General features: G+C 46.3%; 1 long non-coding RNA gene across 1 annotated transcript; it reads right to left on the bottom strand.

Annotated features, from left to right (window-relative positions):
- Positions 1–70,728: 70,728 nt before the first annotated feature.
- Positions 70,729–104,769, bottom strand: LOC140453843 (uncharacterized). The gene is made up of 3 exons (XR_011952501.1): positions 104,595–104,769; positions 95,574–95,707; positions 70,729–70,805 (listed from the first exon to the last, which is right to left on the bottom strand). It is a non-coding gene; the product is annotated as an uncharacterized lncRNA (long non-coding RNA).
- Positions 104,770–144,179: the final 39,410 nt, after the last annotated feature.

The raw sequence follows: 144,179 nt of genomic DNA, 5'->3' as shown, positions 1-144,179 counted from the left end.
CCATGGTTGCCTCATCCTCGCTGTACAATACATCTTTTACCTCAGGATAAATCTCTGCTGTGACTCCTAAATTGCTCTGTGAAACTCCCACCATTATTGCTCCACTGTCTTTCCTGCTCGACTCCTCTCCCAGTCAATTCTATCCAACTCCTCCCTTGTGTCTTTGAAGGTGTCTTTAGTTAGCTGTAATATTAACTCCGATTCTACTTTCTCCCTCTCAAATTGAAGAGTAGGTTCAATCATAGTATGATTACTGCCTCCGAAGGTTCCTTCACCTTAAGCTTCCTTATCAAGTCTGCCTCACTGCACAGCTCTAAATCTGGTATTGTCCGTTCCCTCGTTGCCTGCACCATAAACTGCTCCAAAAAGCCATCTTGTAGACATTCCACAAATTCCTTTCATTGCAAACCACTACCACTGATTTTCCCAGTCCACCTGCATATTGAAATCTCCCCTGTCACTGTAACTTTGCCTTTCCTACATATCTTTTCTATCTCCTCATCTATCACGCGCCCCAGCTTCTGACGACGATTTGTCGACCTGTACATAACTCCAACCACGGGTTTTCAACTTTACGGTTCTTCAATTCTACACACACACGTTCCACACCATCTGACTCTATTTTAAGTAATGGAACTGAGTGATGCGATTGCAAAACACTTTAGCATTGTCTCAAATTTATACCTTAGACATGAAGTAACAATATTTCATTGTCAATTACTTTGCAATATGGCCACAGTGTATTTCTTTGACCAAATATTCTGTCTTTATTATGGAAGAATACAAACTTCAGCGTGGGTTTCCTCCTGGTGCTCCGGTTTCCTCCACAGTCCAAAAATGTGCAGTTTAGATGAATTGGCCAAGCTAAATTGCCCGTAGTGTTAGGTGAAGGGGTAAATGTAGGAGAATGGGTCTGGGTGAGTTGCGCTTCGGCAGGTCGGTGTGGACTTGTTGGGCCAAAGAGCCTGTCTTCACACTGTAACTAATCCAGAAAAAACGTGAAACTGTTCGAGAAGGAAGATATGAAGAGGACATGAGTCTATAAGGAGATTAAGGTGGGTCAAGTGAACAGGCAAATATTGGTGTATGGAACATGGTTGGAAAAATGTGTTTGTGCTAAAAGATATTGGTGGGTTGAATGGAAACGGAGTATATTATTTCAGTGGAGAGATTGGCTTTAGGCACAGAGGAACCGGAAACTTGGATTAAGAAATAAAAATTTTATGTGAACATCAAATTTTTAGGGAGGTAAGACAAATGTTGAAACTTCCTGAAACAGAATACATTTAAAAGTTGGGACGATTTTGTACAGATTTAAAATGAGTGGTGTAACCACATCGAGAGAGCGATGGCCATAATGATATGAAATGCAATCCAGAGAATCTTCACTCAGCTGACTCTTGTGAGGAGCGTTTATTTCAGGAGGAAATCTTGAAATGACTGGCTCTGGATCTGCTGGGCTTTAGGCGAACAACATGTGGTCTTGCTTAACCTCAAAATATTCCAAGTAGTCTTTCAAGTTTAATTCTAAAACAATATTTCACCTTGTGTGAGAGAATACCATGAGTGGATGGAGAGTAAAACAGAAAAAATGTCTCTGTTAAGAAGATGGTGATTTGGTGTCATTCTCTCAGAGTGTTGTGTCTTTGTACAATTCTCTTCCCAGATAGCGATGGAGGATACGGCATTGAATATTTCTAAGGCAGAGGCAGGCAGATTCTTGACTATGAATGATGCACGAACATTGTAAGGGCAAATGAGGAATGTGCGATTGAGGTCACAATCAGGTCATCCACGAACTTATCACATGATGAAGTTGTTTTGATTCCTTACTCCGGATGCTAGGTTTTACATTTCTGTTGTCTTTAGATACTGAAAATAAAATAACACAGTTCTCACAATTTCAAAGACAGTGACAAACTCTTCAGATCAACAAAATGCCCTTGTTGTTTAATAATTATTATAAAATCGGATTGTCTTTTTCGTTCATTTGGGATTTTAATGGAGCTAGCACAGCATTAATTGCCCTTGAGATGTTCCAGTTCAGTTGACGTTGGTCCATCCAAGTGGCTGTTGGGAGGGAGTGCCAGCAGTGCGTCTCATGTGCTGGTTTAACTGTGGGCAAATATTACTGGTGAGGAACATCTCGCAGGATAACAGACTCTTTGTCAATACGAATATATGGGAAGGAATGTGTTAGTCTTCAGAGAAATAACAACCTTACACGAGAAGTCTATATAATAATGAAGTGAAGTCTGTTTCTTGGTGAACTTAAAATAATGATGACAAACAGCTGGAATAATGTGGATGCTGTTTTGGACGATTCTTACACTGAGCATGTGAATTATCCTGGCTGATTTCAGAGATGTCTGTGCTGTCCTAGGTTGAGTAAGTGCTGATACTCCATGGGATGATGCTTGTTTGTAATCTCACAACTTACTTAGCACAGTTCGTTGGAATAAACCAAGTCCAATTGGTTGCTGCTTCAGAATATATCAGACATTTCATGGCTGCCACCACATGGTGTCATGTAATAAAGACAAGGCCCGTCCAGTCTGCACTACCCAGTGCTGATACAAGTGTTTTATAATGTTTGTGAGGTTACCTTCATGAACCATCTTCCCAGGCAATGCATTTTTGACACATATCATGCTCTGGGTTCGAATCAGATTTCACAAATCCTCTGTTAGTATCTTCTCTTTGACTTCAAACGTATTTCCCATTGTTTTTGACCCTTTGACCACGGGAATAGTTGTTGTCTGTTCACTCGTCCCATACCTCTCATGCTATAATACACCTCTGTCAGGTTCACCCCTCACCTTTCTCTGCTCCAAAAGCAAATATAACCTATCTTCATAGTTTGTGTTCTCCTTTGTCTTGTTACATCTTCCAAAGTGCAGCATCTCTCATATTTCCGTGTTACCTTTTATCAGTCATTGATCTGGCCATCTGAAAATCTGTTTGTACCCTCCTGTAACCAACACATTCCTGCTCACCTGGATAATCATTGTGTCATCTACAACATTGTATATCATCGTCCAACATTGTTTATCATCTTCTAACTTCTCACCCCCAACATATACCACATTCTTATCATCGCAATTTATTAATTTCAGAAACAAACCTTGATTTCCTTCCTGTTCTACCGATGTTGTTGCAGAATTGAAATTCCAGTCTCTTGTTTTTCCTATTTTGGTGAATTTACACCGTGAATCTGTTATGGTCTTTTGTGAGGGAGCCACAAACAGTATTTTGGACATGGAGCTCAATCCTGCTTTTATACTGTGCCCCTCTGCATGTATTATTCATAATGCTTGGACATAATTAATCTTGGACTAGCGTTCGGCACCTTGCCCTGCAGCATTTTCATTTTACGTGGGCCTGCCGCTTATTCTTTACAACATTCGCTGCAGTAGTCAGAGCTGAAAGAACTTTTTCATCTGCAGGATAGACACAGGCTCATTCATTAATTTTGTTTGAAAGAGCTAGAGCAATTATGATAAAGATTGAATTAAATTCTGGATTATAAACACACTATAGAAGATAATTCACGTTTTCATTTCTACACTGAATTGAAAGCAAATTAAAAGAAAAAACACCCACCGTTCAGAATATTGTTTGAAAAGTGATGCCATGTTGATATAATGGATTAAGGAAGACCACGCATCAATTTTCTATTGAATTTTTTGAGGACATTGTTCAAGCAAACAGTCTTCTTGTCTTTTGCTCCTTATTCTTTCAACTGATCTGCCTGTGTAATTTGCGGTGAGATCAGAGTGACTTCCCTTTCAATCGAAGCAGGACTGGACTGAGAGTAGAATCAAGGACGCTGAGCAAAACTGTGATTCATGGGAATATGAGAACATTCTGCACTGGGAATGGGAACAAGAGAAAAATTAGTCTCTGAAAGGTATCTTCCAAGTTGCGTGTCATCCTGACTCGGGACTAATTTGCTGATCCTTCACAAGTATTTGTTAAAAATCTTGGAATGCCCCTATAAAAAGGTCTGTCTGGATCTGCATCACTTTGGATTGAAGAGGTAAAACAGGCCAACTCTGTGTCACTTATTCCTGAGACATTGAGGATGACAAATAAACTCTGCTCTTGCTCGTGCCTTCCAAAACCATGGATGAATACGTCTTGTTAACAAATACACATATATTTTATGTTTTCATAGATATATGGAAACTCTTGGAAAGGTAAGATCTTGCTGGATGGGTATGATGCCAGTGACATCAGGAGCATGATAAGACATTGGTAACAATTGGGATCAGACTTCAATCAGTTACTCTCGGAGGATTGATCATGTGATGTCATGAACACCGAGTTCAACATTTTCATAATGCATTATGACAATGGCAATAAACTATCGGTATTTGGGGAGCTGTCAGGCACATAGTTTTTCATTTTTCATTCAAAACCCATAACCAAATTCTTGAGCGTCAATAGAAATGGCAGATTCGCTGTTCCCTTTCAGATCAGACAAATATCCACTGTCCAGAAGAGTAACTAAGTTGAAAGTGCAGGAAAACATTTGCAGGTTCTGAGCAGAGAGGAACACAATTAACTTTTTGATTCCAATATGAGTTTTTCAGAAGAGGATCATATAAGAAACAATATGCTGCCTCTGTTTCTACCTCCAGATCCTGACTCATCTGTAGTGTTTTGTCACTGTTTACTGTTAAGAATAGAGAACATAGATCATACAGCACAGAGCAGGGCCTTCAGCCCACGATGTTGTGCCGACCATTGATCCTCATGTGAGGTAGACCTAATGTATGAACTCTCAAACTTATGTGACCATACGCATGTCCAGCAGTCTCTTAAATATCCCCAATGACCTCGCTTCCACAACTGCTGCTGGCAACGCATTCCATGCAACTCTGCGTAAAGAACCCGCCTCTGACATCTGCTCTATACTTTCCGCCAAACAGCTTAAAACTATGACCCCTCGTGTTAACAATTGCTGCCCTGGGGAAAAAGGTTTCTGGCTATCAACTCGATCTATGCCTCTCATTATCTTGTACACTTCAATTAGGTCCCCTCTCTTCCTTTTTTCCAACGAGAAAAGTCCAAGCTCAGTCAACCTCTCTTTGTAAGATAAACCCTCCAGTCCAGGTAGCATCCTCGTAAACCTCCTCTGAACACTCTCCAAAGCATCCACATCTTTTCTATAGTCGGACGACCAGAACTGGACACAGTATTCCAAGTGTGGTCTAACCAAAGTTTTATAGAGCTGTAACAAGATCTCACGGTTCTTAACCTCAATCCCCCTGTCAATGAAAGCCAAAATACCATATGCTTTCTTAACAACCCTGTCCACCTGGGTGGAAATTTTAAGGGATCCATGTACCTGCACACCAAGATCCCGCTGTTCCTCCACACTGCCAAGAATCCTGCCTTTAATCCTGTACTCAACTTTCAAGTTCGATCTTCCAAAATGCATCACCTCGCATTTATCCAGTTTGAATTCCACCTACCACCTCTCAGCCCATCTCTGCATCCTGGCAATGTCATGCTGCAGCCTACAACAGTCCTGTATACTGTCAATGATACCTCCAATCTTTGTGTCCTCTGAAAACTTGCTAACCCATCCTTCAACCTCCTCATCCAAGTCATTAATAAAAATTACAAAGAGTAGACGCCCAAGAACAGAGCACTGTCGCACACCATTCACCACTGACTTCCAGGCAGAATATTTTCCTTCCACTACCACTCGCTGTCTTCTGTCGACCAGCCAATTATGTACCCAGACAGCTAAATTTCCCTGTATCCCATTCCTCCCGAACTTCTGAACGAGCCTACCATGGAGAACCTTATCAAATGCCTAACTGAAGTCCAGATACACAACATCCACCGCTCGAGTCTCATCAACTTGTCTAGTAACATCCTCAAAGAACTCAATAAGATTTGTGAGGTATGACCTGCCCCTCACAAAGCCGTGCAGACTGCATTTAATCAAGCCATGCTCTTCCAGATGGTCATAAATCCTATCCCGCAGAATCCTTTCTAATTCCTTGCAGGTGACAGACGTGAGACTGACTGTCTGTAATTTCCCGGGATTTCCCTATTTCCTTTCTTGAAGACAGGAATTACATTTGTCTCCCTCCAGTCCTCTGGTACGAATCCGGTGGAGAGCCTGGATGCAAAGATCTTCGCAAGTGGCGAAGCAATCACATTTCCCGCTTCCCAGAGCAGCCGAGGACAAATCTGGTCTGGCCCTGGCGATTTGTTAATATTAATGTTTGTCAAAACTTTCAACACATCAGCTTCCTCAATCTTTATCTGTTGCAGCATGATTACCTGCTCCTCAATGGTTTCATTCACTACAAGGTCCTTTTCTTTCGTAAAGACAGAAGCAAAAAACTCATTTAGGGCTTCCCCAACCTCATTAGACACTATACAGAAGTTCCCTAAGCTATCCCTGATCGACCCTACTCTTTCTTTGATCATTCTCTTATTCCTCACATATGTGCAAAATGCCTTTAGATTCTCCCTAATCCTTCCTGCCAAGCCTTTTTCCTGCCCCCTCCTGGATCTCCTCAGGCCATTTTTGAGATCCTATCTCGCCTGCCTGTCATCCCATTCGAGCTGAGCAAGACCCTTGCTTCCACCACCTTACGTAAGCTGTCTTCTTTCTTTTGACGAGAAGCTCCTCCGCTCTCTTCATCCAAGGTTCCTTTATCTTACCACTTCTTACCTGTCTCAGAGGAACACCTTTATGCATCACTCGCAACAACTGTTCCTTAAACAGTCTCCACATGTCTGTAGTGCCCTTTCCATGGAACAATTGCTCCCAGTCCATGCTTCGCAATGCAGTCTGATAGTATCATAGTTTCCTTTTCCCCAACTAAATATCCTCCCATTGTGCCTGCTTCTCTCCTTCTCCATAACTATGTAGAATATGAGGCAGTTGTGATCACTATCACCAAAATGCACTCCCACCGCAAGATCTGACACCTGCCCCAGCTCATTGCCGAGCACCAAATACAAAATGGTCTCTCCCCTCGTCGGCCTGTCAACGTACTGAGTTAGGAAACCCTCCTGAACACACCTTACAAAAACAGCTCTTTCCAAATCATCTGCCGGAAGGAGGTTCCATTCAATATTGGGAACGTTAGTCACCCATTACAACTACCGTATTCCATTGACACTTTTCCAAAATCTGCCGACCTATGCTTTCTTCAATCTCCCTGCTCCTATTGGGGGGCCTGTATTTAACCCCTGGTGAGGTGATTGCTGCCTTACTGTTCCTAATTTCCACCCATACCGACTCAGTAGGCAGACCTTCCTCGATAATGGTAACTTCTGTAGCTGTGATACCCTCTCTGATCAGCAGTGCTACACCCCCTCTTTTTATCTCCTCCCAATTCTTTTTAAATGTTCTAAACCCTGGAACATCCAGCAACCATTCCTGTCCCTGAGAAACCCACGTCTCTGTTATGCCACAACATCAAAGCTCTAAGCTCATCACTTTTATTCACATTTTCCCCAGTATTACCAAGCACAGTGAATCCGTTTTGGGGGAGGGGGCGGGGCCGGGGAATGGTTTCGAAGTGGTTAGCATGGCTGTTTCACAGTACCAGGCACACGGATTGGGGGATGGGGGAGGGGGAAGGAGCATGGTGTCTCAGTGGTTAGCAAAGCTGTCTCTCAGTACCAGGGACCCGGTTTTGGGGGAGGGAGAGGGGGCATGTAGTCTCAGTGGTTAGCACGGCTATCTCACAGTACCAGGGCCCTGGTTTGGAGAGAGGGGGAGGGGGGCATAGTGTCTCAGTATTTAGTATGGCAGTCTTTCAGTACCAGGGCCCCGGTTGAAGGGATGGTTTGGATAATTGGGACACGTTGTCTCAGTGGTTAACACAGCTGTCTCAAAGTACAAGGGACACGGTTTGGGGGGAGGGGAGGGGGCATTGTGTCTCAGTGGTGAGCACGGCTGTCTCACAGTACCAGGGATCCAGTCATGGGGGAGGGGGAGAGGGGCATGATGTGGTTAGCATAGCTGTCTAACAGTATCAGGGCCGAGCTGAAAATGTGTTGCTGGAAAAGCGGAGCAGGTCAGGCAGCATCCAAGGAACAGGAATCGACGTCGATTCTCCTGTTCCTTGGATGCTGCCTGACCTGTTGCGCTTTTCCAGCAACACATTTTCAGCTCTGATCTCCAGCATCTGCAGTCCTCACTTTCTCCTCACAGTACCAGGGACCCGGTTTGGGGGGGAAGGGGGAGGGGAAGCGGGTGTATGGTGTCTCAGTGGTTAGCACGGCTGTCTCACAGTACTAGGGACCTGGTTTTGAGGGAAGGGGTAGGGGTGCATGGAATCTCAGTGGTTAACACGGCTGTCTCACAGTACCAGGGACCTGGTTTTGAGGGAGGGGGAGGGAGCATGGTGTCTCAGTGGTGAGCACAGCTGTCTCATAGGACCAGGGATCCTGTTTTTGGTGTGGGAGAGGGGCATGATGTCTCAGTGATTAGCACGGCTGTCTCAAAGGACCAGAGACCCGGTTTGTGGGGAGGGGGAGAGGGGCATGATATCTCTATGGTGAGCACGGCTGTCTCACAGTACCAGGAGCCCGGTTTGGGGGAAGCCGGAGGGAGGGCTGGTGTCTCACGGCCTTTGAGATCTTCCAAAACCTTTCTCCAAACACCTTCAAATTATGCTCACCTCTTGTCAACCATTTCCACCTTGGGAAGAAGTCTCTGGCTATTTACTCTCTCTGTAAATCTCACCATCTTGTTCAGCTCTATCAAGTTACCTCTCATCCTTCTTTACTCCAATGAGAAAAGACAGAACTCCCTCAACCTTTCTTCAGAAGACAAGCCCTCTAATCCAGGCAACATTCTGGTAAATCTCCTCTGCACCTGTTCTAAAGCTTCCATATCCTTTCTATAATGAGGCGACCAGAACATTTCAAATATGGTCTCACCAGAGCTTTATAGACCTTCAGCATAATCTTGTGGCTATTCAACTCAGTCCCCCTGCTATTGAAAACCAACACACCATACGCATTCTTAATAACCATTTCAGCTTAGGTGGCAAATGAGAGACCTGCAGACATGGACCCCAACATCCGTTTGTTCCTCCACACTGCTATGAATCCGACATTTGACCCAGTCATCTGCATTTAACTTCGACTTCCAAAATGAATCCCTTCACAAAATAGGACATTGGAACAGAATTAGGCCATTTAGCCCCTTGGATCTGCTGTGCCTATTGGTCACAGCTAAAATGTTTCTCAGCCACATTCTCCTGCCTTCACCAACTGACCATTGATTCACTTATTCATGAAAAACATACTTATTTCTATCTTAAAGAAACGACTGTGTGTGTGGGCTTATGCATGTTTTGGTGTGTAAGTGTCCATATCTGTATTTTTACGTGTTGTGTGTTTAATGTGTCTATGTATGTTTGTGTGCATCTCTGTGAAATGATGGCTCTGTGATTTTGGGGGTAAATCCATTGAAATTGAGATAAACCCTTACTCCCCTCCTCCACCTCTACGTCTGTCCCTGTTGAGTTTACAGTCATACAATGCCACCCTCTGCTGGTCTCCACATGCCGCTGCACAAGTGTCACTTTTTTTTCTATCAGAGGACATCAAATACTGTGAATATTTCACATTGCACGGCTGTTTGGTTTTGCAAGTATCTCTGGATGCACAGAAGAGTTTGTCTGATACCTAGATATATTACCACCACCACTGGGCCAGTTTCAGGACTTTTCAATCCTTTCTCACTTACACCTTGTAGGGGTGAATTATAGAATATTTCAATTTAAAGAACATGTAATAAATTCATCGCATCACCTTACAGATGATTTGGTCAGAATTGCTTGGCTGCAGTTGCAGTGGAAATACTCTTTAAGGTGTACACTCTGTGTAACAAATAATCTTCAAAGACAAATCACTTTCACATTGCCGAACGAGCACATATATTACTCAGGAGCATTCGCCACTCTGAGTGTCCTCAGTACAATTATGATCCTCCCAATACCCAACTGTGTCTATGTGTGTGTGTGTGTGTGTGTGTGTGTGTGTGTGTGTGTGTGTGTGTGTGTGCGCGCGCGCGAGCGCGCGCGTGCATGTGCAGATGGTGCTGTCAGTTTGGATGGTACTATGATCTACCTCCCTCTACCCACCTCCTAGACTGAATCCCTTATGGTTTTCTCCCTCCACTGCCATCAATGCAGTAGAGTGTGAAGACCAGCAGAGGCGGACATTGCATCACTTTAAACACCAGAGAGGCTGGCAGATCCGCTGTGCACACTGATACGCACAGAGACATGCAGATACACAAAGATATGCATATAGATACACAGGCACACATAGAGACTGGTGCAGTCACACAGATATTAAAGCACACAGAGAGAAATGCCAATATATTAATGCATGTGCACACACAGATATGTAGGCATCAGTACAGACACACCACAAACACTGACACACCGACATTTATACAGAAATCCAGAATCTGTCAGTATTTATTTTTCGTTTGGGGACTTCCTCAATATTTCACTCAATCTTGTGGTGTGTGCCAAAATTTCTGTTGATCCGTAGGGACTCCTCTGCACCCTCACGATAGCTTCTACATTTTTCCTATAACAGGCGACCAGAACTGAACACAATATTCCAAGTGTGCTGTTACGACACAGCAAGGAACACGTTTGTGAATTAAACCAAACAACCAGAAAAGCTTACCTTGCCTTATCATCTGTTAAAGCACCCATCCTCCTCCTCTAACCAAAAACAAAGTACCTGTGCCACAGCTTGGAAAGTTAACGAGTTTTTTTTTCCTTTTTTTTCAACAGTCTCTTTGGGAATTTAGACTCATGGGAATGGAGGTTAAGGCAGTTGAATGTTCCTCCTGCAGAATGTGGGAGGTAAGGGTCACCACCAGTGTCCCTGCTGACGACATCTGCTGGAAGTGCATCTGACTCCAGTTCCTTGAAAACCGCGTTGGGGAACTGGAGCTGGAGCTGGATGAACTTCGGATCATTCGGGTGGCAGACGGGGTTATTGAGAGGAGTTACAGGGAGGTAGTCACTCCTAAGGCACAAGAAAAAGGCAAATGGGTTACAGTCAGGGGACGGAAAGGGAACCGGCAGGCAGTGCAGGGATCCCCTGTGGCCATTCACCTCAACAATAAATATACCGTTTTGGATACTATAGGGGGGACTTACCAGGGGAAAGCAGTGGGGTAGAGGGCTCTGACACAGCGTCTGTCCCTGCTGCTCAGAAGGGAAAGGGGAAGAGGAGCAGAGCCACATTAGTTTTGATACTGGGTAATGAGCCTGGTCAGGTGTTAGACTTGGAAGTTGGTGAGCCCTTTGGTGATAACAATCACAATTCTGTTATGTTTACTTTAGTGATAGAAAGGGATAGGTGTATACCACTGGGTAAGAGTTACATCTGGGGAAAGGCAATTACGATGCCATTAGGCAAGATTTAGGAAGCATATGATGGGGAAGGAAACTGTTGGGGATGGGCACATTAGAAATTTGGAGCTTATTCAAGGAAAAGCTACTGTGTCCTAGATATGTATGTACCTGTCAGGCAGGGAGGAAGCTGTAGAGCGCGGAGCCGTGGTTTTCGAAGTGGAATCTCTGGTCAAGAGGAAGACGGTGACTTATGTTAGGATGGGATGTGAAGGCTCAGTTGGGGCGCTTGAGGGTTACATGGTAGTCAGGAAAGACCTAAAGAGAGAGCTTTGGAATGCTTTGCCTGCAACAGTGGTAGATTCGCCAACTTTAAGTGCATTTAAATCGTCATTTATCAAGCATATGGACGTTCATGGAATAGTGTAAGTTAGATAGGCTTCAGATTGGTATGACAGGTCGGCGCAACATCGAGGGCTGAAGGGCCTGTACTGCGCTGTAGTGTTCTATGTTCTATGTTCCCCTACCTCCTCTGATTCCTGGTGCAAGTTCCCTCCACTATCCTGATGAGCCCTACCCTCACTAAAGCCATCATCTTATTCCTCACAAAAGTATCGAACATCTTAAGTTTTACCTTCATCCTACTCACCAAGTCTTTTTCATGCCCGCTTCTCTCTCTCCTGAGATTATTCTTCACTTCCTTCCTGACGACCTTGTTACCCTCTAGAGCCTTGTCTGATCCTTGCCTACTTAACCCTAAGTCATTTTCCTCCTTCCTATTGAGATATTCTACATCTATTGATACAATGGAGATATGGAGCTGCAAATGGATTGGAGCTGCACATCCTGTCACTTCCAGAATGGGCTGCAGATTTCCCCACGAAGGGCAGTGATCTAACACAGTGTTACTGAACAATGCACTGGGGCAGTGTACACAGCTCTACATGCTGGGAGGGTAACTGCTCCTCGTTTCCATAACAATTTACTGCTGTTCACTGCATAGCTCCCAGTGCTGGAGAGGCAGTTCATGGATTGGTGTGGTCTGCACAGATTGCTGGGTTGTATTGAGCAGTACACTAGCATGGTCTGAACACTGCTACATGCTGCACAGATATATCATCTGGATTATGGTGTCTGATTCTGTGACGTGGATTTCAGCTGATTTGTCAGCACATTTACTTTATATTCTTATTTTTGTTATTGGACCTACGAATGTCTAACTCATCCAGTTAATCCCATTTGTCTGAGAAAAGCCACGTTTACTGAACTTGTCGATCAAGTAATCATCCAATTATAATATGAATATCCGTCCTTCTGTACCTTAACCTGGCCGTTGGTGCTCATAACCCTGGAATCCCAGGGAAATAATTATGAAGTTCAGAAACAATGTGCAAAACGTATGGCTCGTGGTCTCCTGTACGTCCCGGCTGTAGGTCCCATTTGGATCCCTAGTGTATCGAAAGCTGGCATTGCGAAGCTCAGAAACAATGAAATGGTATGTGTCAGACTGCTGTTCGCTTCCAGGTGTGTTCCATGTGGTAGTCCATAGACAGGGGTGTGTGTGCTGGGCTGTTGTTCACTTCCTGGTGTGTCTCATGTGGTACTCCATGGACGGGGTGTGTGTTTGACTGTTGCTCACTTCCCGGTGTGTCCCATGTCGTATTCCATAGACAGGTGTGTGTGTGCTGGGCTGTTGTTCACTTCCTGGTGTGTCTCATGTGGTACTCCATGGACAGGGGTGTGTGTTTGACTGTTGCTCACTTCCCGGTGTGTCCCATGTCGTATTCCATAGACAGGGAGGTGTGTGCTGGGCTGTTATTCACTTCCTGGTGTGCCCCATGTGGTACTCCATGGACAGGGGTGTATGTGTTTGACTGTTGCTCACTTCCCGGTGTGTCCCATGTGGTGATCATTGGACAGGTGTGTGTGTGCATGCTGGTCTATTGTTCACTTCCCGGTGTGCCCCATGTGGTGCTCCATTGTCAGGGGTGTGTGTGTTTGACTGGTGCTAACTTCCCGATGTGTCTGATGTACTGCTCCATGGTCAGGGGGGTGTGTGTTTGGCTGCTGTTCACTTCCCGGTGTGTCCCATGTCGTACTCCATAGACAGGGAGGTGTGTGCTGGGCTGTTGTTCACTTCCCGGTGTACCCCATATGGTGATCATTGGACAGGTGTGTGTGCATGCTGGTCTATTGTTCACTTCCCGGTGTGCCCCATGTGGTGCTCCATGATGGGGTTCCAGCAGCTTTAGGCATGTCTTTGAACCTTGTTGTCTGCGTGTCCACTGAACACCTGTGCTTATCCCTCTCAGTTGATTGTGTAGTCGGTAACACGAGGAAACCTCTCGAGTATAATTGTAAAAGAGCAGGCAACTAACTTGTAGCTGAGGGGCTTCTGACTGACTCCTGTTATAGAAAAGTTAGTGGAGGTTAGTGGATGGTTTGCTGGAGGTTGTGCTGTGACCCGCCTCAGACATTCAGGGAGACCTGAGGATTAGGTGACCTAACTCTCGATGGAGCATAGGGACTGTAGTTACAACACCTGCGTCTGTAAAATGAACAACAAATGGAGCAGAGGCTGCACAGAGAGGAAGATCTGAAACCACAGAGTGAGTGTGCTTGGGGAAACGGATCTGCTGTATACACACCAGGTTTTCCAGGAACAGCTTCCCAAGTTACATTTAACTCAGGAGCAGAGTGTGACGGGACCCTGATTGAACAAGGAGCTGGTCACGGAGTGGTGTCACACTTCGTTCAACACGACCTGCATCTTCACACCAGGGGGAGGACGGTGCTGCCAGGGTCACTGTTTCACTCAGCTTCTATGATCCCGAACTTTCCAGGCAGGAGTGGGTGACAGCTCCATCATTTCCCAGTATGCCGACGTCCACATCACCATTTGGAGACGGAGGATATATATGGTGGTTGAGAGAATTGGGGTCCCTGGGAACATCAGGAAGATGGAGCAACACTTCCCGTGTCTGATCGGGTCAGAATGAACCCTCCAGTACACACTGCATCACTAAGTCCTGTAGTATTTTTCCGTTTCACTAACATACTACCTGCCATTCTTCCTAAAGAAAATGACAGACTATATATTACCTTCAATCCCATTTGCTAAACTTTTAACCATTGACTTACCTATGCATATCCAATTCAGACTCCCCACCTTCCCTTGATAATTTAGTTTCCTGTTTGTCTTAGTTTAATCGACATACATAGTTACAGTACATTTGTTCCACTCCTCCTGATCATTGATACAGATTGTAAAGAGCTGTGGACCCTGCACTGATCACTGTGTGTCTCCACTGGTGAGGTTCTGTCAAACTGAGTAAGGCTGACTTATCCGGAGTGCCTGCTTCCTGTCTGATAACCAGTCCTCCCCCATTTATGTGTAACACATTCAAAGCGCTGAATAAGAACGAGGAGCATCAGTTCGGCAATCCAGCCCCTCAGGCCTCTTCCGTCTTTGAATACAATCATAGCTGATGTCATTGCGGTCTCAGTTCCACTTTTCTGTCCGCTCTCCATATTCCTTCACTTACTCAATATCCCAGCACCTACTGCACTCTCGGGCAGTGAATTACACAGATTCCCAACCCTGTGACAGAAGTATTTTCTCCTCACCACTGTTTCATTTCTCCCCCACCTCATCCTAAAACTATGGTTTTAGGGTCATTCGAGATTGTCCCACATGAGGAAATATCCACTTCACATCTACATTGTCAATCACCTTTAACATCGTCCAGACCTCTGACATCTCCTCTCATTTTTCTATACTCCAGACAGTATTGGCCTGAACTGCTCAATCTCTCTTCAGACGACAATCTCCTCATCTCTGGAGGAAATCGAGTAAACCACTACTGAACTGCCTCCATGGCAAATACATCCCTCCTACAGTCAGGACACCAAGACTGCACACAGTACTCAGTTGCGATCCCTCACCTCCCTCCCTTTATAATCCATTGTTTTAGAAATAAATGCCAAAGTTGCACTTGCCTTTCTCGTTATCAGCTGTACCTACATCGGAGTATTCTGTAGTATGGACGCGGACAGCCAGATCCCTCTGTACATAATCATTCTGAAGTCTCTCTCTATTTGGATAATAACTTGCCTTTCTGCTACACTGATCCAAACGGATAGACTCATACTTTTCGTTGTTTAGTTTCTTCTGTCAAATGTTGCCCCAGCCTATCCATATATGTTTACTAACTTCTTCCGTCTTCATTGCAATTTCTCACCTGAGTGAGAGTCATCTGTTTATTTGGTTATAACATGTTCTATCGTCTCAAATAATTAAGACTATAGATTGTAAATAGTTGGGGACTTGGGAACAAGACATATGGTTTCCTAAAAGTTGAATTATGCCAAACAGAAAATGACCCATATTTTTCCATCTCACTGCATTTTGTTGCTTCACTAAGCCTGTATCCAAGCTGATAAATTACTTTTAATCGTAAACGATCTTATCCAGCAGATTAATCATTTGTGCAGAGCTATTCAATGCCTTCTGGAAGTCGAAATATTTCATCTCTAGGATCTCCATGATCAAAATCATGTTGATTCTGATGGATTGTGGTTTGACTTTTCAAATTTCTTGTCATTAATTCCTGAATAATCGACTGTAACAATATTTCTTAAATTTCAACAGTATTCCCACTGCTATATATTCCATCGCGAAGATGATAATTCTAAATTCTTACCTCTGTATGATCTCTTTGTTCGCTCCAATCCTGTATAATTGGCACATGGCGTGCAATGACCTGGTCTGATTGATCTGTAAGAGGTCGGAGTCGCTGAATGGACTCATTCTCTTCCTTTTGCACAAAGTCGGTGGGCTGATGTTTTTCTGGTGTTGCACATCACCATCTCGACGGTCTGCCTGTCCTCCTCCTGTTGATGCATAAGAGTCGTGAGGGCTTATGCAATATTCCTGTTGCTGTGTAACAGTTTGAGGGGCTGAAAAAAACTTCTCCTACTCCTCCAACACAGACTGGAGATACTGAACGGTCTCTCCTGCATCACTGGTATAGGACTGAGGGAATTATTGGCCTTCTTCTGTTCCCATACACGAGACAAGTGAGGTAAACGTCTTCCTCCTTTCCCATAAGACATCTTATAGATTGCATCCTTCTCCAATTCCCGTGCAACAGGCTCGAAGGGACTGAATATCCTCCTGGTATCGCAGTGCACCAATCTCCAGTCCCTGTGTGACCTCTTCCAGTTCCTATGTTGCAGACTTGAGGAGGCTGAATAGACTGATCCTATTGCTGTATAATCCGGTACTGGTGCTGCATGGCCTACTCTGGGCCCAGTGTTATCGACTCGAGGAGCTGACTGGCCTCCTCCCGTAACTGTTTATCAGGCTCCCGGGGCTGAATAGCCTCTTCCTGTTCTGGTGTAACAGGCTCAATATCCTTCAAGACACTACCTCCTAATAAATGACAGAAGGTGCTGACTGAGAGAGTGTCCGGACTCTGAAGCACTCTCATCTCCATATCTGACGTACAGAGACGAACCATTAGAATATTCTTTTTTCTGTATAAAGTCCTGAAGCTGAAAGTAACAAAAGAGGTTCCTCCCAGATACCTCATATTCCTGGCTCAGCTGCTCAAAATTCATCATGACCTCCCCGTCAAAAATATTCTCCCAAACAGGAAACTCATCTGGACTCCCAGAGCCTAAAGCCCAATCCATCAATCCCGGCAGGAATCCTACAAATCCTACAATGGGAGTGAAAGCCAAAGTTTTTGTTTTGTAAAGTGCCCTCAACTTGGCTCATCATTCTCCATGCTTTCACTATGTTAAGGACAATCGGTTTCTGCAATTCTCCATAACAGTCCTCATCTTGTCCATGAACAACAGATTAATGAGGGGACAATTTGACTGGAAGGCCTGGATGTCGAGCCAAATTGACCATGCGTCCTGACAAGCCCAATCAGCCACATCGGATAGCAAGGAACTTCGTTGGTATTTCTTAAAGAGTCTGGAAAATCGACACGCCCCCATTCACTATGGAAGCTGCAATTTGTTCAGTTTAATAAGAGGCCATCTGTGACACCAGATGAGAGATCAAAGCCAACTGTTAAGCCTCCACAGCGCCTGTCTGAGCAGCGTCAAAGGGAGAATTGGTATGGGGTATCATAAAAAAGGAAGGACATTCATTGTAACTAGAGCTAACCCAAACAGGATATTGGATGATTCTGTCTTATCTTTTCTAGCAACTGCACGACGTTAGCTTTATGTAATTGATCGAAGGCTTGGATGATAAAAATACCTAAACCTCCTTGTGACCATCTGGAAGGGAAACAGATTCCACCCCAACAGGGATGGCCTCCGATTTCATAAAATTGATTTTATACCCTGAGAAAGATCCAAATAAATTAGTCATTCATATTAAACAGGACACAGATATCATTGGGTTAGTTAGAAAGAGAGGAACGCCATCTGCTTAAAGAGTGGTCCTCTTTCACAATGGAGAAAGTGAGGACTGCAGATGCTGGAGATCAGAGCTGAAAATGTGTTGCTGGAAAAGCGCAGCAGGTCAGGCAGCATCCAAGGAGCAGAAGAATCTACGTTTCAGGCATGAGCCCTTCTCCTGCTCCTTGGATGCTGCCTGAACCTGCTGCGTTTTTCCAGCAACACATTTTCAGCTCTTTCACAATGGACCTTCAAAGCCAGCATTTTCGACAAAATGTTAAAGTCCACATTTAATAATGATATAGACATATACAAAGTGCAATCCTCTGGGACTTTCCCTCTCTTGAGAATAAGATAAATATTTCCTTCTCTCAGAGAAGATGGGAGGCAGTCCTGACTGTACAAATAATTGTACAACACCAACATTGGCCCAGCCAGCATGTCTATGAACGCCTTCTAAATTTCACCCAAAAATCCATCTGGGCTGGGGGCTTGACCACTCTGGAGCTGCCTCACTGTCTCCTGCATCTCTCGGATTGTCAGAGGGGAAATGTAAAGAGACGCCTGCACTGAACGTACACCTGGGAGGTCCATGGTCTTAATAAAGGACTCCATCTTCGCCAATCAGTCCTCCCCGTCCACTGACTGGAACAACCCAGAGTAAAACTTTCTGAACTCTGCATTCATTTTTTTTTAGGATCGTGGGTGATAATATCAGCAATCTTCTTCTGGCCAAGTATGCCTAATATCTACATGGTTATCACTATGCTCGAATAACTTCGGTTTCGCAAAGGAAATCTCTCTCTTTGTTTTCTGTGCGAGTGCAGCATTCAGAGCAGTCCGGAGGGCTGTAATCTGCTGCGATTAAGTTACAGACGGACTGACAAGATGTGGTGTCTCAGCTGTCTTCAGCCGAGCCTCAAGCATACGCTGCTGCTCTCCCTTCTGCCGCTTCTGAGTCGCCGAGTAAGAAATAATCAAATCCCTTGTATAGGCTTTGGCAGTCTCCCAGAGCACCGTCGGATTACTGGCCGTACACAAGTTATTGTTCAAAAACAAATTAAATTCCCCAAAAAAATACTCAATGAATTTGCTATCCTTCAGGAGGAAAGGATCCACGTGCCAGTGCCGTGAGCCTGTCCCATCACCACCATCCTTGACCTCCATGTACACTGCCACATGATCAGAAATGGCTACGTTCTCAATTCTACAGGACAGCACCGAATTTAAAGAGACCAATGGGGCAAACAACATGTCAATCCTAGTATAGCATTTATGTGCGTTAGAAAAAAAGGTGAAGTCCCTATCTTCAGGGTGAAGACATCTTACACATCCACCAACCCAGCTACCTATTCAGGTCCACCAGCTGCCTGGGTGGCGGGGAAATACCCGCGAGACACCTCGACATCCTATCCACCTCGGGGTCTATACGTCAATTAGAGTCTCCTCTTAATTGTATGACGTGCCCCAAGGATCATCGACCTGGAGAGCGCATCTAAGTGAAATTTGAGCGGGTGTGCTGGGGGCAATATTATTCAAGGTCCAGTATTCCTCTCGATGTATTAAAGCTTTAAGGATCAGAGACCACCCACATTCATTCTTAATTTGGTCAAACAACTGAAGTGGAAGGTTCTTATGAATGAGTATATCTACTCCTCAACTTGTTGAATTAAAGGATAAAGAAACAGCCGTCTGAACCTTCCCTGCTGGAACGTTAAATGCTCCTTATCGGTTAGATGTGTTTCCTGCAGCAAGGCTACCTCAACCATTTCCTTTTTTTCTACATTTTTTCTCTTATTCGATGAATGGCTCCCTTTACCATTCCAGGTGCACCATTTAAACGAGCGGTTAGCCGTAACCAACCGAAGCAGCCCATGACCCACTGGGAGAAGAACCCCATTTATAGCGTGCCGAGAGAAAGCTGTAAACAGTTCGTATAAACTTGAATATATAACTACAAAAACAGCTAAATCAAAACTTCTAACAGCGACTTCTACAATGAACCAACATGGAACACAAATAAGCAGAGACTATCCCCCTTGCCCACAGGGGACGCTCATACTACCTACTAATCTCCCATGGCTCCTCCTAGCTGAAGCCACTCCCAACCCAGACAAAACAAAGTTAGAAAACGGGTCTCACAATAAGAAAATTAAAAGTGGGCATTCAACCCCGTCCATCCATACCTTCACCCGAAACAGTCCGGGTGAAACAAAATGTAACCAATCCCCACCTCCCCAACCCCCTTTCCTATTCCATACTAAGAGAGAGAAATGAAAAGCAAATGATCGAAAAAGCAAAGGATAATGGGAGGGGAGGAAGAAAGGAGGAGAGAGAAAAAGGAAAAATGGGACCTCCACATCCTAAAAAAAACCCCAAAACGAGGGAAACCAGGCAAAGCCCAGAGAAAACGAAGGGAACACGTTTGTCCATATCATGTGAACCAGCAATCTATTTTAATGTGTACAGGAAGTCCGTTGCGTTTTCTAGTGAGTGAAAATTAAACACAGACCCTCCCTGGCTGAAACGTAATGTTGCTGGATATCTTACCAAGTACAGAATATTCAAATCCCTCAGCATCGTTTTTGCCTTACCAAAGGCTTGCCTCTTGCAGATCACAGCCGTAGAAAGGTCTTGGAAAAAATATAATTCATGATCCTTTGTAGATCAGAACCTATGGATCCTTCCGCAGAGCTCGAGAAACTTCCAGCACCTGTTTTCTCTCTCGTGCTGAGTTGCACGAGGACCGGGCAGGGACTCTGGTCCGATTCAGGCCTGCACACTGCGAGCCAGTGGGCCCGCTCGACCGGCACCCAGTCAGCCCTGACTTCCAGCTTCAAAAACTGTGTGAGCCATTGTTCCAAGAAGCTGACAAGCTGGCTTTCTTGTTCCCGTTCCGGCAGCCCGACCAAGCTGATGTTCTTCTAACAGCTCCGATTTTCGAGGTCGTCGACCTGCTCTACTAAGGCCTGTACCTACCATTCCAGAGCTTGGACCCGACACGCTGAGGATTCTGCCATGGTTTCCAAAGCCGCTGTCCCCTCTTGCACCTCCAGGACCTGTGGCCCGACACTCTGGATCTCCTGGTCATGCTTCGGCAGCTTGCCTGAGATCAGTTCCAGCATGGTTCTGTTCTCCTCCATTGCTGAATCAATCTTCTCTCGCAGGCTCCTGCACTCCGAGACCAGGTTCTGCTCCACATATAAGTTCCCTGGGGTGCTCGTGGACTCTGAGATCACAGCCGCGGGCGTATCCATTGATGCAGTGCCATGCTGGTTGTGATACTCGTGGTCATTTTCCCTTAGTCATTTTTCTTACTCACTTATAATGGCAAATAGAAATACTGGGATCAAATAAATCCGATTTTAACACAATAGCGAAGAAAGAAAGGGTGTATGCATCACTGTGTCTGGGTTCTGGTGCAGAGCTCAGCAGGGCAGTCCGACTGGATCGCCGCCATCTTGGATCTCATCCGAATAATCACTGTTAACAAACTTTGTTTGAAATGGTTTGATGATGTTTCTTGTAGGGGAGACAATGGAGACCTATTGGTTGTGATGTAGTTAGATATTCAGGTGGAAGTTTAAGAGTCCAGAAAGTAAATAGTAAATAAAATTGAACTTGCGTGCTTCAGGGGTGACTTTTGGAAATGGAAAGATAAAAGTGAAGTTGCCCTTCATTTAACGGAAATTGGAAGATCGAAGTAAAGGCGTTCTGCACAGATTGCATGCAGTGTGGTTGAGATTATACTTGTGTTCTGTCCTGTTTCAAAGAATAAGAGATTATGTGAGGGAAACTTAGAAAATTCACCCACAGCAGACTAACTAATACAACGGCATGGAGAAGTGCAGCAGGCAAAGTTAGGGGGAACCCAAGATGTTATACAAAAACATCATACTGAACATAATAACTAGGGAAAAATTAGGACGCATTTCGAAACCAAGGGGGTAATCAGTATGTGAAACTGGGGAACGTTGATAGACTGTGACACGAGAGCTTCACATCTGTTTTAGTTAGGTTAAGGAAGATGCAGGTACAGAATTCAAGAAGATGGACTGGGAAGCTCTCGAACAGTTTGATAGAAGATACAAGTTGGGATTGATGGCTTTAGATGATGGAAAGTCCAGATGAGTTGTATCGCAGGATTCTGTTGGAGACAAGAGAGGAAATGTCCTGACCTAAATGTTTCAGTCGAATCTGACCATACAAGGGAGGTGCTAGAGGACTGGAGAACAACTATGTTGTCCCAAGTTACTGAGCGAGCAGGACCACAGCGAGCAGTGCAGTGTATCAAATTGTTTGTGGTATTTATAAATGATGTAATTGGGAATGTGGAGGGGTGGTGGGGGGTGGGGGGTGGGGGCTGAGCGTAATATGTAATTTTGTGTTTGACACAAAGATTGGCCAGGTGGTCGGCAGTGGGGAGGAAGGCCTTATGTTACAGGAAGATACTGGTAGAACGGTCAGATGGTCAGATCGATCACAGATGGAATGGAACCCTGATAACTATGAGGTGATGCACTTTGGAAGAAGGAACCAGACAGGGGAGAATTCAATGAATAGCAGAACACGAGGGAGGTCAGAGGGTTTTCTTCACACATCACTTAATGTGACTGGACAGTGTAATATCAGTTTAGAAATCACACGGGACTGTAGGCAGAGTGTTTATTCATCGAGGCAACATAACATGAGTTAAACATGCCTTTGGTTAGGCCATAGAGAGATTACTGTGTGCAGTTCTGGCAGCCACATTACAGCAAGTGTTTTGGTTTCTCAGTAACATCAGAAGCTATTGGGGTCTCCACAGAGTTGGAAGCTTCAGTGGAAATCTCCTGGCTGCAACTCTGTCTAAATTTTCACTTGATTTGTTTTCCCTCCTCAAATGGAGATCTGCATCTGAGAATCTGTGTCTGATTTTTCCTTTTTGCCAAGTACATGTTTATGGGATATTACTGTATCAGAACACTTAATTATTAGAAGAGTCTAGGCCAACGCCTTCAAATATTTTTGAGGAGCTCCGCTGTCGTCCATAACACGTGACTCCTTCTCTTCCTGTGTAATTGGTTGGAGGCATTAAATGGGCTATCTCTACACTTCTCCAATAATATCATTGAGCTGAATGACTTCCTCATATTCCTGTGAAGCTAGCATGAGGCGCTGAATATTCTCCTCGTTTTAACAGTGGAAATGTGCCGTGTCCAGCAGCACTGTTACATGAATGTTACTGATACTTCCAACAACACAAGCCTGAATGTAGTCCAGGTCTTGCTGCACATGGGCATTTGCCCGAAACGTCGATTTCGAAGCTGCTTGGATGCTACCTGAACTGCTGTGCTCTTCCAGCACCACTAATCCAGAATATGGACACAGACTAGTTCAGTAGCTGAAGGGATTTGTTTTCCTGACTATTGTGTGATCTTCAGTGAACACCCCCACTTCTAATCTTATGGTGTGAGCAAGACATTTCTGAAACAGCTGAAGAAGTTTGTGCTGAGGAAGCTACCTTGAGGATCTTTTTGCAGACATGTCTAGGACTGCATGGATTTTTGTACCCAAATCACAATCATTGTGCGTTATGCCTTAAATCAGTCTAACCAGGGAAGTTTACAACTCATTCCCATTAAGTGCAATCCTGCTCAGGCTCCTTGAGACCGTCCTTAGTTAAATGATGGCTTGATGTCAGGGCCGGTCACTCCTCCCTGAGCCTATGTGTTCACGTCTTTTGCTCATATCAATAGGTCAGAGTGTGGGGCAGGGAGTGCTTTTTGACCAGTCAGAGTTGAGTGCTCTGACACGAATTGGACACGAAAGAGGATATTAGACCTTATGATCTTATTGTGGGAGAAGACCTGCTTGTGGGTGGGGAGGGGGGGAGGTGGGTGGCGTGTGGATGAATGACAGATCCCTGTTTGTGGCCTTCTCACGTTCTATTATTGGAAAGTAGTGGCTGATATTTTCCTGGAAGCTCTGTTGTTGAATATTACCAGATTGTCTGGGCCATCTCTGGGTGAGGAATGGGGGCTGTATTCACAGTGAAACTGAGACTACAACTTCACCAACAAACGAAGCACATGTTGCAGAAAGGGGAAGCTCAGTTATGAGTGATGAGGACATCTGCCTGGGATTTCCAATTACACCTTCCAAACCATCCCAAACTGGGTTGGACAGTTTTGAGGGGCTGAATCATCTCTGCTTCTGTGAAATGAGTAAGTAGCCTCTAATTGCTCCTGTATAGCAGGTTTGATGGGCTGAATGGAACACAGAAACATGGGACAGAGGATCAGGAGTGGGTCATTGGACACTTTGAGCCTTCTCTACCAGGGACTAAGATTGTGGATGATCAGGTTGTGGTCTCAGCTCCACTTTCCTGTCTGTGTGCTATTATCGAAGAATCACTTCTCTGTCCAATATTTAACTAAGTCAGTGTTGAATAAATATAAGCAAAGAGACATCTCAATCTTGTGGGGATGTGAATTCCTACTAAATGCCTGTTTAGAATTTCTGCTCATCCCTCTTATAGAGTCATAAAGCCTGCAAATTTGTAAGTGCTGACCACATATCCCATTATGTTCGAGTCTGATTTGAGAGCATTTGTGTCATATTCCTCTAAACCTCCTTATTCAAATACCCATCAAGATGCCAGAGTCTACCACTTCCTTTGGGAGATAATTCCATGTGGATACCTCCCTCAGTATGAAAACATTGCGTCGATGTTCTCTCTAAAATATTTCCCCTTGTACCTTAAAACGGGACTCCAGTCTGAAAAGCAATCCTCTACCAACCTCTGTCTCCTCCCTTCAATTTAATTTTGTATTTAATTGGCTTGGGTGAGCTGGTTCCCATGTAACCTAACCTTACTAACTTGCCTAATGTGCAGAATCTTGTCGAACAACTTGTCCCGGTCTGTATGGAAAACATCTACAACACTGCCTTCATCAATCTGCTTGGTCATCTCTTTAACAAATTCAGTCAAATTCGTACAACACGATTTCTCATGCAAAAAGCCATGGGGACTATCAGCAATCAATTCTTGCCTTTGAAAATGCATGCAATTGGCTATCCCTCAGCATCCCCTCCAACAACTCACCCACCACTGATGTCAGGCTCATTGTTCCAGAGTTCCTTGGGTTGTTGGGTAACTGTTTTATTTTCTACTGCCACTCTTCCATTGGTCACAGCAAATTATCGGTGTAACCAGGTTGATGATATGGCCAATGTTATAGGTCTCACATTGGGTCAGTTTCATCCTCGGAATAGGTCAGGTTGATTTCCTTCATTTGTTAAAATAACAAATTCATGACGAAAACAAAGTTCCTCAAATTATGATGGAAAGATAAATCTCAAACTGAATAGAAATTTTAAAAAATGTACATTGATATTTCCGTTTCTGAAAATACGGAGGAGCAGAAACATACACAGACACACACACAGATACATACACAGACAAGCACACAGACATGTACACACAGGCACACTCAAACACACAAAAACACAGACACAAAAACATGGACACACACACAAGTATGCGCACAAACACAGACAAATGCATGTACCATAGAAAATAAATAATTTTGATGGACCGTAATTATTTATGACCGTAAATAATTAGAGCAGAATAAAATGCCATTTGGCCCATCCAGTCTACTGAGCTACTGATCATGGCTGACATGCTTTTCAAGCCAATTCTCCTGCCTTCTCACAACAAGCCTTGATCCCATCATTAAGCATAACTTATCTCGTTATATCCTAAAGATGCTAATGTGTCTGTGTGTCCGTGTGGCTCTGTGTGCATGTATTGTCTCTGTGTGTTACCCAGTGTCCTGCCCTGTGCGTCATGTTGGAGAGAGGCATTTTAACAGTTTTGAGCAAATCTTTGTAACTTGGTCTGTGCCTATTCATTGAACGCCTGTGTTAATCACTCTCTGTTGCTCATGTGCTCAGTATCATGAGGAATCCCCACAACTTTTAGTGATTCAGACCAGGCTTCTCACTTGCATTTCACTGACATTTGACTTAACGCTAGTGCATTCGTGAAAGTGCTGGGGATGGTTTCCTGGAGGCTAGGTTTTAAACTGCTGTGGAAATTCAGGAGGAACAGAGGCTTTGGTGACCCAACTCTGGATGAAACATGGTGACTCTTGTTACGGTATCTGGATCTGCAACATGACCAACAAATGGAGCAGAGACTGCAGAGAGGGGAATCTCTGTAAAATGGGATGAGGGAATTGCAATCAGATTAGTCATGATTTTGAAGAATGTTGGAGCAGGACTCAATGGCTCACTCATGCAACTTATTCAGATATTCTTTTAGTAACAAGCTGATTTCCCTTTTCTCCCAGTGCCACAGTCGGGTGGGTAGTGAGTCACCTCCTCCTATTCCTGGGAAACAGAAATCTGGGGCCTCACTCGTCTTCAGGTTTCCCTGTATCCCAGTCTCGAGCAGTTGAGTGACTACCTCCTGTTCCTATGTCCCAGTATCGAGCAGTTGAGTGACTACCTCCTGTTCCTGTGTCCCAATCTCGAACAGTTGAAAGACTGTTTCCTGTCCCTGTGTCCCAGAATCGAGCAGTCGAGTGACGACCTCCTGTTTCTCCTTGTTCCTGAGCAGCAGTTTGAATGTTCTGAATGATGTCACAAGGTTAATAAAGGACTTCATAACAGGGAATTTCAAACTTGGAGCAGCATTGCACAAAGGTATCTAGAAACTTCTCCACCAAACATTTTATGCAGCCCGTCTGTTATTTTATTCCTGCCTCCTTTTATAAACAGGGTGAAACATATACAACAGTGCAGTGTTCTGACAATACTCCCACAAACAGGGAAGACAGATTAAAAAGATTAAAAGATTTATAGTCTATCCCTCAGCAACCCTCATCCATTCCATCCAAACCAAGGCTGCATAAATCTTTAAACCGTATATTGTAATGAATTTGTGGTGTAAATGTCACACTTTAACACTACAGTCACTGACTACAGCCCTGCACCTCTCACCAAGATCTTCTTCAGAAAGTGCGCGAGCTGACTGACCACGTGATGCCAATGCGGAATTCCAGTTCTCTCCAAGATATTCCCCTCCCAGTTTGAAATTAATTTCCTTCTCAGTGTAGACTACAAATCCCACATTCAAGCTCAGTTGCACGGCTTGCAGAGCTGATTATATTCCTGCTTTAGCTGAATACACTGAGGGTGCATTTGGCAGACAGAGGGATCCTAAGGCTGGGATGTGCTGTTCAGCTCGTGCCAGAGACGGTCTCCCATAACAGTGAACGGGAACTCGCTTTATAAAGAAAGGGGCACAATTCACTAATTGTGTTGCAGCGAAATTGCATTTAATAAACACACCTTTATTGGATAACTGCCTGTATTTTGAATGGAGGATCAAAATTGATGGACCAACGCGAATACAATAGTTCCTATTTTACATGTTTCGATGTTTAAACATACTTAAGGATATGAACACTGTGTGGGGAAAACTGAATTGAGGAGATTTTCACCATCAACGAGAATGGAGGATGCTCAGTGTGTTGAATGATCTACTCCTTTCCCGATGTTTCTGTGCAGTCTGTGGGAAAGCTCTGTAAACCCTGCCACCAACTCTCAGATGTTAGGAAGGAAATCTCTGCAGAGTCAACACGGTATTATTTCCCGTTCCAATACTGAGGCTGGTGCCGGGTGATCTGTACGGTTTTATCCTTTAAGACCCCGGAACAGTTTGATACAATGGAGTGTCTTGCTTGTCCGTTTCTGAGACCATTGAAGAGGGTTTCACATGTCTGTGTATATGGAGTCACGTTTAGGCCAGACCAGGAAAGCACGGGAGATTCACTTCCTGAAAGTACATTGAGGAAGGAAATTGGTGTTTACAATCGACATTAGCTGTTAATGACTCCAGATTTTACATCTCGATATTTTATTAATTATAACGTCCACCAGCTGCCACAGTATTAGCCTGGTCTGGATTAGTAATCCAGTGACTTTTCCACAACTGAACCATCTCCACATGGGGACCTATCTGAAACCACACTGAGCTGGCTATTTCTGTGCTGCTTGACAGCTCTGTCATAAAGAACTCCCACCAATGTGACTATCGCGACGGGACTCAGGGCGTTGTAAATAGTTAGACTGTAGTTATTCGCTTGTTATGGGATTGGACATAGCTGAGTAAATTTCCACATTGACAGGGTGATGTCAGAGTTGGATCTGGAATGAAACAGCTTCCCCAGGGACACGGCTTGTTGTGCGGCACAAGTATTCAGTCCCATTGCAGGAATGGGATCAGGGCCCTTTGTCGTATTTACTGTGTTCAGGTGTTTCTTCATGTCACATACAGCAAATCAGATCGATTAAAGACTGGCATCTGCGATTCTGCGGGCAGCATGGCGAGGGTGAGGTGGATTATCAACTCAACACTTCTGGCTGAGGACGGTGCAGATAATACAACCATGTCTTTTACACTGATGTACAGGGCTGTCCCGTGATTTAGGATGGAGATATTTATGGAGTCCTCTCCTCCAGTGAGTTGTTTAATAGTCCATCGACATTTATGTCTGGATGTGGCAGCACTGCACAACTTCGATCTGATGTGTTAGTCTTGGGATCATTTCACCCTCTGTATCAGATGTTAGTCCTACTGTTTCGAACGTAACCAGTCAAGTTCAGTAGCTTTAACGGATTGTCATCATGTTTACATACACATGGTTCCGACCCTATCATGTTCACCCGCACTCGTCACTGAACCATAGATCAGCTTGATGTTAATGGTAGGCTGAGGGATTATCCTGGATAAAATGTTACGGATTGTAGTTGAATACAATTGTGCTGCTGCTGTGATTCTACCGCATCATATTAATACCCACTTTGAGCTCCAAGATGTTCAATTCAATTCTACTGACTGTCCCCCAGTTCACACCAAAACCCATTCATCCATCAGCCATATACTCAGTGACTTAAACTGGTTTCTGATGTGATAACACTTCCATTTTCCTATTCTCATTCTGATCTCCCTGGTGTCACGCCTCCAATTTGTTATTTTACTCAAGCCCCTTCACATACGCATCTGAATCGTTTCCATTCCCCCAATGCCATCTCCTGTGTTTTATGTGAATGTGTTCCCCTCTGTTTCTCTCCCTGAGCATGATTAAGTGCTCTGCAGTGTCAGCGATGCCAGCCTTATGTATCGTTCATTTCCCATTGCACAGCGTTCTGTGTTAGGCAAGGTGTTTGAGCAGCTTTAACACATGTCTGTGGGACTTGTTCAAAAACAGAAATTGCTGACGAAACTCAGCAGGTCTGGCAGCATCTCGTGCAGTGAAAGCAGAGTTAATCTTTCAGTGCCAGTGAACCTTCGACAAAGCTCCCATTTTCTCCAGCAATTTTTGCATTTTCATTTCCAGTATACATAGTTATTTGTTTAATTGATTTTTTTTCTGAGCCGATTCATTTCTAGAGATACTCAACAGGTTTGGTATCATCTGCAGAGATAGAGAAACAGAGTTAGCGTTTCAAGTCTAGTATGACACGTCTTCAGAACTGAGAAGGATTGGAAAATGAGCTTTATAATCCATTGACAGATGTGGGGAGTGGGTTGACGGGTAAAAGAGGGTGTGGCAAAAGTCAGACTTGCTTTTTGTAGTGAAGAACGAGAAGATCATGTGAAATAGCCTAATAATTAAAATGTGAATGGGGAAAAGGGGTTCTCTCTATTGAGTGAATGATAAAGAAGACACAAGGTTATAGGGAGGCCAGGAGGGAGAATGTACGGAAACTGCAGAACAGTTATAATGGGGTCAGACTGTGAAGTTGTGAAATTGTACATTAACTCCTACAGGATGCAACGTACGCAAGTGTAAAGTGAGTTGTTTCTCGAGCTTGGGTTGTGCTTTCTTGGAACATTGCAGCTGCCCAGGGCCGAAACGTTAGCATGAGAGCAAGGTAGGTTATTGAAATAGGAAGCAATGAGATGGTGAATGTTATTTCCATAGACAGAGTGGGAGTGTTCCCCCAAACAATCTCTGTTTGGTCTCGCCAATATAGAGACACTGCATTGTGAGCAGCAATGATAGGAGACCAGATTAAAAGATAACAAGTGAAATGCTGCTTCACCTGGAAGGTATGTTTGGTTCCTTGGACAGTGAGAAGGGAAGAGGTGAATGGACAAGTGTTGCAGCTTCTGGAATTGCATGGGAAGGTGCCATGGGGGAGTGGGGAAGTGTTCTGGGTGATGGAGGGGACAGAGAGGGAACGGTTCCTGCGAAATACTGACAGTGGACGGGAGGGGCAGATGTGTTAGAGGGTAGTGTCCTGTTGGAGATACTGGAAATGGCGTAAGATTATTATGTGAATGTGGATTCTCGTGCAGGAGGAAGTGTGGACAAGAATGAATCTATCATTGTTCTGGGAGAGAGGGGATGGATTGAGGGCAACACCGTTGGGGATGGGACTGTGACAGATGAAGTCCCTGTACACCAGATTTAGGGGATTTCTGATTTGAAGGAAAATGAGGTCATGTTAGACGCAGCTCACAGGAATGTGGCATCATCAAACAGAAATGGAGAAACTTGGAGAATGGAGTCAGCCTCCGCTGATCTTGTGTTCTGCCACAGGCAGAAGATCCCCCTGAATTATTGAAAAGAACCAGGCATCTAAATTGAGGATTTCTGCCTCACATCTGGTCTGAAGCGGAATGTGAAAATAGACCCAGAGGAAGTTCAGTGAGTATACATGAGCAGACATTCAAGCATATATCCCAAACCGTTCAGTAATTATTGTTTCTGTTCAAACAGAAGAACTCGGTAAGCAGATGAACCATGGTTGACAAAAGCTCTCAAGGTTACTATTGATGAGCATTAGTGGAGGACCAGATTTATAATGTTTATTTCAGGGACCATAAGCTGATGCTAGTCATGGATTTCAGCTGTGCTTCCTGAATTCCACACAGAAACTACTGTCATTGCTGCTCCATCCTCTTCCCTGCTCGTCTCCCCTTCCTGATTCCAGGTTCTTCCTCTCAAGTTACAGAGTACATTCTCTCACATTATGATCCCGAACCACTTCACCTGAAACTCTTTAATCAAGTCTACCGAATCTGCTCTAGCATCAAGCTGCGTTTTGTGCTGCCACTTTGCTCTGGTCTCAGTGTGGCTCGACCTCTCCATTCATGCTGTTTTACACCCTCCCACTCACATCTCATTCTGGAAACTTTCCTTCTTGGAGTAAACCTTATTGAAAACACGTCTCCCCCTTTGCACTGAATTCACACTGTGATCCAAATTTCAAAATGTATACTCAGCCTTCATCTCACTCTGACAAAGGTCGACGCTGACGTGTGGTACAAGAATTCCCCTTCTTATATGGTTCAGGCCAGAGATGCGCTTTCACTGTTGAGATCATTACACGATTTGGACAAAGCAATTCAGGTGTTTGACCTCTTATTGGTACTCGTAAGAGTTTCCTTCTGCCTTAGTTACTGTAACATGGAGAAAAACAAATCACAGTAGGAAGCTTGGGCTGAGTGCTATTTACCTGTCATTTGAATACTGTCTCAAATTTGCAGTGCTTATCTTTAAATGCTTGTTCATGAAGTTAGTGTCAGACAGCAAGTAGGAGGTTGAGGGATAAAATTGTAGAAGTTTAGACAATCATCAGAGATTTGAATAGAGTGAATAGCCAAGGTCTTTTCCACGGAATGGGGGAGTTCAACCATAGTGGGCATAGGTTTAAGGTGAAAGAAGGAAGATTTAAAATGGACGAAGGGTCAATATTTTCACACAGAGAGTGATGTGTGTGTATGAAATGAGCTGTCAGAGGAAGAGTGGGAGGTGCAAGTACTGGTACAACATTTAAAACTCATTAGGACAAACATAAGAATGGGAAAAGCTTAGAGGCATATGGACAAAATGCAATCAGATGGTACTAGTTTCGTTTGGAAAACCTGGTCAGCATGGACAAATTGGACCAAAGGGTCTGTTTGTGCGCTATATGACTGTATTAATCTAGAAAGCGAGGAAAAGGGGAGAAAAGACATGATGTAGTAAATTGGCAAGAAATACAAAAACAAGCAGCATGAGCTTTTCCGAGCATATAAAAAAAGTCTAAGATGAGTGTGTGACCTCAGGTGAAGCTAAGTAGGAAAGTATATTGAGGATAATTGGAGGGTGTGACTGACGAATTGGCTACAGGGAGCAGACAGATAATTTACACCCATGTTTTACATCTTTCCGCACAGGGGAAGGCACAGTAAGTATTTCAATGATATAAACCTAATGATAATAAGAGGGAAGTTCTTGAAACATCTCGAACAAAAGGAACAAGGATTTTTCTATCAGATAAGACTAAGAGTAGACAGGCCAGCAGTAATTCATAGCTGGTTTTAAAAGAAATGGTCATAGTCTTGGGATCATGGCGTCCTCTCAGTCAGATGTTCGTTCTGCTGTTTGTTAATGTAAGCAGGAAGTGCAGTAGCTTGAATGGGTTGTCATCAGGTTTGGATACACATGGTTCTGACCGTGGCATGTTCACCCACACTCATCACTGAACCGGAGATCGGCTTTATGGTAATGGTAGACTGAGAGATTATATTGTGGTTGAATACAATTCTACTGCTGCTGATGCTACTACAGCTGCTATGATTTGCCGAATCACACGAATGCCCAGTTTGAGCTGCAATATCTGCAATACAATTCTGCCGCCTGTCCTCAATTCGCACGGGGACCCAATCACCCTTCTCCCCTGTACACAGTGCCCTATCCCGGTTCCTGATGTGGGAACGCTTCCATTTTTTAAAAACTTCTCGTCTCGTTTGGGTATCTTCATAATGCCATGCCTCCAATTTGTTGCATTCCTCAAAAGCATTTAACATTTTCACATGAATCTCTTCCCCACCGGTAATGACATCCTCTCTTTAAAGCGAATGTGTTTCCCTATGTTTCTCTCAATGACCATGATTAAGAGCTCTGTTGTGTCGTTGATGACAGCCGTATGTAGTTTCAGAACAAATTAATTTGTATACCTTGCATTATCATTCACTGCCCGGTGTATGGCGCTCCATGTTGGACAGGGCGTGTGAGCAGCTTTGACACACATGTTTGAAACTTATTCAAAAGCAGAAATGACTGAAAACACTGACAGGTCTGACAGCATCTATGGGGTGAAAGCAGAGTTCATCTTTCGGGTTCTGTGACTGTTTGTCAAAGTACCCAGTCATTCCAACAATTTTTGTTTTTGTTTCAGATTTCCTGTATCCAATGATCTTTGCTATATTGAAAATTTATTCTGTAACTTTTCATTTTTGAAGGAACTCAGGATTCTGGCAACATCTGCAGAGACATAGAAACAATGTTAATGTTTCAAGTCCAGTGTAAATCTTCTTTAGAAGTGCAATAGATTGGAAAGTGAGCGTTTTAGTATCTTGGCAGAGGTGGGAAAGAGTGTTTGGAGGCCCAGTGTGAAAAACAAATGGGCTTTAAATTGTGGTGAAAGAAACACAGCTATATAATGGGTTTAAATTAATGTGTAAATATTAGAAATCGATTTTCTCTGTTGAATGGAACAAAACACGACACGAACTTAGGGAGCACAGGAGGGAGTGTGTACGGAAAATGGAGAACAACCATAATGGGTTCAGGCTGTGAATTTATGGAATTGAATATTAACTCCTACAGACTGTAACGTAACAAAGTGTAAAGTGAGGTGTTACTCGCGCTTGGGTTGTGCTTCATTGGAACATTGCAGCAACCTGCATTTTCTTAGAATCCCTGCAGTGTGAAAACAGGCCCTTCTGCCAAACAGGTTTATACTGACCCTCCAAAGAGTATGCGAACCTATCTCATTCTCGACCATAATACTATACATAGACCCTTGACTATTGCACCTAACATCAACATCGGCAATGCAGCATGACCTGTTCACGTAACCTACACAACTTTTAAACTGTGACAGGAAACTAGAACACCCAGAGGAAATCGAACCCAGTTCCCTGATGTTGTGAGGCAGCAGTGCAAACCACTGAGCCACCGTGCCATCCATGACCGAAATATTATAAGGCCACAACTCTATACGAGCAGAAATGAAGCCATTAGGACCATCAAGTCTGCTCCGCCATTCGATCACATCACGACTGACAGATTTTCAACCCCATTTTCCTGCTTCCTCTCAGTAACCTTTGATCCCCTTGTCAATCAAAATTTATCTGAGTCTGTTTTAAATATACCAAATAGAACATAGAACAGTACAGCACAGAACAGGCCCTTTGGGCCACGATGTTGTCCCGAGATTTAATCTTCATGTAAAACGTAGTAATTTAACCTATGCACCCCCCAACTCACTGCTATCCACGTGCATGTTCATCAGTCGCTTAAATGTCCCCAATGACTCTGCTTCCACCATCAGAGCTGGCAATGCATTCCATGCATTCACAACTCTCTGCGTAAAAAACCGACCTCTGACGTCTCCCTTTTACCTTCCTCCTAATATCTTCAGACTATGACTTCTCGTACTAGTCAATCCTGCCCTGGGGCAAAGTCTCCCAGTATTGTCTCTATCTATTCCTCTCATTATTTTGGACACCTCGATCAGCTCTCCTCTGTCCTCCTAATCTCCAGAGAGAAAAATCCAAGCTCGTTCAACCTTTCTTCATAAAGCAAGCCGTCCAATCCAGGCAGCATCCTGGAAAACCTTCTTTGCACCCTCTCCAAAGCCTCTGAGCTTTCCAATAGTAGGGCGTCCACAACTGGACACAATACTCCAAGTGTGGTCTCACCAGCAAAACCTCACGGCTCTTAAACTCTATCCCTCTGTTAATGAAAGCCAAAACACCATCTGCTTTCTTGACACCCTATCCACTTGGGTGGCAACTTTGAGGGATCTATGCACTTGCGCACCCAGATCCCTCTGTTCCTCCACACAGCCAAGAATCCCGTATTTAATGCTATATTCAGGATTCGAATTTGACCTTCCAAAATGCATTACTTAGCATTTATCTAGGTTGAACTGCATCAGCCATTTCTCAGCCCAGCTCTGCATCCTGTCTATGCTGCGCTGCAGCCGACAGTCGCCCTCTATACTATCGACGTCACCTCCAAACTTTGTGTCATCAGCAAACTTACTAACCCACACCATAACCTCCTCATCCAAGTCATTTATAAAAACTACAAAGAGCAGAGGCCCAAGAACACAGTCCTGTGGGATCCCTCTCAACACTGTCCTCCAAGCAGAATACTTTCCATCTGCAACCACTGTCTGCCAACCAACCAATTTTGAATCCAGATACCCAAATCTCCCTGTATCCCATACTTCCTGACTTTATGAATGAGCCTTCCATGGGGAACCCTATCAAATACCTTGCTGAAGTCCACATGCACCACATCCACTGCTCGACCATCCTTGACCTGCCTTGACACCTCCTCAAAGAAATCAATAAGATTTGTGAGGCATTACCTGCCCCTCCTGAAGCCATGCTGACTGCCGTTAATCACACAATGCTTTGCCAAATAGTCAAAAATCTTATCCCTCAGAATTGTTTCCAAACTTTGCTGACCGCAGACTTAAGACTGACTGGCCTCTAATTGCCATGGATTTCCCTATTACCCTTCTTGAAATAAGGAACAACATTCGCCTCCTTCCAATGCTCTGGTACGACTCCTGTGAAGAGTGAGGAGGCAAATATCCTGACCAGCGGCTTAGCAACCTCCTTTCTCGCTTCCCGCAGCAGTCTCGGATAAATCTGGTCTGGCCCTAGGAACGTATCCATCATAATGTTTTCCAAAATTGCGAGCACATCAACTTCATCAATCTTGATCTGGTCAAGACTGATCTGGCCCAGCACCTCTACGTTTCATTTACAAGTTCACTTTCCTTGGTGAAAATCGAAGCAAAAAACACTTTTAGGGCTTTTCCTATCTGCTCAGACTTCATGCATATGTTCCCTACGCTATCCCTGATCGACTCTACCTTCTCCCTAATTATTCTCTTAATCCTCACGTATGAGAAAAATGCCTTTGGATTCTCCCTAATCCTTCTTGCCAAGCCTTCTTCGTGCCCCATCATGGCTCGCCTCAGTTCTTTTCTGATCTCGTTTCTAGCAAGCCTGTAATCCTCTAAAGCTGTGCTAGATCCTTGCTTCCTCCATCTTACGTAAGCTGCCTGCTTCCTTTTTACGAGACGTTCCTCTGTTCTCGTCATCCAAGGTTCCTTAATCTTTCCCCTTCTTACCTGTCTCAGAGGAAGAAATTTGTGTATCACTCGCAACAACTGCTCCTTAAACAGTCTCCACATGTCTGCTGTGCCCTCTCTGTGGAACAATTGCTCCCAGACTGTACTTCCCAACTCTTGTCTGATAGCATCATAATTTCCTTTACCACAATTAAATATCTTCCCTCAGAAATTGCTCCATTCACTCTCCCAGACTATGTTTCATGTGAGGCAGTTGTGATCACTTTCACCAAAGTGCTCTCCCACCGTGAGTTCTAACACCTGTCCTAGCTCGTTGTTGAGCAGCAAATCCAAAATAGCGTCTCCGCTCGATGGTCTGTCTCCATACTGAGCAAGGAAACCCTCTTGAACACACCTGACAAAACCGGCTACATCCACACCATCTGCAGTTACGAGGTTCCAGTCGATATTAGAAAAATTGAAATCACCCATAACTATAATCCTGATACTTTTGCATTTTTTCAGAATCTGCCCGCCTATGGGATCTTCAGTCTTTCTACTGTTATTAGGTTGTCTGTAGAAAACTCCCAAATGCGGTGACTGTTCCCTTGCTGTTCCTAACTTCTACCCATACTGACTCAGTAGACAAACCTTCCTCAACAACCTTCATTTCTGTAGCTGTGACGCACTCTCTGATTAGCAATTCTACACACCCTCCTCATTTTCCACACACCCTATTCTTTTTTAGATTAGATTAGATTACCTATAGTGTGAAAACAGGTCCTTCGGCCCAACAAGTCCACACCAACACTCCATCGAGCAACCCACCCAAAACCATTCCCCTACATTTACCCCTTCATCTAACACTACGGGCAATTTAACATGTCTAATTCACCTAATCTGCACATTTTTGGATTATGGGAGGAAACGGAGCACCCGGAGGAAATCCACAGGGAAAGTTTGCAAAATCCGCACTGACAGTTCCCTGACATGGGAATTGATCCCGGGTCTCTGGCGCTGTGAGGCAGCAGTGCTAGCCATTGGGCCACCGTGCTTCCCCGAAACATTTCTATAAGTTCTAAACCCTGGAAACCCAAGCAACCATCCTTGTCCCTGTGAAACCTACGTCTCGGTTATGGCCACGACATCGTAGCCCCAAGTACTGATCCATGCTTAAGTTCGTCACTCTTATTTCGGACATTCCTTGCATTACAGCAGACGCACTTTAACTGATCGCTTTGTTTCATCGCGTGAGAAACCTTCCTGATAGATTCAATATATTCTGTCACTGTCCCGTCTGCACTCACCCCCTCTCAGACATGTGGTCTTATTCCGACCCCCCTGCCAAACGAGTTTAAACCAGCCAGAATCACACGATCAAACCTCCCAACAGGACATTTGTGCCCTTCCAGTTCAGGTGCAACCCGTCCTTCATGTACAGGTCCCACCTTACCCAGAAGGTATCCCGATGGTTTAGGTATCTGAAGCCCTCCCTCCTGCACCAGCATCGCAGCCACGTGTAAAGCTGCATTCGCTGATTGTTCCTCATCTCACTAGCTCGTGGCACTGGTAGCAAACCTGAGATCACTACTCTACTCGTCCTGCTCTTCAGCTTCCAAACTAACTCTCTGTAGTCACTTTTCAGATCCTCAGTCCCTTTCCTGGCTATATCGTTGGTGGCAAATGATCTGGTTTCCACAGCCTTCTGTGGTAAGGAATTCCACGATTTCACCACTCTCTGGCTAAAGACGTTTCATCTTATCTCCGTTCTAATGGATTTTCCCTTTGTTCTAAGCCTGCGCCCTCCTGCCAGTGCAAACGGCCTCCCAATTTTGTCTGTGTCCAGGTCATTCAGTATTCTGTAAGTTTCAAATGGATCCCCCTCATCCTTCTAATCTCCATCGAGTATAAACCCAGAGTTCTCCAATGTTTCTCATGTGTTAAACTTTTCATTTCTGGTGAACCTTCTCTTGACACACACCAAGGGTAATACATCCTTCTTGAGGTATGAGGCACAAAATACTGGAAATGTGGTCTAACCAGAGCCTTAGAAAGCCTCAGAATCCCCACCAGTATATCCTATTCCTCTCGAGATGAATGACAACTTTGTATCTGCCTTCTTAACTACTGACTCAAACTGCAAGTTTATCGAAGGCGACTCCTGTTCTTGGAATCCAAGTCCCTTTGTTACTCAGATTTCTGATTTTTTTTCCCATTTAGTAAAGAGCCCATGCCTGTATTCTTCATATCAAAGTGCATTACCTCACACTTTCCCACATTGTGTTCCATCTGCTACTCCTTTTCCCACTCTCCTAAACTGTCAAAATCTTTCTGCAGGCTCCCTGCCTCCTCAATACTATATGCCCCTCCACCTATCTTTGCATCATCTACAAACGTAGCCAGATTGCCTTCTGCCCCGCCACTCAGATCATTAACCTAAAAAGTGAAATGTTGTGGTCCCAACATTGGCTCTTGTGGAACACTGGTAGTCACCGGCTGCCGTCCTGAGAGGGACAATTTTAACCTCACTCTGCATCCTGCCAGAGAGCCAAACTTTTATCCATCCTAGTACCTGGCCTCTGACGCCAGGTCCTTAGCTAACTCTGCAGCCTCCTGTGCGGTACCATATCAGAGGCCTTCTGGAAGTTCAGATAGGTATCTCTCCCTGGTCCAACCCGTCATTAACTTCTCAAAGAATTCTCATAATCATGTGAGCAAAGTAGGTTATTGAAATGGGGTGCAATCAGAAGGCCAGGGTCATTTCTACAGACAGAGAGGAGATGTTCCTCAAAACAGTTTCTCTTTGGCTCACTCGTGCCAAGGAGACTGCAGTGTGAGCAGCAATGAGAGGAAACTGGATTGAAAGTGTACACGTGAAATGCTGCTTTACCTTGAAGGTGTGTTTAGGGCCTTGGACAGTGAGGAGGGAAGAGGTGAATGGGCAAATGTTGCAGCTCCTGCATTCACATGGGAAGGTGCCATGGGGGTGTGGGGAAGTGTTCGGGATGATGGAGGGTGCCACAGAAGGAGTGGTGCCTGTGAAATGCTGACAGTGGACGGGAGGGGAAGACGTGTTTGATGGTGCTGTCCTGCTGGAGGTGGTGGAAGCGGCGGAGGATGATTCAGTGAATGTAGATTCTAGTGCAGAAGGAAGTGAGGACAAGGGAGATCTATCATTGTTCTGCGAAGGAGGGGATGAAGTGAGGGCAGAAGTGAGGGAGACGGGACAGTCACAGCTGAAAGCTCAGTGCATCAGTGTGAAGGGATTTCTCGTTTGAGTGAAAAGGATGACATGTATGAACCTTCCCAAAGGAATGCGGCATCATATTACAGAAATGACAGAGGCAGGGAAACTGGGAGAATGGAGACACCCTCAGCTGATCATGTGTTCAGCCACATAGTAGGTTACCCATCAATGATTGAAAAGAGCCAGGCATTTCAAATGCAGATATATGCCATATATCTGGTCAAACACGGAGTGTGAAAACAGACATCGGTGAGGGTCAGCAGATGTGTATGTGTGTGTGTGTGTGTGTGGGGGGTGGGGGGGACATTTAAGCAGGTACTGCTTAATAACGCTCAGTAACGATTGACTCCTATCAAAAAGAAGATAATATGAAGATGTGAAGATGAACCACCCATGATGTACAAAGACTGTGAAGTGTGCTAATCAATCACAAAGAAGAATGCAGATTGGGGCGCTCTGGCGTCGGCCACATTTGGGAAGTTTACTTTTGGAACCAGAAGCGGATTGAATAAAACAAAATACAAAGAAAAATATTCCAAAACTGGCAAGAAATATGAAAAGAAACTAACCGCAAGAGTTACCCATATCAAATAAAATAAACGTTTATGATGTATGTGTGACCCCTGGAAGAAAGGCAGGAAAGAATATGTGGACACCGGGAGCTTGTGACTCGGGAACTGGTTTCAGGGAACAGGCAGAGAATTTAAAACAGTATTTTACATCGTTCCTCACAGGGGAAGGCACAAAGAGTTTCAACATTATAAATTGTAGTCAGATGAAAGTTTGCATTGTCTCTAACAAAACGAACAAGGCTTTTCTCAAACAGAAATGACCAAGGGTAAACAGCTCACCAGCAATTCATAGCTTGCTTTAATAGAAGTGGTTACAGAATGACTGGTGGCACTGTGTGAAATATTCCATAACTCTCGGGATTACAGGAGTGTTCCACTGAAACTGGCGAAACTCCAGAGTGGCGCCTGTCTTCAAGAAGAGAGTGAGTCTTCAAGTGTCTAAGTGCTCTCTTTGTCTGAATAGTGGAGCATATTTAAGAGGCATAATGGCCTCATGAGGCACTTTCATCCTGAGTGATTTAAAAAAAAAAGGTAAACTCTGCTCCTTCCTCTGATGGGTTACATACTGGGGGATGAACAGTTTGCGAAAGTTGAATTATTTTGAAAATTATCTGGAACATTGTACAAATGACATCATTCAGAGAATTCTAGAAACTGCACTCATAAGAACATTTTATAACCATGTGGGGGTCTTGCAGAGGTGAGAGAGAGAGAGAGAGAGAGAGAGAAGGTGCTGCATTGCAGTGCTGAGAGTGATGGAACCTTATTCTGTGGAAGGCGTTAACAGATATACAGTGAGTGTGAGAGAGTAGAGAGAATACGGTGACCCTTATCCTGACAGAGCGGGGAAGGTTATTGATGCTTTTACTGTATTGCTGGACTTTTATTCGCACCGCAGATACTGCACTGAGCTGAGTGGTGTGCTCAGATCATGCTCGATGAGTCTGGTGGTGCGGCTCCCTCTGGGAAGAGAATGGTCCCGCCTTTTACCAGACCATTTACCCAGCCCTCCATGCCCCTGTCGACAAGCTGTGGTGTAATTTCCCTAATCTGCCATGCTCGGGGTAAACTGTGCAGGGCAGCTCCAAACTGAGAGAGTTCAACCATGTGCCCATTGTCCTTTTAACGATGGCAGCAGTGCCAGGGATCACTGAATATACAAGGGTACCCAGGCGATGGTGTGTAATTACAGCCATGATGGGTGGGAAAGTCGGGCTGGTATTGAATGAGACGGGCACCATGGGATGCGGTGGGTAGTTAATGAGGTGAGTTCGATAAGATAACACCAGGAAATTAGCTCTGCCTCGTGCAGACATTCCTTCTGTCGCACTCAATGAAAATGGCACTGAGACAAATTATTGTTCGATTTAGTCCAATGAGTCGAAGACTCTGCTGATCCGACTCCCTGTTACAAAGCTGCAGGACAAATGCTTATCCAAAACTCTCCATCGTCTTAACTTACACCAATATCCTGCTCACCCATCATTCCTGGAAACAGTGATCTATATTGCAAGATGCTATCGAAATATTTTCATTTCACAATTTTTAAACCTACCATCAGATCCTTCTGTGAAATTCTCACTCAATCTCCTCCTCGCTTTAAACCAAACTCCTCCCATTTGTTGGAATTAAAACTGATTTCCCTCGCTATCTATCTCTGAGCTGCAAGTTTCCCCACGCTGGGCAGTGATCTAACACAGTTTTATATAAACAATGACTGCAGATGCTGGAAAGCAAATACTGGATTAGTGGTGCTGGAAGAGCACAGCAGTTCAGGCAGCATCCAACGAGCAGCGAAATCGACGTTTCGGGCAAAATCCCTTCATCACGAATTACTAAGCAATGCAGTGATTGGTGTACACAGCTGTGTATGCTGGGAAGGTAACTGCTCCAGATTAATAGATAAATTCACTGCTATTCACTGCACAGCTCCCCATACTGCACAGATATCCAATCCGTGTGTATAGAACAATGCCTTTGCGTGTTCTGCACAACGCCCTGTGCTGAAAAGATTATCTATCCAAGTTTATAGATCAGTGCACTGTTGGACCGATAAGTAGTGAACTGGTGAGTTCTAAACAGTGTTCGATCCTGGACGGATTGCTGAGCAGTACACCAGCCTGGTCTACGCAGTGCTTCATGCTGAGCACGTACCTCATCTGGGCTTATACGTGTCCGGGCTGGATCTGAGACATGGATTGAGTATCTGATATAATTCCTGACATGATTATCACTCCTCCAGCTTGGCCCATTCCGCTGGTAAATGTGCGGTGATATATTTCAAATAAAATTTACTTGGTCAAAATATTCGACATTAAGCAAAACACAATTTATTTGAATTCTGTCGATAAAAGACAACAAAATGAAGAGGAACTTCCAATAACTTAATTCTGTTGGAAAACTTAGCAGAATAATAGTTTACTTAATAGCTATACAGTAACTGCTCCAACATGGTATCGTCCAATAAGCACACACATGTCAAAAAACAAATGCAGGAAACAGATTGTCTCACATGAAGTTCCCCAATCCAGGAGGAAAGAACATCAAAAGACAGTTCCAAGAGAAATCACAGAGAGAGTGTGTAGCACCCGGGAGAGATTTCCTGCCTTCTAACTCTGCTGATACCTCAGCAATAACTAGCGAAAGGTAAAACTAAGAATCCTGGTTCTGTGAGAGTTGGACCATCACTCCACAGGACCAGGCCGTGGCTGAAAGAACAGAAGGAATGGACTGTATCTACATCGTCTATGGCTCCGTAGGTGTCTCTCAAAAATGCTTAAACCCACCTAAGCCGTTAAATGCTGGACAGACAAAAGTCAAAGTTAAACATAAATAAATAAAACGAAAAGATGCAGTCGGCCTGGTGATCAGACACAGACACAGCCTCAGGAGCCCAGCAATTCCTACGCTGCCAAAACACAGTAGAATCATCGAGCTTGTGAAGAGAAAGAATTATCTCTCTCCCTCACCTCGATGTTTACAACTGGAGATATGCTATTAGACCAATAATCAGTGATATCAAAATCCCACCAACACCAAGTATTATTGTGATACATCACAGTTGCCGTGAAATGGGTTAACTGGAATTGTTTGTTCAGTGACTGTGATTAATATCAGTCTTCCTGGACCTAACTGGGTCGCTGGAGGATTTCACTCTTCCATAATTAGGGAATTCTTTCAACTTGTTATGCCACAGTATTCGGGGCAGAGACAACCTCAACAAGATTGGGATCAGCAGCTACAGAGAAAGAGAGAAAAATCAGAATCTGAGAACATTATAATGGTCCAACAATGGATCAGAATCTGAGAACATGAGACTGGAATTTGCTAACAATGGATCAGAATCTGAGAACATTAGACTGGAATGTTCCAACAATGGATCAGAATCTGAGAACATTAGACTGGAATGTTCCAACAATGGACAGGGTTTTAGAATGGGGGATTTATTGGCTTTCTCAGGATTGGCCATGGTTACAGTTGCGGATACGAGCCGTACTAATGATTATTCAAGCTGGGTACTATCCCATCCTCACTATTATTGGTGTTCCTGGTAAGTCTATCTCTGTCAATTCTATAAATGATGCGGAATGTTATTGCTATTCTGGTTGATAATATTTAACAAATACATAAACTTTCAGTCACAAACGCCACTTCCTTCTCATGCATTTCCAAAGTACTTACTCATAAGCATCTGAGAAAGAACAAGACTGTTCGGAACGTTGAGTCCCTTTTTACCGTGAACTGTTTTATGTCTCCATATTCTCTCTGTCATAAAACCTGCTGATACCCACCTTCATAATATCCCCAATCTCCAGCTCTGCCTGAGTTCTGTTGCTGACCTCGCCATCACCTACCCCTTCGTTAACGACAGACTTTATGGCCCCAGTTCTCTTCTGACCTCTCTTCCAGTTATAAATAGTTTGACCACAATCTTGTTCTTTTCTGTACAGTTACTTCACATTGGGACTCTTAAACAGAGTAATAATATCACTGACTGTGTAATTCAGAGGCACGGGTTATGACTCTAAAAGCATTGTCTGAAATCCTAACACAGTCGATGACTAAATTTAAATTCCAATGACAAAAATTGTAATGAAACCTAATTTCACTCATAGCAACCATAAACCATCAGGATTTCTTTTCTTTTCTTTTATTAATAAACTTTGGTAAAGAAACATTACATGTTTAACCCTGTCTGAACTAAGTGTCACCTCGGATCCACAAGAATCTGGTTGTCTCTAGATTGTCTTGACAAATGGCCGCATGGTCAAGGGCAGTTCGGATGGACAAAAATGCTGCCCTTGCCAGTGATGCTGGCATCCCGCGAAACAACAACATTAAAGGTGAAATAATCAAGGAAATGCAGGTGCTGGCGATCTGAAACAAAATTCTCCACCTTCTGAAAGAAAGTTGGAGGATCTCAGCAGGTATGGCAGTCTGTCTGAAGAAACACAAATAGTGTTTCGAGTTCAGTGAGCCTATCAAAACTGAATGCAAATGAAAAATAATATTATGATATCAGGGATGGTTGGAAGGGTGAGCGGGCGGTTTGTGTTGAGTGGATGATGTCCAGCAAGAGAGAGAGAGAAAGAGAGAGAGAAAGGAAAAGTAAGCAAAAGGATTGCTGATGATGGACTGGAAGGAAAACAGAATGGGATGTTATTCTAACAATTCCCCTTTTCACATATTCCTGAATATCTAATTTATTATGGGATGTCCTTGCTTACCGTGAGTTATGTTCCTCTATCTCTCCTCTCTGAGTGTGGTGATCAACTCCATCAGCAATATTTATAGTCGCTGAGATAGAGAGAAACGTAATGTTCCATTGTCAACTGCTTCTTTGGAGAGAGGAACTGTTACTGTGCGACTATGTGGAGAAGTAACAGCTTTCTCAGCCAGGAAGAGAAACTGAGGAGACCGAGGCATTTTCAACACTGAGTGAATGCACTGTGGGTGTGGGGAATTGACTTACTGCTGTCATCTAGAAAGTCAGTGGAGGGTCTGTGGATGGTGTTGTCAGGATTGTGATGTCAGCTACTGGGTTCATTCAGGGAACCCCGAGGGTCTGGGGACCCCACTCTGAATACTGCATTTGCAGTGTCTCTGGGTCCATGGTAAACAAATGGAGCTATGACTACAAAGAAGGGAAGCTGTGTAAACAGGGAGGAGCAGGGCACTGTACTATACTCTCTGGGATTTCCAGGAAAATTTCTCTATGCTGCACCTATTCAGGTGTAAAGTATAAAACCAGCTTGTCTCAAAATTGAGGTGGTCATTGAGCTGTATCCCGTCCTTCAGTATAACCTGCCGTCTCACACCAGGGACAGGACTGTGCTGACACTCACGATGAATTAAATTGGATTGATTCTGGAACTTTGCAGGCAGCAGTGGGTAATATATCCATCGTCTCCGAAGTGCAGTCCTCCAATGTATTCACAAGCCGTCAGAAACCACCTGCCTGTTGAGAGGAATGCATTGGCTCCATCTCCACAGGGGATGGTACAGAAACTAACTTGCAGAAATATTAAGGAACAGAGTGATTGGTAAAAATGGGAGAGTGCAGGAAATCAGAAGTAATGAAGAGTATGTTATTGAAATTACAATTGAATTGAAGTTTCATAAGTTGCTGCATCTGATGTGCTTCATCTCAGAGTGATTGAGATCAGAACAGAGCTAGTGAAAGAATTACTGATTATTCTTCAAAACTAGTGAGATTCTGGAAAGGATGCCACAGACTGGAAAACAACTATTGTAAACTTAAATATTTAAAACAGGACGGAGAGGGAAAACAGAAAAATAAATAGCTTGATGTCAGCTGTGAGAATAATATATTGGAACATTTTATAAGGAAAGTGACCAACTACGCACTTGGAGAATAATGATTTGATTTGGTTCATTCGGCCTAGATTCAGGAAAGGGTAATGATCTTTGATAAACCTGTTTATGGAGATTGTCCATTGTGACATCGACAGTTGAGAACCAATGGGAGTGGAGTATTTGTATTTTTAGAAGACGTTTGACATGTTTGAATACAGGTGAGTGGGGAATGTTAGAGTCCATGGGTAGGTAGGCGTGGAATATATACCACATGGATTAAAAATTGGGTAAAGGAGATTCGAGAATTCTGCTTTTCTCTGGAATGAAGGATTGATGGGTGGCAGCAGGATCAATGTTCGGGCAATAGCTGTTCACAAGGTGTAAAAATGATTCAGATGTGAACAACAAATATCATCATGTACATTTATATTTATTATATGGTAGAGAGGTTGGCGAGTGCTTTTGTTGAAAAGGACCTGGATGTCCTTCGTCATAAGTCACTGACAGAATTCATACGGGGGCAGGAAGTAAATGATATGTGGTTCTTCATGCAAAATGATTGAAGTATAAAAGTTAGAATATCTTTCCCACTGATCGTGTTTTTTGAGAGAGTATTTGATGCATTTTGTAAAGATTTGGTCTGCTTTATAAACAATGATCCCTTTGTCACTGAGAGAGTGGAAAGTATTTTGACCAGACTAAACACTGGCATGATGTTACCTTGAGGAGAGGGTGCAGTAACTGTGTTTAATCTGTACCGCTGTGAGAGAATAAGAAGTTGAAGCTTGATGGATATGGAAAGAAACTCATTATGTCCCAAATAGCTGAATGGGGTGACAATTTCATGCTTTTCATTAGATGTTTGATTCACGACAGTTTATGTGCATCTGCAGAGCTCCCATGTCGATTGACAGCGAGGTACAGGCTCTGAATGAACTCTGAACACTTTAATGCACAGTTACTGTGTGACACTGCATTGAATGTCACTTTGTACGCAATCCTGTCAGCAGCCAAAATACCTTCATTCTGAAACAGTTAGTTATTCCCCAACGGTTTCTGACCTCCACGGAGACCATGGGGCTGCCTTCTTGGATATGGAAGGTAACTTGGGGAATGGCTAAAAATGTTGGCTTCATTCCGACTGCCAGAAACCCATGTTAAAGTAACACATATGTACCATGATTAATTAAGCCATGTGGATCAATTTGGAGCAGTCTGTCTGTGCAGCCCCTGCTCCATTTGTTTGTGATGTTGGAGCATCTCTGACACTTTCCTGTTCCTGCGTTCGTCGCTTGAAAGCTGAATAACCTCTTCCTGTTCCTTTGTAAGTGACTCCGGGTGTGAAATGGTTCTGTCTGCTCCCATGTATGTGACATGTGGGAGAGAGTAGACTCCCTGACTTCCTGTGCAACAGGCAAGAGGGACTGAGTGGTCTATCCTTCTTCTTGTCCAGTAGTTTTGATGGGATGGGATGAATGGCTTCCTCACATTCTGTTGAAACCAGATTGAGGTGCTGAATAAACTCCTCCTCTTACTGTGGAAATGTACTGTGCTGTTACATAAATGTTACCCAGACTTTAACAGCACGATCTTGAATGTTATCCAAGTCTTGCTGCACATGGTCACAGATTGTTTCAAGAGCTGAAGAGGGACAACTTGTCCTGAAAACTTTGTAAACTTCCGTGAAAACCCCCTCATCTGCTGGCACGGTGGCTCAGTAGTTTACACTGCTGATTCACAGCGCCAGGGTCCCAGGTTCGATTCCAGCCTTGGGCAACTGTCTGTGTGGAGTTTGTACATTCCCCACATGTCTGCATGAGTTTCCTTCGGGTACTCCGGTTTCCTCACACAGTTCAAAGATGTTCAGGACGGGTCAATTTGCCATGCGAAGCTGTCCATTATGTTAGGTGCATTAGTTAGAGGGAAATGTGTCTGGGTGGGTTACTCTTCGGAGGGTCAGTGTGGACTGGTTGGGCCGAAGTGCCTGTTTCCACACTGTAGGGAATGTAATCTGCTTAGTTTGGACTCAATGGGCTGAATAGCCTCCTTACACACTGTAGGGATTCTATGATGACAACCTGGAGATTCCTGGGCTGAGGAAGCTACACTGAGGATCTCCTGCAAATGTGTCCCACGGCTGAGATGATTGATGCCAAACAATGATAATTATCTTCTCTTGTGCCATGAATAACTCCACAAAGTGTAGAGGTCTTAGTTAATTCTCATTAAGTGCGATTGACCAGGAGGAGATTTACCAGGATGCTGCCTGGACTCGAGGGCAGGCCTTATGAAGAAAACATGAGGGAGCGAGGGCTTTTCTCACTGGAGGTGTACAAGATGATGAGAGGCATAGAAAGTGAATAGCCAGAAGCATTTTCCCAGGCCAGAAGTGTCTGTGACTAAGTGGCATAATTTTAATGCAATTGGAGGAAGGTTTCGGGGAGATATCAGCGATAGAGTTTTTACACAGAGAGTGGTGGGTGTGTCGAATGCACTGCCAGCAGTGGTAGTAGAGTCAAATACGTGAGGGAAACTTAAGAGACTCTTCGATCGGCACATGGAACAAAGTGTATGGAAGAATGTAGGTTAGTCTGATCTTAGAGTAGGACAAACGGCACAACGTCGAGGGCTGAAGGTCCTAACTGCATGCATTCATGTAGAACTCTGAGCTCAAAAACTGCATGAATTCATGTAAAAGTGCGTTATCTCACTTTTCAGATTAGAATCAAACGAAACATCATGACCTAGACAGAGAACACAGGGGCAACACCTTCACCATATTGTCTAGCTATCACCATTGTTAGCAGCTAACCTGAGAATGCAACTTTACAAAAAGGTTTTTGTGATTTACATATGAAGGAAATGAAACTATCATGGTATTCTAACAGATGAAAGGCTTACCAATCAATTTTCCAATGTATAATTTCAGTTACATCTTACATTTCTGATATAAATTCCGTGTTACAATTGAGCCCTCCACTATCAGCTGATGAAGGAAAGCTAGTGTGCTTCCAATTAAACCTGATTAGATTAGATTAGATGAGATTACTTACAGTGTGGAAACAGGCCCTTCGGCCCAACAAGTCGACACCGCCCCGCCAAAGCGTAACCCACCCATACCCCTACATCTACATCTACCCCTTACCTAACACTACGGGCAATTTAGCATGGCTAATTCATCTGGCCTGCACATCTTTGGAGTTGGACTGTTGGACAATAACCTAGTGCTTTGTGCTTTTTAACTTTGTACACATCAGTCCAACACCGGCATCTCCAAATCAATACTGTTCTTTTTTCTGTATTCTATGGAAGTGCTCAAGAAGACTTGGACATTGAGGAATATTTGAGACTTGGAGCAGGTCATCCTTGATCTTAGTGAAGGGCAAGGCAGGCTTGGGATGTGAATGACCTGCCCCTGCATCTGATGTTCTCCCATTCAGTTATTGGAAAGTTAGTTGGTGTTATTTTCCTGGAAGGTCTTTTATGGAATATTGCAATCAGGGAGACCAACGGATTTTGTGAGGCATCGCTGGGTGAGCCTTTGGGGCTGTATTCACAGTGAATCTGTGTCTACAACATGATCAACAAATGAAGCATAAGTTATCGAGAGGGGAAGCCTGTAAAGAGAGATGACGGACCTCTTTTATATCTAGCCTGTGTCTTCCAGTTACATTTTCCAAAGCTCCCAAACCGTGTGGGACAGTCTTGAGGGTCGAAATGGTCTCCTCTGTTTCTGTGCACCATGTTATAACAGTTAGTGGACACCAATAGCTCCTGTCTAGCCGGTTTGAGGGGCTGAATGGGACGCAGAAACATGGGACTGAGGAGCAGGAGTGGGTCATTAGAGAATTTGAGACTTCTCCACCAGGGTTTAAGATTGTGGCTGATCAGATTTTGGTCTCAGCCTCCTCTTCCTGCCTGTGTCCCATTATCCGTGACTCACTTCTCTGTCAAATCTTTAACTAACTCAGCTGTGAATACTTATATTCAGAGAGGCACCATAAACTTCTGGGGAAGAGAATTCCCATTCGAATGGCCCTTTTAAAATGTTCCCTCATCGCGTTGGGAGAATAAGAGAGTCATACAGCACGGAAACAGATCCTTTTGTCCAAATTGTCCACGCCAATCTGGCATCTTAATCAGAGCTCGTCCCACTTGTCAGCATTTGGCCCATATCCTTCGAAACCATTCCTATTTATGTACCTTTCCAGATACATTTTAAACGTGTAATTGTACCCGCCTTCACCACTTCCTCTGACAGTACACCCACCAGCCTCTGTATGAAAATGTTTCACCTCAGGTTCCTTCTAAGTCTTTGCCATTTCACCTTCACACTATGCAGTCTAGTATTGTACCCCCCTGCCCCTTCAGACTATCTATGCCCCTCAGGACTTTTTTAAACATCTGTCATATCACCATTCAGCCTCTGACAGTCCAGGGGAAAAATGCCTCAACCTGTTCATCATCTCCCTGTAGCTCAAACCCTCAGGTTCCAGAAAATCCTTGTAAATCTTTTCTGCACCCGTTCAAGCTTAACAACATCCATCCTTTAGCAGAGTCAACTGACATGCACGCAGTGTTCTTAAAGTGGCCTAACCTACGTCCTGTACAAGCACAACACGCTCCCCCTACTCCTATACTCAATGTTCTGACCGATTAAGGCAAGCATGCCGTCTTCATTCCTCACCACTCTACCGAACTAAACACCACTTTCAAGGAACTATGAATCTTCACCCGTTGGTCTCTTTGTTCAGCAACAATCCCAAGGGCACTACCCTGCTTTAGCTTACCAAAATGCAAAACCTCACAAATATCTAAATTAAATTCCATCTGCCAGTCCTTGGCTCGTTGATCGTCAAGGATCCCGTTATATTCTGAGGTAATCTTCTTCACTGTCCACTGCACCACGTCGGTGATGTTATCTGTAAGCTTACTGACCATGCTTCCGGTAATCACATCAAAATTGTTTACATCCGTGATAAAAAGCAGTGAGCTTACCACTGATTCTTTCAGCACACCGCTGGCCACAGGTCTTCATTCTGGAAAACAATCCATTACCTTCAATCCACTTTTATATCCAATTGGTTATTTTTTCCTAGATTACATATAGTAATCTGCCTACGATGAAGTACCTTATTAAATCACGTGCTGAAGTTTTATAAAACAATATCTACCACAGTGTCTTCTTCAATCTTCTTTGTCACCTCTTCATAATACGCAACCACATTTAGAACATAGAACATAGAAGAATACAGCGCAGTACAGGCCCTTCGGCCCTCGATGTTGCGCCGATCAAAGCCCACCCAACCGACACTAACCCACTATCCTCCATATACCTATCCAATGCCCGCTTAAATACCCATAAAGAGGGAGAGTCCACTACTGCTACTGGCAGGGCATTCCATGAACTTACGACTCGCTGAGTGAAGAACCTACCCCTAACATCAGTCCTATATCTACCCCCCATTAATTTAAAGCTATGCCCCCTTGTCATAGCTGACTCCATACGTGGAAAAAGGTTCTCACTGTCAACCCTATCTAACCTCCTAATCATCTTGTACACCTCTATCAAATCACCCCTAAACCTTCTTTTCTCCAATGAAAACAACCCCAAGTGCCTCAGCCTTTCCTCATAGGATCTTCCTACCATACCAGGCAACATCCTGGTAAACTTCCTCTGCACCCGTTCCAGTGCCTCCACATCCTTCCTATAGTATGGCGACCAAAACTGCACACAATATTCCAGATGCGGCCGCACCAGAGTCTTATACAACTGCAGCATGACCTCAGGACTCCGGAACTCAATTCCTCTACCAATAAAAGCCAGTACGCCATATGCCTTCTTCACTGCACTATTTACCTGGCTGGCAACTTTCAGAGATCTGTGTACATGGACACCAAGATCCCTCTGCTCTTCCACACTACCAAGTAGTCTACCATTAGCCCAGTAATCCATCTTTTTATTACTCTTACCAAAGTGAATCACTTCACACTTAGCTACATTGAACTCCATTTGCCACCTTTCTGCCCAGCTCTGCAGCTTCTCTATATCCCGCTGTAACCTGCCATATCCTTCCTCACTGTCTACAACTCCTCCGACTTTCGTATCATCCGCAAACTTGCTCACCCAACCTTCTAACCCTTCCTCCAGGTCATTTATAAAAATGACGAACAGCAATGGTCCCAAAACAGATCCTTGCGGAACACCGCTAGTGACGGCACTCCAAGATGAACCTTTGCCATCAACTACTACCCTCTGTCTTCTTCCAGAGAGCCAATTCCTAATCCAAACCTCCAACTCACCCTCAATGCCATATCTCTGTATTTTCTGCAGTAGCCTACCATGGGGGACCTTATCAAACGCCTTACTAAATCCATATATACCACATCTACCGCTTTCTCCTCATCTACCTCCTTAGTCACCTTCTCAAAGAATTCAATAAGGTTTGTGTGGCACGACCTGCCCTTCACAAAACCATGCTGACTATCCTTGATCACATTATTCCTATCCAAATGTTCATAAATCCTATCCCTTACAATTCTCTCTAAGACTTTGCCCACAACAGAAGTGAGACTCACTGGCCTATAGTTACTAGGATTATCCCTACTCCCCTTCTTGAACAAGGGAACCACGTTTGCTAGCCTCCAGTCCTCTGGCACTACTCCTGTCGACAAAGAGGACACAAAAATCAAGGCCAATGGCTCTGCAATCTCCTCCCTTGCTTCCCAGAGAATCCTAGGATAAATGCCATCAGGCCCAGGGGACTTATCTATTTTCACCCTTGCCAGAATTTCCAACACCTCTTCTCTACATATCTGAAAGCCATCCATTCTACTTATTCGTGCCCCAGTATTCATATCGACAACAATGTCCTGTTCCTGAGTGAATAATGACGAAAAGTATTCATTCAGCGCCTCCCCAATCTGTTCAGCCTCCACACGCAACTTCCCATTACTATCCTTGATTGGACCTATTCCTTCCCTAGTCATTCTTTTATTCCTAACATACCTATAGAAAGCCTTAGGGTTTTCCCTAATCCTACCAACTAAGGACCTTTCATGTCCCCTCCTTGCTGCTCTTAGCTCTCTCTTCAGGTCCTTCCGAGCTACCTTATAACTCTCAATCGCCCCTATTGAACCTTCACGCCTCATCTTTACAAAGGCCGCCCTCTTCCATTTAACAAGGGATTCCAATTCCTTATTAAACCACGGCTCCCTCACACGACCCTTTCCTCCCTGCCTGATAGGTACGTACTTATCAAGGACACTCAATAGTTGCTCCTTGAACAAGTTCCACATATCAATTACGCTCTTGCCTTGGAATCTTTTCCAATCCACACATCCTAAATCATGCCTCAACGCATCATAATTTCCCTGCCCCCAGCTATAACTCTTGCCCTGTAGTACACACTTATCCCTCTCCATCACTAGAGTAAAAATCACCGAATTGTGGTCACTGTCCCCAAAGTGCTCACCTATCTCTAGTTCTAATACCTGGCCTGGTTCGTTACCCAGAACCAAATCCAGTATGGCCTCACCTCTTGTTGGCTTATCTACATATTGTGTCAGGAAACTCTCCTGCACACATTGCACAAACACTGACCCATCTAACGAACTTGAGCTATAGCTTTCCCAATCAATATCAGGAAAGTTAAAGTCTCCCATAACAATCACCCTATTACTGTCACTCTTCTCCTGAATCATTTTCGCAATCCTTTCTTCAACGATTCTAGGACTATTAGGAGGCCTGTAAAAGACTCCTAACAGGGTGACCTCACCTCTCCTATTCCTAACCTCAACCCAAACTACCTCAGATGACAAATCTTCGTCCATCTTCCTTTCCACCGCTGTAATACTATCTTTAACAAGCAAAGCCACACCCCCCCCTCTTTTACCCCCACCTCTGACCCTACTAAAACATTTAAACCCTGGAACCTGCAACAGCCAATCCTGTCCCTGATCTAGCCACGTCTCCGTAATAGCCACAACATCGAAGTCCCAGGTACCAACCCACGCTGCGAGTTCACCTACCTTATTTCGTATACTTCTGGCATTAAAGTATACACACTTCAAGCCACTCTTCTGTTTACAGGCACCCTCCTTTAAGATTGATGCCATATTCCTAACCTCCCTACACTCCAGGTCCTGCACCCTAAAGCTCCAGTCTGGGTTCCCATGCCCCTGCAGAGTTAGTTTAAACCCCCTCCAAGAGCACTAGCAATTTATTAGACATGATTAGCATCACACAAAATATTCCTCGGCCCACTTCTCCAGTTTGATCAACGTCCTGCTGCAATTTCTGATATACGTCCTCACTGTCCACGATACCAACTATTTTAGTGTCATCTTCAAGTTTCCTAACCATGCCTTGTACATTCGCAAAAATGTCATTGATACAGATAACAAACAGCAATGGGCCCAGCAGCGACCCCTGAGGGACTTCATGTGTCACAGGCCTCCAGTCCGAGCATCCTTCTACTATTACCCTCTGCTTTCTTCCATGAAGCCAATTGTGCGGACAATTTGCAGCTCCCATGCGATTCCAACCTTCCAGAACAGCCGATCAATGGTAACCTTGTCAAAACCATACAGACTACGTATACCGCTCTACCCTCATCAACGTTTCTGGTCACTTCATCAATGAACTCAAACAAATTTGCGAGGCATGATCTCCCATTCACAAATCTTTCCAGTCTGAAAACATCTATTAATGATAATTACTAAAATTAATAATAACATACGAATTAGTAAATAATAATAAGATGACATTTTCAGTGGAGATTAAATTATCCATGGTATGTAATATTGGAAAGTGCATCATTGGTGAAGGGCAGAATAGATTTTGTACCTGTGTCCTTGAACTGTGTTGAAAAAGTTAAAGGTGGCATGCTGATTCCGTAGTTAGTATTGCTGCCTCATAGTGTTATGGATCCGGTTTTGGTTCCAGCTTCGGTGACTCTCTGTGTGGAGTTTGCACATTCTCACTGTATTTGTGTGTGTTTCCTCTGGCTGCTCCATTTTCCTTCTATAATCCAAAGATGCATAGGTGAGGTGAATTGGCCATGCTAAGTCACCCATAGTGTTATGTGCATTCGTCAGGGGTAAACATAGTGCAGAGGAATGGGACTGGGTGGGTTAGTTTGGAGGATCGGTGTGATCTTGTTTGGCCAAATGGCCTGTTCCCATACTGTAGGGAATCTGTCAAAAAACTATTTCTAAAAAACCTTATCTTTCAAAATGCATGTATATGTCATCCCTCAGAGTCTTCTCAAGTAACATACCTACCACAGTTGTTAGGTTTCTTGGTCTATAAATCCCAGATTTTTCTTTGCTTCCCTTCTTGAATAATGGCACAACATTTGCTATTCTCCAATATTCTGGAGCCTAAACTGTAGCGAACGATGATGCAAAAGTATTAAGCAGGGTCCCCGTAGTTTCTTCTGTAGCCTCTTGCAGTGTTCTTGGATGCATCTGTTCAGGACCAGGAGATTTATCCACCTTCATACATTCTAATGCATCCAACACATCTTCTCCTGTGTTATTGACTCACCCCAAGATAACACTACTCCCTTTGTTAACCTCCCTAGTCTTCACGTATTTCTCCACAGTAAAAGCAGAGGAGAAATATTCATTGAGAATCTCGCAAATCTCCTCCGGTTATCGACATGCATGTCCACTTTGGAACTCGAGGGGTCATATTCTCATTTAGTTATTCCTTTTTCTTTAATATACTTAAAGAACCTCTTTGGATTCACTCTAATCTTCTCAGCCAAAGCTATCTTGTGCCCCCTTTTCGCCCTCCTGATTTCCTTCTTCAGTAAACTCCTGTATCCCCCTCTATACCTCCAGGTATTCCCTCGATCCCAGCTGCCTGGACCTGAGCCACGCCTCCTTTTTTGCTGGTCAAAGCCTCAATATCTCCTGATATCCGAGGTTCCCTCTTCCTACCAACCTTGCCTTTTACCCTCACAGTAACATATAGACCTTGAACTGTAGACATTTCACTTTTAAAGTCCTCCCACTTCCAGGAGGTCCCTTCGCCTGCAAACAAACTCTTCCAACCAACCCCTACAAGCTCCTGTCTAATTCCACCAAAATTCGCCTTGCCCCAAGGTTGAACTTGAACATGTGGAGCAGTTTTGTCCTTCTCCGTAACTATTTAAAAATTAATAGAACTATGGTCACGGGTCCCAGAGTGCTCCCCCACTGTCACCTCAGACACATGTCCTGCCCTAGATCTTAGAGTAGGTCAGGTTTCGTCCCTTGTCGAGTTGCACCCTCTACTTACTGCTTGAGGAAACTATTCTGAACACACTTAATAAATTCACCCCATCTCAGTCCTTAATTCTATGTCATTACCAGTCTATGTTAGGAAAATTAAAATCTCCTTCCAATGCAATCCTATTGGCTCAGCAAGTCTCCCCAGTCTGTCTACATACTTTTGTTCCCCTAATTCCTTGTTTATAATTTGAGGGCCTATAGTACAATCCAAATACTATCACCATTCCCTTCTAATTTCTTAGCTCCCCAGACAAATCCTCACTGGATGATCCATCAGTTATTTTATCTCTGATTACTGCTGAATTACTCAGCTTAATCAAAAATGAAACACCCCTCCCCTCCTTCCACAATCTCTGTCCCGCATAAAGCACCTGTACCCTGGTACATTAAGCTGCCAGTGCTGTCCCTCCCTTAGTCATGTTTCAGTAATGGCTATAATATCCCAGTCCCACGCACCGATCCATGCCCTGAGTTCATCGGTCTTACCTGTCAGCCATCTTGCATTGAAACAGTTGCAATTTAATCCAACAGGCATTCCTTTCTCCCTGTCATTGTCTAGCCTGACCTGTCTTTTGATTTTACTCCTTCCAACCTCACACTTGTCTCCCTGCTGTTGAGGATCCCACACGCACCCGCCCCCAACCCCAGCAAATCTAGTTGAAACCCTCCCTTGCAGCAGTTGCAAACCTGCCTGCCAGGATATTGGTCCCCTTCCAGTTCAGGGACAACCCGTCCTTCCTGAACACGTCACCTTGCCCCACAAAAGATACCAGTAATCCAAAAATCTCTGCCCCCTGCACCAATTCTTTAGTGACCCCTTCATCTGCCATATCCTCTGTTTTTACCTTCACTAGCACAGAGCACTGGAAATAAACTGGATATTGCCACTGTCATGGTCCCGTCTTTTCTCCTTTTCTCTAGCTCTCTACAATCACTCTGCAGGATGTCATCACTATTTCTACCTGCGTCACTCTGTCCTTTGCACCAATGTGCACAAAGACTTCTGGCTGCTTCCCGCTCCACACCCCCCCTCCCCCACCCCCGGTGTGAACGTCCTGCAGCCGCTCTGAGACATCCTGGACCCTGGCATGTGGGAGGCTACACACCATTCCGGATTCTCATTTCCAGCCACAGAATCTCCTGTCTGTTCCCTTCACTATCGAGTCGGATAATTACTTCTGTAGTTATTCTACTTGCATTGCCTTCTGACAATGGGAATTCTTCTTGAAACAATTAAATTTGGCTGAACTGTTTTGCTTCAGGCAATGGGGAGATTCCAATGAATCCTCATCAGGAATCCTCCATTAGTGGGAAAGACGACTGGGCTTTTTTTCACTCCACACATTGCTGTGATGAGCGATAGGGAAATAGAAAGGGAGCGATAGAATGTTTCTCCACAGATAGGCTATATTTTCCATCTGTAAGTTAAATCAGTAACGTTCTCAGTCCCAAACTGGACTCCGTGAGCTCTTCTTGAACATTGTCCGAACTATATGACTCCATTACATTCTTGACTGCAGGTCAGTGTGTTATTGCAGAATCAATTCATTCACAATAAATGGTCGTAATTGTTTTGAAGATCTGTTAATATGTGCTTGCAGAATGTAAAAATAAGCGTTTCATGTCTTCCCAATATGTGTTAAAATGAATATTCTTAAACATATACAGTAATTGCTGGAAAAACTCAGCTTGTCTGTCAGCATGTAGGAAGAGAATTCACAGTTCAATTTTTCTGTCCAGTGACCTTTCCTTTGAAACTGACTTATTCTTAAAGAATTTCCCCAGTTTTATTCTCTTGCACAAGAAGAAATATCCATCCAGTATTCACCAACTGCACTCTTCACAAGATCTTATATGGTCAATAAAACATCCCTCATTCTCAGGCCGAACTGTTAATTCTTCATAACCTAATGTCTTCATCCCAAGAATGCATAAAGAGAAATATCTTTGAGACGTTTTGAAAATAATTTTCTTTTTTTTATTTTCAGTTTAGACAGTTATAACTACACATAATACAACAGATGTAATCTCAGCAATGCCCTGTACTGATGCAGAAAACATCGCTAAGATCATACCCAACACCCCTTGCATGAAACAGAATCACGACATTGACCTTCCAAATCACTTGCTACATCTTCAGGTTAATTTGATGTGATTCCTGTACTAAGACACACAAATCCCTCTGTAACACTGAGTTCTGCATTCTCCTTGTATTTAAATAAATTTCTGCTGTTTCGTCCTTTCCCCAAAACAGAAAATTTCCATCACATATATATTGTACTTCTTTTTTTCTGCTGATGCTTTGCTCACAGCCATCCTCCTCTAGCTTATCTCTCCATCCTCTGTCTGTATGCCATTGCTTGTTGCTGTGCCCTGCCCCAATCTGTGTCCCATTGCAGACGTTCTGCCCTCCTCCGTCAGTATCCCATTGCCGATGCTCTGTCTCCCCGTCTGTATCCCATTGCAGACACTCTGCCCTTCCCCTGTCTGTATCCCTTTGCCATCGCTTTGCCTTCCCTGTCTGGATCCCACTGTGGAAGCTATGCCCTCACCCATCAGTATCCCATTGCAGAAACTCTTCCCTCCCCCTGCCTGTATCCCATTGCAGGCGTGCATCCCTTCCCCAGTCTGTCTCCCTTTCAGATGCTCTGCCCTTCCCCTGTCTGTATCCCAGTGTAGACGCACTGCCTTCGCTCTGCCCTCCCCTTGTCTGTATCCCATTGCAGACGCTATGTCCTCCCTCTGTCTGTATCCCATTGCAGACGCCCTGCCATCCCCATCTGTATCATTGCAGACGCTCTGCCCTCCCCCGTCTGTATCCCACTGCAGACAGTCTTCTCTCCACTGTCTGTATCCCACTGCAGATGCTCTGCCCTCCCCCGTCCATATCCCATTGCAGACATTCTGCCCTGCTTCATCTGTATCCCATTGCAGATGATCTGTCCTCTCCCTGACTGCGTCCCATTGCAGAACTTCTGCCCGCCCCCTGTCTGTCTCCCATTGCAGACGCCCTGTCCTCCCCCTGTTAGTATCCCACCACAGATGCTCTGCCCTCCTCCATCTGTGTCCCATTGCAGATGCTCTGCCCTCCTCCTGTCTGTATTCCATTGCAGAAGCACTGCTCTCCCCCGTCAGTCTCACATTGCAGATGCTCTGCCTCCCCATCTTTATCCAATAGCAGACGCTCTGCCCTCACCCATCAGTATTCTATTGTAGACGCTCTGCCCTCACCCATCAGTATCCCATTGTCGAAGCTGTTCCCTCCCCCCTGTATGTATTCCATTGCAGACGCTCTGCCCTCTCCCTGTCTGTATCCCATTGCAGACGCTCTGCCCTCCTCCTGTCCCTATCCCATTGCAGACGCTATGTCCTCCCCCATCTGTATCCCATTGCAGATGCTCTGCCATCCCCGTCTGTACCATTGCAGATGCTCTGCCCTCCCCCTGTCTGTATCCCATTGCAGACGCTCTGCCGTCCCCGTCTGTACCATTGCAGATGCTCTGCCCTCCCCCTGTCTGTATTCCATTGCAGAAGCTCTACCCTCCCCCTGTCTGTATCCCATTGCAGACGCTCTGTCTCCATTTGAAATCTTATTGAATAACTATTCTGGTGCATGATCAAACTGAGCTCCATCTCCTTCATCCGGTTCATTAGAATAGATTGTAATTTGTTGATGACCTCACACAGATCCCTGAAGAATTCCACTCATTACAGCTTTCCAAACACAAAATGAGTAATGATCTCTACTCTGCATTTCCTGACAGCTACCCAGGGTGTCCCTGCTTCTGCATAACAGCCTGGGATGTTTATATGACGTCCCCCTGTGCTCTGTAATTTACTGAATACTTCATTCTGTTTGGTGGGGTCTGATTGGTGCAGCCCATTTTGCCGCAGACCCATTTAGGCGCAGAACTATTTCAGCGCATCTCATATTTATTCCTTTACAGGCTTTGATCAAAGCATTAATCAAAGCAATAAAACTAAAAATAATGTTTATTCCCTTCAGTAAAAATGTTAAAAAGACACTTGAGTAAGTGTAACATTGACTCAGAGTTTTCTTTCAGAGCTAAAATGATAATTAGTCTTTCATTTATTCAGATTGAAAACATTCATGAAGCTATTGAACATTTGACTGATGCGCTTCCAGATGAACTGCAACCGCTGCTGGACTGGTTCGAGGATAACTATGGAGGTAAAAGATTACGCAGTAGAAATGGTCGGCGCCCACCACTTTTTCCAGTGGAATGTGGAATATATATGAATGAACTTTAAGCAATGAGGACAAAACAGACAATAATGCAAAAGCTGCCCACAGTTGATGACAATGCGAACTTGATGTGGAACATCCAGTTATTTGAAAATATATTGACAGTTTACGAAAAGTTCAGCGAGGAAGGGACATTTACTCTGAGCATCTGATAGCAGGGCACGATATTCCTTTGAAATTAAAGAAGCCGATGCTAGAATACAAACACTGGTAAGAGGATTTAGTGAGAGGAATGATGTCGAGTATTTACAAGGATTGTCCATAATTTTGAATGAACGTCATGTTTTAGATATTTCGTAATGAACTTATATCATTTATTTTCTTCTTTTTAACATTTTTACTGAAGAGAATAAACATTATTTTTATTTTTAGTCTTTCATTAATGCTTTTAACTAAGCCTGAAAAGTGAGAGAGATGAAGATTGGAAACACCAGCGAGTTTCAATTGAGAATTGCTCTTTCCTGAACATTGCTGCTTACTTGGTTGGTGGGACGTCGATGTTTCAGAATCTCCACACAAGGTGTTCTGGTCCTCTCTGGCTCTTTCCAGGATCCTCCCCACATGTCGAGGGTGAGGGAACGGATATCGAGCACTCTCACACCCGGCTTGGCCTTTTATATCCTATTCCAGGATGTTTCTCCTGAAATGGGAGAAGAGGAGGGACGGAATTAGGGTGGGAGTGTGTGTCCCTGCTGTTAATGCTGGTATAGGGGAAGGGGGATGGGTGAAATGTGAGATGTCCAGAGGGAGTCTGACCACAGTGTTGTATCCAGCAGTGGTATTAGTGTGCGCGGCTATTGCGTCAGTGACAGAAAAACTGAGGGAAGGAAGGTGCTGAATACAACAGTGAGTGTGGTCGTGCTTGAGCCTTATTTGGAGATAGAGTGTGAGCCTTGTTCGGGGGTAGGTGTTATAACAGATATACAGTGAGTGCGAGGGAGCAGAAGAATATGGTGACACTTATCCTGGCAAAGTTAGGGGAAAGAATATTGATGCTTGTCCTGTATTGCTGACCAATTCTTCAGATCATCTCAGCGTTGAGGTGAGTCTCCCTGAACGTCTTGTCCAAGTCTATCGGTAATAACGCCTCAGACCCTTTCCATCACTTCCCACAGAATCAGTTTGGGTGGATCTTACAAATAGCAAGGTGAAGCAAACATTAGTGTATAATATATCAAAACCAAATCTGTCACGTAAATACTTTACAACATATGCTCTGGAAATTACGTATGCAAGTATATTCAAGGGGGAGCAATGACACTGTGATATTATCGCTGGCCTCTTAACCCAGAGACCCAGGTAATATTCTGGGGACATGAATTCAAATCCTGACAAGGCAGATGGTGGAATTTGAATTCAATATGTATCTGCAATCAAGGTTTTATGATGACCAGGAATCCATTGTCGATTGTTGGAAAAACTCATCTGGTTCATTGATGTCCTTGATGGAAGGATACTGCTGTCCTTACCTGGTGTGGCCTGCATGTGACTCCAGACTCAAGAAAACGCTACTGATTCTTAACTGCCCTCTGGAATGGGCAATAAATGCTAGTTATCCAGCGACACCCTCATCCTGTGAATGAGTAACAAATAATCGTGTGTCCTGCAGTAAAAATAGATGGTCTCAAGTTGCACCGAAACTGCAGTGACTACTAATACTGTGAAGATAAACTTCCGTAAGTGTGTATTAGGTAGGTTGAACAGTATGTTGTGAACCAAACTCGAGATCAGTTTATTTCAGATTTGGTGTTGTGTTATCAGGAGGACTAATTAATAACCTTGCTCTGAAGCAGCTTTGGAGGAATAGTGACATCAATATGTGCATTTTTACACGGCGTCTGAATCCAATATCGAATGTTCGAACATTCTGGTTAAGCATCATGGAAGCCCCGGAGGCTGGAGGGTCAAGTTCGCTCCAATGAATTGGGGAAGTATGATATAATATTCAATGGGAGAAGCAATGATTGTGAGAGTCATAGAGTCCGACAGCACGGAGAAAGGCCCTTCAGCCCAAATTGGTCCATTCCGAACAAAATGTCCATTCATATTAACCCCATTTCCCTGCCCCTGCTCCATATACTTCTTATTCTTTCCTATCCATGTTTTGTATCCAAATGCATTTTATATTTTGTGTATATACCCGCCTCAACCACTTCTGCTGGCATCTCATTCCATGTGCACACCACCCTGTGTGTAAAAGAAAGTGCCCCTCAGGTTCCCTTTTCCTCTTTCCCCTCGGATCTTAAATTGATGCCCTCTAGTCCGTGGTTGCTCAAAAAGACTGATTGCATTCACTCTATCCATGCTTCCCATGATATTCTACACTTCTATCAGATCCCCCTCTGTCTCATTCACTCTAAAGTAAAAGCTCCTAGTTTGCCCAACCTCTCCCTTTCACTCAGACCATTGAGTCCGGGCAACATCCTTGTAAATTTCTTCTGCACTATTTCCAGTATAATAACATCCTTCCCGTAGCAAAGTGAACAATACTTCACATAACACTACCAGTATTGCCTCACCACCATCCTGTATAACTGCAACATAACTCCCTAATTTCGATACTCATTGCTCTGACTGATGAAGCCCAGCTTGCCAAATGCCTTTTTCACGACCCTATCTACCTGTGACTCCACTTTCAGAGAAACTTGAACCTGAATTCCAAGGTCCCTTTGTTTCAATACACTCCTTAAGACCCTGCCATTCACCATGAATCTCCTACCTTGATTTGACTTTCTAAAATGCAAGAACTTACACTTATCTGTATTAAACACCATTTGCCATTTCTCAGCCCACTTTCTTACCTGATCAAGGCACTGCTGTAATTTCTGAAATTTCTGATAATCTTCCTCACTGTCCACGATACTGCCTATTTTAGGGTCATCTTGAAACTTATAATTCATGCCTGTACGTTCTCTTCTAAATCATAGATCTGTGTAATATGTAAATATAAATACAATATACATGCATAAAACAAGCAGTAATAGTCACAGAACCGACCCCTGAGGCATTCCACTCATCAAAGGCCTTCAGCCCGACAAGCAGACTTCAACTATTACCCTCTGTTTTCCTACAATGAAGCAAATCTATGATCTGATTTGCTAGCTCCCCCTCAATTCCATATGATCTAAACTTCCAGAGCAGCCGACTATGTAGAACCTTACTGAGGGCCTTACTGAAATCCATATACACCACATATACCAACATGCCTTTGTCAAAGGTACTGGTCATTTCACCAAAGCACTCTAACAAATTATTGAGCCATGATCCCCCATGCACAAAGTCGTGCTGACTGCTCATAATCACACCCTGCCTTTCCAAATGCACGTACATTGTCTCTCAGAATCTTCTCAAAAAACTTGTCGACTAGAGTTATCAGGTTTGCTGGTCTATAGGTCCCAGGTTTTTCTTTGTAGCTCTTCTTGAATAAGGGAACAGCTTCGCTATGCTCCAGTCCTCCGGGACCTCACCCTTTGGCTACCAACCAGGGCCCCCACTATTACTCTTCTGTCCTTCTGCAGTGTTCCTGAATATATCTGGTCAGGGCAAGGAGATTTTTTAGAAATACTGCATAGTCTGAAAGATATGTCTACTTATTTCAGGTGAAAACACCAAAGAATGAGTAAGTGACTCAATGATGATTAACATAACAAATTAAAGAATATATTAATCACAGGAAGTGACTTCAGAAGAATTCCAGACATTGTGGAATCCTCAGAATTCACAGAAAATTGCAATCCAGAAAAGGGGGGCAATGAAACTGATCAGGAAATCAAAAAGCGACCATGCATGCAAACAAACAGGAACAGAATGACTGCAAAAACCTATGATCTATATTTCAAAAAAAAACATTGTCAAATATGGAAATTTGCAATCGGGTGAGACGAGATTATGGTGAATAACAGGGAAATGGCAAAACAAATGCCCAGTTACTTTCCATCTGTCTTAATGGAGTAAGATCCAGAAAATCACCCAGAAATACGAAGTGATTGTATAGGACTTGTGGAAGTACAGACATAAAGTCAATTCATATCAGTAACAAAGCAATATTAAACATGCAGCTGGATTGAGCATTGCTACGCTTGACAGTCCAGATGTACTTCATACCAAACTCTTCAGGAATAAATCACAAATAGAAGTATTAATTGCATTGTCGATGACTGCGTTCTATTTTCCGGTACATCCTGCAGAGTCCAGAAGCTGATGTAGATAAATGTACATTAGTAAACGTGATTCAAGCACTACAGATGAATGGTAGGGATCCAAGCATCTACAAAGGGAAGAAGACACAGTGTGGAGAACTGCTGACAAATTAACTTGACATTTGTCGGGAAATTGTTGGAATCTATTATATAGGATGTGATATTGGATACTTAGACATTAACAGCAACATTGGAGAGACGCAGTATGCATTTCTGAAAGGGAAATCATACTTTACAAACTTTGGAATTGTTTGAAGTTGATTCTTATAGCATAGATGATGGCGATCCAGTAGAATTGGCATATTTTAGATTATCAGAAGGCTTTCTATAAGAACTCACACAGTGAGTTCGAAAATGCAATGATGTGAAGGGTATTTGGAGGAATATATGTAAGTGGAAACCTAAAGTTTGGTTGACTTCCTTTAAGGGAGTCAGAATATAGATGTAAAAACACGTTGAAGCAGTGTGTTGGTGAGACTGTACCTGGAGTATTGTGCACAGTTTTGGTGACCGAATCTGAGAAAGAATATACTGACCACAGAGGAAGTGCAATGGACATTATCCAGGCATATCCCTCAGATGGCAAACTTGAGTGATGAGGAAACTCAGCCTATGGTCTCTTGAGGTTCAAAGAACCAGCGGTGGGTCACTGTGAACTTTATAAAGCTCACAAAACATACGACAAGTTGGAAATTAACAGGAAGGTTATCAGACTGTCTAATCCACATTCAAGGCAAATAATGGCAGGATAAGGGACAAACCATTTAAGACTGTAATAACGAGGACATTCTGTGCGTGGAAGGGACTGACTAACACAGGGGCAAGGCAAGACGAAATTACGGAGAATCCCCAGCTAACCTACAAGTGTGTCAAGTGGAGCAGAATAACCAATGAACACGTAGGACGCATTAGTGACTTGCCAAGTTGCAGCTAAATCAACTTTAGTAGTAAGAGAAAAAGGGGAGTGGTAGAAGGCTGTTTGTGTGACTGGAGGCTAGTGTCCAATGGTGTATCACGGACATCAGTGCTGGGTCCCTTATTATTTGTGAATCGGAGGTGCGAGTGTTGGGCTGGGGTGAACAAATCTAAAAATAACATAACACCAGACCATAGTCTAACAGGTTTATTCGGCAGCACTAGCTTTCGAAACGTAGCTTCTTCATCAAGCACAACCACGTGATATAACTGATGTGGAGAGATTTTTAACCTTATTATTTGTGGTATTCATAAATGATGCAGCTGTGAATATGGACAAGGGGTGGGTGTGTAATACATAAGTTTGGATTTGATACAAAGATTGGCCGGGTGGTTGGCAGTGAGGAGGAAGGCCTTATGTTATGGGTCGATACTGATGGAATGGTCAGATGGGTGGATCAATGGCAGATGGAATGTAACCCTGATAACTATGAGGTGATGCAACCTTGGAAGAAGGAACCAGACAGGGGAGTACTCAATGAATGGCAGCACACTAGAAAGCTCATAGGGTGCTTCTCCACACATTGCTGAATGTTTCTCCACAGGTTATACACAATCTGGGAAAGCTAGGGGAATGTAAACATAGCCTTTATTCATCAAGGTATTGATTATAAGAACTATGCGGAACTGTGGTGAGGGAAAGATGGAATATTGTGTGAGGGTCTGGGAACAACATTACAGGAAGGATTTGATTGTAGTGGAGGGGGTGCAGAGCAGATTCACGAGGATGTTCCCTGGGATGGAGCATATCAGCTATGCAGAGAGACTGGATAACCTCAGGTTGTTTAGTTTGGAGGAGAGAAGGCTGAGAGGTCTGTGATTCAGAGGGATAGGATTACGAGGTACATGGACAGGGTGGATAGACAGCAGCTGTTGCTGTGACTCAAAGGGCCAGACTTTAAAAGTGAAGGATTTGCGGTTTAGTGAAGATTTGGGAATTGTTTTTCAACCAGAGGGTGTTGGGGTCTGGAATGCACTTTTTGAGAGTGGAGTTGTCATGGTAACCTCAAACCTTTAGAAACCACATGATTGTGCACTTTAAATGCTTTAAGATTCACGGCTATGGTCTTGTGTTGGAAAGTGGGCCGAAAGTAGACTGTGCTGTATTTCTGGTCGTACAGAGTCTGTGCTTCTGTGATTGTATGGCTGTGGAAGGTTGAGTAGCTTAAGGTAAGAATTGATGTGTTTCTGAAGAATATCTTAACAAAGTTGTTAATAGAGAACTTGGAATATTTTCTGGAAATATGTCAATGGCAAAATTAAGAGAAACAAATTGCTGATTTCTCACAGTCTGATGCCATATAATTGAGGACCGAGAAATAGCAGAACTATGGAGCAAATACCTTAGTTACGCCTTCACAGAAGAAAACAAAACAAAAAAGAAAACTTCCTAGCAATACTAGGGAATTTCAGTCTTGTGCGAAAAAAGGAATAGAATGAAAATAGCAACTAAACAGTTTAAAGAAAGTATTTGACTGAAAATAATGGGCATAGACAAAGTCAACAGAGATTTATGACATGGGAATCATATTTGAGAAAGTGGCTTTTAGTAAAATTCTGTAGGAGGTATCAATGCCATACGAGTGGAATCTAAGAAAGATTTTTGATAAAGCCCCAAGCCCAATGTGCAAATTCGAATCCTATGGGACTCAGGCTAATATATGGTCATAGATTTAGAATGGGAGAGCTGGCAGGAAACAGTGAGTAGGAATAAAACAATGTTGTATTTTTATATGGAAGGCTTGGAGGATATTGTAAGGATCGTGTCTTGGGCTCCAGCTATTCCCAATATCTTTGGGTGAGGGGCGCAAATGAAATATTCTCAAGTCTGCTGACAGCTCTAAACGATGTCAGCTTGTGAGTGGATGAGGAGGATGTAAAAAAGTTCCAAGGTGATTGAGACAAGTCGAGTAACTGGCAAATACGTGGCAGATGGAGAGTAATGGGGAGATGAGATGTTGTGTACTTTGATGGGAACAATAAAATGGCAGCCTCCCATTTGAAAAATGAGTGTTTGTAAAATGTTGCACTATAAATGAACTTAAGCTGCATTTTTGTTTATTTCTGCGTAGCCCTCAGAGTCCATGTAGGGCAGTGAGTTCTGAAGCCAGAAGTCCATACTGGGAATGACATTGGCACGCTGACAATTGTATATCGGCCCAGCAAGTGGGGAACTGTAACTTTGAAAGGAATCTGGATCTCCCTGTAGACCAGTCACTGAAAGCAATATTGCAGGAATAGAAAGCAAGAAGGAAGATAAATGCTGTATTCACCTTCATTTCAGGGGGATTTGAGTACAGGAGTAAATGTGTCTCACTGCATCTGTACAGGGCCTTAGTGAGACCCCATGTCGAACATTGTGCAGTATTGTGTGCAGTTTTGGTCTCTTTTCCTAACAGACGACATACCTGACATTGAGGGAGAGTAGCAAAGGATGACCAGACTGATCTCTGGAATGACAGACATCTTGTGGGAGCAGAGCTTGGGGTAACTGGACCTATATTCCATGGGCTTTAGGAAAATGAATGAAAATCATATATAACACTCTGACAGGGCGAGACAGATTAGAAGCAGATCAGTAAATCGCCTGGCTTGAACGTCTAAACCAAGGGGCCACAATATTAGGTACAGACAGGCCACTTTGCATTGAGATGAGAATAAATGCCTGCACTCAGAGAGTGGCGAACCAGGGGTACTCTCTCCCAGATCAGGCTGTGGAAATCAAGGGGCTGAATATAAATAAGGAATTGTGGAAACTAAACGGATAGGGAGAGAGCAGGAGTACGGTGTGAAGATAGAAGGTCAGCTATTATTCCAGGTTGTTCTCCAATAACGCAATAACTGTGTTCCTGTACAACACTATGTTGTAGAAAATCGTGTAATATTAATAATGGGGTCTATGGAAACAAGAGGGTAAGTGGCGAATTCCCAAATATATCAGAAAAAAACTAAAATATAAATTTGGTCTAACACACAATAGGACAGTCTAAATAAATCTTTAAATTACATGTTGTAATGGAACAGTGCTGGAAATGTAACGCTTTCACACGACAATCACTCACTGGTGCACTGTACCTTTCACCACAATCTTCACCAGAAAGCGCGCAGGGGCTGACTGACCATGTGATGCCGATGCCGAATTCCAGTTTTCCCCAAGATTCTCCCCACAGTTTGAAATAAAGTTCTTTTTTAAATATAGACGACAATTCCCAGTTTCAGGCTCAGTTTCAAGGCCTGAAGAATCAATTGCATTCCTGTTTTAGCTGAACACATTGATTGTACCTTTTGTAGATAGAGGGTTTCTGAGATTGGGTTTGCTGTTCAGCTGTTGCCCGGCAAGGAATCGCGTCACAGTAAACGCCAGTTCACTTTATAGAAAAAGGTTCATGAATTGCATTGCAGCCGAAATGTATTTAATCAACACGTGTTATTGGTGAACTGCCTGTATATAGAATGGAGGGGCAAAACTGGTGGGCTGAATGGACTACAGCAGTTCTCATTTTATGGTTCACAATGTTTAAACATATTCAGGGATATGTATATTGTATGGGGAAAACTGCGTTGGGGAGATGTTCGGCCATTAACTAGAATAGGGAAAGTTCAATGAGTTGTATGACGTATTCCTTTCCTGATACTTCTGTGCAGTCTGTAGGAAAGCTCTGTAAATGTTGTCAGAAGCTCTCAGCTGTTAGGAAGGAGGTCTCTGCATGGTCGACAGGATTGTGTTTCCCATTCCCTTTTCTGATAACGAGGCTGGTGCCGGCTGTTCTCTCCGGTTTATCCTTTAAGTCCTCGGAGCAGTTTGATACGATTGAGTGCCTTGCTTGGCCGTTTCCGAGACCATTGAAGAGTGTATCACATGTCTGTGTGTCTGGAGTCACTTTTAGGCCAGACTGGAAAGCACGGGGGATTCACTTCCTGAACGAAGACTGGGGAATTATCCTGGACTGGATTAGCAAGCCAATGACAATTCCACAACAGCACCATCTCCACATGGGGTCCTATCGGAAACCACACTGAAGCGATTATTTCTGTGCTGTTTGACAGCTCTATCAAAAATAACCCCAACCAATTTGAGTATCGTGATGGGACTGAGGGCGTGGTAATTGGTCCGATTGTAATTGTTCCCTTCTTAGGGGATGGGACATAGTTGAGCAATTACCCACATTAGGAAAAAGTGAGGACTGCATTGCTAATTCCCCACATTGCCAGTGAGTTGTCAGAGTTGGACCTGGAATGAAACAGCTTCCTCAGGTACACGGCTTGTTGTGTCGCCAAAGTCCTCAGTCCTATTGCAGGAATGGGGTCAGGGCCAAATGCCTTTGTCGTATCGACAGTGTCCAGCTGTTGCTTCATGTCACGCGCAGTGAACTGAATTGGTTGAAAACGGCATCTGTGATTCTGAGGGTATCATCGTGAAGGTGAGGTGGGTAATCGACTCAACACTTCTGGCTGAGGGTGGTGCAGATACTGTATCGTCTGCATGGATGCACAGGGCTGTTCCATTATTTAGGATGGGGATATTTGTGGAGTCCTCTCCTCCAGTAAGTTATTTAATGGTCCATCGACTTTTATGCATGGATTTGACAGGACGACAGAGCTTATATCTGATTTGTTAGTCTTGGGATCATCTCTCTCTCTCTGTATCAGATGTCAGTCCTGCTGTTCGTAGTGTAACCAGTCAAGTGCGGTAGCTTTAATGGATTGTCATCAGGTTTCGGTGCACGTGATTCCGACCCAACCATGTTCACCTACACTCGTCACTGACCCATGGATCGGCTTGATGGAAATGGTAGACGGGTGGACTACCCTGGGGGAAAAGTTACAGGTTGTCATTGAAATCTACAGCATCAGATGATAACCCAGTTTTAGCTGCAATATCTACAATTCAATTCTACTTACTGCCCCCCAGTTCACACCGAGACCCATTCACCCATCAGCCCTAAATTCAGTGAACTACTCTGGTTTCTGATGCGGAAATACTTCCATTTTCATATTCTCATTCTGCTGGAAGTCTTTCCTTGGTGTCACACCTCCAATTTGTTACATAAACAATATCCATTTAAGGTACTAACCTGAAACGTTTCCTTTCAGTAATGCCATCTTCTGTATTTGAAGTGAATGTGTTTCCTTCTGTTTTTCTCCCTGACCATGAATCAGAGCACTGCAGTGTCAGTGATGCCAGCCTTATGCAGTTTCAGAGTCAAGGAACTTGTCACCATGTGTTACTGTTCAGTTCCCAGTGTACAACGCTCCATGTTGGATAGGATGTTTGGGCATCTTTGACAATATGTCGTTGGAAATTGTTCAAAAACAGAAATTGCTGAAGAAATTGCAAAAGATGTTGAAGAATTTTCTGGAGTGAATGCAGAGTTAAACTTTCAGGTCCAGTGAACCTTCTATAAAGGTTTTTTTATTTTTATTTCCAGTATCCATAATTATTTATTTAATTGAAAAATTGTTCTGCGCCTATTCAGTTCTGGAAAAACTCAGCAGGTCTGTCAACATCTGCAGAGAAAGAGAAATAGAGTTAGCGTTTCCCGTCCAGTGTGACAATTCTTCAAAACTGAATGCAATTGCAAAATGGTCTTTCAGTCCCTTGCCAGATGTAGAGGATGGGTTGCAGGGAAAAGAGGGTGGGGCAAAAGAAAAATGGGCTTTTAGCAGTGGTGAAAGGAAAGATTCTGTACAACGGGTCGAATTTAAGGTGTGAATGGGGGAAAGGGGTTCTTTCTATTGAATGCAAGATAAAGAAGACACAACCACACAAGGTTATACGGAGGCCAGGAGGGAGAATGTTGACCATGCGGTATTATATAAATCTGGCCACAGATATGTTTTCACTGTCATCGTCATCACCCCCTTTAGAGAAAGGAATTCAGGTGCATGACTTCTTATTGGCACTAGTAAGCGTTTCATGCTGCCTTAGTATTGTAATATGGAGAAAAACAAATCACAGTGTGACGTTTGGGCTGAGTATTGGTAGATGTCATTTTTAATATTGTTTCAATTTTGCAGTGGTTATCTTTAAACGTTTGTTCTTGAAGTTAGCATCAGATGGAGTGTAGGATGTTGAGGAGTGACATTATAGAAACTTATAAAATCGTGAGAGGTATGGATAGGGTGACTATCCAAGGTCTTTTCCAAAGGGTAGGGGAATCCAAAGAGACGGAATAGGTTTAAGGTGAAAGAGGGTAGATATAAAAGGGACTAAGGGCAGCTTTTTTACACAGAGGGCGGTGTGGGTATGGAATGAGCTTCCAGAGGAAGAGTGGGAGATGCAAGGACAGCTACAACATTTAAAACTCATTTGGACAAACATATGAATGGGAAATATTTAGCGGCACATGGACCTAATGGAAACAGATGTGGCTAGTATAGTTTGGAAGATCTGCCCAGTATGGACATTTAGAAAAGCTTCACGCAGAGTCAGGGTGGTTTTGTGAAAGGGAAATGATATTTTGCCCTGGAAAATCATGCAAAGTATTTCTGGAGATGCCTGTAAATGTAACAAGTGGACTTGATAAAGGGGATCTGGTGGACACCAGGCATTCCAGAGATTTTCCACAAGGTATTACAAAACAAAAGTTCTTACACAAAACAGAAGCTCTAGGACGTCGGATACTGTATTAACATGGGATGATCATTGTTTAACACAGAAATCGGAGAGTCAGGATTAATGGATCTTTATGGTAAAGGTTTAACCGCTGGAGTACCACAAATATCAGTCAGATGACATCAGTTATTTACAATCTATGCTGACAGCCTGAAGGAGGGAGCTGAGTGCAATATACATCCAAGTTTGAGGATGACACTGAGAATCAAAAGGCAGGCTGTTATTTAATGGGGAGGACTTCCAGAAAAGGAACAGTAAAGGCATTGGAGTCTTCCTGTGTATGAAACATCAAGTCAGCATGATGATGCAGCAAGGAACTCGGTTGGTACATTAGGTGGTTTCCTGGGAAGGAAGGGTTCTGTTATTGAGAATCTCTAAGATGGTAAGGCGATTATTCATTGGAGTTTAAATGAATGAGGAGTGATAATACTGAAACCTACAAGACAAAGAAGGGGTTGGAGAAGGTAGATGTTAAGAAGTTGTTTCCATTCTTGGGCAAAGTGTCGAACTCGATGATATAGATACCGAATAAGGAACATCGATTTCAATCTGAGATGCAGAGTCATGTCTTCTCTCCGAAGGTAATGAATGTCTGGAACTCCCTAACCCAGAGAGGTGTGGAGGGATACAAGGAGTCGGGAAAAGAGTGGAGTTGAGCCCTGGAGTAGATCAGCCATGTTCTTATGAAATGACAGGGTTAGCTTGAGGGGCCAAGTGACCTACTCCTGTTCCTATTTATTAATTTCACATGTTATGCTTTTGGAAAGTAACGGGTTATTTTGCTGGGAATCATGTTGTACAATGTTGCATTTAGGGAGAGCAGAGGATTTGTTGTTTAAACCCTGGGTGAGGTATGTGGCTATATTCCCAGCATATCTGTGTCTGCAACATGACCCACATCTGGAGCAGAAGTTACAAAGAGGGGAAGCCTGGAAACAGGGACTGGGGGGTGGGGTTGGTGGTCACTTCCTGATCAAGCCTGGATTTTCCAAGTACATTTCCAAAACTACACCTAACCATCGGAGTGGCCTCGATCTGTCCCTGTTTAGCAGGTCCGAGGGATGAATGGAACATCAGAACATAGGGCTGAGGGACACAAGTGGGTCATTCGGCCCTTTCACACTACTCCACTAATAAATAAGGTCATGGCTCATCTCATTGTGATCCCAGCTGCATTTTTCTTTCCATGCACCATTATCCCTGATTAACATGTCCATGGAAAGAAATGAATATATCTTAAATAAAGGCTGTCCCCTTGATCCACGTTTCAAATCACTATCCCGACCACCAATCAACCACTTCAAAGTATTCCATGTGTACGGAGAGCAATGGGGTCACTTGGAGTGTCTGGGAGCTGATGATCAGGGATGGAGCAAAACCTCCCATGTCAGAACGAGTCTGAGTGAACCCCCCAGTACACAGTATCATTAAGTCCTGTAATCCCTCTCCATTTCAGTAACATACTGACTTCCATTATTCTTGTAAGTGGAATGACAGGTTATATCATGTTAAATTCCACCTGCCAAACTATTATCTATTGTCTTTACCTCTCTGAATCAATTTGCAGACTCTCCACCCTCTCGTGGTAATTTAATCTCTTGCTTATCACAGCGACATAATAATTATTTGAAGAGGTGACAAGTAGGTTAGACCAGGGAAACCTAGAGGATGCGGTCTATCCAGACATCCAAAAGGCCTTTGATAAGGTGCCACACGGGAGGCTACTGAGTAAGGTGAGGGCCAATGGTGTTCGAGGTGAGCTCCTGGCATGGATTGAGGATTGGCTGTAGACAGAAGGAAGAGAGTCGGGATAAAGGGTTCTTTTTTGGAATGGCAGCTGGTGAAAAGCGGTTTCCCGCAGGGTTCAGTGTTGGGGCCGCAGCTGTTCACATTATATATTAATGATCTGGATGAAGGGATTGGGGGCATTCTAGCGATGTTTGCCGATGATACAAAGTTAGGTGGACAGGCAGGTAGTACTGAGGAAGTGGGGAGGCTGCAGAAGGATCTAGACAGTTTGGGAGAGTGGTCCAGGAAATGGCTGATGGAATTCAATGTGAGCAAATGCGAGGTCTTGCACTTTGGTAAAAAGAATACGAGAATGGACTACTTTCTTAACGGTGAGAAAATTCATAAAGCCAAAGTACAAAGGGTTCTGGGAGTGCTAGTCAAGGATTCTCTAAAGGTAAACCATGCAGGTTGAGTCCGTGATTAAGGAAGTGAATGCAATGTTGTAATTTATCTCAAAAGGGTTGGAATTTAAAGCAGCGATGTGCTGCTGAGATTTTATAAAGCTCTGGTTAGGCCCCATTTGGAGTACTGTGTCCAGTTTTGGGCCCCTCACCTCAGGAACGACATACTGGCACTGGAGCGTGTCCAGCGGAGATTCACACGGATGATCCCTGGAATGGTAGGTCTAACATATGAGGAACGGCTGAGGATCCTGGGATTGTATTCATTAGAGATTAGAAGGTTAAGGGGAAATCTAGTAGAAACTTACAAGATAATACATAGCTTGGAAAGGGTGGATGCTAGGAAATTGTTTCTGTTAGGCGAGGAGACTAGGACCCGTGGGCACAGCCTCAGAATTAGAGGGGGTCAATTCAGAACTGAAATGCGGAGACATTTCTTCAGCCAGAGAGTGGTGTGCCTGTGTAATTCATTGCCGCGCAGTGCAGTGGAGGCTGGGACGCTAAATGTCTTCAAGGCAGAGATTGACAAATTCTTGATGTCACAAGGAATTAAGGGTTACGGGGAGAATGCGGGTAAGTGGAGTTGAATTGCCCACCAGCTATGATTAAATGGCGGAGTGGACTCGATGGGCCGAATGGCTTTACTTCCACTCCCATGTCTTATGGCCTCATGGCCTTATGGACATCAACAAACTCAGCATCTGTATATCTTTTCCATCCTCCTGATCATTAATATAGACTGTAAATGGTTGACAACCCAGCACTGGTCACTGTGTGACCCTACTGGTAACGTTCTCTCTAACTGATTTATCCTGATTGCCCGCTTCCTGTATGATACCTAGTCTTCCCCCATTCCTGGGCAAAACAGTCAAAGAGTTGAATAAGAACACAGAACATCTGTGAGGTATCCAGCCCCTCGATGAGGCTGATGTCAACACGGCCTCTGTTCCACTTTCCTACCATCTCTCCATCCTAAAACTCTAGTCTCTTGTTGTAGATCGTGCCACATGAAAAAAATACACTCCATAGCTACACTTCCAATTACTTTTTGCACTTTACAGACCTCAATGAGATCTCCTTTCATTCTTATAAACTGGAGAGTATCGGCCTAAACTGCTCAATTTCTCTTCATAAGACAAACACTTCAAATAAGGAATCAATCTACTGAAGCTCTTCTGAATTGCCTCCAATGGAAATACCTCATTCTGCAGGACACCCAAACTGTACTCCAGTTGCAGCCTCACTAATGCCTTGCATAGCTACACCAACACTCCCTACCTTTCTACTCTATCCTTTTATAAATAAACACTGAAACTATGCTTGCATTTCTCATGACTTGAAGTACCCACAGGCAAGTTTTCTATGATACGCAAAGAGACACTCAGATCCCTCTGCACCTAAGCACTTTGAACTTTCTCTCCATTTAGATAATAATTTGTCTTTCTATTATCCTGGCCAACTTGAATAGCCCCATATTTATTCACTTTAATTTTCCTTGCCAAATGTTGGCCCATTCACCCAACCTATCCATATAGTTTTAAAACTTCTTGCATCATCATTCTGAAGTAATTTCCCATCGATGTGAGAGTCAGCTGAAAATGTGGCATCGTATTCTCTATCCCATCAACCGAGTACAGTAATCCATCGATCGCAAATGGTTGAGGCATGAGTACTGAAATCACTGGCACCCCACAAATTGCATTTGCCAAAAGAAAATGACACATTTAATCCATCTGACTCCATTTTGTTGGTTAACCAATCCTCCATCCAAGCGAATAAATTACTCCTAAACCCATGTTGTCTGATCTTACCACTTACTCTTTAGAGAAGCGACATATCCGATGCCTTCAGGAAGACCAGATATGTTCCATCTCCAGGATTCCCACGCTCCACCTTGTTTATGTCATCTTCAAATAACTCAAGCAAACAATTCAAACACGATTTAGCCTTCGTAAAATCATGTTGACTCTGATGGATTGTGGTTTAACTTTGCAAATGTCCTGAACAATGACTCTAACAATTTGCCTTAAATTGCAATGGTTTATTGTTACACTTTAGTCCCGAATGTATACCATTATTATAAGTTCTTCCCTTTCGAAAGCCTTTACGTTTTCTTTGAATTCCTATTTAATGGGCACACGTTTTTAAGTGATCTGCTCCAATTACCGAGTAAGAGCCATGTGTGGCTGAATGGACTCACCATCCTGCTGGTGTACAAACTCGATGGGCTGACGTCTTTCTGGTATTCCCATATTGTCATCTCCAAGGCCAGAACGACCTCCTCCTGTTGATGCTTTAGAGGATTGGGAGATTATGGAATCTTCCTGTTGCTGAGAGGCTGATGGATCTTCTCATACTTCCCCATAACAGGTGGAAATACTGAACGGTATCCTCATGTATCCCAGAGATGGGACCGAGGGATTGATTGGTCTTCTCTTGTTCCCATACAACAGACACGTGTCGAAATTACCTTTTCCTTTCTCATGAAAGAAGTCTCAGATAGTTTTTTTATCCTTATCCAATTCCCTTGCAATAGGCTCGGTGGGTCTGAACGGCCTCCTGTTGTCCCAGTGTAACAATCTCCAGTCACTGTGTGACCTCTTCCAGTTCCTATGTTACAGACTTGTGGAGGCTGAATGGACTTATCCTGTTGCTGTTTAACAGGATACTGGTGCAGCATGGCCTACTGTTATAGGCTCGAGTGGCTGATTGGCCTCCTTCTGTAAATGTATATCAGGTTCCTCGGGCTGAATAGCCTCGTCCTGTTTTGGTGTAACAGGTTCGAAGGCCTGCATATCCTCCTGTTGTTCCTGTGTAACACATTGGAGAATGGAATGAGTTCCTCCATTATCTGTGTTATTTGCTTCACTTGTTGACTCCTTCTGCCATTTATGTTCAAGTAAGATCATCTTTAACCAATGGCTACTGGGTCAACCTGATTATCCTTCCGTTATAAACTCGCACCTTCATTGCAGGAATCAGTTGAGGGAACCATCTCTGAGCTGTTTCCAATATAACAACATATTTTCTTCATTGAAGAGATTAAATCTGGACACACTACACCAGATGTGATCTCACTAAGACCCTGTACAGCAGCAGCAACACATTACCCACCTGTTGTAAGGTTCCCACCCAGGTTAGAGCTGTCTCAGCTCTCTGGGGGAATACAGAGTATTGTTGGAAGATCATTTTCCTTCTCTACTCCATCAGCATAATGGGAGATCTGGAGAAATTAAAGTTGGAGAAGATCATAAATGATGTGGCGAGATGATCTTTGTCATTAACCTCCCCAGAGCCCACGTCGCTCAGATTCTACAGAATCTACTAAGGTGGAGCGTAAAAACAACAAGGAGGAGCAAACATTGATGCGAGTTATATATCAAAGTGAAAGCTGCAATACAAATGCTGGACATGTTATAAAACAAGAAATGAGATATACACATTTGTGGGTACTGCAGTAATATTGTACTGCTTAAATTATATCTAAACTGTGTTAACCCAATTGAATGCTAATGCTGGGAAAAATGGATTTCATGACCACGTGTGAGATTGTTTACATTAACTTTATGTTAAGCAGTGAGCTCGAGATCAGGTTATTTAGGAATTGGTGTTGAGTGATCAGAATAGCTAATTGAAAATTTTGCTGTAAAGGACCTTTTGGGAACAGTGACCAAAATGTATTGGTTTTCTTTTATGCTGCTTGAGTACACGACAGTTTTTGTTGTATTTGAAATAACCGTGATAAACCTGAGTCATGCAAGCCCTGAAGGTGTGCGGAGAAAGTGGGGACTACAGATGCTGGAGATCAGAGTCGAAGACTGTGGTGCTGGAAAAGCGCAATCAGCCAGCAGACTAGGACAAGGAGAAATGACGTATCGGGCATAAGCCCTTCATCAGGAATGAGGCTTATGGGTCAAGAGAGTTAAATGAGAAGGGGGTGCGGCAGGAGGGAGGTAGCTGGGATTGTGATAGGTAGATGAAGGTGGGGTTGAAAGTGATAGGTGATGAAGGGAGATAAAACGCCTCATCTAATGTATCCATTACACCCAATGTTGTCTTCTCTACATTGGCGAAGCAGGAGGTCAACTTGTGGATCATTTCAGAGAACAATTCTGGGACAGCCACATTGAACAAGTCCATCGCCTTGTGGCTGAGAACTTTAACTCCCTTTCCCACTCTGCCAAGGACATGAGGGCCCTGGGCCTGCTCCATCGCCAAACCTGAGCCACCAGAAGCCTGGAGGAAGAAAGCATCCTCTTTGGGATGGGAATCGCCACTTCCCCGAATCCCACGTTATCCCACTCCAACCTTCCAAGCCAGCACCGCCCTTTTGAATGTTCCTATGTGTCCACCTTCCTTCCTATCAATCTGGGCCACCCTCCTCTCCGACTATCACTTTCAACCCCACCTTCATCTACCTATTAGATGAAAGGAGGCAGCTTAGAAAAATGCCAAGTGTTGCAGTGAGCCAGTGGATTCAGAGAAATGTAGGACCCAGCAAAGGATGACCAAGAAACAGAAGAAAATCAGAAAGAGAAAAAGCGTGCAAACGAAAGAAAAACATGAAGACTGCTAAAAAGCGCCTATCAATGTATGAAAGAAAACTAAAAACAAGGTCAAATGAGGAACAGTTGGTGTGCGTTCAGGATAATTTATTGCAGAGAACAGAGAAATCGCAGGAAAAAGAAACAGTTTCTTTTTTGTCTATCTTCATGGAAGAATGTCCAGAAATTCTTCCAGAAATAGCAAGTGACCATGGGACTTGTGTAAGTAAAGTCTAAGATCATTCTTATCAGTGTTGGGGTTATCTTTGAAAAGAAAGCTGGATTGAATATTTATAAATCAGTCAGACTAGATGTACTTCATACAAGAATTTCAGAGGAAGCAGCAATCGACGTGTTGATTGCATCGCGGATTTTCACTTTATTTTCCGTCACATTCCCAAAAGGCATTTAGCCAATCTGGATAAGGAAAAGGTTATAAATAATATCCAATAGTTTAAGAAGAGATGAAGATGGAGAGTGGTGAACTACAGACCAGTTATCTTGTCATCTGCAGCCGTGTTGGACTCGATTACAAAGAACATGCTAGTAGATATTTAGAAGGTAATAACATAACTGGGGAGTGTGAGAATGTACCGATGAACGGAAAACCAGAATTGGCAAAATTTTTTGGAACGGTATGAAGATGATTCTTGTGGTCATAGGCAATGAAGAACAAATGTATAATATATAGTTAGATAGTCATGAGCTTTTTTTGTACAAACTCACACAGTAAGCTCACAAGAAAGTTAAAGTGAGAGGTATTGGGTAGAACATATGCAAATGGAAAAGTAAAAATTAGGTTTACATTCATGTGAATGAATTTCGAATATTGAGGATGTCGTGCACCAGTTACATCGAGTGCTGGTGAGACTAAACTTAAAGTATTGTGTATCATTCAGACTCCCAATCTAAAAAAAATGTACTGACTACAGAGGAACTGCAAAAGGTATTATGCCGATTAATCCCTAAGATGGCAAGATTGAATAATGTGGAAACTCAGCCTGTGGTCTCGAGTTTCAAAACAAGAGAGGTGATTGCAGTGAAACATAGCGGGGACTGAATAACAGAGGGACATGCAGAACTACAAGTAGACGAGATCAAGGAGAATCCCATGATATTCTACACGGACATGTAGAACAGAATAATTAGCAAACAGTTAGTGTCCATTAGAAACCAAAGGGGCAATCTGTGTGTCAAGCTGGAGAACATTGATGGATTGTAACATGAGACCTTCACATCTATTTGACTTGGGAGAAGGGGGAGGCAGGTACAGAGTTCAAAAACATGGACTGGGAAGCTCTTGAACAGATTGATGCAAAATACGAGCAAGCATTTGTGACTTTGTTGTGTATGAATTTGGACCAATATCCATGTCTGAATGAGTTGTATCACAGGTGGCTGTTGGGGTCAAGGGAGGAAAGACACTGACAGAATATTTTAATTAGAATCTGACCATAGGGGAGGTGCCAGAGAACTGGAGAACTGCTAATACGATTCCACTTCACAGTAAGGGTTGGAGAGACAGACCAGGGAAATATAGACGAGCAAGTATTAGATCACTGTTAAGAAAAAAACTGGATAAAACAGGGAAGGAGAAAATCGAACTCCAATCAGAGTCACAAGGTTATTTCAGGGATAATCATCATGACGTTATCAGAAGGAAGTCACATCCAATGGATTTGATTGAATTAGTTTGAGGAGGTCGATTGTTTAGTTTTGTAGGAAGGCCTTTGACAAATTTCCACCTGGGAAACTGAAAAATAGCGTAAAATCTCACAACATGAAAGATGACGTGACAAGTTACAACGAAAATTGTCTTAGTTGCAGGAGACAGAGGGTGGTGGGAGAAGGCTGTTTGTGTGATTGGAGACCAGTATCTTCTGGTGAAACACAGGGATCAGTGCTGTGTCCATTATTGTTTGTGTTGTTCATAGAAAATATTGTTGTGAACGTGGAGGGGGCTAGTTGGAGAGTGGGGGATGTGTGATAAGTAAGTGTATTTTTGACATAAAGATTGGCTGGATGGTTAGCACTGAGGAGGAAGGCCTTAAGTTACAGGAAGATGCAGATGGAATGGTCAGATGGGCCGATCAATGGCAGATAGAATGTAACCTTCATAAATATGAGGTGATGCACTTTGGGAGAAGGAACCAGACAGGGGAGGACACAATGAATGGCAGCACACTGGGAAGCTCAGGGTGTGCTTCTCCACACATCCCTGAATGTGACTGGACAGGTTAATGGGCTAGTTAAGAATTGGACCTTGGGTGTTGTGTTTCCTAATCAGGGCGTAGATTATAAGAGCTACACAGGGCTTTGGTTCGGCCAAAATGGAATACTGTATGTAGCTCTGGGAGCCACATTCCAGGAAGGATATGATTGTACTGGAGGGGGTTGCAGAGGAGATTCACCAGGATGTTCCCTGCGATGGAGCATATCAGCTATGGAGAGAGGCTGGATAAGCTCGGGTTGTTTACTTTGGAGCAGAGAAGGCTGAGGGGGATGTGATTCAGAAGGATAAGATTATGAGTGATACGGACAGGGTGGATAGGCAGCAGCTGTTCCTTTTAGTCGGAGGGTCAAGAACAAGCCAGTACACTTTTAAAGTGGAACGTTTGAGGTTCAGAGAGGATTTAATCTTTTTTTTTCACCTGGATGGTGTTGTGTTCTGGGATTACTTCCTGAGAGGGGAGTTATCACGAGTAACCTCACACTCATTAAAAAGTACTTGAACGAGCACTTGGAATTCTCATAACATTCCAGGCTATGGGCCTGCTGTAGGAAAGTGGGACTAATATAGATCGTGCAGTACTTCTATAGGCACAGAGTCTATGCTCCTGTGAGTGTATGGTGTGGAAGGTCAATTATTGAGCAGTTTTAGGCAGGAATTGATGGGTTTCTGAAGAGTTATATTCATAAGGTTATAAGAGTGAACTGTATTAGCTTGTTAAATTATGCCAATGTGAGAAATATGAGAAAATAAGTGCAGTTTCCTTACTGTTTGAAACCAGAGAATGGAGAATGGGGAACAGGGAAATGGCAAAACTTTGAAGCCACTACTTCCGTTCTGTCTTCACAGAACTTTCTAACAATACTAGGAAAACCAAGTCTGGTGTGGGAAAATGATAGAGTACATGGAACATAGAACATAGTAAGTAAATTGTTTAGGAGAAATTATTGGGGCTTAAAGTAATGGTCATAGACAACACTAACATACTTTTTGAAATGGGAATTATGTTTGAGAAACAGACTGGAAGACAAATGAAAGAGAAGCAATGAATGTTAAACATGTTGATTTTTAGAAAAATTTTGGTAAAGCTCCAAGCCCAGTTTGCAAAATCAAATCTGAGTGGATTGGGGCTAATATAAGGACATGTTTCTAAAATGGGACAGCTGGCAGGAAACAGTGAATAGAAATAAACAGGCTCGTGAAGCAACAGCCTGACATTGTCTGTAAGGTATGGTTCTGTAAGGTATAAGTCCTTCCACATCTAGTCAAGAAACTTTAGGGAAAATTAAACAATTCACTGGAGGAAGAGATTCCACAAATAGCCCCTTCCTCCATGATGGAAGAGCCCAGCACTTCAGTGTATAAGATAAGGCTGATTCATTCGCAACAATCTTCAGTCAGAAGTGCTGAGTGGATGATCCATTTCAGCCTATGTCCCAGATTCTCCATCACCTTCCCCAGATATCTCCTGTCTCATCAGCAGGACGGACACAGCAGAAGTGGCGGCACATTGGGATACAGTTGGAAGGGAATTGCTCTTGACTCCGTATCCCATGAAGTCTCATGGCATTCGTTTGCACATGGGAAAGGAAACGTCCTGCTGATAACCATGTACCAGCCTCTTTCAACCAATAAATCAATACTCCTCCATGTTGATCAACACTTGGAGGATGCAATAATGGTAGCACGGACGCAATATGTACTCTGAGTAGCGGATTTCAATGTCCACCTCAGCTACAGCAATACTGATCGAGCTGGCCGGGTCCTAAAGGATATAACTGCTAGCCTGGTACTGCAGCAGATGGTGAAGGAACCTCTCGATCATCAGTAAAGTGGTGGGAGGTCTCAGTGCTTTTAAGCAGCACTTGCTCAGCAATACCCTGGTCAATGCCGTCCGGTTGGGCTCCAGCAGGGCCACTGAGCTCCTGACCTCATTACCGTGGTTCAAATATGGACAAAAGAGCTGAATTCCAGGGGTGGGGTGAGAGTGACAGTCCTTTAAAACGAGGCTGTCTTCGATCAAGTGTGGCATTAAAGGACCTTAGCAACACTGGAATCAATGGGTATCAGGGACAATCTCCCCGCTGCTTAGAATCATACCTGACACGTAGGAAGATGGTTATGGTTGATGAAGGTCAGTCAACTCAGCTCCAAGTCTATAGGAGTCGCTCGAGCAGTGGCCGAATGCTTCTTCAGGGCTGCTTCATCAATGACCTTCCCTCCATTTTAAGGTCAGAATTGGGGATGTTCACTAATGATTGTACAATATTTTTCAACATTTGTGGCTCCTCAGATACTGAAGCAGTCCATGTTCAAATGAGACAAGTTCTTGACAGTATCCAGGCTGACAAGTGGAAAATAATATTCAGGCCACACAAATGCCAGACGGTGACCATCACCAATAAAATACAATCTAACCTGCCCCTTGGCATTCAATGGTGTTACTGTCTCTGAATCCCCCAATATCAAAGTCTCGGTAGGTAATCATTGCTCAGAAACTCACTGGTCTCGCCATACAAATACAGTAACTATAAGAGCAGGTCTGAAGCTAGGAATACTGCGGCGAGTAACTCACATCCTGACTTCCAAATGTCTGTCCATCATCTACAATGCATAAGTCAGAAGTGTAACAGGAGACTCCCAATTTGGCTGGATGAGTGCAGCCCCACCAAGACTCAAGAAGCTTTATACCATCCAGGACAAAGCAACCAGTTTGACTGTCCCTTCATCCACAAGGCTCCACCATTGACGCTCAGCAGCAGCAGCAGTGTTTTCATATCTACATGCTGCAATGAAATCATTCACCAAACATCCTCAGAGAACATCTTCCCAACTCACGACCACGTCTATCTAGAAGGACAAGGGCTGCAGATGTATGGAAATACCATAATCTTTAGGTTCCCCTCCAAGCCATTCACCATCCTGGCTTGGAAATATGTCACCGCTCCTTCACAGTCGTTGGGCCAGAAACCAGGGATTCCCTCCCTAATGACATTGGTGGTCAACCACAGCAGGTGGACTGCAGCGTTCAACAAGGCAGCTCACCACCACCTTCTCAAGAGCAATTAGGGTCAGGCAATAAATGCTGGCCAAGCCAGTAACACCCAGATTCATGAAATAAATAAATAGAAATTAACAGAGGACGGTTGCTGATGTGTCGCAGGGATCGGTGCTTGGGGCCCAGCTGTTCACAATGCCCTTTAAACATTTGGTTGCTGGAATCAGATACAATATATCCCAGCCTGCTGACAGCACTAACGGATGTGGGATTGTGAGTGGGTGAGGAGGGTGTAAAAAAGCACCGGGAAGACTAAGGCAAGTGGAGTGAATGGGTAAATACGTGACAGATGGAGAACAATTTTGATAGAGGTGACGGTGTGCCCTTTGGTGGAAACGATCAATTGGCAGCCCACCATTTGAAAGGGATTGGTTGAAACATGTTGATCTACAAAGGGACGTATGGTCCTTTTTGTTGTTTCCTTCTGCATAAACCTCTGAGGTCCCTGCAGCGCAGTGAGTTCTGCAACCAGAAATCAATACTGGGCATGGCATTGGCACGCTGACCAGTGTATACAGACCCTTCAAGTGGGGAGCTGTATCACTGAAAAGGATCTGCATCTCCCTGTACACCAGTCGCTGAAAGGAATATTGCAGAAACAGAAAGCAGTGAGGAAGACAAATGGTGTGTTGAACTTCATTTCAGGGGGATGTGAGTCCAGGAGAAAGGGTGTCTTACTGCAGCTGTACAGGGCCTTGGAGAGATATCATCTTGAACATTGTGCAGTATTGTGTGCAGTTTTGGTCTCCTTACCTAATAAAGGACAAACCTCACATTGATGGAGAGCAGTGAAGGATGACCAGACTGATCTCTGGGATGACGGGCTTGTTGTGGGAGCAGAGTTTGGGAGACTGGGCAAGTATTCCATGGGGTTTAGGAAAATGAGTGGAGATCTCAGTGAGATATATAAAACTCTCACAGGGTGAGACAGATTGGAAGCAGGGATGATAATTCCCCTGGCTGGGACTTCTAAAACAAGGTGCCACAGTATTAGGTACAGGCAGTCACTCTGCATTGAGATGAGAATAAATGTCTGCACTCACAGACTGGGGAACCTGGGGGATTCGCTCGCACCTGGAATACAAGACACTGATCATAAATAAGGATTTAGAGACAGTAAAGGGATGGTGGGAGAGCAGGAATACGGTGTGGAAATAAAGGGCCAACCATCATTTCATTGAATTGGTTAGCAAACTCGATGGACCAAACGTACTCCTGCAACGCCTATTTTATAGCTTCCCAAGGTTACTCACATTAACGGATATGTATATCGTGTGGGGCAAGTGCATTGAGGAGATTTTTTCCATGAACTAGAATGGGGAGGCTCAATGTGTTGTATGACCTATTCCTTTCCCGCTGTTTCTGTTCTGTGGGAAAGCTGTGCAAATGCTGACATAAGCTATAGATTACTTACAGTGTGGAAACAGGCCCTTCGGCCCAACAAGTCCACACCGCCCCGCCGAACCGCGACACACCCATACCCCTATATCTACTCCTACCTAACACTACGGGCAATTTAGCATCGCCAATTCACCTGACCTGCACATCTTTGGACTGTGGGAGGAAACCGGAGCACCCGGAGGAAACCCACGCAGACACGGGGAGAATGTACAAACTCCACACAGTCAGTCGCCTGAGGTGGGAATTTGACCCAGGTCTCTGGCGCTGTGAGGCAGCAGATGTTAGGAAGGGGGTCTCTGCAGAGTCGACAGGACTGTGTTCCCATTTCCTTTTCCGACACTGATGCTGAGGCCGGGTGTTCTGTCCGGTTTCATCCTTTCAGACCTCGGAGTAATTTGATAAAAATGAGTGCTTTGCTGGGCTGTTTCAGAGACCATTGAAATGTTTATCACATGTCAGCGTCTTTAGAGTCACTTTTAGCCCAGCCAAGGACATCACGGGAGATTCACTTCCTAAAAGTACATTGGAGAAGGAAATTCTGTTTACAATCGGTATTGGCTTCAAGGTCACTGTTACTGACCCCAGATTTTAGATCTCGATATTTTATTAATTGTCTTTAACTTCCGCCCGCTGCCAGATCATTAGCCTGGTCTGGATTAGTAATCCAGTGACATTTCCACAACAGCACCATCTCCACATGGGGACCTGTCGGAAACCACATTGCGCAGGGTTTTTCTGTGCTGCTTGATATCTCTGTCAAAAAAATCTCCCACCAATTTGACTGTCGTGATGGGACTGAGGGGGTGATAATTGGTCAGATTGTAATTATTCCCCTCTTAGGGGACTGGACATAGCTGAGTAATTATCCACATTGCCAGGGAGATGTGAGAGTTGGAGTTGGACTGAAACAGCTTCCCCAGGGACACGGCTTGTTGTGTAGCACAACGCGTCAGTCCTGTTGCAGGAACGGGGTCAGGGCCCATTGCCTGTGTCATATCTACTGTGTTCAGCTGTTTCTTCCTCTCACATGCAGCAAATCGAATTGGTTGAAGACTGGCATCTGTGATTCTGTGGGCATCATGATGAGGGTGAGGTGTATCAACGACTCAACACTTCTGGTAGAGGATGGTGCAGATAAAACATCCTTCTCTTTTACACTGATGCGGAGGTCTGTTCCATTATTTAGGATGGGGATGTTTGTGGAGCCCTCTCCTCCAGTCATTTGTTTAATTGTCCATCATCATTTATGATTGAATGTGGCAGGACTGCAGGGCTTTGTTCAGATCTGTTTGTCAAGTCTGGTAGCTTTAATGAGTTAGCATCTGTTTAAGGTTCATGTGATTCTGACGCTGACATGTTCACCCATACTCGTCACTGTGCCATAGATGGTGTTGATTGTAATGACAGACTGAGGTGTCAACCTGGCAAAAAGTTACAGGTTGTCGTTTAATGCATGTCTGCTTCTCCTGCTGCTGTGGTCTACAGCACGACATGAATACGCAGTTTCGAGCTGCAATGTCTGCAATGAAATTCTGCTGTCTGTTCCCCAATTCTCACTGAGACCCATTCACCCATCAGCCCTTCACTCAGTGAACTAATCTGGTTTCTGATGTGGAAGTACTTACATTTTCAAACTCTCATTCTGCTGAGGGTCTGTCTCCCCAGGTCTTGTTTCCAATCTGACACATTCTACAAAAGCACTTAACTGATCTTATTTTAAATATTTAATTCACCTGAATCTTTTTACTTGAGAAATACCATCTTCTGTGTTTAAAGTGAATCTGTTTCCTCTGTTTCTTTCCCTGACCATGACTATGAGCTCTGTAGTGTCAGTGATGCCAGCCTTATGTCGTTTCAGAGCCATTGAATTCTCTGGATTCCCAACCATCTTCACCACATTGTATGTTTTCTCTTTTGGTTTGATGCCTTGTCACTCATGGCTGCCTTGTTCTCCCATGAGTATGTTTCATCTTCTTGGGGTTGCATTTCTGGTATTATCTTCCGAATTATCCCCAGAACCTCCTCCCATTGCTGCTCTATGGTCTTTCCTGCTCAGCGCCTCCCGTATGTCCTTGTAGTTACATTGCTTAATTATAACCACATTACATCTTTAAGAGAGCATTAGATATAAACTGAAACAAGGAGTTCTGAGAGATGGGACACGAAGAATAATTGGTGGATTTCTTAACTAGATACAAAGGGAGAACGAGAGAGAGGATATAGATATGGAGATGTGGAAAATGAGAAAACTATATAATCGAAAGAAGTAGATATACTTCCCTCAATATTTTGGCAATTCCTGTGTGCTGTGGTGCTTTGTACAGTTCACGTACAAAAGAGCAATATGTTTAAATGCTGGGTCTGATGCCATAACTTTTCTCTCCAACAATATGACAGACACTAGCTTTGGAAATAACCCAGCAGGCCAACATATTGTAGTCCCCATAGAAAGGGGATTAACTGAAATAAGTTGGGAAACCAGAATCAAGAATTTATAACACACACCCTGATAAGAATGAGAGACTAGAGTTGGGAATCCCAGATAAGGGGGAACGTTGAGAGAAAGGGAAGGTATCACTTCAGATCAGGATCAAATAATGTTTTAATGCTTTATAAATTTTATACATCGTGTGCATCATTTTTCATTAACTGTGTCTCCGTTGTTCATTTAGAATGTGTTGTACACATATGAACAATCTTCCTTATCTGAACACACACTGATTAAACAGTGTTTAAAAAATCATTTTTCTCCATTCCAGACTGCCCTGTTGTCGTGTCAACAGGATATATGAACACCAACTGGCTACCAAATGACATGACCCACTCTCACTAGTTTCCATACATACAGAAAAAGAAGGACACCACGTTGAATGTGACAACCCCCACTTCCTCGGACAAAGCCACGCACGAAAGTTCTTAGAAGCATGACATTCTAGCCAGAAGTACATCAATAAACACATCAATTTAGATCCCATCTACCTTCCCTTGAACAAAAAACTGGAAATGACATCACGCAACTTAAGAAACCAAGACCTCGAAATAGAAAGACACGACATACCACCAGTGCGTCACCAGAGACTCTCATTGATGATGTTACCCATTCATGGCGACGAAACATCTGAAAACAAACCTTCAAGCTCAGCGAGTTAACATACATACTTGAAAATTGTTATTTTTCTCTTAATCGTGGAATTTGCGACTATTTTGTCACTCATGTTTTAACAGATAACGAAGTGAGGTGAGCTTTTCTGGGTGTGTCGTTTTAATTAACAGTGGGGTTCAACATCGACATCATAACAGTTTGAGGGCTCGTCGTATGGGATTTGGACAGATTTCAACAGAGTTGGGTTACAAAAGGTCCCAGTAGATTACATCACTTCGTGACCTAGATCTTCAAATAAAACAAGTGAGAAAATTCATTTAATTTTTGTTTCCTTGTGGTTTGTTAATTTAAAAGAAATTGCTTTAACATTACTAATGAGGTTCTGAGGTTTGGAGATGGTACCCAAATTTGCCAAGAAAGTGTAGAAAGACAAAGGAAGGACATACTTTTAGAATGAACGTGTAGATTAGAATTGGGTTTCACCAGGGACAAAAGGAAAGCTGTCATCATAATGGAGTTGGCCAAGCACTTTGGTCTATTAGAGAAGCTAGCAACTGCAGTAGAGTTAGAAAAATCGTAAATTGCAAATATGGCAACTGCAGTTAGGAGATAAAGAGGGAGACTGAAAGAGAGAGAAGATAGAGAAAGGGAAAGAGAGGAAAAAGGAAGAGAGGGAGAATTTGAAATTCAGAAGTTTGGAATTATATAAGAAAATTAAATTAGCAGAATTAAGATGAAGGGAGAATGTAGGGATGTATACAACTGTGTTAATACATTGCCATATTTCAGTGCAAAAATGCTAAAACCGTTTTTATTTCATTTGCGAAATTGGCTCGGTAGATGGCATGTCCAGTGAACCTGTGGGTAATGCTAGTTCAGACTAAGTTGGTGGGTACAGCTTGAGAGGTATGTGCAGTGCTGTCACATGAGGGAGCAAGAGATTTTCCAAATGTCAAACAGGCTTATGAATTGGTACTAGAAGAACATAGACAGCGGTTCAGAAATATAGAGACGGAACGAGGTCAGACTTATATTGAGTTTGAAAGAATTAAACACAGTCATTTTGATAGGTGGGTGCAGGCCTTAAAACTGGATAAGACCTGTGAGGCTCTAAGGGAGATTAATCTGCTGGAGGAGTTTAAAGACTCACTTCCAGAGATAGTAAGAATTCATGTGAATGAATAGGAAGCTCAAGAAGTGAGAAGCGTGGCAGAAATGGCAGGTAAATATGCATTGGTGCATGAGATGAAATTTAGCTTCTGGGAGGATTTTCATCCTGTGAGGGATAGAAATTGGGAGAAGGGGAGATCCAAAACTACAAAACATGGAGTAAAGCACACTGGCAATAGTTTACCACAGGTGAAAAAGAAACCCAAGGGGGTTGAAAGCTGGTGAAAGGCCTCAGGTGTTCTCACAAAAAAGAGTGGAACACATAAAATTACAGTGCTGATGGTTTAAGAAGGGCACTTGGAAAAGGTGTTTTCACTGCGGTAAGCTGGGGCACACAGTGATGGGCATTGAAGGAAGGCACTTTGGGAAAAGATGTGGTAAAAGAGTTTAAGCCAGTGGTATTAGTGAACCTAGTAAAGGAGACCCCACGTAGAGCCGAGGAGCTGCAGGTGCGTGTCCGTCTAGACAGCGCCTGTGTATGGAGTTGGTGCCTGATCACTATAAAGAATTCGCCTCTGTAGATAAACCTTACTAAGAAAAAATGGTGTGTTGGGGGGAGGACAAGAAGTTATAATTTTGCAAGATGCAGGATCTGTTCAGTTATTAATAGTTGAGAAGTGAGGAACCAGAAAGGCACAACAGATCAGGCAGCATCCGAAGAGCAGGACAATCGACATATCAGGCATAAACCCATCATCAGGAATGTGGTGGGGAAAAAGGGGGCTGAAAGATAAATAGGAGGGTAGGAGCTGGGCTAGCAGGTGGGAGGGCGATAGGAAGATGTAGGTGGGAGTGTTAGTGATATGTCAGAGAGGAGGGTGGAGTGGATAGGTGCGAAGGAAGATGTACAGTTAGGGCAGTTCAAGAGGGCAGTACTAATTTGATTGGTTGGATCTGGGATGAGGTTGGAGGAGGGGCAATTTGGAAATTGGTGAAATCAACGTTGATGCTGTATAGTTTGACGGTTTCAGCTGTCCTACCACCTATCCACTTCACCCTCCCCTCCGAACTTTCACCATCAGACCCCACATACATCGACCTATCGCCTTACAAGCTTCCTTCCACCCAGCTCCACCCCCACCATCCTATTTAATTCTCAGCCCCTTTGCCCTCCATGACCTCGCACTTTCCTGTTGAAGGACTTATGCCTGAAACGAGTCTTTGATAAGGAGTATGAGTGAAGTGATTACGCCACAGTTGAAGAGGGTGAAGACATGACTGCCAAGTTCAGTGTGCTACGTGCTTGATGTGGGAGGTCAACGACTCTGGTCTATCTGGCTCGTTTAACTGTGGGAAGTGTGTTCACGTTCAGCTACTGACAGAGCATATTGCAGCACAGGGGACCTTAGGCTCATCCGAAGAACGAGATCTTTCTGGACAAGACCTTCAGCGAGGTTATTACAGCGACCATACCAGAAAAGAGCAGAAGAGAGCAGACGATGAGGAAAGCGGAGAGGAGACCCCGGGGTGTAAGAGACCCCAGGGGAAGTACCTGTCGGGAACAAGTTGAATCTTTTGGAAACAGTCGAGACAGATGATACTGCCAGTCCGCGAGGCGGCCAGGTCTGTCAATCAAAAGTTGGCGTGGAGGCAGAGCGGAAGAGTCGGATATAGCACAGAGCTGAGAGGAACTGACCGGGATTTTTATAGCAGCAGACGGGATTTAAGGATGGTTTGTTCCCTTCCTGGTGCCAGGGTTAAAGACATCACAGACACGAGTGCAGGAAATCCTCAAGGACGAAGGTGAAGAGCCAGAGGTGGTGGTACATGTCGGCACAAATTATGTCGGGAAGAGGAGGAGGAACATACTATAGCGGGACTTCGGAGAACTAGGAAGAAGGCTGAAAAGCAGGACATCCAGTGTGGTTATCTCCGGTTTGCTTCCAGTTCCTCGGGAGGCCAGAAACAGGGAGATAATGGACTTGAACGTGTGGCTGGGAAACTGGTGCAAGAAGGAAGGATTTAAATTCTTGGATCGCTGGGGTATGTTTTGTGGTAAGCATAAATTATACAAGAGGGACGGCTTGCAGCTTAATAGGTTAGGGACCAGCATTCTGGCAGGCAGGTTTGCTACTGCAACACAGCTACGTTTAAACTAAGTAGCGGTGGGGAGGGGACAAACTGGGTGTTTAAGAAGGAAATTGAAGGGAAAATTAGAACAAGGGAAGTCAAGAAAGACCACTGTATCAATGAGGCAGAAAACTCAAAAAGAGATCATGCTGTAAGGTTGAGTGAAATAGGAGTTGATGGGAAGGGTGAGGGCAGTAACAAATTAAAAATACGATGCATGAATGCATGAAGCAATAGAAATAAGGTGAATGAGCTTGAGGCGCTTTTGGAAATTGGCAAATACGATATTGTGGGGATAACTGAGACGTGGCTTCAAGTGGACAGGGCCTGGGAAATAAATATACAAGGCTACACGTGCTATCGTAAAGACAGACTGATGGGAGAGCGTGTCAGGTGGTTATGTTGGTCAGGGATGATATTCAGTGCCTTGCGTGGGGGGACCTCGAATGAGGGGATGTAGAGTCAGTATGGATAGAGCTGAGAAATTCGAAGGTTAAAAAGACTCTCTTTGTAGTTATCTACAGGCCCCCAAGCAGTAGTCTGGCTGTCCGATATAAGTTGAATCAGGAGCTGAAATTGGCCTCTCGCAAAGATGTTACTACAGTTGTTATGGGGGATTTCAACATGCAAGTAGAATGGGAGAATCAGGATGGTATTGGACATCAAGAAAGAGACTTTGTGCCTCCGAGATGGATTCTTAGATAAGCTGGTGCTGGAGCCTACCAGGGAGAAGGCAATTCTAGATCTGGTATTGTGCAACGAACCAGAATTGATCAGGGACCTCGAAGTGAAGGAGCCATTGGGAAGTAGTGACCATAATACAATAAGCTTCAATCTGCAATTTGAGAGGGAGAGGGTACAATCGGAAGTAACAATATTTCTGTTGAATAAAGGTAAATATGGAGCTATGAAGGAGGAGCTGTCCAAAGTTCAATGGTGCAATACCTTATCAGGGACGACAGTGGAGGAACAATGGCGGATATTTCTGTGTATAAAGCAGAAGATGCAGGATCAGTTCATTCCAAAAAGGAAGAAAGATCCTAGGAGGAGGCATGGGTGGCCGTGGCTGACGAGGGAAGTTAAGGAACATATAAAGGTAAAAGAGAAAAAGTCTAACATAGCAAATATAAGTGGGAAACGGAGGACTGGGAAGCTTTTAAAGAAAAACAGAGGATTACTCAGAAGGAAATACGCAGAGAAAAAAATGAGGTACGAAGGTAAACTGGCCACAAATATAAAGGAGGGTAGTAAAAGCTTTTTCAGGAATGTGAAAGGGAAAAAAATGGTTACGACTAAAATTAGGCCCTTGAAGAGAGAAACAGGGGGATATATTACAGGGAACAAAGAAATGGCAGAAGAATTGAATTGGTACTTCAGAACTGTGTTCACTGGGGACGACACAAGCAATCTCCCTGGGGCAGCAGTGGCTGAAGGACCTGAACTGAAGGGAATTTATATTTGCCAGAAATTGGTGTTGGAGAGACTGTTAGGTCTGAAGGTTGATAAGTCCCCGGGGCCTGGTGGTCTACATCCCAGGGTACTGAAGGAGGTGGCTCAAGAAATCGTGGATGCGCTGGTGATTATTTACCAGAGTTTGATAGATTTGGGATCATTCATGCGGATTGGAGGGTGGCTAATGTTGTATCACTTTTTAAGAAAGCTGGGAGAGAGAAAGCAGGAAATTATAGACCAGTTAGTCTGACCTCAATGGTGGGAAAGATGCTGGAGTCTATAATAAAGGATGAAATTACGACACATCTGGATAGTAGTAACAGGATAGGTCAGAGTCAGCATGGATTTATGAAGGGGAAATCATGCTAGACTAATCTTCTGGAATTTTTTGAGGATGTAACTCTGAAGATGGACGAGGGAGATCCAGTAGATGTCGTGTACCTGGACTTTCAGAAAGCTTTTGTTAAGTCCCACATAGGAGGTTAGTGAGCAAAATTAGGGCGCATGGCATTGGGGGCAAAGTACTGACTGGGATTGAAAATTGGTTGGCTGAGAGGAAACAAAGAGTAGTGATAAATGGCTCCATTTCGGAATGTCAGGCAGTGACCAGTGGGGTACCGCAGGGATCAGTGATAGGACTGCAGCTTTTTACAATATATGTTAATGATATAGAAGATGGTATTAATAACATTAGAAAATTTGCTGATGGTACTAAGCTGGGTGGCAGGATGAAGTGAGGATGTTAGATTACAGGGTGAACTGGACAGGTTAGTTGAGTGGTCAGATGCATGGCAAATGCAGTTTAATGTGGATAAATGCATGGCTATCCACTTTGGTGGCAAGAACAGGAAGGCAGATTGCTACGTAAATGGAAGCAATTTAGGTAAAGGGGCAGTACAAAGAGATCTGGGTGTTCTTGTACACCAGTCAATGAAGGTAAGCATGCAGGTACAGCAGGTAGTGAAGAAAGCTATTAGCATGCTGGCCTTCATAACAAGACGGATTGAGTATAGAAGCAAAGAGGTTTTTCTGCAGCTGTACAGGCCCCTGGTGAGACCACATCTGGAGTACTGTGTTCAGTTCTGTCTCCAAATTTGAGGAAACACATTCTGCTATTGAGGGAGTGCAGCCTAAGTTCTCGAGGTCAATTCCTGGAATGGCGGGACTATCTTACGCTGAAAGACTGGAGCAATTGGGCTTGTCTCTCCTTGAGTTTAGAAGACTGAGAGGGGATCTGATTGAGACATATAAGATTATTAAAGGATTGGACAGTCTGGAGGCAGGAAACATGTTTCCGCTGATGGGTGAGTGCCGTACCAGAGGACACAGCTCAAAAATAAGGGGTTGCCCACTTAGGACAGAGATGAGGAGAAACATCTTCACCCAGAGAGTGGTGGCTGTGTGGAATGCTCTGCCCCAGAGGGCAGTGGAGGCCCAGTCTCTGGATTCATATTAGAAAGAGTTGGATAGAGCTCTCAAAGATAGTGGAATCAAGGGTTATGGAGATAAGACAGGAACAGGATACTGATTAAGGATGATCAGCCATGATCATATTGAATGATGCCGCAGACTCGAAGGGCAGAATGGTCTACTCCTGCACCTATTGTCTATTGTCTATTGTCTATTGTCTATAACGTCAACTTTCCTGCCGTCGGATGCTGCCGACCTGCTGTGATTTTCCAGCCCTACACTTTTCAACTCTGATCTCCAGCATCTCTGGTCCTCACTTTGCCTCGGCCGCTAATAGTAAGAGATGGAAGTGTTTTCACTCTTTCTGACATATTACTCAACAGCGTGATAATTTGTGGAATGGGGACAGAAATTAAGCATTCCCTTGTGTAACATCAGGTTGGAGTGCCACGTCAAGGTTGGGAAGTAACAGTGAGATTGAGTGACAGAGGGTCAGTTCCAGGAATACAGTTTGTTCTTGGGAATGATTTAGCAGGATCCAAGGTGGGAAAGGCACCCCTTGTGGTGGAGAAGCCAAAGTAAGACCAGGGAACAGGAGAATTAAAATAAAAATCCCCAGGGATTTTTCCAGACTGCTTAGTAACATGATCCCACTGTCGTAAGTTACAACAGGAAGGAAAACTGAAAGAAAACGCCAAAGGAGTTGATGCACGGAAGACTCAGGCTCAAGCATTTCTAGTGGCTGGAATGAACAGGGGACATGGGTAAGTTTTGTTGTTAATGTCATACATTCCAAATGGTAAGTAGGTCACAGGCAGTAATAAAACCAGCACCGTTGTTGCCAATTCCTGTATTCGACGAACCTTTCTTATGGGTTATGATTAATTGTGTAGCTCCCCTTTCCAAATTAAAGTGGAAACCAATATCTGCTGATCATAATGGATGTGTCTACCCGATTTCCATGGATAATTCCATTATGGAGTTTAAAGAAAAAAGGGAGGTGGAGGAGTTGGTAGCTTTCTTTACTCACTGCAGTCAGACCAAGGGTCTCATTTTTCCACGCAGCTGTTTAAGGACATCTTGGATAGCTTCAGCACACAGCAGTTTAAATCAAGTGCATTGCATCCCGAATCCCAGCGAGTCTTGGAAAGTTGGCATCAGAAGCTGAAGACAATATAAACAGTGTACTGTCAGAATTACCCGAATGATTGGAATAAAGGCGCCTCATTATATTCTTTACCATTAGAGATGCCCCAAATAAATCTACTCACTTTCCTTCCTTTGAATTAATACTCGTACATGAAGTGAGAGGTCCTTTGAAATTAATTCAATATAAATTGACAGGACCGAAGTCGGAGATCTCACACTTGGATTATATATCTGACATGAGGGAGAAATTAGATGGAGACGGTGAGTTAGCTAAACAGCACCTGAAGAGGACACAGCATGGAATGAAGCAGGTGGCAGATAAAAACTCTGAAACATTGATTTTTTCCCATGGGGATGACGTGTTAGTATTGCCACCAGTGGTAGGAAATCCCTTCAAAGCCAGGTTTAGTGTTCCCTTTCAAATTAAAAAAAAGTCAGTTCAACTATCTGGTCAAGATACCGGATATGACCAAAAAAGTTAAGAGTACGTCATGTGAATGAATAATGCACCAGTACATTTAAGACTCAGGAATGGAGTTGCGGCCAGATGAACGAATTGCGCAATTTTGGTTTTGATGTGGTGATCTTTAGCAAGTGATTGAAAGCTCACATGTTACAGTTGGCTGAGCATGTTGAACGATTAAAAGAAGCAAACTAGGTAATAAACTTAAAAGAAAACAGAATTCGCAAAGGCAGTGGTGACGTTCTTGGGACATTACATTGGACATGAAGGTTGACCCCATGGAACACAAAGGCGAAGGGATTTGAGGAATTTCCACGACCATCCTCGAAGAAAGAGGTGCTTCGATTTTTGGAACTGCGTGGATTCTATCGGAAGTTTGTGGCAACCTTCAGCAGCGCATTGGCACCACTGATGGATTTATTAAAGGCGAACACAGAATTGTGGTGGACAGAACAATGCCAGGAGGCATTTGACAATTTTAAAGCAGGATTAATCACCACACCAGCTTCAGCTGCACCATATATTCTGAAACCCTTTGAAAATTGTGTTTGACGCTCGGGATATAGGGCTCAGAGATGTATTGATACAGAAAGATGATGATGGAATTGAATGACCAATTGGCTACTTGTCGAAAAAACTCAATATTCACCAGAAAAAAAATATAAAATTTCCATTATTGAAAAAGAATGATTAAGTTTAGCACTGGACTGACAATATTTTAATGTTTTTATGACAAAGGAATAGTAAGAGATGGTTGTGGAGAACGACATACCTCTCGCATTTTTTGGAATATTTAAAGACCAGAATATGAGACTATTTCATTGGAGTCTTATCTTACCAACTTTAACCTTACAAAAAGTACATGCTGTAGGTCCTAAAATGTGATAGCAGATGCGTAATCGTGGATTTAAAGGAAAATGTTTCGATAAAATTTGACTTATTGCAGTGTTATATATATGTGTGCAGAATTAATATGTATGGTATCGCTGAGTTTAATACTTTTGTATTTCATAATAATGGGATTAAGAATTAGAGGAAAAGAAATGAAGCCATTTTTTCATTCTGCCATTTCATGTTTTTTTTGAAGTGGGAAGGTGTTATGAAGCCGAAATCATATCCGGTCATTTAAAGGCTGAGCGGGTTTTGCTGAATAGAAAGTACAGCCACAGATGCCAGCTAAAGGTCACACTGTTCCACATGTAACAATTAACTGGGAAATGGAAACCTGAGTTTTGTTTGCTGTTTTGACAACAATTCAAATACAACCAAACAGTTTAAATAACGCTTAGGATACCAGAAGCCAACATAATGTGAATATTATTGTTTGGACACCTGGAAAGCAATCAAATTATGAGAATTATTATATCATGGGGAATATATAAACCCAGCATTTTGAACAAGAGAGGGAGAGCCACTGCCATCCAACAGCAGAGTAACTGCTGTAGAGCAGGAGTGCTAACTGGCCATCTCAAACACTCTCTATCAAAGATACATGTTCATGTCAAAGCTACTTGCGTAAAATAAAAGTGACCCAGGAGATCAGCAGCTGAAAGAGTGAACACAGTGGGGAAGATAGAGAATGTGTGGTTGTAATGTTTCATATGTGGGTTGGTGGAACAGCATATTTTTACAAAGTCAGAGTCAGATCGTAAGTAGCTAAGAAAAGTGGGGCTTGTATTTGTGAGTAGTTGTTGTTTAGTGTTCACTATTAAAGTTAAGAAATTAACTTGCTAAGTTTTGTTTAAATAGTGGAATGTAGGAGATCTGTGTCACTCATACTTTAACAGATTAACAAGGTGAGGCGAGTTTTTCTGGGTGTTTGGTTTTAATTAACAGAAGGGTTTGACTCCACCTTGTAAATGTCCATACAAACTAACCCCATTTCCCTGCAGTTGGCCCATATCTTTCCAGTCCTTTCCGATCCACATATTTATCCAAATGCTATTGAAATACTGTTAATGTAACCCCCTCAACCACATCTGCTGGCAGCTCATCCACGTACCAGCCTCTGTGTAAAAAAGTGGCCCATCAGCTTCCCTTTTATTCCTTCCCCTTTAACCTTCAACTGATCCCCTTTCGTCCTCGATTTTCTAAACCTTGGAAAAGACTGAGAGCATTCACCCTATCCATATCCCGAATGATCTTATACAGCTCTATAAGGACTCCCTCAGTCTCCCACACTCTAAAGAAAATGTCCTATCTTGTCCAACCTCTCCCTATAACTCAGACCATTGGGTCCTCGCAATGTCCTTGTAAATTTCTTCTGCCCTCTTTCTAATTTCATAACATCCTCCCTCTAACAAGGTGACAAAACTGAACACAATCCTCCAAATGCGGCCTTACCAAAGTCCTGTGTAACTGAAACATAAATTGCCAACCTCTATACTCAATATTCTGCCTGATGAAGGCCAGTGTCGCAAATGCCCTTTTCACTGCCCTGTCGACCTGTGACTCCACTCTCAGAGAACCATGCACCTGAACGCCAAGGTCTCTCTGCGCACTACACCCCATAAGGCTCTCCCATGCACCATGGAACTCCTACCTTGACTTGAGATTCCAAAATACAAGACCTCACATTGCTATATTAAATTCCATTTGCCATTTTTCGGCCCACTTGCCCACCCGATTAAGGGCCTGCTGCAATTTCTGATAATCTTCCTCACTGATCATGCTCCCACTTATTTTAGTGTCATCTGCGAACTTACTAATCATGCCTTGTACATTCTCAACCAAATCATAGATAACAGACAGCAATGGACCAAGCCTCCAAGCCTCCAATGGACCAAGTCTGACAAGCATCCTTCCACTAAAACCTCTGCTTCCTACCAACAAGCCAACTGTGTATCTAACTGGCCAAAGCCCCCAACATCCCACGTGATGGAACCTTCCAGAGCAGCCTGCCATGTGGAACCTTATCAAAGGCCTTACTGAAATCCGTAGAGACAACGTTTACCGCTCTGTCCTCATCAATCTTCTTGGTCACTACACCAAAGGACTCTAAGAAATTTGGGAAGCATGATCTCCCACTCACAAGTCTATGCTGACCAGTCTGAATCAAACCCTGTGTAAGTAATGGGTGCAGTCAATGGTATGCTGTCCTTCATTGTAAGATGATTCGAGTACATAAGTAAAGCCATCTTCCGGCTGTTGTAGAGCCTTGCTGAGAGAGCATTAGGGGCACTCTCTACAGATTTGATCTCCTTTGTAAGGAATGATCTCCTTACCACAGACACGGATGATGGTATCATGAGAATAAAGTGAAGAAGCTGAGTGTTTAACCTGTAGAGCTGTGAGAGACCAAGAAATAGTGACGCTGAAACACGAGGAGTGGCAGCAATCACTTATTTCCAAAACAGACTTTGACAGAGAGAGAAATTCCATACATTGATTGGTTTGATTTATTGTCACGTGTACCTCAGTACAGGGAAACACTTTATTTATGAGCAGTGGAGACAGGTCATAGTAAGCATGGCCAGAGAGATCATAGGGTGGAAATAGACTTGGACAGAGTAAGGCATACAGGTTTCACTGCACAGGACATGCACAAGGCAAGGTCAACATGAACAAGATCACCATTATTTGAACTTAGAGAATCTATTCATCAGCCTAACGTGGCTTTCCTAATAGTTTATATGCCTTTACTAACTTTCTCCACGTTATTGTGCAGTCGGTGTGTGAACCCTGTACTGAACGTAGGTTGCTCACAATCCCCAACAGCAACCACAATACCTTCCATCTGAAACAGGTAGCCATTCCCACCCACTTCCGCCCTACATTGAAACACCAGGCTTTCTTCTCAGAGATAAAAGATGCCTTCTTGAGACTTCACACAAGATATATAGTTGCTCTGCTCACGGCTAGAGAACCATGTTAAAGTCCCACGTGTGTATCATAGGGAATGGAGCTAAGACAAACAACGTGGAGCAGTCTGTCTGTATAGCTTCTGCTCCACTTGTTCATCATGTTGGAGCACCAATTAGGAGACAGTGAGGACTGCCGATGCTGGAGATCACAGTAGAGAGTTGTTTGCTGGAAAAGCACAGCCGGTCAGGCAGCGTCCGAGAACCAGGAGAATCGACGTTTCGGGCATAAGACATTTATCAGGAATCAGCATAAATTACCTCATTCTGCCCCCGTGTAAGTGCATTATGGTGGGAATGGTCTCCTACTGTTCCTGTGTAAGTGGCTCAAGGGACTGACTGGCTACTTCCTCGCCCAATTGGACAGGGCCAAGGGCCTGACTGGGTTCCTGTTTGACAGCTCGATGTGCTGACAAGTGTGATGATGCTGCAGCTTTAAGAGGTTATTTTGTCCTGGCTTATTTTAAGAGACAGATTGAACGATTGTAAACAAGCTGGCTAGTTCAGACCACTCGAGTAAACAGCTAGCGAGGCCTTGGGTTTATTTTAATGCAGCCTGAATGGGTGTGACCAGCTCTCACAGATGAGGATCTCTGGGTTTTGGTTTCTCAGTAACATCTGAAACTATTGGGGTCGCCACAGAGTTGGAAGCTTCAGGGAGTGTCTCCTGGTTGCTACCCTATCTGAAATTTCTTTTGCTGCTGTTTTTAATTCCTGGATTGGAGAAATGTGGGCGGCACGGTGGCACAGTTGTCAGCACTGCTGCCTCACAGCGCCAGAGACCCGGGTTCAATTCCCACCTCAGGCGACTGACTGTGTGGAGTTTGCACGTTCTCCCCGTGTCTGCGTGGGTTTCCTCCGGGTGCTCCGGTTTCCTCCCACCGTCCAAAGATGTGCAGGTCAGGTGAATTGGCCATGATCAATTGCCCGTAGTGTTAGGTAAGGGGTAGATGTAGGGGTATGGGTGGGTTGCGCTTCGGCGGGGCAGTGTGGACTTGTTGGGCCGAAGGGCCTGTTTCCACACTGTAAGTTTTCTATCTAATCTAATCTAAATGTTTGTGACAATCTGTGTCTGAATATTTCTTTTTGCTAAGGGCTGTGGTTATGGGATTTTCCTTCATTGGAACAGTTCATTAGTAATAGTTCCTAGATCAATTATTCTGTTAACTTGTCCAATATAATTACATTATTCTAAATTCCTCTTTCTTTGGTTTTGTTTCATCTTTCATGTTTAAGTAAATAGTGTTTTGCTTCGCACCAAGCAGTTTGACCAGACACATTGCATCTGGAACAGAAACTTTACATTTCCTTTAAAATAAGAAAACATTAGAATCGCGGCTACTGCCTGCAAATATTGTCGAGGGGCTCCGATGTGGTTCATCACACTAGACTCCTTCCCTTCCTGAGAAATAGTCTGGAGGCACTGAGTGGGCTGTCCCTGTTATTCTCCAACAGTGTCAATGGGCTGAATGTCTTCCACATATTCCTGTGAAACCAGCGTGAGGTGCTGAATGAACTCTTGTTTTACTGTGGCAATGTGCAGTGCCCACCAGTGCTGTTACATTAATGTTACTGACACTTTAACAGCACAAGTCTCAATGGAGTCTGGGTCTTGCTGCACATGGACACAGACCAGTTCAGGAGCTGAGGGGGGTCAAAATGTTCCAAACATTGTGGAATCTTCGGCGACCATCCCCACTTCTGATCTTATGGTGGGGAGGGTGGGGGCGGGGAGACATTGATGAAGAGATGAAGTTGTTTGTGAAGAGGAAGCTCCCCTGAGGATCTCCCACAGAGGTGACCCAGGACTGAGATGATACCCTTCTTCCTTTGTGCCATGTTTGACCCCAAACATTGGAGAGTTTACTCTGATTCCCATTAAGTGCAGTTTTGTTAAACTCCTTGATGTCAGCAGAAGTCAATCACTGCCTTGATATCGGGGCCAGTCATTTTTACCTGAACCCTTGTCTCAACCTCTTTTGTTCATATCAATAAACCATGATATAGGAGCAGCAAGTGTTTTCTTCAAACAGGTGGGATTGAATGTCAGGATTTCTCTTCTCAAGAATGTTGGGGAGCAAGATGGCTGAACGTATTTGAAGAGGGGGTAGATGGATATTGACCTGTCAGAGAGTTGAGGGCTATGAATAATTGGGTATGAAAAAGGATTTGAGGCCAGGAGCAGATCAACCATGATCTTCGTGAAGGGCAAGGCAGGCTTGGGGAGTGAACGGCCTGCCCCTGATTCTGATGTTCTCCCAAATTGTTATTTGAAAGTTGGTGGGTGTTATTTTCATGAATGTTCTGTTATTGAATGTTGCAGTCAGGGAGACAAGAGGGTTTTGTGAGCCATTGCTTGGTGAGGTATGTGGGCTGTATTCACAGTGAATCTGGGTCTACAACATGACCAACAAATGAAGCACAAGTTGCAGAGAGGGGGAGCTCTGCAAAGAGAGATGAGGGGCCTCTTTCATAGCCAGCCTGGATTTTCCAATTACATTTCCCAAATCCCCTCAAACCGTGTGGGACAGTCTTGAAGGGCGAATGGTCTCCTCTGTTTCTGTGCACCAGGTTATAGGAGTAAGTAGCCTCCAACTGCTCCTGTCTAGCAGGTATGAGGGGCTGAATGGAACACAGGAAAATGGGACTGAGGAGCAGGAGTGCGTCATTAGATACTTTGAGCCTTCTCCACCAGGCACTAAGATTGTGGCTGATCAGGTTATCGTCTCAGCCTCACTTTCCCGTTTGTGTCCCATTGTGCATGACTCACTTCTCTGTCAAATATCTACCTAACGCAGCTTTCAATCAATATGAGCATAGAGGCACAATAAACTTCCAGTGAAGAGAGTTCTGACTTGAAAGGTCCTTTCAGAATTTTTTGTCGAATCAGAGAGTCATGCAGAATGGAAACAGACCCATTAGTGCAATCTGTTCACTCCAAGCAGATGTCAAATCTGATCCAGTACCATTTGTCAGCATTTGGCCAATATCCCTCCTCTCAGATACTTTTAAATGTGCGATTGTAACCAACTTCACCACTTCCTCTGACAGCACTTTCTATGCACACACCACTCTGTGTGTGAAACATTTACCTCATTCGCCCTCTCACCTTCAACCTATGTCCTCTTGTTCTGAACACCCCCCCCCCCCACCCCCACACTTCCTGGGGAGCAGAAAGTGGCTGTTCAGAATATCCATGCCCCTGATGGTTTTATAAATCTCTATAACGTCATCCCTCAACCTCTGACACTTCTAGGGAAACACCTCAACCTAATCAACCTCTCCATGAAGGTCAATCCTCCAGTCCTGGAACATCCGTGTCAATCGTTTCTGCAGAAAACCGAGTGGTACGCAGTATTCTTAAAGTGTCCTCACAACATCCTGTACAGATACAACATACCACCACAAGTCCTATATTAAATGCTATGACTGATTAAGGCAAATGTGCCAAATGTGTTCTGCACCAGACTGTCTACCTGTGACTCCACTTTCAAGGAATAATGTACCTGCAGTCCTATGTCCCTTTGTTCCACAACACTCCCCAGGACCTCATCATAAACTGTATAATTTCTGCCTTGATTTGCCTTCACACAATACAAAACCTCATATTTATCTAAATTAAACTTCATCTGTCACTCCTTGCCCCTTTGTCCCATCTATTTGTGGTCTCGTTGTGCTCTGAGATAATCTAATACACCACCTTTCTGATGTCATCTGTAACCTTACTAACTATGGCCCCAGTATTCACATCTAAATCCTTAACATAAATGATGAAATGCAGTGAACTCAGGACTGATTCTTACAGCACACTGCTGCTCACAAGCCTCCAGTCTGAATAATATCCCTCTTCGTTCAAGCCAATTGTGACTAGCTTCTCCTGTATCCCATGTGACTGAAAAATACTAATCTGTCTACCAATCAGAATGAAATACTAGCTATGAAGAGAGGCTGAGTAGGTTAGGTTTATTTTCCCTAGAAAAAAGGAGATTGAGGGGGTCCTGGTTGAGGTTTCCAAAATCACGAAGTGTATAGACAGGGTGGATAGAGACAATTTTTTTCCCAGGGTGAAGGATTCAATAACGAGAGGTCATGCTTTCAAAGTGAGAGGTGGAAGGTTTAAGGGGAATACACGAGGTACGTACTTCACACAGAGGGTGGTGTGCGTTTGGAGCACGTTTCCAGCAGATGTGGTAGAGACAGGCACGGTAGATTCATTTAAGATGCATTTGGACAGATGCATGAGTAGGTGGGGAACATAGGGATACAGATGCTTAGGAGTTGACCGACAGATTTAGACATTACATTTGGATTGGCTCAGGCTTGGAGGGTGAAGGGCCTGTTCCTGGGCTGTAAATTTTCTTTGGTCTTTGTTCTTTAAAAGAACACCTTGCCAAAGTCCATTTCGACAATGTCTACCAAATTGCCTTCATCAATCTTCTTTATCACCTCTTCAAAAATCTCAACCAAATTAATGAGACATGATTTCTCATACAGAAAGCCACGTTGTCTACCCCGATCAGCCCTTGCCTTCCCAAATGCATGTAAATCCTGTCCCTCAGAATCCCCCCAAACAACTTACCCACCACTGACATCAGGCTCACCGGTCTATAGTTCCCCGGCTTTTTGGGTCACTGTTTCCTTTTCTAGTCCCACTCCTCCACTGCTCACAACAAATGTTAAATGTGACCAGGTTGGTGATATGGCCGATGATATCGGTTTCAGACTGGGTCAGGGTCAGTTTTAGGAACACGTCAGGCTAGTTTCTTTAATCTGCTAAAACAACATGTTTATAATGCAGAGCAATGTTACTCAAACTATGATGGAAAGATGAATGGCAAACTGTTTGAGTATTGCAAATATATCATCAATATTCAAAAACACTGACACACACACACACACACACACACACACACACACACACACAATCTCTGCAATTTTAAATTGACAGAACTTGGTCCAAATATTATTGAAACTCATGACAAAGGAAAAATTGTGAGATTGTCCAAAACGTTATTCTGCTTCTGAAGATATTGTACTCACACAAGCTGCTAGCAATGGGATTTCATCCTGGGAGAGTTGGATTTGGCTGAATTCCCTTTGCTTTAGGCAATGAGTAGATTCCAGTGAATTCTGGTTAGGGATCATCCAAAGGGTAGCACGGTGGTTAGCACTGCTGCCTCACAGCACCAGGGACTTGGGGTCGATTCCAGCCTTGGGTGACTGTCTGTGTGGAATTTGCACATTCTCCCCATGTCTGTGTGAGCTTCTAATGGGTGATCCAGTTTCTTACCACAAACTGTATAGGTTCGGTGGATTGGTCATGCTAAATTGTCCGTAGTGTTCATGGATTTCTCGGTTATGTGCAATAGTCAGGGGTAAATATAGTGAAAAGGGTTGGAAAGGTTGGTATGGACTTGTTGGGTCGAAGGGACTGTTTCAACACTGCAGGGATTCCAGAAAAATAAGAACGCTAACGATGACTGTAGAGGGTTTTTTTAGCTGGCATACATTGCTGTGATGAGGAACAATGAAGGAGAGAGAGTGCAATAGGCCATTCATTCTCAGGCAGATTACATTTTCTCCCTCTCTGAGTTGAATGACACAGTAATGTCATCCTCTCCCAAATTGGACCATGTGAGGTCTCCTTGTCCAAACTATGTCTCCATCACATTCCCTGTTCCATGTATAGGTGCATCATTGCTGCTGTCATACACAGAGCCATACCCTTCGCAGAAAATGGTCTCGGTCAATTTGAAGATATGTTTATATGTCCCTGCGTCATTAGAAAATAAAAATGTTTAATTTATTCAGAATACCTGTGTTAAGCTGAATGCATTTTTAAAAGAAATACAGCAATTGCTGGAAAAGCTCGCCAGGTCTCTCAGTACCCAGATACTGTAGTTGTACCAGCATCCACCACTTCCTCTGGTAGCTCATTCCATACGCACACCACCCTCTGTGTGAAATGGTGCCCTTCAGGCCTCCTCAAAACCTTGCCTCTCTCACTTTCCACCAATGCCCTCTAGTTTTGAACGCCCCTAACCTGGGGAAAAACCCTGACTACTCACCCTATCCATGACCATTCTGCTTTTAAAAGCTGCTACTGTGGCGAAATGTGACCCCAATCAACACGAATGGCTGGACTTTCAGTCATCCTGGGCCTAAATTCTGAAATTCAATACTGACACCTCTTCCTTCTCCATCAAGTCACAATTCTAAATCCATTTTAATCAGTTTGTTCAGATGTATCCTGAGACACGTCTGTGGGCTTTACACCTAGTCCTTTGTGCTCGGAGGTAGGGACACTAGCATCACTCAGCAATACCCATAAAGCTGGAACAGTATTCTCCTGTGTGTTTGTTCATCAGACTGTCCTGACATGCTGGGACATATCTCTGCAACAGGCAGGACTTGAATCCAGGCCTTCTAGCCCAGAGCTAGGAACACTACCACACAAGTTCAGGAATTGGAATCAAATCCTGAGTTCTGGCTCAGAGGCAGGGACACTACTCACTACACGACCATACCCAGATTTTGGGTCATATTTTAGTGCCCACTTTCAGCTCGGTGTGGATTTATTATAATCAGGTTCCCATTACTGAACTACACAAAACACTTTGTATTATTAAACAAATACAAGATATTTGTCTCAACTGTAGGATATTGAGTGTATGTGCTGTGCTATCCAAATTAACTATGAACATCTTTAATCACTATTATCTGTAGCCTGCAATATTAGGGAAAGAAATCCTGCACTCACACTCTGCCCAAAGAAGGGTCTCAAATGGATATTTATTACTGAACACCAGAGACGAAGGAAGAGCTTAATTTCTGACACCAAAACATTGATCACTCTTACCCAACTCTCACGTGCGACCGCTGATTACTGTCCAGCCTCTGCTCCCCACTGACTGTGTCAGCAATCTGTCTCTCCTCCCCCTAACCACACAAGGCTACCCAAACTCAGGATCTTTGTGAAAATCAAGGCCGGAGTGTGCAGGCCTCCTGGAGAGGGGGATGGTTATTTTAAAATTGAAGGGGGAGGGTGAGGTGACAGTAATATCACACACTGGGCTGAGGGGTGGCTGATGGAGTTTAGTTAGGATTAATGCGAGTTATTGGATTTGGTAAAGCAAACAACAGCAGGACCTATACAATTAAAAGCAAGGCCTTTGGCAGTGTTGTAGAACAGAGACCTAGGCCGTCAGGTATAATTCTTTAAAATTTGCATCTCATATAAATAGTGTGGTTAAGAAAGTGTATAACACTTTTGTCTTCATTGGTCAGACCTTTGAGTATCGGAATTGGGACGGCATGTTGAGGATGTAGAGGACATTGGTGAGACCTCTTCTGGAATACTGTGTCCAGTCTGGTCATCCTGCCCGCTCATTCCATAGCCACACCACCCTCTGGGTGAAAAAGCTGCCCCTTAGGTCACTTTTATATTTCCCCTCTCACTTTACACCTGTATCCTCTAGTTTTTGTCTCCCCTACCATAAGAAAACACCTTGACTATTCACTTTGATATTATTGACCTTGATATTATTAAGCTGGAGAGGGTTGAGAACAGATGAACCTGGATGTTGTTGGGAAAGGAGGGAGTGAGCTATAAGGAGAGGCTGGGTATGCTGGGACATTTTTCAATGGAGAGGATGAGGTTAAGGGGTAACTTTACAGAGGTTTATGAAATATTGAGGGGTACAGATAAGCTGAAGGGCTGATGTCTTTTCACTAGAGTTGGGGATTCAAAACTGAGAGATATTTTAAGGTGCGAGGAAAAAGATTTAGAAAAGTCATGAGAAGAAATTATTTTAGACAGAAGCTGGCTTGTGTGTGGAATGAACTTTCAGAGGAAGTGGTGAAAGCAAGAACAGTTACAACGTTTAAAGGACATTTAGATCAGTACATGGATAAGACATCAGTTTGGATGGTGCTGTGAGCAGCTGTCCTCTCCCTCCCCATCTCTGAATGAATCCCTGTTGGTTTTCACCCTCTGCCAATGTCTGTGCAGTGGCGTGTGGAGGCCAGCAGAGGGGGGCATTGCATCACTTTAAGCACCACAGAGACTGGCCGACCTGCCCCACACAGAGACACACAGATACACACACGGGGATGGTTAGGGCACGGCGTGAAGCTCATAGGTAATTTAAATTAAACATAGCAGTATTGGGAATATAGCAGTATTTCACTTGCTCACACTAGTGTATGTGGGGCTGGATTTCAGTTGTTTCATGGGGACTGTGACACTATAACAATCTCAATGTTTGTAGATGGCACCGAACCTGGAAGAACTCTGAAGTCTGTGGAGGAGAGTGTGGAAATCTAACAGTACAATCACACGTTGGTGTAGTGTTCAGGTTTATGGCAGATGGGGATCAGTGCAGAGCAGTTTGAGGTGATACACTTTGGTAGGAAAGACAATGAAAGACAGTTTAAAACAGGCTGTGCCATTATAAAGGGGTTCCAGGAGCAGAGGGAGCTGGATGTATATGAGCACAGATTGGTGAAGATGTCAGGGCAGGTGAGGAGAGCAGGAAATCTCACCGATCAGTTTCAGTATCTGAGCTGTTTACAGGAGGAGGTATAGGAGGGAGCCTCCGTGCTCCCTTCCTGGGAGGTGGTGGTGACAATGTGTTGTGAGCCCACCCTCCTGCCCACCTCGACGGTGGGTATTCCATTTGTATCAGCTCGACTCAAAAGTCGATGGCATCAGGGCCACGGCTTCCAAGTTGTGCCGGGGGGAAACGGAGCTGCCAGTGGGTTTAATGTGAGAATTGCCCTTCACTGAACATTGCTCCTTACTCGGTCGGTGGGACGTGGATGTTTCAGAATCTCCACACGAGGCGTCCCGGTCCTTTCCAGCTCCTACCAGGGTCCTCCCCATATGGCGGGTGTAGGGGGGTGAGGGAACGGATATCGGGCACTCCACCACATGGCTTGGCCCTCCCTGTCCTATTCCAGGCTGTTTCTCCTGAAATAGGACAAAGGGAGGGAGTGAGTGAGGATGGGAGTGGGTGGTCCTGCTGTTCGTGTTAGTTTAGTTGGGGAGGGGGTCATGGTGAGGTGTCCGGAGGGACTCAGTCCACAGTGTTGTATCCATGCAGTGTTATTAGTGTGGGGGTGAAGTGGAGGCAGGAGGGGAGAGAGAGAGAGAGAGAGAGAGAGAGAGAGAGAGAGAGAGAGAGAGAGAGAGAGAGAGAGAGAGAGAGAAGAGAGAGAGACAGAGAGAGAGACAGAGACAGAGAGAGAAGGTGCAGCATGCGACAGTGTGAGTGGTGGACCATGAGCCTTGTTCGGGGGTCGGTGCAAAAACAGATATACAGTGAGAGTGAGGGAGCAGAGAGAATACGGTGACCCTTATCCTGACAGAGTGGGGGAGGTTATTGATGCTTGTCCTGTATTGCTGGACATTTATTTAGACCTCAAATACTGCACTGATCTGGGTGGGGAGCTCAGACCATGCTCGGTGGGTCTGGTGGTGTCGCCCCCTCTGGGAAGAGAATGGTCCCCCTCTGTACTAGCCCATCCACCAGGACCCCCGTGCCCCTGTTGACAAACCGTGGTGTAATTGTCCCTTATCTTCCATGCTCGGGGTAAACTGGGTGATGGTGTGTACTCCATTTACAAAGCTGTAGAACAAATGCTCATCCAAACCTCTCCATCATCTGACCTCACACCAATATCCCTTTTTCCCAGCTTTCCTGGGAAGACAGGCTCATGTTACAGGATGTTAACGAAGTGTCTCATTTCAGTATTCTGCAACCTGGGAACACATCCTTCAATGATAGTATCTCTCAGTCTCCCCCTCTCTGTCTATTTCCCAAACCCCTTCCATGTGGTGATATTTAAACTGATTTCCCCGCCATCTCTCCCTGTCAGTGATGTTCACACCCACAGCACCCCCTTGTCAGGGCAACAATGGAGACATGGAGATGTAAATGGGAGGGAGATGTACATCCAGTCAGTTCCAGAACGGGCTGCAAGTTTCCCCACACTGGGCAGGGATCTAACACAGTGTGACTGAGCATTGCACTGGAATGTGTACACAGTCCTACATGCTGGGAGGGTAACTGCTCCTGGTTTACAGATCAATGCACTGGGGTGGTGTACATAACCCTACATTCTGGGAGGGTAACTGTTCCTGGTTTACAGATCAATGCACTGGGGTGGTGTATACAGTCCTACATGATGGGAGGGTAACTGCTCCTGGGTTACAGATCAATGTACTGGAGTGGTGTACACAGTCCTACATGTTGGGAGGGTAACTGCTCCTGGTTTACAGATCAATGCACTGGGGTGGGGTACACAGTCCTACATGCTGGGAGGGTAACTGCTCCTGGGTTACAGATCAATGTACTGGGGTGGTGTACACTGTCCTACATGCTGGGAGGGTAACTGCTCCTGGGTTACAGATCAATGTACTGGGGTGGTGTACACTGTCCTAATGTTGGGAGGGTAACTGCTCCTGGGTTACAGATCAATGTACTGGGGTGGGGTACACAGTCCTACTCACTTGGAGGGTAACTGCTCCAGGTCTGCAAATTAATTCACGGGTGATCACTGCACAGGTCCCTGTGCTGGTCAGAATATCTAGTTGAGGTTTATAGATAATGCAATGATGTGGTCTGCACAGCTCTCGGTGCTGGACAGATATCTAGTCCTGGTTTATAGATCAATGCACTGCTGTAGTCTGCACAGCTCCCCGTCCTGCACATATATCTAGTCCGGGTTTATAGATCAATGCACTGCTGTGGTCTGCACAGTTCTCGGTGCTGGACCGATATCTAGTCCGGGTTTATAGATCAATGCACTGCTATGGTGTGCACAGCTCCCCGTGCTGGACAGATATCTAGTTCGGGGTTATAGATCAATGCACTGCTGTGGTCTGCACAGCTCCCCGTGCTGGACAGATATCTATTCCGGGGTTATATATCAATGCCCTGATCTGATCTGCGCAGTGTTCCACTCTGGACAGATTGCTGGGTTGCACTGAGCAGTACACTGTCCTGGTCTGTACAGTGTTCCACGGTGAACAGATATCTCCTCTGGTTGTATGGTGTCTGGGCTGGTTCTGTGAGGTGGATTGATCTGGCAATGCCTTTAGTTCCCATTCCTGTGATTGGACTCTCCGTCTCTCACCCCATTAATGTTATAGTGTGTCCAGGCACAGTACATCATGTTGGTGGGGTGGGGAGTGGGGAAAGGTGATGGTCAGGTCAAGGGGTTCCCCGGAACCTTCTGTCCCCGACATTCTATAACTGCCATTTCCCTGAACGTTCTGTCCCTAACATTCTATAACTGCGATTCCCTGCAACGTTCCGTCCCCAACATTCTATAACTGCCATTCCCAGGAACGTTCTGTCCCTGACATTCTATAACTGACATTCCCCGGAACCTTCTGTCCCCGACATTCTATAACTGCCATTCCCAGGAACGTTCTGTCCCTGAAATTCTATAACTGACATTCCCGGAACGTTCTGTCCCTGACATTGTTTGTGAACAGCCGGACGTCAGTGAATTGAACAAACGATAAGATCCCGAGGGAAGAGATCCCGTTCCAGGGAGAAGGAGACACTGTTCCGAAGGCCCCTCGGGCAGTTAAAGGGGTGAATACGTTTTCCCTGCGTTTACATTTCTCCACGACACAGGATCGACCACAATTTAGACCAAAATACAGAAATTCCCAAACTCCGTTTGTCTTCAGGAGACTGGGAGAGAATCCTTCAGGACAGCAACGTTTCCACCCTCCGTATTAGGAACTGGGAAGGAGTGACCTGTTTCTGCTCTCGAGTGATCGAGTTTGTGGGAATGTTCTGGAAACCATCTGTCCTTATGGATGTGTCTCTGTGTGTTTGGGGAGGGAGGGTTTCTTGTTGTTTATGTCACATTTTTTGTCAGTAATTCCGACCTTCCCATTTGTTATTCCAGCTCCAATTATTTTAATAAATCCCTGAATACAGGGACACATTTGAAAATCTCACTGGGTCCCTGATCAAACGGGTCCCTTTGCCTCCAGGCTGATGGATAATGGGTTTGTTTTCTTTCCTCACAGTTAACGTAGTGACCATCTACGTCCTGCTTTATAAAGATTGTGGATTATCTCCATGTGTCAGACGTTACCTGGGGGCCATGGCAGCGGCGGATCTCCTGGTCATTATCCTCGACCTGATCCTGAGACACATTCCCATTGTTTATCGGGAACAGTTTTATTTCCTGAGGGACTCCGTCCCCGTGTGTAATATCCACGCCGTCCTGCTTTATGCAGCCACTGACTGCTCTGTCTGGTTCACCGTCACTTTCACCTTTGATCGGTTTGTGGCCATTTGTTGCCAGAAGCTGAAAAGTAAATATTACAGTGAGAAAACGGCGGCTGTGGTTCTGGGAGCAGTGACTGTGCTGAGCTGTTTAAAGAACATTTCCTGGTATTTTATGTTCACGGCTTTGTATTGGATGGTGAACCTCCCCTGGTTTTGTTATGTAAAACTCGCTGTTCGTTACTCCATTGTCTGGGTCACAATCGAGTTCCTCCACCACATTCTAACCCCGTGTGTCCCATTTCTCCTGATTCTGCTACTCAATGTTCTCACCGTCAGACACATTTTAGTGACCAGCAGAGCCCGCAGGAGACTCCGCGCTCACACCAATGGGGACGCTCAGTCTGACACTGAAATGAGAAACCGAAAGAAATCCATCATTTTACAGTTTGTGATCTCGGCCAATTTCATCCTGTTATGGTCAACGTTCATTCTGTATTCTATATGGAGACGGATGTGGTATTTTGGGTATCAGTCTGTGTATCTCGATCCCTTTGTGCGGGAATTGGGCTTCATGCTGCATCTCCTCAGTTGCTGCACAAACACCGCAATTTATGCCGTGACCCAGACGAAGTTCAGGCAGCATCTGAAGACTGTGCTGAAATGTCCCTTCACCCAAATCCATCCATCCATCAAATTCCCTCATTAATCAATCCATCCGGGATTTTCTCATTTCAGTTCAGTGTTTCAGTGATGTGGTATCCTGTCGCTATGGTAACAGACTGAGGGTAGAGCTGGTTTGTCCATCCTTTTCCCATAGGGGGGTTACAGGGAAACATTTCAATGTTTCTCACAACTCAGGGGCCAGTGAGAAAAGGCACCATCCCACTGACTGTATCCATCACTTCCATTTGTAAACAATAAAAATGTTGATTAAAGTGTGCCGAGCAGCAGAGTGACCGATGTTGTTGTGTGTCTTTGTGTTGGAGAATCTGAGCTGGAGAGAGACAGACTCAGCCCCAAGTCCTGGTTCTCAGGGAAGGGGAGGGCACAGCGCCCTGAGCTTAGGAACTGGGTTTAACTCGTTCTGCCCCCCTCCCACTCTAACCTGGCCTCCCCATTTCCTCTCCCCTACTCTTTCTCATCACTTCTCTCCCTCTCTCTCTCTTTCTGCACTGTCTCTTTCTCACCTCCTCTCACTTTCATTCTCTCGTCCCCTCTCAGACACCCCTCAACCCCGATTTCTCCACCTGCCTTCACTATTGTTTCTCCCTCACCCTCGCCCCTCCCTCTCACACCCCCAACACGAGATTTTCCACCTGCCTCCACTCTTCCCTCTCCCCCTCACCCTTACTCTCTCTCTCGTGCCGTCTCTGTCTCCCTCCCGCGATTCCGTCTCCACCCTATTTTCCCCTCCTCCCATTTCCCACGTCTCTCTATCATCTCACCCCACCCCCCAAACGCAGACTCACGACCAACCCCCAAGTCTCTGGGTTAGAGGTAGAGGGAAGGGCCAGGGAGACAGAGTGTGTCAGAGAGAGAGGAAGGCACAGAAGGAAGAGAGATTCAGTCAGAGAGAAACGGAGGGAGGTGGGGAGAGAGAGACACCGAGGGAGGAGGATCGAGAGTGAGAGAACGGGGAGAGACAGTGAAGGAGCAGAGAGAGAGAGAGCAGGGGGCAAGAGAGAGATAGGGTGAAGTAGGGAGAGAGAGACAGGGGAGAAGATAATGAGAGGCAGAGGCAAGAGAGAGAGAGAGACAGAGAGGTGCGAGGGAGGGAACGAGAGAGAAAGGGGGCTAGTCTTAGAGAGAGAGGGAAAAGGAGAGAGAAAGTCGATGAGAGAGATGGGGAGGCGAGAGAGAGAGACGAGGAGAGAGGGGAGAGAGAAAGAGAGAATGAGGGCTGAGAGAATGAGAGGGAGGCAGGGGTGAGAGATAAGGAGAGGGGCAAAAAAGCGGGAGGTCGAGAGAGATAGAGGCGGCAAGAGAGAGGGTCGAGAAAGAGGGGGTCTAGAGAGAGAGTGAGGAGGGGATCGAGAGAGAGGGGCAAGGAAGCAGGCGGGAGAGTGAGTGAGAGGGCGAGTGAGAGAGAGTTTGTGAGGGCGAGACAGACTGGGCAAGAGAGAGGTAGAGTGGGTTAGAAAATGATGAGGTGAGTGAGAGAGAGAAAAACGGGATGGGAGAGACGGGATAGAGGTGATAGAGAGGGAGTGAGAGAGGGGAGGGCAAGACAGAGAGAAGGAGGGGAAGGAGAGAGGGGGTGAGAGAAAGAAGAAGCGAGAGAGGAAGGCATTAAGAGATCAAGAAAGAGTGTTGGGTAAGAGAGATTGAGGGGCAAGAGAGAGAGAGGGAGCAAGAGAGACAGAAGGAGCACAGAGAGAGAAACGGGGTTTGAGAGAGATGGAGGCAAAAGAGGGATAGAGGGGGTAAGACAGAGGGTGCGAGGGAGAGAGAAAGGGGTCGAGAGAGAGAGCACGAGGGCAAGAAAGAGAGTGAGGGCAAGAAAGAGTGAGGACGAGAGAGAGAGAGAGAGGACAAGAGAGAGAGTGTTTTGTTGGGAGAGAGCGAAGACGGGAGAGACGAGAGAGAGAGAGAGAGAGGAAGGTCAAGAAGGCGAGAGCGCTCCGTGAGAGGGGGTTTGACAGAGAGGGGTGTGGGAGAGAGAAAGGGTGACAGCGATAGCGCAGGGGCAAGACAGGGCGAGACAGAAATAGAGAGAGAGAGAGAGAAAGAGAGAGAGGGAGAAAAGAAACGGGAGAGAGAGAATAAGGGGACCGAAGTGAGTCAGCGAGAGCAAGGTAAAGAGAGAGAGAGAGAGTTAGGGGAGAGATAAAGAGACAGGGCGAGTGAGAGAACGATGGAGCGATGGTGAGAGAGAGGAAAGAGAGAGGATGGGTGAGAAGGAGAGAAGTCTGCGAGAGGGTTTTCGATAGTGAGAGAGAAGGGACGAGGGGGGTCGGCGGCAGAGAGAGGGTGAGAGCGAGGGAGCGAAAGAGTGGGGCAAGAGAGAGGAGCTGAGAGAGGGAGATAGTGAGAGAGAGACATGCGAGGAGAGAGAGAGAAGGACAGAGAGAGGGCGAGCAGTAGAGAGAGAGAGGGTGAGACAGAGAATGAGAGAGAGAGATTGAGAGAGAGGCTGAGCGAGAGAAAGAGAGGAGCTGAGCAATACGGGGGGGGGGGTAGCAAGAGAGGTAGGGGATGGTGGCAAGTGAAAGCGAGACAGGGGGCGATAACGAGAGAGAGAAGGTGAGAGAGAGAGAGAGAGATGAGGCGATAGTGACTTGAGAGAGAGAGAGTGAGCAAGGGGGGAGATGGGTCCAGAGAGAGAGAGAAAGTGAGAGAGAAATAGAGAGAGTGTGACAGAGAGAGAAAGAGACAGAGAGAGACAGACAGAGGGACGAGATGGTGGGTAGAGAGCGACAGAGTGAGAGTGGGTGAGAGAGAGAATGTGCAGGGAGAGTGAATGAGCACGGTGAGATAGGGTGGGGGGGAGAGAGAGGGGAGCAAGAGAGAGGGTGGCAAGAGAGGGGGGATGATAGAGAGAGTGGGCGAGAGAGAGGGGGCGAGAGAGAGAGGGGGCGAGAGAGAGCGGGGGCAAGGAATGACGAAAGAGACGGGGAAGAAAGAGAGGGGGCAAAAGAGGGGTTGGGAAAAGAGAGGGGCTCAAAAAAGGGGGGCGAAAGAGAGGGGGAGTGAAAGAGAGAGTGTGCGAAAGGAGGGGCAAAAGAGGGTGTGGCGAAAGAGAGGGGGCGAAAGGAGGGGCAAAAGAGTGGGACGAAAGAGGGGGGCAAAATAGGGGGCGAAAGTGGGGGGCGAGTGAGCGATAGAGTGAGGGCGAGAGAGAGAGAGGAAGTTGAGAGAGAGGGAGAGAGGGGGTGGAGAGAGAGAGGGGGTTGAGAGAGAGAGGCGAGCGAGGGCGGTCGAGAGAGAGAGGGCAAGAGCGAGTGGAGGTGAGAGAGGTGTGTGAGAGAGAGAGGGGCGAGAGAGTGAGGGGGAGAGAGAGGGGGAAGAGAGAGAGAGAAGAGCGAGAGGGGGAGAGGGGGGTAGAGAGAGGGGAGAGGAAGTGTGAGAGAGGGGGTTGAGGCAGGGGGCGATGTTGGATGGGGTTGGGGAGGGGGCGGTGTTGGCCGCGTTTGGGGAGGACATGGTGTTGGATTGGGTTGGGGAAGGTGTTGTGTTGGACGGGGTTGGGGGAAGGGGGCAGTGTTGGGTTGGGGAAGGGGACGGTGTTGGACGGGTTTGGGGAGGGGGAAATGTTTGATGGGGTTGGGGGAAGGGGGCGGTGTTGGACGGGTTTGTGGAGAGGGTGGTGTTGGACGGGGGTGGGGGATGGGGCGGTGTTGAACAGGGTTGGTGGAGGGGGCGGTGATGGACGGGGTTGGGGGAGGGGGCAGTGTTGGAAGGGGTAGGGGTTGTGGCGGTGTTGGACGGGGTTGGGGATTGGATTCGTGGCAGGGTAGCAGTGTTGGATGGGAGCAGCGGGCATGAGTTTGGGTGTGGGGTGTGGTGCTGAGTGCGGGAGGCGGGACTCATGTTGGACGGCGGTGAGGGTCAGGCTGTGGTATGTGTGGACGGCGGTGAAAGTCAGGCTGGGGCAGTGTGTGGATGGCGGTGAGGGTCAGGCTGGGGTGGTATATGGACTGCAGTGAGGTTCAGGCTAGGGGTTGTGTGTGGACAGCAGTGAGGGTCAAGCTGGGGGTGCTGTGTGGACAGCAGTGAGGGTCAAGCTGGGGGTGCTGTGTGGATGGCGGTGAGCGTCAGACTGGGGGCGGTGTTGTGCGGTGGTGATGGTCAGCATGGAGGCGGTGAGTGGGCATTGGTGAGAGAGTCAGGCTGAGAGCGGTGTGTGGACGGCAGTGAGGGTTAGGGTTGGGGCGGTGTTGGACAGCAGTGAGGGTCAGGCGGTGGGCTGCGTGTGGGCGGTGGTGAGGATCAGGCTTGAGGCGGTCTGTGGTCGGCGGTAAGGGTCAGAATGGGGGCGGTGTGTGGACAGCGATGAGCTTCAGCCTGGGGGCGCTGTTGGACTGTGATGGGGATAAGGCTGTGGGCGCTGTGTGTTCGGAGGGGACGGTCAGGCTGGGGTCCGTGTGTGAATGACAGTGGGGGTCAGGCTGGGGGCGGTCTGTGGACGGCAGTGAGTGTCAGCCAGCGGGCAGTATTGGATGGCGGTGATGGTCACTTTTGTAGCAGTGTTGGACGGCAGTGGGTGTCAGGCAGGGCGCGGTTGGTGGTCGGTGGTGGGGGGTCAGGCTGGGGGCAGTGTGTTTGATGTCGATGATGGTCAGGCTGGGGTTGTGTGTGGACAGTGGAGATGGTCAGGCTTGGACCATTCGTGGACGGTGTTGAGGGTCAGGCTGGGGTGGTATTGGGCAGCAGTGAGGGTCAGGCTTGTGGCAGTGTAGGACAGCAGTGGGTTTCAGGCCGGGGCATTTGGTGGACGGTGGTGGGGTTGAGGCTGGGGGCGGTTGGTGGACAGCGGTGAGGGTCAGACTGTGGGCAGTGTGTTTGATGTCGATGACGGTCAGGCTGAGGTGGTGTGTGTGGACGGTGGAGATGGTCAGGGTGGCGTCATTGGTGGATGGCGGTGAGGGTCAGACTCATGGCAATGTGTTTTACATCAATGAGGGTCAGTCTGGGGACGTTGTGTCGGTGATGCTGAGGGTCAGGTTAGGGGCAGTGTGTGCGCAGTGATGTGAATCAGGCTGAGGGCGTTGTTTGGGCGATAGTGAGGGTCAGGCTGGGGGTGGTGTGTGGGCAGTGATGTGGGTCAGGCTGGGGCGGTGTGTGGATGGTGGTGAGTGTCATGCTGGTGATGGTGTGTTTGACGTCGATGATGGTCAGGCTGGTGTCATTGGTGGATGGCGGTGAAGGTCAGGCTGGGGCGGTGTGTTCGACATTAATGAGGGTCAGTCTGGGGTGGTGTGTGGGTGATGGTGAGGATCAGGCCGACGGCGGTGTGTAGATGGCGGTGAGGGGCAGGGCAGCTGCGATGCTTGACGGCGGTGAGAGTCAGGGCGGTGGCAGTGTGTGGACGGCGGTGAGGGTCAGGCCGCGTGCGATGCTGGACAGCGGTGAGAGTCCGTCTCGGGAGGGTGTGTGAATGGCGATGAGGGTCAGGCTTGGGTCAGTGTTGGACGGCAGAGAACGTCAAGCCGTGGGCGGTGTTTGTGGGTGGCGGGAGGTGTATTGTCAGTGGTGAGGGTCAGGCTGTGGTTGGTATGTGGACGATGGTGAGTGTCTGTCTAGGGGCAGTGTGTGTGCAGTGATGAGGGTCAGGCTATGGCGGTATTGGATGACGGTGAGGGTCAGGCTTGTGGCAGTGTTGGACGGCGGTGGGGTTCAGGCCAGAGCGATTGGTGGACGGTGGTGGGGGTCAGGCTGGGGGCGGTTGGTGGATGGCAGTGAGGGTCAGGCTGTGGGTGGTGTTTTTGACGTCGATGATGGTTAGGGTGGAGGTGGGCTGTGGATGGCGGTGAGGGACAGGCTGGGTACGGTGTGTGGACGGCGGTGAGGGACATTATTAGGGTGGTGTGTGGGCGGTGGTGAGAGTTCGGCTGGGGGGCTTGTGTAGACGGCAGTGAGGGTCAGGGTGGGGGTGGTGTGAGGTCAGCGGTGAGGGTCAGTCTTGTTGCAGTTTTGGTCGGTGGTGGGGTTCAGGTTGGGGACGGTTGATGGACGGTGGTGAGGGTCAGGTGGGGGTTCTTGGTGTTCGGCAGTAAGGGTCAGGCTGGGGGCAGTGTGTTTGACGTCAATGATTGTCAGGTTGGGGGGTGTATGGAAGGCAGTGATGGTCAGGCTATGGGTGGTGCGTGGACGGCAGAGGGGTCAGGATGGGGGCTGTGTGCTGACGGCAGTGAGGGTCAGGTGCTGTGTTTGACGGAATTGAGGATCAGGATGTGGGCAGCGTGTGGGTGGAGGTGAGCGTCAGGCTGGGTGCGGTACATGGGCGGAGAGGATGGTCAGGCTGGGGGCGGTGTGTGGATGGCAGTAAGGGTCAGTTTGGGTGCGGTGTGTGGTTGGCAGTGAGGGTCAGTCTGGGTGCGGTGTGTGGATCAATCTGGGTGTGATGTCTGGATGGCAATGAGGGTCAGTCTGAGTGCGGTGTGTGGATGGCAGTGAGGGTCAGTTTGGGTGCGGTGTGTGGATGGCAGTGAGGGTCAGACTGGGTGCGATGTGTGGATGGCAGTGAGGGTCAGTCTGGGTACGGTGTCTGGACGGCAGTGTGGGTCAGTCTGGGTGCGGTGTGTGGACGGCAGTGAGGGTCAGACTGGGTGCGATGTGTGGATGGCAGTGAGGGTCAGTCCTGGTGTGGTGTGAGTACGGCAGTGAGGGTCAGTCTGGGTGCAGTGTGCGGATGGCAGTGTGGGTCAGTCTGGGTGCGGTGTGTGGACAGCAGTGAAGGTCAGTCATGGTACGGTGTGTGGACGGCAGTGAGGGTCAGTCTGGATACGGAGTGTGGATGGCAGTGAGGGTAAGTCTGGGTACGGTGTGTGGATGGCAGTGAGGGTAAGTCTGTTTGCGGTGTGCGGAAGGCAGTGAGGGTCAGTTTGGGTACGGAGTGTGGACGCTTGTCAGGGTCAGTCTGGGTGCAGTGTGTGAATGGCAGTGAGAGTCAGGCTGGGCGCGTTGTGCGGATGGCAGTGAGGGTCAGTCTCAGTGCGGTGTGTGGACAGTGGTGAGGTCAGTCTGGGTGTGGTGTGTGGATGGCAGTGAGGGTCCGTCTCAGTGCGGGGTGTGGACATCAGTGAGGGTCAGTCTCGGTGCGGGGTGTGGGTGGCAGTGAGGGTCAGTCTGGGTGCAGTGTGTGGACAGCAGTGAGGGTCAGTCTGGGTGCGGTGTGTGGACGGCAGTGTGGGTCAGTCTGTGTGCGGAATGTGAACGGCAGTGAGGGACAGTGTGGGTGCGGTGTGTGGACGGCAGTGAGGGTCAGTCTCGGTGCGGTGTGTGGGTGGCAGTGAGGATCAGTCTGGGTGCAGTGTGTGGACAGCAGTGAGGGTCAGTCCGGGTGCACTGTGTGGATGGCTGTGAGCATCAGTCTTCGTGCGGTGTGTGGATGGCAGTGAGGGTCAGTCTTCTTGCTGTGTGCCGATTGCAGTGAGGGTCAGTCTGGGTGTGGTGTGTGGACAGCAGTGGGGTCAGTCTGGGTGTGGTGTGTGGTCAGCAGTGAGGGTCAGTCTGGGTGCAGTGTGTGGATGGCTGTGAGGGACAGTCTTCGTGCGGTGTGTGGATGGCAGTGAGGGTCAGTCTGGGTGTGGTGTGTGGACAGCAGTGGGGGTCAGTCTGTGTGCAGTGTGTGGATGGCTGTGAGGGACAGTCTTCGTGCGGTGTGTGGATGGCAGTGAGGGTCAGTCTGGGTGTGGTGTGTGGACAGCAGTGGGGGTCAGTCTGGGTGTGGTGTGTGGTCGGCAGTGAGGGTCAGTCTGGGTGTGATGTGTGGACGGCAGTGTGGGTCAGTCTGGCTGCAGTGTGTGGACGGCAGTGAGGGTCAGTCTGGCTGCGGTGTGTGGACGGCAGTGTGGGTCAGTCTGTGTGCGGAATGTGGACGGAAGTGAGGGCCAGTGTGGGTGTGGTGTGTGGACGGCAGTGAGGGTCAGTCTGGGTACGGTGTGTGGATGGCAGTGAGGGTCAGTCTGGGTGCGGTGTGTGGAAGGCAGTGAGGGTCAGTCTGGGTGCGGTGTGTGGGTGGCAGCGAGGATCAGTCTGGGTGCGGGGTGTGTACGGCAGTGAGGGTCATTCTGGGTATGGTGGATGGTTGGCAGTGGGGGTCAGTCTGGGTGCGGTGTGTGGATGGCTGTGAGGGACAGTCTTCGTGCGGTGTGTGGATGGCAGTGAGGGTCAGTCTGGGTGTGGTGTGTGGACAGCAGTGGGGGTCAGTCTGGGTGTGGTGTGTGGTCGGCAGTGAGGGTCAGTCTGGGTGTGATGTGTGGACGGCAGTGTGGGTCAGTCTGGCTGCGGTGTGTGGACGGCAGTGTGGGTCAGTCTGTGTGCGGAATGTGGACGGAAGTGAGGGCCAGTGTGGGTGTGGTGTGTGGACGGCAGTGAAGGTCAGTCTGGGTACGGTGTGTGGATGGCAGTGAGGGTCAGTCTGGGTGCGGTGTGTGGAAGGCAGTGAGAGTCAGTCTGGGTGCGTTGTGTGGACAGCAGTGAGGGTCAGTCTGGATGCAGTGTGTGGGTGGCAGTGAGGGTCAGTCTTGGTGCGGTGTGCGGATTGCAGTGCGGGTCAGTCTGGGTGTGGTGTGTGGACATCAGTGAGGGTCAGTCTGGGTGCGGTGTGTGGATGGCAGTGATGGTTAGTCTGGGTGTTGTGTGCGGACGGCAGTGAGGGTCAGTCTGGGTGCGGTGTGTGGATGGCGATGATTGTCAGGCTATGGGTGGTGCGTGGACGGCAGAGGGGTCAGGATGGGGGCTGTGTGCTGACGGCAGTGAGGGTCAGGTGCTGTGTTTGACGGAATTGAGGATCAGGATGTGGGCAGCGTGTGGGTGGAGGTGAGCGTCAGGCTGGGTGCGGTACATGGGCGGAGAGGATGGTCAGGCTGGGGGCGGTGTGTGGATGGCAGTAAGGGTCAGTTTGGGTGCGGTGTGTGGTTGGCAGTGAGGGTCAGTCTGGGTGCGGTGTGTGGATCAATCTGGGTGTGATGTCTGGATGGCAATGAGGGTCAGTCTGGGTGCGGTGTGTGGATGGCAGTGAGGGTCAGACTGGGTGCGATGTGTGGATGGCAGTGAGGGTCAGTCTGTGTACGGTGTCTGGACGGCAGTGTGGGTCAGTCTGGGTGCGGTGTGTGGACGGCAGTGAGGGTCAGACTGGGTGCGATGTGTGGATGGCAGTGAGGGTCAATCCTGGTGTGGTGTGAGTACGGCAGTGAGGGTCAGTCTAGGTGCAGTGTGTGGATGGCAGTGAGGGTCAGTCCTGGTGTGGTGTGAGTACGGCAGTGAGGGTCAGTCTAGGTGCAGTGTGTGGATGGCAGTGAGGGTCAGTCTGGGTGCAGTGTGCGGATGGCAGTGTGGGTCAGTCTGGGTGCGGTGTGTGGACGGCAGTGAAGGTCAGTCATGGTACGGTGTGCGGATGGCAGTGAGGGTCAGTCATGGTACGGTGTGTGGACGGCAGTGAGGGTAAGTCTGGGTACGGTGTGTGGATGGCAGTGAGGGTTAGTCTGGTTGCGGTGTGCGGAAGGCAGTGAGGGTCAGTTTGGGTACGGAGTGTGGACAGCAGTGAGGGTCAGTCTCGGTGCGGTGTGTGAGTGGCAGTGAGGATCAGTCTGGGTGCAGTGTGTGGACAGCAGTGAGGGTCAGTCTCGGTGCGGTGTGTGGGTGGCAGTGAGGATCAGTCTGGGTGCAGTGTGTGGACAGCAGTGAGGGTCAGTCTGGGTGCGGTGTGTGGACGGCAGTGTGGGTCAGTCTGTGTGCGGAATGTGGACGGCAGTGAGGGACAGTGTGGGTGCGGTGTGTGGACGGCAGTGAGGGTCAGTCTCGGTGCGGTGTGTGGGTGGCAGTGAGGATCAGTCTGGGTGCAGTGTGTGGACAACAGTGAGGGTCAATCTGGGTGCAGTGTGTGGATGGCAGTGAGGGTCAGGCTTCTTGCTGTGTGCAGATTGCAGTGAGTGATAATCTGGGTGTGGTGTGTGGACAGCAGTGGGGTCAGTCTGGGTGTGGTGTGTGGTCAGCAGTGAGGGTCAGTCTGGGTGCAGTGTGTGGATGGCTGTGAGCGACAGTCTTCGTGCGGTGTGTGGATGGCAGTGAGGGTCAGTCTGGGTGTGGTGTGTGGACAGCAGTGGGGGTCAGTCTGGGTGTGGTGTGTGGTCGGCAGTGAGGGTCAGTCTGGGTGTGTTGTGTGGACGGTAGTGTGGGTCAGTCTGGCTGCGGTGTGTGGACGGCAGTGAGGGTCAGTCTGTCTGTATTGTGTGGACGGCAGTGTGGGTCAGTCTGGCTGCAGTGTGTGGACGGCAGTGTGGGTCAGTCTGGCTGTGGTGTGTGGACGGCAGTGTGGGTCAGTCTGGCTGCGGTGTGTGGACGGCAGTGAGGGTCAGTCTGGGTGCGGTGTGTGGATGGCAGTGAGGGTCAGTCTGGGTGCGGTGTGTGGAAGGCAGTGAGGGTCAGTCTGGGTGCGTTGTGTGGACAGCAGTGAGGGTCAGTCTGGGTGCAGTGTGTGGGTGGCAGCGAGGATCAGTCTGGGTGCGGTGTGTGGATGGCAGTGAGGGTCAGTCTGGGTGCAGTGTGTGGGTGGCAGTGAGGGTCAGTCTTGGTGCGGTGTGCGGATTGCAGTGAGGGTCAGTCTGGGTGCGGGGTGTGTACGGCAGTGAGGGTCATTCTGGGTATGGTGTATGGACGGCAGTGAGGGTCAGTCTGGGTATGGTGTATGGACGGCAGTGTGGGTCAGTCTGGGTGCGGTGTGTGGATGGCAGTGAGGGTCAGTCTGGGTGCGGTGTGTGGATGGCAGTGAGGGTCAGTCTTGGTGCGGTGTGCGGATTGCAGTGTGGGTCAGTCTGGGTGTGGTGTGTGGACATCCGTGAGGGTCAGTCTGGGTGCGGTGTGTGGATGGCAGTGAGGGTTAGTCTGGGTGTTGTGTGCGGACGGCAGTGAGGGTCAGTCTGGGTGCGGTGTGTGGATGGCGATGATTGTCAGGCTGTGGGCGGTGTGTGGATGGTTGTGAGGGTCAGGTTGCGGGGGGTCTATGGACAGTGGTGAGGGTCAGGCAGGGGCCATTTTGGTCGGCGGCGAGGGTTAGTTTTGTGGCAGTGTTGGACGGCAGTGCGTGTTAGGCAGGGCGCGGTTGGTGTACGGTGGTGAGGGTCAGGCTGGGGTCAGTGTGTGGATGGCAGTGAGGGTCAGGCTAGCAGCGGTGACTGGATGGCGGTGAAGTTCAGACTGGGTCCGGTGTGTGGGCGGTGGTGAGGGTATGGCTGGGTGCAGTGCGTGGGCGTTGGTGAGGTTCAGTCTGTGGGCGGCGTGTGGATGGCAGTGAGCGTCAGACTGGGTCGGTGTTTGGATGGCAGTGAGGGTCAAGCTGGCGGCGATGTCTAGATGGAAGTGAGGGTCAGGCTGGCGGCAATGTGTGGATGGTGGTGAAGTTCAGGCTGGGTGCGGTGTGTGGACAGCATTGAGAGTCAGGCTGGGGGCGTTGTCTGGACAGTGGTGGGGATCATTCTGGGGGCAGTGTGTGGGCGACAGTGAGGGTCATGCTGGGGGCTATATGTGGACGGCAGTGAGGTTCAGGCTGGGGGCGGTATGTGGATGGTGGTGAGGTTCAGGCTGGGGGTGTTGTGTGGATGGCGGTGAGGTTCAGGCTGGGGGCGGTGTGTGGGCGAATGTGAGGGTCATGCTGGGGGCGGTATGTGGATGGTGGTGAGGTTCAGGCTGGGGGCATTGTGTGGACGGCGGTGTGGTCCAGGCTGGGGGCGGTGTGTGGGCGACAGTGAGGGTCATGCTGGGGGCGGTATGTAGACGGTGGTGAGCGTCAGGCTGGGGGTGGTGTGTTGGTGGCTGTGAGGTTCAGGCTGGGGGCGGTGTTGGGTGGTGGTGGGTGTCAGTCTGGGGCAGTGCTGGGTGGCGGTGGGTGTCAGGCAGGGGTTGGTGTGTATTTGGAGGGGAGGATCAAGCTGGGGCGGTGCGGGACGGCAGTGAGAGTCAGGCTGCGGAGGATTTGTGGTTTGCAGTGAGGGACAGGCTGGGGGCGGCGTGTGGAGGGTGGTGACGGTCAGGTGGGGGGGTGGTATGTGGCCAGCGGTGAGGGACAATGTTGGACGGTGGTGAGGGTCATGCTAGGGCATAGCTGGACGGTGGTGAGAGTCAGGCTGGGCATTGTGTGTGTGGATGGCAGTGAGGGACAGGTTGGGGCTGTATGTGGACGGCAGTGAGGTTCAGGCTGGGGGTGGTGTGTGAACGGCTGTTAGGATAAGGCTTGGTTCAGTGTGTGGATGGCAGTGAGGGTCAGGCTCGTGGCAGTGTTGAACAGTGGTGGGGGTCAGGCTGGGGATGGTGTGTGGACTGGGGTGGTGGTCAGGCTGGGGTCATTGTTGGTTGGCAATGATGGTAAGGCTGGAGACGGTGTGTGGACGGTGGAGAGTGTCAGGCTGGTGCAGTGTGTCAACAGCGGTGCGCATCAGGCTGGGTGTGGTGTGTGGACAGCGGTGGGGTTCAGGCTGGGGGCAGTGTACAGGTGGCAATGAATGTCAGGCTGGAGACGGTGTGTGGGTGGCAGTGAGGGTCAGGCTGGGGGCAGTGTGTGGACGGTGGTGAGGGTCAGCCTTGGGGTGGTGCGTGGACAGCAGTGAGGGTCAGGCTGGTGGCGGTGTGTGGACGGTGGTGAGGGTCAGGTTCGGGGCTGAGTGTGGGCGGCAGTGAGGGTCAGGCTGTGGCAGTGTTGGACTGCAGTGGGGGTCAGGCTAGGGGCAGTTGATGTACAGCAATGTGTCTGGCTGGGGGTGCTTGGTGGATGGTGGTGTGGGTCAGGCTGGGGCGTTGTGTGGACGGTGGTGAGGGTCGGCGAGTTGTGTTGTGAGGGTGGCAGTGAGAGTCAGGCTGTGGCAGTGTTGGACGGCGGTGGGGGACAGGCTGGGGGCGGTTGGTGTACAGCGGTGAGGTCAGGCTGGGCATGGTTGTTGGATGGCGGTGAAGGTCAGGCAGGTGGCGGTGTGTGGAAGGCACTGAGGGTCAGGCTGGGGCGATGCGGGATGGCGGTGGGAGTCAGGTTGCGGACGGTTTGTGGATGGCAGTGAGGGTCAGGGTGGGGAAGTGTGCGGATAGCAGTGAGGGACCCACTGGTGGCGGCGTGTGGACAGCACTGAGGGTCAGACTGGGTTTGGCGTGTGGCTGGCGGTGATGGACAGGCTTGTTATGGTGTTGGACGGCGGTGAGGCTCAGGCTGGGTTGATGTGTGGATGGCAGTGAGGGACAGGCTGGAGGTGGTGTGTGGACGGCGGTGAGAGTCAGGTTGGGGGTGGAGTGTGAACGGCTGGGAGGATTAGGCTAGGGCCAGTGTGTGGGCAGCGGTGAGGCTCAGGCTGGGGCGTTATTGGATGGCAGTGACGGTCAGGCTGGGGCATTATTGGATGGCGGTGAGGGTCAGGCTGGGGGTGGTGTGCGGACGGTGGAGAGTGTCAGGCTTGGGGGCATTGTGTAGACAGCGGTGAGGGTCAGGATGGATGTGGTGTGTGGACGGCAGTGGGGTTCAGGCTGGGGGCGGTGTGTGGGTGGCAGTGAGGGTCAGGCTGGAGACGGTGTGTGGGTGGCGGTGAGGGTCAGGTTGTGGGCAGTGTGTGGGCAGTGGTGAGGGTCAGAATTGGGGTGGTGTGTGGACGCGGTGCAGGTCAGGCTGGTGGTGGTGTGTGGACAGTGTTGAGGGTCAGGCTAGGGGAGGTGTATGGGCAGGGCTGAGTGTCAGGCTGTGGTAGTGTTGGACGGCGATGGAGGTCAGGCTGGGGGTGGTTGGTGGACAGCGGTGGGGTCAGGCTTTGGGTGTTTGATGGACGGTGGTGTGGGTCAGGCTGGGTCAGTGCAGGACGCGGTGAGGGTCAGGCTGGGGCGGTGCCAGACGGTTTGTGGATGGCCGTGAGGAACAGACTGGTGGTGGCGTGTGGATGGTGGTGAGTGTCAGGCTGGGTACGGTGTGTGGATGGCAGTGAGGGTCAGGCTGGGGGCAGCGTGGGGACGGCAGTGAGGGTCAGCCTGGGGACGGTGTGTGGACAGCAATGAGGGTCAGTCTGGGGGCGGTGTGCGGATGGCAGTGCGGGTCAGGCTGGGTGCAGAGTGTGGACGGCAGTGAGGGTCAGGCTGGGTGCAGTGTGTGGACGGCAGTGAGGGTCAGGCTGGGTGCAGTGTGTGGACGGCAGTGAGGGTCAGGCTGGGGCGGTGTGTGGACGGCAGTGATGGAAAGGCTGGAGGTGGTGTGTGGACAGCGATGAGGGTCAGGCTGGGTGCGGGGTGTGGACAGTGGTGAGGGTCAGGTTTGGGTCAGTGTTCTACGACCGTGAGCGTCAGGCTCGATGCGGAGTGTGGGCGGTTGTGAGGGTCTGGCTCAGGGTGTTGTGTGTTCTTGGTGAGGGTCATGCTGTGCATGGTGTCTGGACGGCAGTGAGCATAAAGCTAGGGTGGTGTGTGGGCGGCCGTGAGGGTCAGGCTTGTGGCAGTGTTGGACAGCGGTGGTGTCAGGCTGGGGGCGATTGGTGGACAGCAGTGAGGGGCAGGCTGGGTCGGCATATACACGGTAATGAAGGTCAGGCTGGGGGCGGTGTGTAGACGGTGGTGAGGGTCATTCTGGGGGCAGTATGTGGGCGACGGTGAGGGTCAGACTGGGGGCGGTAGGTAGACAGCAGTGAGCTTCAGGCTGTAGGCGTTGTGTGGACTGTGGTGAGGATCAGGCTGGGAATGGTGTGTGGGTGTCTGTGAGGTTCAGGCTGGGGGTGGTGTTGGGTGGCAGTGGGTGTCAGGCTGGGTGCAGTGTGTGGACAGCGGTGGTGTTCAGGCTGGGGGTGGTGTGTGGGCAGCAGTGAGTTTCAGGCTGGGGGTGGTGTTGGGTGGCGTTGGGTGTCAGCCAGGGGGTGTTGTGTGTTTGAAGGGGACGGTCAGGCTGTGGTCAATGCGTGAATGACAGTGTGAGGGTCAGGCTGTGGGCGGTGTGTGGACGGTGGTGAGGGAAAGGCTGTTGACGGTGTTGGACTGTGGTGAGGGACAGGCTGGTGGCGTTGTTTTGACGGCAGTGAGGGTCAGGCTGGAGCGGTGCTGGATGGCAGTGAGAGTCAGCCTGGGGACGGTGTGTGGACAGCAGTGTGGGTCAGTCTCGGGGCGGTGTTTGGACGGCGGTGAGGGAAAGGCTGTAGGCGGCGTGTGGACGGCGGTGAGGGTCAGGCTTGGGTCAGTGTTGGATGGCGGTGAGCGTCAGGCTGGCGGCGTGTGGGCGGTGGTGAGGGTCTGGCTCGGGGCATTGTGTGTTCTCGGTCAGGGTCATGGTGTGGGTGGTGTGTGGGGCCACAGCATGAGGATAATGCTAGGGGCAGTGTGTGGGCGGCCGTGATCATCAGGCTTGTGGCAGTGTTGGACGATGGTGGTGTCAGGCTGGGGGCGGTTGGTGGACAGCGGTGAGGGTCAGGCTGGGATCGGCGTGTACACAGCAGTGAAGGTCAGGCTGGGGATGGTGTGTAGATCGCGTTGAGGGTCAAGCTGGGAGCGGTGTGTAAACGGCGTTGAGTGTCAGGCTGGGAACGGTGTCTGGATGGTGGTGAGGATCATTCTGGGGGCGGTGTGTGGGCGGCGGTGAGGGTCACGCTGAGGGCGGTATGTAGATGGTGGTGAGTGTCAGGCTGGGGGCGTTGTGTGGACTGCAGTGAGGGTCAGCCTGGGGGTGGTGTGTGGGTGGCTGTAAGGTTCAGGCTAGGGGCAGTTTTGGGTGGCGGTGGGTGTAAGGCTGGGGCCGGTGTTGTGTGACAGTGGGTGTCAGGCAGGTGTTGCTGTGTGTTCGGATGGGAGAATCAGGCTGGTGTCGGTGTGTGCACGATTGTGGTGGTCAGGCTGCGGGCGGTGAATGGATTGTTGTGAGGGTCAGGCTGGGGGCAGTGTGTGTACGATGGTGCGGGTCAGGCTGGGGGCGGCGTGTGGACGGTAGTCAGGTGCAGGCTGGGGGCGGTGTGTGCACGGCAGTGAGGGTCAGGCTGGGGGTGGTGTGTGGGTGGCTGTAAGGTTCAGGCTAGGGGCAGTTTTGGGTGGCGGTGGGTGTCAGGCTGGGGCCGGTGTTGTGTGACAGTGGGTGTCAGGCAGGTGTTGCTGTGTGTTCGGATGGGAGAATCAGGCTGGTGTTGGTGTGTGCACGATTGTGGTGGTCAGGCTGCGGGCGGTGAATGGATTGTTGTGAGGGTCAGGCTGGGGGCGGTGTGTGTACGATGGTGCGGGTCAGGCTGGGGGCGGCGTGTGGACGGTAGTCAGGTGCAGGCTGGGGGCGGTGTGTGCACGGCAGTGAGGGTCAGGCTGTGGGTGGTTTGTGTACGATGGTGCGGGTCAGGCTGGGGGCGGCATGTGGATGGTAGTGAGGTTCAGGCTGGGGGCAGTGTGTGGACGGCAGTGAGGGTCAGGCTGGGGGTGGTGCGTTGATGGCGTTGAGGGTTAGGCTAGGGGCGGTGTGAGGACAGCGGGGAGGGACTGGCTGGTTGTGGTGTGTGGACAGCAGTGGGGATCAGGTTTGGCGCAGAGAGTGGACAGCGGCAGTAGTCAGGCTGGGGGTGGTGTGTGGATGGTGGTGAGGGTCAATTTGGGGTGAGTGTGTGGGAGATGGTGAGGGTCAGGCTGGGGGTGGTGTGTTCGGCGTCAATGTGGGTCAGCCTGGGGATAGTGTGTGCGTGATGTTGAGGGTCCGGTTGGGGTCAGTGTGTGGGCGGTGATGAGGGTCAGGCTGGTGGCGGTGTGTGGACAGTGGTGAGGGTCAGGCTGGGATCAGTGTGTAGACAGCAGTGAGGGTGAGGCTGGGTGTGGTGTGTGGACGGTAGTGGGGTTCAGGCTGGGAGCAGTGTGTAGACAGAAGTGAGGGTGAGGCTGGGTGTGGTGTGTGGACAGTGGTGAGGGTCAGGCTGGGAGCAGTGTGTAGACAGCAATGAGGGTGAGGCTGGGTGTGGTGTGTGTACAGCAGTGGGGTTCAGGCTGGGAGCAGAGTGCGGGCAGCAATGAGGGTCATGCTGAAGATGGTGTGTGGGTGGCGGTGAGGGTCAGGCTGGTGGCGGTGTGTGGGTGGCGGTGAGGGTCAGGCTAGGAGCGGTGTATGGGCGGCAGTGTGGGTCAGGCTGTGGCAGTGTTGTACGGCGGTGGGGGTCATGCTGGAGGCGGTTGGTGGACAGCGGTGGAGTCAGGCTGGGGGGTTTGGTGGACGGTGGTGTGGGTCAGGCTGGAGCTGTGCAGGATGGCGGTGAGGGACAGGCTGGTGGCTGTGTGTGGATGGCGGTGAGGGTCAGGCTGGGGTGGTGCGGGACGGCAGTGAGAGTCAGGTTGAGGACAGTTTGTGGATGGCTGTGAGGGTCAGGCTGCGAGTGGTGTGCGGATGGCAGTGAGGGTCAGGCTGGGTGCAGTGTGCAGATGTCGGTGAGTGTCAGGCTGTGTCTGGTGTGTGGACGGCAGTGAGGGTCAGGCAGGCGCCAGTGTGTGGCCGGCGATGACACACTGTGACACTCTCTGACAGATTGTGACACACTCTGTCTCTCTCTGACACTCTGAGACACACTGACACTGTGTGACTCTCTCTGAGACTTTGAGACACACTGTGACATTCGCAGACCCTCACTGACTCTCTCTGAGACACACTGTGACACTCTCTGACTCTCTCTGACACTCCCCGAAACACAATATGACATTCTCTTACAGACTGTGACAGACTGTGGCACTCCCTGAAACACTATAACACTCTCTGACCGACTGTGACACACTGACACATGGTGAAATTCTCTGTGACACTGTGACACTCTTTAAGACACACTGTGACACTCTCTGACTATCTCTGAGTCACCCTATAATTCTCTCTAACAGACTATGATACACTGTGACACTCTCTGACAGACTGTGACACACAATGACACACTCTGACCCTCTCTGATACACAGTGTGAGACTCTCTGTGACACACTGTGACACTCTCTGACAGACTGTGACACAATATGACACTCTCTTAGACACACTGTGACACTCTCTGACACACTCTTAGACACACTGTCACACTCTCTGACTCTCTCTGAAACACACTGTGACACTCTCTGACACACTGCGATACACTGTGACACTCTCTGACACTCTCTTAGACACATGGTGACACTCTCTGACTCTCTCTGAGACACACTGTGACACTCTCTGACAAACTGTGACACTCTCTGACACATGGTGACATATTCTGAGATACTGTGATGCTCTCTGTGACACTGTGACACGTTCCATCTCTCTCTGATTCTTTGAGACACACTTTGACACTCTCTGACACATTGTTACACTGACTGACTGTGACACTCCGTGACACACGATGACATTCTCTGAGACAGTGTAACACTCTCTGACTGTGACACATTCTGACTCTCTCTGACTCTCTGGGACACACTGTGACACTCTCTGAGATGCACTGTGACACTCTCTAACACACTGTGACACACTGTGACACTCTCTCTCTCTGACACTCTGAGACACACTGTGATACACTGTGACTCTCTCTGACTCTCTCTCTGACACTCTCCAAAATACAATGTGGCACTCTCTGACAGACGGTGACAAACTGTGACCCTCCCTGACACACTGTAACACTCTCTGACTGGCTGTGACACACTCTGACACATGGTGAAATTCTCTGTGACTTTGTGACACTCTGAGACACACTGGAATACTCTCTGTCTCTCTCTCTCTCTCTGACACTCTGAGACGCGCTGTGACACTCTGTGCCTCTCTCTGACACTCTTTGAGATGCACTGTGACACTCTGTGACTCTCTCTGTCACTTTCTAAAATGCAATGTGACACTCTCTGACAGACTGTGACACTCCCTGACACACAGAAACACTCTCTGACCGACTGTGACACAGTCTGACACATGGTGAAATTCTCTGTGACACTGTAACACTCTCTAAGACACACTGTGACACACTCTGAGAGACACTGAGACTCTCTTTGTCTCTCTCTCTGTGACAATTTTTGACTCTCTCTTAGACTCTCTGAGACACACTGTGTCACTTTCTGACTCTCTCTGAGAAACACTGTGACACTCTCTGACAGAATGTGACAGACTGTGATACCCCCTGACACACAGAAACATTCTCTGACCGACTGTGACACACTCTGACACATGGTGAAATTCTCTGTGACACTGTGACACTCTCTAAGACACACTGTGACAGTCTCTGAGAGACACTGAGACACTTTCTGTCTCTCTCTGACTCTCTGAGACACACTGTAATACTCTCTGAGACACACTGTGACCCTCTTTGTCTCTCTCTCTCTGACAATTTTTGACTCTTGCTCACACTCTCTGAGACACAGTATGTAAATCTCTGACAGACTGTGACTGACTGTGACATTTTATGAGACACACGATGACACTCCCTGATCTACTGTGACACTCTCTGACACACGGTGACATTTTCTGCGACACTGCGTTACTCTCTGAGACACACTGTAACACTTTCCGTCTCTCACTGACTTCCTGAGACACACTGTGACACTCTCTGAGATAGGCTGGGACACTCTCTGACTCTCTCTGAGACACACTGTGACACTCTCTGACACTCTCTAAGACACTCTGTGATACAGTCTGACTCTCTATGACACTCTCTGAGGCACAGTATGACATACTGTGACACTCTCTCACTTACGCTGACACTCTCTGAGACACACTGTGACACTATCTCACAGACTGTGACCCTCTCGGAGCCAAATGCTGATACTCTCTGACACTCTCTGAGACACAGTATGACACATGTGACACATTCTGACTCTCTCTCACACACTCTGAGAGATTGTCACAATGTTACACTCTCTGAGACAAACTGTGACTCTTTCTGACTCTCTTTGACTCTCTGAGACACACTGTCATCCTCTCTTTGACACACTGTGACACACTGTGACACTCCCCGACACTCTCTGAGGCACACTGTGACACACTCTGACAGACTGTGTCACACTGAGACACTCTCAAAGACAGATTATAACACTTTCTGACTCTCTCTCTGTGACTCTATGAGACACACTGTGACACTCACTGAGACACAACCTGACACTTTCTGACTCTCTGAGACACACTGTGACACTCACTGAGACATACTGTGACACTCCCTGACTCTCTGAGGCACACTGTGACACTCACGGACAGACTGATACACTGAAACACACTGTGACACTCTCTGACTCTCTCTGAGTCATACTGTGACACTCTGACAGACTGTGACACTCTTTGAGACACACTGTGACACTGTCTGACACTCTCCAAAACACTGTGACACTATCTGAGACACACTGTGACATACTGTGACACTTTCTAGCACACCTGAAACACTCTGTGACACTCTCTGACAGACGGTGACACACTGTCACAATCTCTGAGACCGACTGTGACACTTTCTGACTCTCTCTGACTCTCTGAGACACACTGTGACACTCTCTGACAGACTGTGTCACACCGAGATACTCTCAAAGGCAGATTGTGACACTTTCTGTCTCTCTGTCTGACTCTCTGAGACACACTGTGACACTCACTGAGACACAATGTGACACTCTCTGACTCTCTCTGAAACTCTCACACACACTGTGTCACTCTCTGACTCTCTCTGAGAGACAATGTGACTTTCTCTGACACACTGAGATACACTGTGACGTGCTCTGACACTCTCTGAAAAACACTGTGACACCCTCTGACAGACTCTGACAGACTGTGACAATTTCTGAGACACACGATGACACTCTCTGACCTACTGTGACACTCTCTGACACACGGTGACATTTTCTGCGACACTGCGACACTCTCTGACACACGGTGACCCTTTCTGTCTCTCTCTGACTCCCTTAGACACACTGTGACACTCTCTGACTCTCTCTGAAACTCTTTGTGGCACTCTCTGACACTGTCTGAGACACACTGTGACACTCTCTGACTCTCTCTGAGACACAATGTGACACTCCCTGACACACTGAGATATACTGTGACACTCTCTGTCCCTCTCTGAGACGCACTGTGACACTCGCTGACAGATTGTGACACTTTCTGACTCTCCCTGAATCTCTGAGACTCACTGTGACACTCTCAGACTCTCTCTGAAACTCTCTGTGACACTCTCTGACACATGCTGAGACACACTGAGACACACTCTGGCACTTTATCCAATACACTGTGACACTTTCTGATCCTATCTGACACTCTCTGAGACACACTGTGACACTCTCTGAGACACACTGTGACACTCTCTGACTCTCTCTGAGTCGCCCTGTGACACTCTCTGACAGACTGCGATACACTGAAACAAACTGTGACACTCTCTGAGACACACTGTGACTCTCTCTGAGTCGCACTGTGACACTCTCTGACAGATTGCGATACACTGAAACACACTGTGACACTCTCTGACAGAGTGCGACATACTGAAACACTCTCTGAGAGACTGTGACAGACTGTGACACTCTCTGAGACGCACTGTGACACTCTCTGACATTCTCTGAATCACGCTGTGACACTCTCTGACAGACGGTGACACACTGTGACACTCTCTGAGACAGACTATGACACTTTCTGACTCTCCCTGACTCTCTGAGACACACTGTGACACTCACTGAGACACACTGTGACACTCTTTGACTCCCTGAGGCACACTGTGATACTCCCTGACCGACTGTGACACACTGAAACACTATCTGAATCTCTCTGGCACTCTGAGACACACTGTGACACTCTCTGACTCTCTCTGAGACACACTGAGGCACAGTATGACATACTGCGACACTCTCTGAGACACGCTGTGAGACTTTCTGACTCTCTCTGAAACCCACTGCGACAATCTCTGAGAGACTGTGATACATGGTGACACACTCTGAGACTCTCTGAGACACACTGGGACTCTATATGACAATTGTAGACTCACTGCGACCCTCTCTGACAGACTGTGACACACTCTGACACACACTGTGACACTCACTGACATTCTTTGAAACACTGTGACACTCTCTGACAAACTGTGACACACTCTGACCCTATCTGCGACACACTGGGACCATCTCTGATAATTTGAGATGCATTGTGACACTGTCTGAAACAATCTGAAAAGCACTGTGACGCTCTCTGACAGACTGCGACACACTCTGACACTCTCTGACAGATAGTGACACTTTCAGACTTTCTCTGAATCTCTGACACACACTGTGATACTGTCTGTCACTCTCTGAGACACAATGTGACACTCTCAGACAGACTGTGACGCACTGAGACACTTTCTGAGACACACCGTGACACCCTCTGATCTTATCTGACACTCTCTGAGACACACTGTGACACGCTCTGAAACTCTCTGAAAAGCACTGTGACACTCTCTGACAGACTGTGACACACTGTGACATTCACTGACTCTCTCTGACACTTTGAGACACACTGTGAAACTCTTTGATCCGATCTGACACTCCGGGAGACATACTGGGATACAGTCTGACTCTACAGTCTGACTCTCTGGCTCACTCTGACATCACTGAGACACACTGTGACACTCTCTAACACACTGTGACCATCTCTGAGCAAAATGCTCACCCTCTTGAACACTCTCTGTGACACAGTATGACACACTGTGACACTCTCTGACAGACTGTGACACACTGAAACACGCTCTGACTCTCGCTGACACTTTCAGACGCACTATGACACTCTCTGAGATACACGGTGACACATTCTGACACTCTATATAACACACAGTGACACCCTCTGACATTCTTTGAAACATACTGTGATACTCTCTGACAGACTGTGACACCCTCTGACACTCTCTAAGACACTCTCTGATAATTTGAGACGTACTGTCACACTCTCTGATCCTATCCGACACTCTCTGAGACACACTGTGACACTCTCTAAAACTCTCTGAAAAGCACTGTGACACTCTCTGACAGACTGTGACATACTGTGACACTCTGTCACAGATAGTGACACTTTCAGATTGTCTCTGAATCTCTGACACACAATGTGATACTGTCTGTCACTCTCTGAGACACAATGTGGCACTCTCTGACAGACTGTGACACACTGAGACACTCTCTGAGACGCACTGTGACACTCTCTGACAGACTGTGACACACTGTGACATTCTCTGACACTCTCCAGCACTTTGAGATGCACTGTGACGCTTTCCGATCCGATCTGACACTCTTGGAGACACACTGGGATACAGTCTGACTCTATCTGAAATACACTGTGACACTCTCTGACAACCTTAACAAACTGTGACACTCTCTGAGACTCCCTGAGACACACTGGGACAATCTCTGACAGACTGTGACACACTGCGACATTCTCTGACACTCTCTTGACACTTTGAGATGCACTGTGACGCTCTCTGATCCTATCTGACACTCTCGGAGACACAATGGGATACAGTCTCACTCTATTTGAAACACACTGTGACACTCTCTGAGAAACTTGACAAACTGTGACACTCTCTGAGACTCTCTGAGACACACTGGGACACTATGAGATTTTGAGACGCAACTGTAACACTCTCTGATCCTATCCAATACACTCAGAGACACACTCTTACTCTCTCTGAAACGCACTAAGACTCTCTGAGACAGACTGGGACCCTCTCTGACAATTTGAGACGCACTCTCCGACAGACTGTGACGCACTCTGACACACACTGTGACATTCGCTGACGTTCTTTGATACACACTATGACAATCTCTGACAAACTGTGACACACTCTGACACTCTCTAAGACACTCTCTGACAATTTGAGACGTACTGTAAAACTCTCTGATCCTATCCGACACTCTCTGAGACACACTGTGATACTCTCTAAAACTCTCTGATAAGCACTGTGACACTCTCTGACAGACTGTGACATACTGTGACACACTCTGCGACACAGCGGGACACTCTCTGACAATTTGACACGTACTGTGACACTCTCTGATCTATCCAACACACTCTGAGACACACTTTGGCAATCTCTGACACTCTCTGAAAAGCACTGTGACACTCTCCGACACTCTTAGACACACTGTGACACTCGCTGACACTCGCTTACACTTTGAGATGCACTATGACACCCTCTGATACTACCTGACACTCTCTGAGACACACTGTGATACGCTCTGAGTCTCGCTGACACTTTGAGATGCACTGTAACGCTCTGTGACAGACTGTTACACACTCTGACACACTCTGACACACACTGTGATACTGTTTGACACTCTCTGAGACACAATGTGACACTCTCTGACAGACTGTGACACACTGAGACACTCTCTGAGACGCATTGTGACACTCTCTGACAGACTGGGAGACACTGCGACATTCTCTGACACTCTCTTGACACTTTAAGACATACAGTGACGCTCTCTCATCCCATCTGACACTCTCTGAGACACACTTGGATACAGTATGACTCTATCTGAAATACACTGTAACACTCTCAGAGAAACTGTGACAACTGTGACACTCTCTGAGACACACTGGGAACCTCTCTGAGATTTTGAGATGCACTGTGACACACTCTAACACTCTATAAGACACACTGTGACACTCTCTGACATTCTTTGAAACACACCATGACAATCTCTGGCAGACTGTGACACACTCTGCCACTTCCTGCGACACACCGGGACATTCTCTGACAACTTGAGAGACACTGTGACACTCTCTGATCCTATCTGACACTCTCTGAAACACGCTGTGACACAGTCTGAAACTCTCTGAAAAGCACTGTGACACTCTCTGACAGACTGTGACACTCTTTGAGTGTCGCTGACACTTTGAGACGCACTGTAACACTCTGTGACAGACTGTTACACACTCTGACACACTCTGACACACACTGTGACACTCGTTGAAATTCTTGGAAACACACTGTGACACTCTCTGACAAACTGTGACACACTCTGATACTCTCTGACCGATAGTGACACATTCAGACTCTCTCTGAATCTCTGACATACACTGTGATCCGCTCTGATACTCTCTGAGACACAATGTGACACACTCTGACAGACTGACTCACTGAGACACTCTCTGAGACGCACTGTGACACTCTCCGATCTTTCTGACACTCTCTGAGACACACTGTTATACTCTCTGACACACTGTGACACACTGCGAGATTCTCTGACACTCTGACAATTTGAGACACACTGTGACGCTCTCTGATCCTATCTGACACTCTGGGGGACACACTGGGATACAGTCTGACTCTATCTGAAATACACTGTGACACTCCCTGAGAAAGTTGACAAACTGCGACATTCTCTGACACTCTCTGACACTTTGAGACACACTGTGACACTCTCTGATCCTGTCTGACACTCTCGAAGACTCACTGGCATACAGTATGACTCTATCTGACACTCTATGAGGCACAGTATGACGTACTGTGAACTCTCTGACTCACTCTGACATCTCTGAGACACACTGTGACACTCTCTCACAGACTGTGACCATCTCTGACCCAAATGTTGACACTCTCTGAGACACAGTATGACAAACTGTGACATTCTCTGACTCTCCCTGAGGCACACTAGACACTCTCTGACCGACTGTGACACACTGAAGCACGCTCTGACTCTCTCTGGCACTCTCTTAGACACACTGTGACACTCTCTGACTGCCTCTGACACTTTGAGACCCACTATGACACTTTCTGATCCTATTTGACACTCTCTGAGACATACTGTGACACTCTCTGACAGACTTTGACCATCTCTGAGTCAAATGGGGACACTCTATAACACTCTCTGAGACACAGTATGACACACTGTGACACTCTCTGACTCTCTCTGAGTCACACTGTGACACTCCCTGACAGACTGTGACACACGGAAACACACTCTGACTCTCTCTGACACATTCTTAGACACACTGTGCCACTCTCTGATTCTTGCTGACACTTTGAGACGGACTATGACGCTCTCTGATCCTATCTGACACTCTCTAAGACACCTTGTGACACTCTTTGACTCTCTCTGAAACACACTGCGACACTCTCTGAGAGACTGTGATACACTGTGACACTCTCTGAAACACACTGGGACCCTATCTGACAATTTGAGGCGCTCTGTGACACTCTCTGACAGACTGCAGCACACTGCGACACACTCTGCCACACACTGTGATACTCGCTGACAAACTTTGAAACACACTGTGACAATCTCGACAAACTATGACACACTCTGACACACTGTGTAACACAGCGGGACGCTCTCTCACAATTTGACACGCACTGTGACACTCTCTGATCCTATCCAACACACGCTGTTACACACTGTGACACTCTCTGAGACTCTCTGAGACACACTGGGACACTCTTTGAGATTTTGAGATGCACTGTGACACTCTCTGACAGAAAGTGACACACTGTGACACACTCTGACTCTCGAAAAGACACACTGTGACACTCTCTGATATTCTTTGAAACACACTGTGACAATCTCTGACAGACTGTGACACACTCTGCGACACAGCGGGACCCTCTCCGACTATTTGACACGCACTGGGACACTGTCTGATCCTATCCAACACACTCTGAGACACACTTTGACACACTCTGACTCTCGCTGACACTTTGTGACGCACTGTGACACTCTCTGATCCTATCTGACAATCTCTGAGACACACGGTGACACACTCTGACATTCTATAAGACACACTGTGACACTCTCTGACATTCTTTGAAACATACTGTGACAATCTCTGACAGACTGTGACAAACTCTGACACACTCTGCGACACAGCGGGACGCTCTCTGACAATTTGACACGTACTGTGACACTGTCTGATCCTATCCAACACACTCTGAGACACACTTTGACAATCTCTGACACTCTCTGAAAAGCACTGTGACACTCTCCGACAATCTTAGACACACTGTGACACTCGCTGACACTCGCTGACACTTTTAGACGCACTATGACACACTCTGATCCTATCTGACACTCTTTGAGACACACTGTGACGCTCTCTGACTCACGTTTTGACACACTCTGAGACACATTGTGACACTCTCTCAGACAGTAGCCGTCTCTGAGCCAAATGCTAACATTCTCTGCCACTCTCTAAGACACAGTATGACAAACTGTGACACTATCAGACTCTCCCTGAATCACACTAGACACTCTCTGACAAACTGTGACACACTGAAACACGCTCTGACTCTCTCTGACACTCTCTTAGATACACTGTGAAACTCTCTGACTCTCGCTGACACTTTGGGATGCACTATGACGCTCTCTAATCCTATCTGGCACTCTCTGAGACACACTGTGACTCTCTCTGACTCTCTCTGACACTCTCTGAGCCACACTGTGACACTCTTTGACACTCTCTGACACACACTGTGACACTCTCTGAGAAACTGACAAACTGACACTCTTGAGACTCTCTGAAACACGTTGGGACACTCTGAGATTTTGAGATGCACTGTGACACTCTCTGACAGAAGGTGACACACTGTGACGCACAGTTACACTCCCAGACTCTCTCTGACTCTCTCTGAAACACACTGTGACACTCTCTGACAGACCGTGACACTCTCTGACAGACTTTGACACACTGTGACACTCTCTGACTCTCTCTGAAACATACTGTGACACTCTCTGAGAGTCTCGCACACACACTGGGACCCTCTCTGACAATTTGAGACGCACTGTGACACTCTCTGACAGATTGTGAAACTCTCTGACACTCTATAAGACACACTGTTACACTCTCTGAATCTCTCTTAAACCCACAGCGACACTCTCTGAAAGGCTGTGATACACTGTTACACACTCTAAGACTGTCTGACACACACTGGGACCCTCTCTGACAATTTGAGACGCACTGTGACACTCTAGGACAAACTGCAACACACTGTGACACACTCTGACACACACTGTGACACTCGCTGACATTCTTTGAAACACACTGTGACACTTTCTGAGAAACTGTGACACACTCTGACACTACCTGCAACACACTGGGACCCTCTCTGACAATTTGAGACACACTGTGACACTCCCTGACAAACGGCAACACACTGTGACACACTCTGACACACACTGTGACACTCGCTGACATTCTTTGAAACACACTGTGACACTTTCTGAGAAACTGTGACACACTCTGACACTACCTGCAACACACTGAGACCCTCTCTGACAATTTGAGACACACTGTGACACTCTCTGACTCACTCTGACATCTCTGAGACACACTGTGACACTCTCTCAGACAATAGCCATCTCTGAGCAAAATGCTGACATTCTCTGCCACTCTCTGAGACACAGTATGACAAACTGTGACACTCTCAGACTCTCCCTGAGGCACACTAGACACTCTCTGACAGACTGTGACACAATGAAACACGCTCTGACTCTCTCTGACACTCTCTTAGACACACTGTGAAACTCTCTGACTCTGGCTGACACTTTGGGATGCACTCTGACGCTCTCTAATCCTATCTGACACTCTGAGGCACACTGTGACACTCTCTGACTCTCTCTGACACTCTCTGAGCCACACTGTGACACTCTTTGACACTCTCTGAAACACACTGTGACACTCTCTGAGAGACTGACAAACTGACACTCTGTGAGACTCTCTGAGACACGCTAGGACACTCTGAGATTTTGAGATGTACTGTGACACTCTCTGACAGAAGATGACACACTGTGACACTCCCAGACTCTCTCTGACTCTCTCTGAAACACACTGTGACACGCTCTGAGAGTCTCGGAGATACACCGGGACCCTCTCTGACAATTTGAGACGCACTGTGACACTCTCTGACAGACTGTGACACACTCTACACTCTCTAAGACACACTGGGACCATCTCTGACAGTTTCAGACGCACTGTAACACTCTCTGATCCTATCCGACACTCTCTGACACACACTGTGACACTCTCTAAAACTCTCTGAAAAGCACTGTGACACTCTCTGACAGACTGTGACACACTGTGACACTCCCTCACAGATAGTGACACTTTCAGATTCTCTCAGAATCTCTGACACATGCTGTGATATGGTGTCACTCTCTGAGACACAATGTGACACTCTCTGACAGAATGTGAAACAATGAGTCACTCTCTGAGACGCACTGTGACACTCTCTGATCTTGTCTGACACACACTGTGACACTCACAGACAGACTGTGACACACTGTGAAGCTCTCTGACACTCTCCGGCCCTTTGAGACGCACTGTGACACTCTCTGATCCTATCTGACGCTTTCGGAGACACACTGGTATACAGTCTGACTCTCTCCTAGGCACAGTATGACGTACTTTGACACTGTGACTCACTCTGGCATCTCTGTGACACACTGTGACACTCTCTCACAGATAGTGACACTTTCAGATTCTCTCAGAATCTCTAACACATGCTGTGATACTGTCTGTCACTCTCTGAGCCTCATTGTGTCACTCTGTTACAGACTGTGACACACTGAGACACTCTGTAATGCACTGTGACACTTTCAGGTCTTATCTGACACTCTCTGACACACACTGTGACACTCTCTGACATTCTGTGACACTCTCTGGCAGACTGTGACACACTGTTCACTCTCTGACTCTCTCTGAAACACACTGCGACAATCTGTGAGAGTCTCGGAGATACACTGGGACCCTCTCTGACAATTTGAGACGCACCGTGACACTCTCTGACAGACTGTGACACAATCTGACACAGACTGTGATATTCGCTGACATTCTTTGATACACATGTGACACTCTCTGACAAACTGTGACACACTCTGACAAACTCTAAGACACACTGGGACCCTCTCTGACAATTTGAGACGCACTGTAACACTCTCTGATCCTATCTGACACTCTCTGAGACACACTGTGACACTCTCGAAAACTCTCTGAAAAGCACTGTGACACTCTCTGACAGACTGTGACATACTGTGACACTCTCTCACAGATAGTGACACTTTCAGATTCAGATTCTCTCAGAATCTCTGACACATGCTGACACTCTCTGACACTTTCATAGACACACTGTGACACTTTCTGACTCTCGGAGACACACTGTGACATCTCTTAGAGAGTTTGTGACACTTTCTCACTCTCTCTGACACTCTCTGAGGCACACTGTGACACTCTAAAACAGACTGTGACACACTGAGACACTCTCAAAGACAGATTGTAACACTTTCTGTGTCTCACGATGACACTCTCTGATGGATGGTGACACTCTCTGACTCTGGGTGAAATTTACTGAGACACTGTGACACTCTCTGAGACACACTGTGACATTCTCTGACTTTCTCTGATACTATCTTAGACACACTGTGACACTCTCTGAGACACACTGTGACAATCTCATAGACACACTGTGACACTCTCTAACTCTCTCTGAGGCACACTGTGACACTTTCTGACTTCCTCTGACTCTCTGAGACACACTGTGACACTTTCTGAGACACACTGTGACACTCTGAGACACACTGTGACACTCACTGACACACTGTGACACACTCTGAGATAGACTGTGACACTTTGTGACTCTCTCTGACTCTCTGTGACACACTGTGACATCCGCATAGACACACTGTGACACTCTCTGATACTATCTGACATTCTCAGAGACACACTGTGACACACTTCGACTCTCTCTGACACTCTCTGAGACACACTGTGACACTCTCTGACTCTCTCCGAAAGGCACTGTGACACTCTCTGAAACACACTGTGACACTCTATGAGACACACTGCGACACTGTCTGACTCTCTCTCAAACACACTGTGACACTCTCTGACACTATCTGAAAAGCACTGTGAGACTCTCTGACAGACTGTGACACACTGTTTCACTCTATAACTCTCTCTGACAATTTGAGATGCACTGTGACACTCTCTGATCCTATCTGAGACACACTGTGTCACTCTCAAAGACAGGCAGTGACACTTTCGGACTCCCTCTGACTCACTCTGAAAATATACTGTAGGCTTCTCTGACAGAGCGTGTCCCACGGTGTCACTCTCTGAGATAGACTGTGGCACACTCTGACTCTCTGAGATACACTGTGATACAGTCTGACTCACTGTGACACTCTATGATGCACAGAATGACACACTGCGACACTCTCTGACTGTCACTGACTCTCTGAGACACACTGTGACACTCTGTGACTCTCTCTGATACTCTGGGAAACACTGTGACACTCTCTGACCCTCTCTGAGATTGACTGTGACACTCTCTGACTCTCCCTGACACCCTCTGAGGCGCAGCACGACATCTGT

Source organism: Chiloscyllium punctatum, chromosome 28 (genome assembly GCF_047496795.1).
Source record: "Chiloscyllium punctatum isolate Juve2018m chromosome 28, sChiPun1.3, whole genome shotgun sequence".
NCBI classification, from domain to species: domain Eukaryota; kingdom Metazoa; phylum Chordata; class Chondrichthyes; order Orectolobiformes; family Hemiscylliidae; genus Chiloscyllium; species Chiloscyllium punctatum.
This window is presented reverse-complemented; position numbering and strand designations above follow the sequence as displayed.